At 39.2% G+C, this 118,749-nt stretch overlaps 3 protein-coding genes across 6 annotated transcripts; 1 reads left to right on the top strand and 2 right to left on the bottom strand.

Annotated features, from left to right (window-relative positions):
* Positions 1-351: 351 nt before the first annotated feature.
* On the bottom strand, positions 352-95,747 carry sorl1 (sortilin-related receptor, L(DLR class) A repeats containing). Of its 2 annotated transcripts, none has more exons than XM_067593934.1 (48): positions 95,388-95,747; positions 75,043-75,159; positions 71,201-71,335; positions 67,381-67,542; positions 66,316-66,383; positions 56,658-56,838; positions 40,949-41,050; positions 39,531-39,700; positions 37,067-37,259; positions 35,362-35,479; positions 30,622-30,695; positions 29,062-29,150; positions 28,273-28,451; positions 26,897-27,083; positions 25,672-25,800; positions 24,924-25,009; positions 23,957-24,129; positions 23,567-23,698; positions 22,582-22,673; positions 21,274-21,520; positions 20,992-21,130; positions 20,700-20,873; positions 20,460-20,573; positions 20,222-20,344; positions 18,524-18,643; positions 18,062-18,187; positions 17,340-17,450; positions 16,664-16,795; positions 15,833-15,964; positions 15,542-15,676; positions 15,141-15,293; positions 14,069-14,248; positions 13,616-13,744; positions 13,269-13,395; positions 12,866-13,035; positions 12,161-12,273; positions 11,157-11,261; positions 10,928-10,994; positions 10,611-10,693; positions 10,421-10,511; positions 10,117-10,307; positions 9,571-9,690; positions 7,735-7,899; positions 7,223-7,397; positions 6,856-6,962; positions 6,296-6,488; positions 5,973-6,185; positions 352-4,422 (listed from the first exon to the last, which is right to left on the bottom strand). In XM_067593934.1, the coding sequence occupies exons 1-48, from the start codon at positions 95,706-95,708 to the stop codon at positions 4,355-4,357; spliced, it is 6,711 nt and encodes a 2,236-aa protein (XP_067450035.1). In that variant the 5' UTR covers positions 95,709-95,747; the 3' UTR covers positions 352-4,354. The 2 variants fall into 2 exon arrangements, with proteins under 2 accessions (XP_067450035.1, XP_067450037.1); XM_067593936.1 differs by having other exon boundaries at positions 14,069-14,245.
* A 6,091-nt stretch (positions 95,748-101,838) lies between these two features.
* On the top strand, positions 101,839-105,476 carry LOC137185654 (testis-expressed protein 12-like). 3 transcript variants are annotated; one of them, XM_067593932.1, is made up of 5 exons: positions 101,839-101,964; positions 103,390-103,500; positions 103,637-103,745; positions 104,154-104,205; positions 104,903-105,476. In XM_067593932.1, exons 2-5 carry the CDS (start codon positions 103,405-103,407, stop codon positions 105,045-105,047), a joined length of 402 nt encoding a protein of 133 aa, XP_067450033.1. In that variant the 5' UTR covers positions 101,839-101,964; positions 103,390-103,404; the 3' UTR covers positions 105,048-105,476. The 3 variants fall into 3 exon arrangements, with proteins under 3 accessions (XP_067450033.1, XP_067450034.1, XP_067450032.1); XM_067593933.1 differs by having other exon boundaries at positions 101,842-101,973; positions 104,884-104,961; XM_067593931.1 differs by having other exon boundaries at positions 101,845-101,973.
* A 2,321-nt stretch (positions 105,477-107,797) lies between these two features.
* On the bottom strand, positions 107,798-115,515 carry bco2b (beta-carotene oxygenase 2b). The gene is made up of 12 exons (XM_067593930.1): positions 112,777-115,515; positions 112,459-112,657; positions 112,154-112,365; positions 111,845-111,960; positions 111,484-111,586; positions 111,212-111,340; positions 110,508-110,668; positions 110,210-110,377; positions 109,907-110,044; positions 109,276-109,458; positions 108,861-108,971; positions 107,798-108,535 (listed from the first exon to the last, which is right to left on the bottom strand). The coding sequence occupies exons 1-12, from the start codon at positions 112,898-112,900 to the stop codon at positions 108,419-108,421; spliced, it is 1,761 nt and encodes a 586-aa protein (XP_067450031.1). The 5' UTR covers positions 112,901-115,515; the 3' UTR covers positions 107,798-108,418.
* Between the last annotated feature and the right edge of the window lie 3,234 nt (positions 115,516-118,749).

The raw sequence follows: 118,749 nt of genomic DNA, 5'->3' as shown, positions 1-118,749 counted from the left end.
ATGATGATGATGTTCACATGGGGGGAAGCTGTGGTGTACATAAAGTGTGACCAGATCAGATGAAAATGGAGTCCTTTTGCCCATCAATGAGTTTCAAATATAAAGTGTTACCATTTTTAAAGAGCAGTGTATTACATCTTACCCTTCTCATGACATAGTTTTCATAAAGTGTCAGGTTTAGTTGGGTGAAGTCTGTCTGGTTTAGTCAGTTGGTGAAAACAGAGGATTCCAAATAACACCAAGCCTGTTGTATGGGTACAACCTAAATTCATTTTACTTCCACATCTCTTATTGTCTTTTACAATACAGGGAAAACCTTAATTTACAGAAAAAAAGAAAGGGACAGTCGAGTTTGATTTTCAGCAACTTTATTTCAGTATAAGTGGTTTTTAAAACACCTCACACTGTTTCTCCAAACATCTCATTTTCTTGCAACCTCTGAGATAAGCGAGCAAGACATTAATATCTTCAAACATGGCCAAGTCCAACATGATCAAACTCTGTGCCAAACGACATTTTGAAGCAAACTATTTGACAAGAGTCGACATTAAGTGAGGAGCAAACGGTCACATTATAACCAATAATCATACTTTGTACACATGTAAAAACCTGACTAAAAAGAGGCTGGCGTACACACCACGTGTGGCCGCAGCAGCCGACGCAGAAAGGAGCAGTGATGTGACAAAATTAACCAAATGCCCTAACAGTAACTTCCTCCTCATCCTCGTGTATGGGTATAGTGTGTGTGTTTGTGTGTGTGTGTATGCATGCGTGTGCACTTTTCTATCATACAAACAGTACATTACATAGAAACCCAATGTGTTCTAATAAGGCATTATGTGGCAAAACAGAAACAAACATCAGAAAAACAGAGAAACTCCACAGAGCAAAAACAGCATCAATGCCAGAATAATCAGTTTTAAGGCCAAGAAAACAGATCAAAGTACCTCATGAACAGGGCAAGGAGCTCCGTCAAATCAAGCAAAAGTCTGGAGGAAACCTTAAATGTCAGACCAGACACCGTTTTATAATCTGGGATAAGAGCCATGATGATGAAAGAAATATTTGGGCTGGAGAATATTTGGGCTCCACCAGACAAATAAATGGTTTGGTCTGTTGCTCTGGGCTAATAAATTGGGCTCTAAGGATATTTCTTCAGAAGCCAGTCTACAGAGTAACAAAAAAAAGGCATGTGTTTTCCACGATGGGATGGGTGCTTTACAAATTCACTGTAGCTAGGGCAAACAAGAGTGCGCATCAACTTCACAGGTGGTGGTAGCATAATGAGCTGGGACAATACCTTAAAAAGTACAGATATAAAATACATTCATGAAGACATCTTTACAAACAAAAACAAAAACAAGGTCAATAGCAAGCAGACACCATCAGTTCAAATGGCTCAAGCCGAGAGGCAAAACACAAAATTTCAGTTATGGACTACAGTACAGAGTCAGGTGAGGGAGGGGCGGGAGCAGAACAAAGACAATGACGCCCAAATATGGTTTCTACATTGACACATTTACAGACGTGCAACAATGAGCTTCTGTACATACAGACAGAGAGAAAATATCCTCACAGGTTAATATCTCTGTCCTATCAACTGGTACGGATTCAAATTGGTCTCACTGTCCTTAAAGGGACAAACCAAGTAAGAAAAAAGAAAAAATCATCTCACTCCACCTCTGTTGATATGTAGCCATGCAGATAGTTTTGTTTATTTATTCAGGTTTTGAGATTTCAGCCTCCATCCGACCACAATGGCGGTAGATATAATTCTGTTTATGGGGTTCAATATTGAAAATTTACTTTAACAAATATTCAACACCAACATGTATTTTCTGAAAGTGTACGGAAATCAATTAATGAATTAAAGAGCTGCAATGAATGAATGGAGGCAAAAGAAATTCACTAGTGTTGATTTATCCATTAGTTGATCAATAGTAAATTAATTGCGAAATATTTTGCTGTTTTATTAATCATTTAAGTGATTTACGAAGTTGGCAAACATTCTCTAAGATGTGATTTACTGCTTTTTTTAATATCACTTTTTTGTACTGTTGGTTGGAAAAAATGAGCTATTTGAAGACGTCCCCTTGGGAACATTTTGATTGGCATTTCTCACTAATTTCAGACATTTTAATCTGAAATAATGAAAGAGATCAACTGAAAACATCTGTTATTTGCAGCCCAAAAATCCACACTGTATTGTGTAGTTATACTTTGATGAACTTGCAAATTAATACTGTTGACCAATCACAAATTATCAGTGCTGACATTTGAGAGAACAAAAAGATTGCTCTTAAAAAAATTTTTTGTGACACGCTAATTGTAATTGTAACATAATTGTATTCCATTGACATACTGAAAATGTTGTACTCTATCACTGGAAAAACAATCTGTAAATTTTCTTTTTCTTCTTTTTAAGAGTAAAAACAGGGACCTGGAGAATCCATAATGGTGGAAGCTATATTGCAGTAATGCAATTTTACATAATTCAGGGAATTAAAAAGAGATTTGGTGTGTCAACTTATTGTTCGGTTAGCGACCCACCTCACTAGCTTGCTATTAGCTAGGAGTTAGCTAGCTTGCTAGCTATTGGGCAGGCTGTTATGGTGGTTGTGGTGCTGACTGTTGCTAGCATTTTACCAGCTAGCTAACATGTTACTGGTTAACTCGCCAGCCACAGAAGCTTGCCACTTATAGCCCTGTGAGTACAGTAGTCATAAATCTTCCAGCGCACTTAATATCACAAGGTTACACTAATAAATTTGGCTTCTTACTCTGGATAACCTGCAGAGCGGTGTATTATTTCCTCTGCAGAAAATTGTTCTTCTAATAAAAACTTATCATAGTGAGATCTGTGGATTATTAGAGTAACAGTGACACTGTTTCTGTAAAAACAGAGGTCTTGCTGTTAAAATGTCAAAGATAAATATCTGAAAACCTGTGAAAATAAAACCAAGACTCTGCATGACTACTTCTTCAGGTATGTGAAAACATGTTGTTTTGTAACTTTGGGCGAATTGACCCTTCAAATTTTTATCTTAACCAGACACTGAGCCTGAACCTGACTCTTCATCACAACTACTGACAATAATCTGCGTCTGCCAGTCATTTCACCCACAGCTGATCCAGTACCTCTTCAAAGGTTTCTGTACCTATTCAACAGTAGATCGACAGTGCTGCCTAAGCCATGATGGTGATGGTGGTGCTGCGCGGGTGTCCGCTCCGACACAGTTCCCTGAGAACCCCAAACACACTTCCTCTTCAACTACAGCTATGGCAAAATGCTGGGGACGATAATTTCATGGTCCTGAATGATTTAAAAAGAAAAACTAAATACACATTTTACGGAATGATATGGTGCAGCATTACAAGGAGAGGACATATTAAAAGCCAATATTTACAAACAGTTCAGATGATCTTGGTGATGCTGAGAGGAATTGGTTTCCCCTCAAAGGCCAGGAATATTCTCGTATCTTGGTACGTGTGTTGCCTCTACATACAGACATACAACCGTGTGCTGGTGGTGGAAAATAAAAGTGTATCTATGAGGACACTACATAGTGCCACTAGTCAATCCAATCACTGATCTGTTTGGTTGCGCTGAGTGTCAAAGACTTTGTTAATGTGTTTACAGTAATCAATAGCGTGATCAAAAACACAAACAATTCAGATTCTGTAAATGATGATAAATGATCCACAGTTAACTCTTCCAACTGCCTCACACTGGGCACCAATGTTACATACACTGCTATAGTACACACTGTACTATTACCAAAATATGTAACTATTAATGCTTCCATATTTTCTTTGTACATATTGTATACAGCATATGTCTATATAATAGTTTGATTTTTTTTCTACGTGTGTATGTGTGTGTTTTTTGCATTCTATATTCCAGTCTCTGGATGCTTATTTTGGCTTTAAGCAATGAACCACTCCAATGGATAGTGAGTTTGCATTACAAATAGGGTCTCTCTTTCCCTGGCGCGCTCAACAAACTCAAATCCTTCACAGTTTGCTTCAGTGTCCACCTCTTCCTCCTAGTCCTTTTTTGACCCCATATATATATATATTTAATATTATAAAAAATAAGTTATTGCGCATCCAAAAAAAGTGCATTGTATATTTGAAAAATATCTCTTTCTCTCTTTACACTTTTCCATTTTTCTTCATCTTTCCTGCTAATCGGGTGGTTTCCCATCGACTGATTTGGGATGACGGCAAAGTGTCTGCCTATTTGCTCTTCACTCCATCGTACCGCGCCATTGATAGGAAGTAAAGGGGAGTGGGAGGGGAGGAAGAGAAGGGGAGAAGGGAAGAAGGAGATAGGTAATGGAGGGACGTCTTGCTACGCAATGACCATGGGAACATCGTCTGAGAAGCCGCTGATCATGGGAGCATCTTCATCGTCATCACCTGGAGAGAACAGAGGGGGAGAGAGGAACATTTACAAAAATGTCTTTGCTGTAAGGGTTAAAGCAGCACTAATCAATGTGATGATGTGCTATTGTGTGTAGCTTTGTATTTTGCACAATGTGTCCTGTGTGTTTTTTGTTATTGTGCTGTTATATATTTAATTTGTAAGGGACTGCAGATGAAAATTAGCTTTAAAGCTAAGTTCAGTACATCAAATGTTAACATTTATGTTTAAAACTGTACATTATCCCAATAAATACAATACAACAACATATAATGTACAACGTAAAAGAGGCCACTCATAATGTCAAACCCACAGTTTTCACACAAACATTTTAGTGTCTTTCAGCTCATTGTTCAGGTTTTTCAGCCGGCTAACTTGCTTTTCATCAACCCTGTTTCCAGCTGCAGCAGATGACTGTTTCATTTATTTTTATAGCAAAAAAGCTCTGATAAAGTAAACAACTAGCTTGTGAACATAGCAACATATTTATCAGTTAAAAAAAGTTGTTGGAGACCGAAACAGCAAAAAGAGGGAGTGAATTTTGGAAATAAATTCATTAGGTTGACAAAAACATGAACTCAAAATGAATGTTGTTCTGTGTCTGTTATATCATGTGTACATACCTTCAACTTAATAAGGTGATAATATGGCACTGCTGTATTTTCAGCTTGTCCAAAACATCTCCATCATGTCCAAATTGAGAAAATACATATTGCATCTTTTCCCAGTGCAGGGTATCAGTTAAGTCATCCGATCTCATTTTGGCAGGTGGGACTATAGATTTCTCACAAGATGTGAGTAGTTCCTTTTTTTGCTTTGATTAGACTATTGCTGTAGTGCTGTAGTGAAACTCAATACTGCTTAAATATTTTAACCCTTACCCCCTCATTAATTACCATTAATTGTCAAACCTGAAGTGACCAAAGGGATAATACTGTTTAATGTATGTGAAGAGTCGGCTCCTGAAACTGATGATATGGGTTCAATCTTATCATTTTCAGAGCTCCTCTGAGATACTGCCATTCCTGGTTTTGAGAGGGATATTTAAGTGTTCAGCAATATATCAAATCCTTTTTATAGCAATTAAGATCCAAGCTGATCATGAGAAACATAATCTTAAAAGACTCGAGTCTCATTTTCACAGTGATTTACACTGACTGCCTGCATGGAAATTGGTACCATAAAACAACATTTCTGCTCTATGTTGAGTGTCTTGAGTGATAAACTCTTTGTTTCAGAAAGCAGCAATTCTTAAATATGTGGACCCATACAAGACAGAGATGAAAAGGAGCACTGAGAAATTCTCCTCTTAACAAATTCTTCCTATTTTTATTCCCAGAAATCACAGTTTTCTGTGTTGGTCAGTGAAAGTGTGCCTCAACACTGAACAGACACCCTGAACGAGCACTAGGAACTGCCAATGCAGTGACAAGGACCTCAGACATCCCATTCATGAATCATGTAAATCGCGTTTGCTGGAGCGTCCACTTAACACCAGGACAACCCAAAGCTGTGTACATCTACATAAATATTTTAAGTGTCTCACCCAGTTCGTCCCCAGAGGAGAAGATGGCAGAGCCCAATCGGGAGTTGTAATGGGAGTTGGCAAAGGCGGTAAAATTGTTCTGCAGTCGGCGGTGTCGGAGGTAGAGAGCAACCAAGCCGCCGCACACTCCGAGCAGCAGCAGGAAGAGGACCGGGACCACCACTGCTGCCATGTCCCCAGAGTGGCCCTCACCGCGGGAGGCATCACTGGCACCTGGACACGTGGAATCAAGTCCGTGTTCAACATTCATTTTACACTTTCTTTCAAATCCGTATCATTTTCATTCATGTTTCAAAACTGTGTGTGTGTGTGAGCTCCAGTACCTGCTGTCAACTGGTTATAGAGCAGCAGGGCGGGCTCCCCACACAGCTGGCCGTTGAGCAGGCAGCGGGCCTGCACAGAGAAGGTGTAGTTGTGTCCCAACATCAGGCTGCTGATACGGAAGTAGGTCTCTGTGGTGTTTCCCAGGAAGGCTGTCTGGTTGGTCACACTGTCATACACATGTACTTCATACCCCTGTAAACAGCATGCCATGAACGTGAATGGAGGATATTAACAGCACCAAACCACAGAATGTAAATGTAGAATTATGAGAAATGCTTCTTTTGGGCTGTTAGTGGTTTTCTGATAAAATATGAACACTTGTAAAAGATTGAATTATTTTCTTAGCATTACATTATTGAATCTCTCATGAGTGTTAGGCCTGGAAAACTCTTATGAAGTAGAGCTATGCATTCCTCGTATCATTTATCATGATCATGTTTCAGCTTTTCGGGAAGACTGTTGAACAGAATCCTCAAAAAATGAACCTGCTGATAGAATATAAGAAAACATTGAAGAGGGGCAGAAAAAGGAAGCTGAAACACCGTCACTTGTATCTCACCCTGCTTTCATTGAAACCCTTCTCTCTGACAGCCAGACTCTTCCAGAACAGGAACACGTGGTCTTTCTCCGTCAAAATCTTCAGGGCCTCAGGAGCCTGAAGAGGAACTGCAGCAGAGGGGAAATATTTAGTAAAGTATTTTATTTCTTTGTAACGACATGTAGAGCTTAGGTAAAGTGATTGGTGATACTAAAGCATGATGCGAGCTTAATATCTTACTAAAAGACCACAGTTACAAATGCATACTATATGTGATAATGCATACTGAGGTGTTCAAGTTATGAGATACGTAAAAGTCAAAGAGTCATTAATCAACTATTGGTTTCACTCGTATGTATGTATGATAGTTGTCTGTCTGTCTGTGTACCTGTGCTCAGAGTGAAGCTGGCCTCCTTGCTCATGTTGCGCAGGCGGACAGAGATGCTGTACCGTCCTCCGGCCTCCAGGCCTTTCAGCAGGTACTCCACTGTGTTGTTCTGGGTGGTCAGCTTGTAGTCTCGCTCCACCTTACGGATCACGTCCCTCACATGGATCGCATATGTCTACAAAGACACAAAAACACATGTGATACCAATATTTGAAGAATGGTTAGATCTATGAACAGATTTGGTTTTTACAGGTGCATGATACTGATACAAACTGTGAAGTCTAATAACAAATAATTAGATTATGTATTGGTCAGATACTTATTACTGTGACTGACAAAACTGAATGTAAACCATGAAGACTCACGATAAGTGCGATGTAAACACTGAAAATACACTACACTTCAAAAGGAGTAAACACAAGCCCCAGCAGGCATCATGACACACACCCTCCTGATTACATTACTGATGTGTATTGTCATCATCATCACAGTAACATGAGACAAAGTCCTACCAGAGGTGCGTTTGGGGCGTCGTAGGGCGGCTGCCACTTCAGCGTGGCCTGCGTCTTGTCTATTCGCACACGATGGAGGTTTCTGGGTGGCAGCCTCTCGTTGGGAATCATTTTCACCACAGTGTATAAGGAGGGGGGACCCAAGAAGGGAGCAACAGCTCGCACCTGAAGACAAAACACAAAGATAAGTCATAAAAACAAAGACAAGAACTTTTGGAATAATGCATTAGTTAGTAGAATCAGGTGATTATACCAACACAATACTGGACTAATCTCTTACTACAAATATGGAAATGTCCCATGATAAGTCTTCTCTGCCTGCCCATAAACAACATGAACATAAACTAAACAACTGGACGCCTGGAAAGAAACACTTTCACATGATCACAACCAAATCTAAAGACATTAAAGAACCAGTGTGTAGGATTTAGTGCCATCTAGCAGCGAGGTTACAGATTGCAACTGAATGCCACCCTCTCCCCCTCCACTTCCAAGCTTGTAGGAGAACCTACGGTGAACGCAAAACTCACAAAAAACGCAGAGCCAGTGTCCATTCTGGGCTGCTGTAGAAACATGGCGGTGCAACATGATGGGCTCTGTGGAAGAGGACCTGCTCCCTATGTAGATATAAAGGGCTCATTCTAAGGTAATGAAAACACAATGATTCTTATTTTGAGGGGATTATACACTAATTAAAATAAACGTATGAATTTTATATTCCATTTCTGCCAAGTCCGTTCCGCTAAATGCCACTAAATTCTACACACTGCACCTTTAAATATAATTGCAGAATAATGGCAGCATATGGCTTTAACCTTCTCCTCATGTCCGCTGGATCCAGCTGTGTTGCACTACAGCTCTGTCACAGCTGCATCATTGTTTGTTGTTGCCAACATTTTTTCATTGCCTAGATACACATTTGCAGTGCGTTTAGATGTGGTAACAGATGCTTTGTGGCTGTACTTGTATATGACAACCCTTTGTCACCTGTAACTTTCTGTGTCATCACTCATTTTAAATGCAGATTTAGGCAATCAGTCACACAGCTGTTATTAACCTGTGGTGTTGTTTACACTGTTAGATGATGTTGTGATCAGAAAATAATGATTTTACCAGCAGCTCGGTAAGGATTGCTGGATAACATCATGTTCATTCCATTATCTGACAATAGAAGCAGAAATAATGACTGAGAACCACTATATTGTGAATTCTGCTAAAGGTAATGACAGACACAAGGACTAAAGAGCATCTCCCTCACTCTTTTTCCTTTGTTCCTTCCTTCTCACACAAGTTTTGCTGTGTATGCGTGAAGACAGAATTAGACAGAATTAGAGCTCATGTTGTTTCTGTGGTCAAGCGTAATCAAGAGGCTGATTTTAAATTTACTTCTCTAGCTTTGATGCCACCTCATCTGCTGTGCAGCCGACCGTGGCTCCCATTGTGGATAATTTAATCCTCAATTTCCCCTCCACATTATCCTCACACAGACTTTTCAGCTGTAACAAATATGGTTTAATGCCAAAACAAACTTTTCGGTGTGAAAACACCTTGGGATTGTATGAAAGATGTGACTGGTTTCACTTGAGTCATACGGGAGTCCAGACATCTGCCCGCATGTCCCTCCTGACTTAACACTGGAATGATTTCAGCTTTACTGCAGATAACTGCAAAGAAGCTCTTCGGTAAAATACAAAAATAGCACTCAAATGTTATAATAACAGACAAAAAAAAGAACAGGATCAGGACATTTCCACACTGATAGCATCAGGATGTAAGTTGAGTGAAATCATCTGTGAAGACTTTAGAGGAAGTTGGAAGGATCTCAAAAAGACTCACCAGGAAGAGATACTGTTCATCACTGTCCACGATGACTGTCAGGCTGAGAGAAGAGGTGCGGACCATACGAGGACGGCGGTATAGATCCAGGAAGGAGGTGGCGTAAAACACACCATACGCCTACAAACACACACACACACACACCACATAAAAAATATATCTTATATTTGCTTATAACTACATTATAGTGTGTTATAAACCATTCATAAACTGTTTATATACTACATAGAAACACTAGTTAGAAGGACTTCAAGTAAAATCTACATATTAATAAAATTAAATAAATTAATGTCCTCTTTATTCTACAGATGGTTAAATTCTTTCTAATTAGAAAAATGGTCTTCATTGTCCGCTTCACATTTTTCCAGACACTTGTAATTATTGTTTATCATATCGGTATCAGTCACAACAGTTTCTTATTAATTACTGTTATCTGCCCTGAAAGTCCATACTGATCAATCAAACATCAAATGATCTGCCATCATGTAGCCCAGGAATCATAGAGACATAATACTGTGAGCTGTGTGTGTCTGGTGAGTGTTGTACCTCAGCAGGGGGCCCGGTGATGGTCCAGCTGCAGTCCACAGCGGTCTGGTTGAGGGCCCGGGCTTTGATGAGGGGCCGGTCTGGCTGGACGCCAATGGTCTGATGATGGGACAGGGCTGTGGGACTGTCCCCTATACTGGTGTGAGCCCACACTGCCACCTCATACACCGTCCCTGCTGTCAGGTTCACAGCTAGAAATGGACAACACACCTCGAATTACCGCTAAAGTGACGATCGGTGACAGTTGCAGACGAATAAATGTCCGTCTCACTTGAATTCGAGACACATCACGCATAAACTGTACCTTTGAGGATCTTCTTGCTGACTGTGTAGTTCTTGTTCTCCTTCACGTGGGTGTCAAACTGCCAGGAAAGAATCACTACGTACTGTTTCACCTTGCAAAAAAAAGAAATATACAGGAGACCCATTCGTCATGTTTAGATATTAGCTGTTTAGATAAAGTCAAGAGGTGTGTTTTTGAGAGAGGCTCTTACCTCGTACTGGGAGTTGAAGCTGAATGAGAGGCTCATGGAGTCGCTGGTGATGCTGTCGGCGATCACAGAGGGAGGAGGCAGAGCTGCAGCACAGGGAGCGGGTCAAAGTGGAAGAGAGTTATACTGTGCCGCAAAAATAATCTTCTAAACCTCCTCCTGCAATACTTTGTAAACAGCAGTAGGGGGCAGTCTTGGAAAACGTTTCAAACTGAAGTGTTTGTGTGTGTGTGTGTGTGTGTGTGTGTGTGTGTGTGTGTGTGTGTGTGTGTGCGCGTGGGCTCGCATGTGAGTGTGACACTGTGGGAAGATCATCTTACCTTTCTGAGGGGTGATGGATTTAACCTCAGTCCAGTTCCCCACACCCCGACTGGTCACTGCTGCCACCTGAGAGATATCATCAGAGCAACTATCAACATTTAAACTGAATACGTTCAATATGATGATGTCACACCTGGAATAATAACTGTGTCATTGATTGTGGGCAAACACCATGGTGAAGTGAGTGGCACGAAGAATACTTTGCGTGTGTGTGTGTGTGTATCTTACCCTGAACCTGTACAGAGTCTCTGGCTGCAGCTCCTTCACCTCAGTGCTGGTTGTGGTGCTTCTCTGTGACATCCAATCAAGAGCCCCTCGCTCACTGTACTCAACCTGACATGAAACACACACACACACAAAGTCGCAGAGAGGCAGCGTAGACACTGAGACCATGTGAGGTGAAAGATATGCTACATTTTACTGGTTTTAAGCTAACAACAACTATGTTTGTTACTGAAAGTGCAATTAAACCTTGATGAACGAAAAGCCGATAAGAATAAGCACTAAAACATCTGCTTAACGAGCATATTTGCAGCAAAGTAATATTTTATCACTTTGCCCCCAGTTTTCCATCCACTGCCATTATGTTTTAGCCATAGCTCGTTCGTTAGGCTAACAGCAGACTGTATGACTGACTTTATGTAACTGTTTAGGCTATTTAACCACATATCTTAAAAATCAAAAATGCTAAATTGTTTCCAGGGAGATATTATTGAGTTTATAACATGACACTGCTGTTGCTGCTCTAGAAATAAAAAAAAAAATCTAATCCTGCTCTGAATGTATTCTTTGTTTTGCACAGTAATAAAAAAGTACTGATCATAAAGTAATATATAACACCAAGTTGAGTATCAATAAAACTTGTCACATATTAACACATATTAACCACTGACACATCATTGTCAAAGTAACTGTCATTCTGTATGTGGAATAATTATCTAGACCATGATCCTTGTTGTTTACTGAAGGAGGATAAACATTCATTAAGTGATTTTCTCTCTTTAAACAATCTGCTATTAACAGGATGAAAGTTTAACTTATACCAGAGGAAGAACAAAACGTTTCTGCTTTTTCTTGTAATTAATATGATTTCCAATTCTGAAACCAATAATGTTAAAATAAGACATGGAGACTGGCAGGGAGTCCAGTCTTCTTCTGTTTCTTGTTTGTTTCTTTAATTCTTCTGCCCTGAAAATGAGCTGCTTGATGTTTCGCAGAGAAAATGAACTCACAATGTACTCTCTGATGAGGCCGTGTCCTTTGTCAGGAGGACTCCAGGAAACTTCCACCGTCCCGTCCTCACCGTTATCACAAGACAGCTGCAGGTTCCTGGGGGGGTCAGGCACTGCAGAGCACACACACACACACACACACACACACACAATACAAATGAGAAGATTGGATGAAATGTTTTGGATGAGGCAGTGACTATAGGTAATAAAATATGAAATGCTTTACAAGCAGCCTACAGTGTTCTTACTAGCTAAACACACTATAACTTCACTACAATAATTAATATTCCATGAATTTCAGCTGTTTTTGTACACTCTATTTCACCTTACTCTTTGCTTACAGACAAATATTATAAATTATAAATGCACATCATGTCGGTATTATAACTTATAATACCGACATGATGTGCTGATGTTCTGATACTACCTGGAATTAAATCACACTATATAGTGATTCTGCATGTCTGACAACAGGTCTTGAAGCTCCGCAACTTCAAATTCTGCTTTTTACTCTTTGGTGACATTTTTGTTAATGAAACTTGCCCACAAACGGAGCAGGACAGGTAACTTTATGTGACAATTTAAAGACATTCATCAGGCTGAAATAAGCGTTTTACAACAAGTTTGTGAAGTCCAGAGAGTTGATAACATTGATGTTATTTAGTATCAGTGCATCAACCTATAAGTCGATCCTATGATACTCACCTCCCTCCGGCGTCCTGACTGTGATCACCTCGTTGGTCTTGTGCAGCTTGCTGAGGCACTGGGTGAGCACTTTGACATGATAGGTGGTGTCTGGTTTCAGCACGGTGAGTTTGTAGCTGGTCTTATTGCTGTGAGTGTCCATGATCGTCCACTGCTGAGTGCCCACGAGCCTGAAAACAAAAGATAAGAGACATCAGGATAGCAAAGTGTTGATATGGCTCTGTGCCAAGTGTATTTCTGTTTTACGCAGAATGATATTCTAGGCAGAATGGTAAAGCTAAAGCTTTTTTTTTATTGATAATAATCATATCAACTGTGTATTGCAGTGTCAGTAATGTGTCTGGTCTGATATCAACATTGCCCAATCTATCAGTAAAGCACTACTGTGGGTGTGCAGGCTCACCTGTAGTAGATGAGGAAGTAGCAGGAGTCCGGAGGAAGGTTTTTGGGACGAGACCATGTCAGAGTGATGGCACCCAAGAAGTCTGGTGTCCACTGGAGGTTCTGCACTTTATAGGCCAGGGTGTCCACTGTGAGAAAGGGGAGATTTGGATGGCTCAGTTGAATTGAATATAACACACAGCCTGAAATGAACACTAACAACCAGCAGGTGGCAGTATCGCACTGCTTTCAAACTACAGTACAGAGCTAGTGACTCACTTGTAATTTTTAAGGGCTAAAAGGATCAAGTAAATAGATTCTAACTCTTCTGTAATCATTAGATAATTCTATGTGAGAGTGGGAACCTACAGGTGCACTCGTCCTCGTCGCTGTGGTCGGAGCAGTCCAGGAAGCCATCACACCTCTCGCTGTCCAGCACACAGGCCTCACCGTCAGCACAGCGAGTCCCGTTCACACAGAACAGAGGCCCACGGGTGGCTGCAGAGAAAAAAGGTTTAGACAATTGGTTTTGTTATTGCATTTCCTACATCTGAATATGCAACACGGCCACCATTTCTGTATACAATGAAGAAAAAAAAAAAGATTTGAAAAAGAAACTATTTGGATTTTTTACTGTGTATACAAAATAATGGGCCTCTTGTGTCATCAGGACATACATATTATTTTATGAAATGTTTTAATAATGTTGCAGTTTTGCCTATTAGCCAACAAAACCAGAGCAGATCTTTCTGCATTTAGTCTTTGCTCTGCTTGTCTCCTGTCTTGTGTGGTATCACAGGTGTACGGTGTGCAGAGACTCACGGCAGTGGGCTTCATCAGAGCCGTCCTGGCAGTGGAGATGGCCGTCGCAGCGCTGCCAGTCAGGGATGCAGTGGGGGGGTTTGCGGCACAGGAACTGACCCCGACTGCAACGGCCAGGAGATGGCGGGGGAGGCGGGGCCTGGGTGGGTTCTGGAGCCACTGTCACAGAGCCATTAGCTGCTGTCGGAGAGATACATGTTATTACTGTGGGGATTCTCATTTAAATCTATTATTTATGTTTCTCTTTTCTCTAGTTCTCTTTAAGAGAATGTACAAGCCTACAGCAAACATTAAGACTGCTTGAGCATGCATGTCTGTTATACGCTTACTTGTTAATTAATGAACCAGTAATGCTTTTCTGGAAAAACCAGAAATACCAACTCATGGTTGTAAGCCTCCGCCAACCAGTCAAGCTGCAGTTTACATCCACGTCTGTCCAGACTCATAATATTTGTAGTGAAGACTTTGAAGGAATTTAATGAAAGGTATCAAGTGTATTTTCCTTGTATGTGTTCAACATGCTTTGCCAACGTTTCAGATATGGATGTTGCTGCAAAGAAGCTACAAATACTAAAACATGGATGCTTCACACATCTTCAACCCAGCAGCACAGAAGATCTAAACAATCACCACAGTTTCAAGGTGGGCACCCAAAATGAGTGTCATCAATTCAGTCACAATCTCCCCTTCTGTTTCTGAGTATTGAATAATGGCCAGAAAAGTGTTTTTGCAGAACATTATGATGTCACAGTGAAGTTGACCTTTGACCTTTTGGATATAAAATGTCATCGCTTCATCATTTTATCCTATAAGACATTTGAGTGAAACTTTGTCATACTTAGCATTAGGAATTCTTGAGTTATAGCCAAAAACATGTTTTGTGATGTCACAGTGACCTTTGACCACCAAAATCAAATCAGTTCATTCTTAAGTCAGAGTGGACGTTTATGCCAAATTTGAAGAAATTCCCTTACGGCGTTCCTGAGATATCATATCTGTCCACGGCTGTCACCGGCGCCAAGGAATAAAAAAAAAAAAAAAACACATTATGAAATCAACAGATAGGTTGTACCTGTGGGACATCCCAGCTCATCGCTGCCGTCAGGACAGTCAGCGTAGCCGTCACACACCCAGGTGTTGATGATACAGGCTCCAGAGCCACAGTGGAAGCGGTTGGGGGCACAGGTAGAGGGACCAGGGGCCACAGTGTGAGGAGTAACACCACCTGTAAGAGAGAAGATTCATATTAAATCTTGATATGAAAGAAATATGGAAACATTGGGAAGCATCATAAAGCGCTGATTGTGTCTTAGCCCACTGGACCTCTAGGACGTCCCATGAGGGAAGTTAGAATATATCTAAGCAAGAAAAATGAGGGAGTTTGCTGTTGCTGATTATCAGAAGCAATGTTATAATTGTGAACTAGAGTGTGCTGTTGCTGCTGAAAGCCAAAATAACATCCAGTGAGTGTACCTGTACACTGGGCCTCATCAGACCAGTCCCCACAGTCGTTCTCTCCGTCACACTTCCACCAAGTTGGAATGCAGCGTCCGTTTCTACACTCGTACTGGAAATACCTGGAGCAGCCTGGGACCTCAGTGGGAGCAGCTGTGACACACAGAGCAAAAGTTTCAACGTTTCTCTTCTTCCTCATATGTCAAAACAAAAAGCACAGTAACACTATCATTCAGTGTGTTTACACCCCTCACATAGTTTAATAATTAACAGTAAGTGTGTGTTACTGTGTGTACTCTTCCTCCTCACCGCAGTTGGCTTCATCAGAGTAGTCCCCACAGTCGTCCATGCCGTCACACTTCCACTCCAAGCTCACACACACTCCGTTGGCACACTGGAAGGTGAATTTGTCGCACGTTTTGCCAAACTCAGACGGTGTGGCTGACAGAAAACCGACAGGGACGTTAAACCATCGGAAATAATACAATATTCTATTTAATGTACGAATGGCACAAACATTTTATGATTTTCCCCTCATATATGTATCATAAACACAGGATATAAACTACAGGATCTGATGTGTAATGTTTCATATGCTTCAGATTAGAATCCAGAGGCGTTAGGTTTAGCACATAAGCTGAAGGAATGACAGATAAACATGATCTAACTGATATTACAGGACTAGTTTGGCACCCATGAAGCAGCCGTTATAGGTTGTTTCTGCTATGACAGATCCACATCACCACGCTCTGCTGACACACAAGAATGACTTAATAAGTCACTGTTAGTGTGCACAGGTGTGTGAGAAACAGGTAAAGTCCAAAATAAACACTCCTTTTCTTGTGAACTGTGTTTCCTCTGTGGGGTTCTGTCAGCGCCTCTTATCTCAAAAACCTCTTTGTTGGTTGATTTACAGTTTTGAGCAATACCGCTGCAGGGGTCCTGTTCCTCATTTCAAGGTAATGATTCGTGGGAAAATTAGGCACCTGCAAGCCTAAAACTTTCTGTAGAATGACATCTTCCTATAGTTTTCTAAGCATCATAAAGCGCTAAGACCAGGAACTAAAGGATAAGAGAGAAATGTAATCGATGGAGCGCTTCGACACAGTGATACAGTGCAGTCATGCGAGTGTTCCTCACCACATCCAGCATATTCAGCGTCCTCGTCAGAGCCGTCTTCACAGTGTTTGATCCCATCACAAACCAGGGACTGAAAGAGACACTGGGCTCGGTTCTTACATACAAACTCCATGTAGCGAGTACACAGGGGATCTACGGGTGAAATAACAAGATGCAGAGCGACGCATTATTAGATATATATATACAGTTATGTTCATAATAATAGCAGTGTGTTTAAAAAGGTGAGTAAACCTCAAAATGAACAACCCATTTTACTCTGTTTTTCAAGGACAAATGCACAGCCAGCATATGCAGCCTCAGTTGCCTTGATCCTTAAATAAGGGCCACCTGTTAAACACCTATTTTTTTCACATAATCAATGACCTCACTAATTGAACTCAGCACTGCTATTTTTTTGAACACGCCCCTTTCAGTAAATGATTCAGTTTCACAGAATCAGCAGCATGCACGTCATGCCTGTTGGGTCTGTTGGTTTTCTTTACCTTTACTAAACCTTCTAGAAACTTACTTGCAGTGTAGAAGTTGAAATTCTAACAAAAACAGTGATTTATCTTGCTAGTGATGTGGGACTGCTATTATTTTGAAGACAACTGTATATATATATATATATATATATATATATACAGAAGTTGGTACTTGCTACTGTGCATTCTGGTACTTTCACTGCATCACTCACCACAGTTGTGCTCATCAGCACCGTCTGGACACTCCTGGATGCCGTTACAGTGGGCGGTGGCTGGCAGGCAGGTGTCATTGGAGCAGAGGAAGCCTTTGCATCGAGTTCCCTCTGGAAACATGTAGAACAATGTCAATAACACATCACCGATGACAGAGAAATGCTGCTTCTTATATATTTTTTAAATATTTTATTGGCATATTTCAGCATATTTTTTTTAATAAAATCTCATAAACAGGTGACATTCATCAGCTTGAAATGAGTTATTTATGACAAGTTTATTAAATTAAGAGAAATTGAGCAAACCAACCTGAAAAAAAGAAAGAGAGGTTAAGGATAAGAATATGAAAAAGTTCTTCCATGAGGCCCAATGTCTTATTACCAAATAGTCTGATAACAATACTTACACTAGACAGTAAGTCTAATATATGGTTCCATGGGGTCTACTTTTTTTTTTGACAGTCCTTTTCTTTTAGCCCACAAGAGTGTCAAATCACCACCTATGCAGTGTGTGAATGCATGATAATAAACAGCATGCATACTACCATGTCCAATAATGATACAAGGCCAAGTGTAGATTTCATACTGCGCTCATATCTGATAAGAGGATTGTAAACTAGATAATTCAGCACTTTAACCAGGACTACATTCAGCTTAACTGGTTGGTTGAGTTTTTTATTACAATGAGATCTAAGTAAATGTTTGGGAATGTTTAGAGTTACCGCAATATCGAGGATCTTCATCCGAGTCATCCTGGCAGTCGTCATCGCCGTCACACATCCAGCGCTGCGGTATGCAGTGACCTGTGTGGCACTGGAAACTACTGGCCTCACATGTATGGTGGCCCACTAGGAACAAACAGAGAGTTGGAGAGGCTGACACTAGGGAGAGTGCTAATCTAAAATGATTCTAACTGCATCACACACTTCATGCTGATAAAGACTGGGCAAATATAATATAAATCTTTACCATTGATAATCATGTTCAAGATTGTGGAGCTGCATTACAGTACGTACATAAATCATGATATAATTGTGTCATTTCTGTGCTGACATATAATGCAGCGGTTACCTCTTAAATCTTATGAGATTACAGTATAATTTCAGTGGGACATACAGTATCTTGTATCTGTACTCCACAGTGTTTTACATAGTGTATCACACAGTCAGTAACACAGTTGTTACCTGTGCAGTTGGCCTCATCCGACCAGTCTCTGCAGTCATTGTCTCCATCACAGCGCCACGCCTCACGGATACAGACACCTCTTGCACATGTAAACTCTCCGGGACCACACTGGTGAGACTCTTGAGAAACACATCAACAATACAGTTAGTGTTTGCAAAAAACAAAGTAAAGTATAAAAGTATAAAGAGTTGTTAGAGCCACAGACATTTTAATACTGATTTCTTTTAACATTATACATTAGTTTCAGATTGTGTTTTAGATTCCAATAAATGTCACACACGAAATCTACACAGTACCAAACTAACACATCCCTTTGTTGTGTATATTTTTAATGTTAGCAACGTGGCTCTAGGGATGGCAATGTCTGGACATCTCTCCACTGCTTGGTCAAGACTGAAATATCTCCACAACTATCAGATGGATGGCCATGAAATTTACAACAGATATTCAAGGTCCCCAGAGGACACATTGTAAACACATTGGTGAATCTCTCGCTTTTCCTCTCTGTGAGCATGTTAGCATGCTGATGTGAGCATTTAGCTCAAGTACAGCCACACACAGCCACAGCTGTAGACTCTTAGTCTCTTGTTAAAATATATTGTGACAACCAAATATTACTGTGGTAAGCTAGAAATGACCTGTGCTGACTCACAGGGACCTCCACTTTCTGCTATTGAATTTCTGCTATTTACAGTGTCCCTGGCTATTATCCACAGTGCTCAGGGCGACGGCCTAAAATGATGCAGTTCCTTAGATCTTTGGAGCATTATCTGACAGGAAGTTAAAAAGACTGTGTACATGTGCTTTCTGCAGTTGAGTTTCTGAGAAAATTGTACCTATGTTTAGCTGACATGATGGTCATTTACACTTTTATTTCCTCTCACTAAGATTATTATAATTTTGGGGTTTTTGAGTACCTCCCAGCGCTCCTGAAGCGCAGTGAGAAAGCTGCCAAGGGATTGTCCATGGTGTCAAATGTACAGATCATAACACATTAATTAAGCCTCATATTACTGACCATCACTTTTTTATCTTTCACAGCTTTTCTTAAACCGACTTTTAGTTTAACTTCTTTAGTTTTTTATTTTGTTTTTAGTTTTGGATGGAATTGTCTTAATTAAATGCATCTTGCCCTTCACTTTCATTGCTTATTCTTATCTGTACAACTTCATGTGAACAAAGTGTACATTTGTCAGCATTAAAGGAAAATTCTGCTTTACTTCAATCTGACACATTTCCCATAAACATGGCTGTTGTGACTCTGTGAGTCGTGCTAACTTGGCGATCACCAGCTTCGTTATAGAGACAAGTTATAGTTATAGAAGCAAGTTACCCTGGATATGGGTTCCTATGCAGTTAGCCATAATGGCTATCCTCGGTGGCTAGTTTCTGTGTTAATACTTTCAGTCTGAAATGTCAAATCTTTGAAATGATTCATGTAAAAATCACGCTTATTTGCAAAGCTGTAAGGAGGCTCAGTAGCCTTCCCCCACACACAAAATATTGCATGAGTCCTTGTCTCTGTGAATCTTTATGATGAATCTGATGGGTGCAGCATTAACATGACGTCTGACTCTCATTAGTCACATGGCCATATTTATGGGAAATACATCAGGTTGAAATTAATCAGAATTATTATGCAATATTCTCTCCAAACATTCGCTGGGGTTTAGAAGATAAACGGCGGCACATCTTACCACAGTGCTCCTCATCACTGTTGTCTCCACAGTCGTCTTCGTGGTCACATTTGAAGGCCAGGGGGATGCAGGAACCTGAAGCCACGCAGCGAAACTGGTTGGATGGGTCACAGGTCGTAGTGGCTGAGGACACCAACAAGCACAAATAAGAGTGTGCAGTTTTTGTTTTTTTTAATGTATAGCAACAGCTTCTTGATGCATCTACATTGTGAGAGGAGTGATACGGATGAAAACTCACGACACTCCTGTTCATCACTCATGTCTCCACAGTCGTTGTCGCTGTCACACTTCCAGATGCTGCTGATGCAGCGGCCGTTGGAGCAGCGGTACTGGTTAGGCAAACAGCTGTGCTCTGATTGGAGGAAAAGAAAGATCACATGAACCACTAATGAATCAGGTAGTCCCCCCTCTGAGATAAAGATCATATATCTTACAGCACTAGATCATCATTATTCTACAGTGTGTACTTTCGCCTCACCAGTCTTGACACAAGTGTTGTTTTGGAGCTGGTATCCGGTGGGACACTGGCACTGCAGCTCTCCGTTGGGCATGGTTATAGTCGGGGTGCCGTCTGGGCAAACGCAGGTGTGCCGGTGTCCAGGCTGAGGCAGACACAGCAGGCTGCATGGCTGGTCGGCACAGGCGTTATGGCCTGGTGGAAGACAGTTCAAGACATCAGTTTGATCATAGTTAAGTGTTCATTTACAGTTTTGATACTCCAAACAGTTCTATTTGCAGGTATTCTGTTACCTGCAATCTCTGTTCCTCACCTCTGTTCTTCCCTTTATAGAAGATCTTAAGGTCCATGACTCCAGACAGCCTGCCAACAATCAGCTCATTGTTCTGGGAGCCAGCTTTTGGAGCTTTAAAGATCCCCATTCTGGACCAGTCGTCCCAGTACAGGTCGTTCTTAAAGCAGCGTACAACAAAAGCTTGTGAAAACAGATTCTTAGGAAGGAATTGCACATTCAACATATTTCAAAATGTAATCCACCTTTTTCCATATAGAAGACCGGAGGAAAATGTGAAGACAGGTAAATATATGGTCTCACCTTGAAGACAGCAATGGCGTACGGGTGGGGCAGCCCCTCCATGAGAACGCTCCGCTGGCCCCCGGTGAAGTCGGCCCTCTCAATGCGGTCGCTGTAGGCTTCGGTCCAGTACAGCCAGTGGTCATCAGCTGTGATCCCATTGGGCCAGCGGACGCCCTCCGACACAATGCAGGACACGTTGGTTCCATCCATGTAGCTCCGGTAAACACCGGCTGCTCGGTCTCCCCAGTCAGTCCAGAACATCAGACTGCGGGACATTTGTGAAGGGATAAAGGATGAATTTAACTGGAATTTTTTCACTAAATTCACACTTTATCTAAAATCACTGTACTGTTTTATTATTGGTATGGGACCAAAATCACAATTTGATGAGCTAAACATCCTGTTTTAGGTACATTTGAACAAAAAACAACAAATAGGACTAAGAACAAAATATTTTTGAATTAAAATTTTTTTATAGATGGGTGGAAATCTGTTAAGATATACTGGATGAATGTATGATATTGTACATCAATCGTGGATTTTTTCAGTTCACAAATTAGGTTAGGAGACACTGATGCCTCCATGCAGAGGACGTGGCTGTAAAATGGCCTAGAGGACAGGATAACAGACAGGAGAGAAAGCGGAAGCGAGTGCATTAAGGCAGAAATAGACTTATATTCTTACCCAGACAAAAGGGAGTAGGGGAAAAACAAATTTAACTAAGGAAAAAATGAATATAACATTGTGGTAATGTTGATTAGCTGACCTCATCTTAAATAAAAGCGGAAAAGGAACCAAATCTTTTGTGGTGCATTTGGGTGTGGACTTTGGGAGTTTCTCAGAATTCAGGTCATTGTGGACAGATTGTCTGGTCATCACTTCCTCATATGGGTGTTTGAGAGTTAACGTTACAATTACTGGAGGTTTAGGTTTAAAGCCTCAATCCATCATTTTCTGACCAAATCAATGTGAATGATACATCCGCACAAGTGAACTTTTATTTCTTGTTTGGCTTTTAGTTTTTTAAAAAAAATTGCATTTTGTATTTTTTAAATTCATTGTAATTACATGATCTCAAAAAGTACTGATGTATTCAAACCTTTAATAGCCTCAGAAAGCATGAACTTAATTTTAGTGTTTTTTTTAAATATTGTTTTGCTTAATAAAAGACCAGTCAACCAATTTTGGAGTGATAGCAGGTTTCAATCCTGTGTTTTATTTTTTGGTGATGCAATGATGATGATGACACAGGAATAGACTTACAAATATGTGTGTGTGTGTGTGAGTGTGTGTTTGTGTGTGTGTGTGTGTGTGTGCAGGAGTTACCTCTCTTCAGGCAGTAGAACAAGAGCTCGAGGATGTTCCAGGATAGAGGAGTTGAGCAGGGTGTGACGCAGGTCCCCGTCGGGGTTAGAAACCTTCAAACACAACAGTGAAATGTTTCATAGGACATCATAGGCATTATTCATCAAGTTCAATTTAAGACCTTTTAGAACCTTTTTAATCGCGTAAAAAGTGAACAAATTAAAAAAAAAAATCAAGACATGAATAAAAATGTGACGACTAGATTTCTGTGAAAAACTGCAGATTAAGAATCTTAAAGTTTTAGAACAAACAGTAATGTATTTTAAGAAACAGATGTCTCCAACACACAAACACATTACAAAACATGGGTATGTTAGTATTTGCAATACTGTAGTTTTTACATTTAGCAATAGATGTGTCCACAGCAGTAAACACATCTGGATTGGTAGTACTCTGAGTCTTACACACTCCATGTTCAGTTATCAGTACACAGTGAAGTCTGCCAAACATTGGGTGAGCATTCCTATGGAAGCCCAGTATTCATGTGAAATTATATTTCGATCAATCATGAGGCCCCGCAGTGGGTGTCAGGCTGTGCTGTCTATACTCTGAGAGGTGACACCATTCTGTAACCCTCACCTAACATACCTTTATCTGCCTTTGGATCCTATCCTCACCCAAGCAAAGAGCAGATTCTTGGCAACTTGACCTGGTCTTACCTCTATATTGTATCTGTGTATGCTATCCTACATAGGCTGGCCTGACTGGCTTCACAGGCAACTTCAACTGAATGCCATGGCCCACTCAGTAGTCCCACCACCATCACTGTAAGTCTGGTTCCACTAAACTTATAAATAAACCAAACAATCTTCTTCAGCTACACAGCATACACCTCTGTCTGTAATATCACCAGCTAACACCATCAGCTTCCAACATGCTAGCTTCCGACAGCTAACGAGCATGCTTCACACACACTACTGAGTGATGTACAAGTTCTCTTCTATACCTCAATCTTTTGCGCTCCAGCGTCAACCCAGTAGAGCAGTCTACTGATGGGGTCAAAGGTCAGAGCCTCCACGTTCTGCAGGTCTTTCCTCACAACGACCTCCTGCCCTGTGCTGCCGTTCAGACACAGACGCTGCAGGAGAGAGAGAGAGAGAGAGAAAATAAACATTTTTTGAAAAATGAGACTTCTGTGGTGCGTAACGCTGAGCTGTTATGTTTATTTCACAATTGAGCAAAAACTTTAGCAACAATGTGTCCGATAAACAAGCTCCTCTTGAGTCGTGCACTCACATTAACAAGCCCTGCTTCATTTGTGTTCAGACACTGTAAACAATCTCTCGAAGCACCCGACTGTTTATTTGGCTGTGTCCGAGAGGAATTACTCACTAACCTGTATGGTGTCCAGTGAGATGTCAGCCCAGTAGAGACAGTTCCTGTCATAGTCAAAGTCCAGAGCCACAGCCTGCCTGAGGCCAGCCAGAGGCAGGGCCTGGTCGGTGCCTGTGGCCAGGTCGTAGCGGTGGATGGAGCTTCTCACCGCGTACAAGATGAACTCGTTACTCTCTGCAAGAACACACAAGACAGAAGAAGGAAAGAAAGTCAGGGGATCACAAGTCAGCAGGCTTCATGTTCAGCAGGTCATGAATGTCTGTATAACATTTAAATCCATACGACAGTTGTCCAGATATTTCAGTCTGGACCAAAGTGATGGTGTTGCTAAAAAGAATCTGTTTTATAATTTTGTGATGCTTTTCATGTTATAGAACCTTTATGAAGTATATCTTTGTCTTGAGGTAGAAGTAATGTATAAGCCATTTTGGGGCTTTTTCCTCCTGCACAATACTTTTCATGTGACTCTTATCATTTGTTTGAATTTAAAATGTACAAATGAACAAAATTCAAACTAAATCCATTCCAATTTCAGCTTGATTCTCCACTACAGTGTTTTTGGTGCATTCTATGACTCTGTTATTATATGACAGTATGATGAAATCCATTTCTTCAGGAAGTAATTTGAGGCATGTTTTTGGATGTTTAGGGTGTGTGGCTGAGCAGCCATCAGGTATTCCAGTCTCTAAACAACTAAAAAACACATCAACACTAAATCTCACTCAGATGCATATGATGTATACCCCCAAATGCTTGATTTTAGCAAAAAGGACTATCCTTTTTAGTAGACTCCACTGCACAACTACACATTCAGTCTACATAAGTACACAGGCTAAGCAGTAAAAGCTAATATTAATATCTCAATATAACAGAATATTAAAAACAATTTCTGAGACATACTGTAACATGCAGTGTTAAAAGTGGAAATCAAATGTATTCTTTAATGATTTAATGAAGTGTAGGTTTACCTCCAACAGGACAGGGCAGGATCTCTCCATCCAGTCTGGACTCCACATCTCCTCCACTACAGCTGTCTCCTGGTACCTTCCTGTAGCTGCAGCAGGAAGGAAAAAAATCATGAGTTTTCCTCCGTTGGACACTTGGTGGTGCTCTCACCAAACTGGTATAATGACAGCAACATCAATTCTTACAGTAGCTTCTCAACCAAACAGAAGTCAGGCTGGTTTGCACTCTGAGGAATTCTCAAGTAATGAACACTGATTAAAATAATAAAAGCTGATGACTGTAGGTCATAATTATTATGTTATAAGCACCTGGTTCAGAGGGTTCAGCTCATGTATTTGAGCTCTTTTAAAATTACATTTATTTAGATTTAGATTAGATTTATTAAGTTTAATAATTACCTTTGTTATCTTGCTATGGTTGATGTACTAATTCTACAGATTAGTTAAGAACAAAAATAAATAAAAATATAGAAACTAAAATTTCCACACAACTGGTCCATGGGACTAGATTTGATAGAGTTATGGGGCCCACTGTATAGCAGTTTAGAGGTCTATAACATGAAAATATTTGACAAAGCCTGACTGACATAAGTTCAACCAAGAAAAAAAGCAAACCATAAGCTTACCATAGGAAAAATGCATGTAAATCTGAATACATTAGTGCTGCAGATGCTGACATTATGCTAATAAACCACACAAAAAAATCCCAGGCTGCATTTCTGCACTGTAAAGTCAGATAATAGCAGTTTACCCTTTGCTGCGGCGGTAGGTGGTGCCGACAGGACATGGTACTGGAGGAGCATAGAGGTCACCTAAGAACTCAGGGTCAGGCACACACACCTGCAGAGCTAAGTCTTCACTCAGCTTGAAGCCGTAGTCACTGCGAGAAGGAAGACAGGTTGGGAGAAGAAAAAAAAAAGCCAGTTAGCTTCTGCCCTCTTCTGATTAATGGCAGCACCTGATCTGCATTTTAAAACAGACTCATTATGAGTTGTGATGGGAGCTCCAGGAGCAGTAAAAATGTGCAGAGTGGGCTTAGACCAATGTGTTGGTTTGCCAGAAATGAAATTTAATTAAGAGTCAGGTATCAGCCAGTCAGTATCATCTACTGCAGATATGACAGCTACCTACACTAAAGATAATGAATATAGATTGAAATTTTTAACTTTTATGACAGTGTGGGAGTATCTGCTTTGTCTTGAAGAGCTATTAACCCATTTAACAGTTGAACTTACACTACAGACTGAAATATCTTAACAACTACTAGATGGATTGCCATGGATTTTTGTGCACATTTTGTGTACATTTGTGGCTGCCAGAGGATAAATACTCCAGACTGGTGCTGCCCTAACTTCTCCTGTAGCTCTACTATGTTGACATTTATAGTTCGGAGTTAAATGCCTCGACAACTATTGAATGGATTATCATGAAATTAGGCACACGCTAAGTTAACATTTGGTTTATGAACAAATACCTGCAAAACTAATCACATTCCTTTCAGCCTCTGCTATACTTTGTGTTCAGTGCTAATTAGCAAATGTTAGCATGCTAACACTTTAAATTAAGATGGTTAACCTAATACCTTCTTAGCATCAACATATTAGCTTTCTCACATGAGCATGCTGAAATTAGCATTTAGCTCAGAGCACCACTGTGTCCAAGTATACCTTGACAAAGCTGCTAGCATGGCTGTAGACTAGTCTTGTTGGGTCACAATTAGTTTTGTGTTAAAAAATACATATTTTCCAATCAAATTAATTTGTTACAGGTGGACTCCAAAGCAGTTCAGGAGACATCTCATGTATAATAAAATGAAATAGGACACACCTGAGCTTCATCTACAGTGTCACAGCAAAAGAACATCAAATACTGAATATATTCATAACATAAGTGAGGTATTTCTGAATTTAGATATAAACATTTTTGCTATTATGGTGATGTAAATTGAATGTTTTGTGCATGTGTGGGTCCCTCACCATTCATAGTCCTGGCGTGTGCAGGAGCAGTTAGAGATGGTGACGGGCCGGTCAAAGTCCTCTCCGTTGAAACATGTTGCATGAGGAGTTCGTCTCTTAAATGTTATCTCTCTGCCCAACAGACATTCATTTCCATGTTCATCTGACGGAGACCAGCGCTTGTAGTCAGCCTCAGAACAGGGCACACCTGAAGGAGAAAAAAGAAAAGAAACATCACAGATATTTGACAGTGACGTGGAACTAAAAGCTACTTGCTAATGTTCCTGGTGGTCTATTTGTCAATTTTCCCTCCAATTATTTCTCCTCTAAGCTTTTAGCTGAATTTAAAGTGATGAAACACTCCATCTGGCAGCTTTAATAAACAGGTTCACAACTTTTGAAAACACCGGAGAATACATTCTCTCCTCTTCTAGCCTCATTATTAAATATTCAGCCATAATTTGTACACAGCAAATTCTCCATTACACTCCCATCATACTGACAACCATGAGTGCCAAATGTGAGGTAATTATATTTATTGTGACTCATTTAATTAATGTAGCTAGCTTGTTTGTGTGCTTCTACATCTCAATGAGTTTCTACCTTTTACTCAAGTATGTTCTTACTTAGCATGACACTTAGCCTCTGCAGTACAAATCTGACACTTAGCCTACTTAAGAACCTTATAACAAACAGGCTATTTTGATTTTACAACTTTAATCTTTGGTAAAGCAGTCTCCTTGTATTTTTTTTAAATTATTTTTTAGCTTCATTTACTTTTTTTACATGACCACACATTTCTGTATAATTACTGGTGGATGCTACAACCCTACATGCTAAGCTAATGATATGCTCTAAAAAAAGACATTAATTCCTGAGTTTATGTGATTCAGTGATTCAGTAAACTGTTGTTCATTTAGTGGTAGTGTCTTCTCAAAGTTAGGTGTAGCTAACTAATAATAGTCATCTCAGTTAACCCCAACAAACTGCTGCTTTTAGGTTTTGTTAACTACTGTTGCTAAAAGGCCAACAAGCTTTTTAGCAACAGTAGCTAATGTCTAATGTGACTTAATTTAGTTAATAGGTTGAGTAAAATCTTACAAATGTTTTACCATGAAATGCAAATTAGCCACATACTATTATTACTAATTATGCAAGTTATATAAGTTAACTATATAACACTATATTAATGTAGCAATGATAAATAATCAGCTCAAAATATAGAAACTCCACATGGATGAGACCTTCTGTTGAGAAATGCAGCTGAGCTATGAACATATAAATAACTATTGTGAGCTGTTGTTGCTAAGCGCTGAGGATCTCTAACTTGGTCCATCAGTTAAAAGGTCTCTACTCCTCTTGTACCCTCTGAACCTCCTTCTCGCTTAACAACCTACCCAGAACATCGGAGGTGTTGACCTGCAGGATGAGCCAGCTGTGTCTCTGGTCGGCATACGAGCCAAAGATGGTGAAGATGGTACTCTTCTCCCCGGGCTCTGTCAGCAGCTGGTAAACGTACACCTCCCTGTCTGAGAACTGAAAGTCGGTCCACGTCTCACCTTCGTTGGTGCTGAACCTGATAAGGACATGAACAACTTTTTAGCCATCCAACTTGGATTTGTCTATCTGTTCCCTTTCGTTAAGTCAGTTACTAGAATGTCCTTTCGTCTAGCCAGTAATTCTGTGATTGGGCAACAGCAAGAGGAAAGATAAGGACATCTGAAAAAACACTACAGTGTAGGAGTTATATGGGATCAAGCCTCGAGTGAAAACCAGATTACTGAGTCACCAGGATAAGAGTTGAATTCTTTACTTTCTTTATAATACGGTACATGTATATGAGTAGTTTGCATTGTTGCGGTTGGCACAGAGGTGTCTACTGAGGGAAGGTTTATTTGCTTTTTCCCCAACAAAACAAGCTGCTTCACATTCACACAATCTGCTCCTGCTGACTAATGGCCACATCCACTGGGGCAGGTAGCATTTATGTGCTCCACTCTGCAGATTTCCTCATGTTGTTTGGTGATTTCAAATGGAAACCTTCCAGTCAAAAGCCTCTCTGGGTTTTATGTCTGAGGCTATTTTGTTAAGGTGGAACCAACTGAATGACAGATTTAGCTTCTAAGCTTAAATCAAGATTTATTTCCTGTCCTGGAGGAGCATTCAATCAGGTCACTTGGACTTACTTGAGATGCGTGGTGGCGCCTCCTTGTGCGATAGCCATCAGGATACCACCGTGGTCACCCCATGTGTAGAAATGAGGGCCTGCCAATGCCTGGAGTACAGGAAGCATCGTCAGTGAACTATCAGAACAAACTGTGCAAAAGATGATTCAGCTCTTTGGTGAATGCAAGCTTCAATTTAATTGGAGGAAGTCTAAAAACATCTTAATGACCTCATGAAATGGTACCTTTATTTTTTATGTGATACAGTTCCTGTTGAAACAGGATGCTGCAGTGAGTAAACCAATGGAATATCAATTAAGGAAGGAGAGCGTGTTGATTAGATAGGAGTAGAGATGTACCGATCATAAATGGACGGTTTTCAGCTGATGACCGTTGACCGGCCTCTGCCAGTCTCATATATCTGTTTTTTTGCCAGTCAAATTTATACACGTGCCACACAATGGTTCACATCGCACACACAGCAGCACAGTCTCTAAGTAACAGTCGTTGGACCAGAGGACAGAGCCGCTGCCACCACCTCAGCTGCTGTCATCAGTAATAAACATCTTGTCGCTGCTGTATTTATGCCTTTAGATGACATTATTTTGAGTGTGGATGGAGCAGCTACAATGTTAGTATAGCTCTGATCGACCTGAACTCCATTCAGAAAATAAGCATTTTAACAGTTGTTTGCTTGTTGTTGTGTGATCAGATCAGACAAAAGATGAATTCAAGCTTTTTACAAATCGACATCTTGATGTAGTTATTTTGGCATCCTTTTGATCCATTTATTGCAATTAAATCACAGCAAAATCCAAGTTTATTTACACTCAAACCAGCCTTTTTGAACAGGGCTGTTCAGACAGGATGAGAAGGCTGCTGTGGTGCTTGATCCATGTGGTATTTTGACCATAGCATGTCAAGTACATTTTATTAAGACCCCAGGGAACTGTGTTAGCTTGTGGAAAAGGGGCATAATATGGCCTCTTTAAAATAATCTAAAGCTGCATTAATCAACATTTTAGTTAGCAACTAGCTGGTGAACACAGTGGAGCATTTAGCAGCTAAAGAGACAGATATGATCCTCAGGAGTTGATGGACTTACATTCATGCAAATAGGCAACTGTTGTCTAACATTTCCACCAAAACAACTTTATAAAGGTGATATGTCAGATGTTGAGTCCAGCTTGTTCTGCTGCCCTCAAGAGCCCAAAAATCAATCAATGCAGCTTTAAAAACCACCACCTTTGTAAAGGTTTAGTAGCACAATCTTTGAGGCACATTCATTGCCCTGCAACAACTGTTTCAATGTAACATGGTCTGTGTTTCAAATAATAATTACAAGTCAATAAACCATAGAAACTACAGACTGAACTGATGATCATATTTAGTTATTTCTGGGCCTGTTTTTACAACTACAGAGAAGGTCACATAGTGCAGATAAGTCCATCATGCTTGGCTACATTTACAGGCACTGGAATGAAATTCACTGTGGCATGTTTAAATTGATAGAAAAGCTGCTTGGGACTCGGTTTTACAAGCTGTGTTTTTCTTGTCATCTGTGTCAGATTTTGCACTGACCTCTCTCCACCGGGCTCCAGCACTGCTGGATACATACACATTGGGTTTGTTGGCCAGGTTCCTGCCTACAGATCCTGCAATCAGAGGACAAAAAGGCATTTTACACACACGCACACATGCACACATACATTACAGGGGTTTTCCCTGAATAGACTTCTCTTGCTTTCACATATGGAAAATCTGTAACTCGAGAACTCAAACCATAGCATTCTGTATCTTTTCATGCATGTGGCCTTTGTCCGCACTCAGTAAGTTGTTATTTAATACGGCAGATCACCAGGAATGATCTGCTCACAGAAATCACAAAGAAACATGCTGAAATCAAACACACTGAAAACAAAAGTGGACTTTGCCATACACATTTTTCACTTGTTTTTCCATAACACTAAAGAGTTAAGAGTTAAGGTCCACTGTCTGTTTTTGATCTTAGCCGTTCTGGTGAAGTAAAATTTAAAAATTGGCCAGAGTGGTGTCTGAGTAAAGGTCTTTGGTAACCATCACCAAAGGAGTTTTAATATGATGTGAGCATTAAAGTGTTTAAAGCATTAAAGTGGCAGTATTACATAGTTTTATCTCTTCATGTGTCTGAGGACGTCAACATGTGAAGCCTATTGTGAGATTTTATGTCATCACCAACAATTTATTCTGCAGGGAACGTTAATGTCTGTACCAAATTTTGGGCCAATCCATCTGGTAGATGTTGCGATATTTCAAAAATTTGAACCGCTAGTGGTGGTGGAGGGAAAGACGGGAGATTCACTAGCATCTTTTGGATTCTTTTAATCTAGTGTTAGCGGGAAAAAATGTAACTTACTTAACTTTTGTCTAATACTTTGGTTTATGTTTAGTTCTTATTAGCAAATGTTAGCATGCTAACATGCTAAACATTATGCCTGTTAAACACCAGCATGTTAGCTTTGACGCTTTGAGTATGTTAGCATAATGACGTTAGCAGTCTCAGTCTTGTTTCTTTTGCTCATATTTTGTTATCTGCACATTTAAAAACTTGAATGAAAAGCAACATACGGGTAAAGATATTCACACTACAAAGTTAAGAGGAATGAGATGTTAAAATAACTATTGTGTGAGTGTAGAATAGAGATTTTGAAGATGGTGAGTGTGAGCGTTGAGGTAGAGTTGATTTTGCCACATAGATGAAGGTGAGGCAGAAAGGAGATGCTTTTTATCTTGTTTGTTTGTTTGTTTTATATCATCTGTAGGGATTCAGAGTTACAGAGAAGGTAAGGCTGTGAATGTCAAGCTAGAAAAAAGACTTCCTCCTCCTGCAGACAAACTCTCTCCTCACACACAAACATACACACACACCCCTCTTTCTGTCAAGAACAATGGAATTTATGGACTGGATGATTAATACCAGTAGAGTCTGCCTTTGACACTTGAGAGCAGACAGACACCTGCTTACATCTGCAGAAATCAATCATGTTTATCAAATCACATTTCAGGGTGAATGACTTCAAGAAGAGCAGATTAATATGAGATGCTCGCCGTGTCTGTCGAGGGCTGTAACAATTCCTCTGAAATGAATTACACCTCGTCTCCGTGTAAAACGGACTAATGACTTTCATTAAATATCATCACACAAGGAGCCAGAGACTCCAGACAATAAACAAATGTTCCCCTCTGCGACTGTGCAGATATGAAACTGGCACGCATCAATATACTGTCTTTGTGTACGTGTATGTGTAGTGGAGTTCTATCAGTATCAGTGTTTAAAGACACACTGATATTTTTGGAGTGCAACCACTGACAGTGAATATGTTCTGCCAAAACTGAATATCTTTTAAACTTGTGCAATCTCATGCCAAAGCATGTTAGTGTTTTTGAGAGATTTTATGGACAGGTGGAGGAGTGTTTTCTTTGACAGCCAGAATGACTATGATGGCAACAATAATAATATACATAGAAGAGGAACAGGACAATGATGTATCGCTAACAAATTCCTTTGTCTACTATGCAGAATTTCACTCAAGTGTCTCATCCAAATCTAATTGGGGGGAAACTCAACCAGCGTAATGATGATCAGTCCTACAGTAGTGCTGACACATTATAAACTTGTAGATTTAATGTTTTATTGGGCATCTGCAAACTCAGGCAGAATGTGATTAGCATCTCTGAGTATGGTTTGACATGACAGTTTAAAATACTTGTGCTACAGACATTTCCCCAAAAAGGTATCAAGGTGAAATATCGAGTATTTGTGCAATTGTGGATATAATTACAACAAATTATCAATCATTTCAAGGCTTGACATCGTTGACATTGAATTTTGATAAATGGTTAGTATTGGCTCTGTGTTTTGGTTTAAAAATGTGTAGCCGTGTAAAGTCATAAAGTTGAACTGCGCTGTTTTTAAGTTTTGACTAGTATTTCTGTGTTTTGACTGATGTCTCTGTTTTGTCTGACGTTTCTGTGTTTTGTCTTGATGTTTCTTTGTTGTGTGCTGTTTTTAAGTTTTGACTGATGATTCCTTGTTTTCTACCGATGTCTCTATGTTTTGTCTGATGTTTCTACTGTATGTTGTGTCCTGAAGTTTCTTTGTTTTGTCTGATGTTCCTATTTTGACTGATGTTTCTATATTTTGTCTGATATTTCTATGTTTTGTCTGATGTTTCTGTGTTGTCTTATGTTTCTTTGTTTTGTGCTGTTTTTAAGTTTTGACTGATGTTTCTTTGTTTTGTCTTATGTTTGTTTTGTCTGATATTTCTATGGTTTGTCTTATGTTTTCATGTTTTGTCTTATAATTTTTTGTTTTCTCTTGACTTATGTTATTATGTTTTGCCTTGATGTTTTGTTGGTTTCTACACCCTTGTCTTGAGAGAAATTTCCTTTCAACTGTATTCAACAGTTGCATGTGAATCACTTCGCTAAAGATTAGCTTGAATTGCTAAGCTAGGCTGTTTTTTTGGTAGCTATGGGGTAAACTGAGGTAATGGTTCATTGTAGAGAAGCCATCATGCCAAGAACCTACAAGAGAAAAACAAACCGAGGCTCAACAGCGAGCAGCCAATGGTGTCAAGAATGGAAAATCCATCAGATCGGTGGCAAGAGACAGAGGTACTGACAGGTCATAAAAAAAAAGGAGGTAAAGGAAGTAAAAACAGTAGTGTACAGTGGAACAGCAGAAGCAAAGAAGGTTCCACAGAGGAGGTAGAGCTTGCAGACCATATCAAGAAGCTGGCTGACCAGTTCCATGGCCTTACTCCAAAGAAATCATGTGAACTGGCATTGGCATCGGCAGAAAGAAACAACATTCCTGTCCCCGACAACTGGAAAGAGAAGGGTTTAGTTGGTAGGGTGTGCAAGAAATTACATGACTCATTAGGTCAGCTTAGATTAACTTATACCGTGCAGCTTAATGCAGCACCATGACAGAATGAATTATAGTCAAGGTTTTAGGTCCAAATGGGTTCAAGAATTTTATGGCGCATCACCATCCCTCCTGTCGTATGCCTGAAGCAACATCTTTGGGAAGGTCTTCAGCATTCAAGGTGGCTGGCACCACCTTTGCATTTAAGGAAAATGATGATCTTTCCCACTGAGTGATGAGATGAAGAAGCTACCTCAACCTCTAAAGAGTGGAGGAACTGCAAGGAGGGAGCAACAATTCATATTCCCCTGCAACCTGAATGGAATTCTGAATAGTAGTTTTTGATTGTTCAGCGGTCTTAAAAAGTCAGACGGTCAGTTTACTCCCAGATGGCTCAATTTACCCACCCACTCCGATGAACATTTTTAGGTCACTTTGTCATCGATGCATTCTTTCACTTTCATTTGATAGGAGACATCCTGAAATAAAAGTAGATGTTTTCATTCTACCTCTGTCTCATTTTCCTTGCCTAGAGGTTATGTAAAAATTGGCTCATCTTACCCAACTGTCCCCTAAAGCAATATATATGAGCCGTTTACTCAGGTTGTTCTGTATGTAAACATGCCTGTGTAGTTTGTGTATGTACATGCCTGCCTGTATTCATTAGTGTGTTTGACCTGTCGAGTGCCCGCTGGGTGATGCGGCAGTAATTAGCCCATCTGTTTGAGAGCGATAACGAAGCGAATGGCGCCGCCGATTGCCAGTCTTTCCTCCTCTCTCACTCTCTCTCTCTCCATGCCCATTATCTATTAAGAATTTAATTAGAGGGACTGACTGGGTGCAGGGGAAGCAGTCTCCTAGACAATGGAGAGCACCAACAAATCAATGTTTTCCACCAGCTGTGAAGAAGCAAAGAGGCTTCAAACTGCAGGCAGAAACTCATTCCACTTCATTCTGATGAATTCATCTTTCTGCTGAATGATGAAACAGTTTGTTTATTTTCAGAATTTTCTGTATTTCAAAACACTGAAATACCGAGCAAGATGTGTCTAGCAACTTCTCTGCAACCACGTTTCCTGTGTTTTGGGTAATACAGGAAGTAGCCATTTAGTGAAAGAGACAGAAAGGCAGCTCTAGCACCACAAAGGAAGGTGTTGGTTTGTATTGCAGGTTTCCTGCATATGACTTATCTGTGTTATGAAGTGGAAGTTGCTGAAAAAAGAGAAACTTGCCTTGCACAGGATCAGTGAGACCATTTTTCAACAGATGGCACCCAAATTCTCTTCATCTATCTTGTCTAAAGGATGCTCACAACAACTCTTGCCAAATTACTGAATCTTTTTAAGATTGTGTTTCTGTTCATCACACAGATTCTAGAGATTTCTAGTCATAATTGAGTAGTGTTTTCCCACCTGTGGCCATTATGAGTCCTGGTGCAGAGTCCTTTGATAAAATGGGCATCCTCCTCAGTTGGATGTTGAACAGCTGGCTCCAGCGCTGGGCCAGGTGGAGAGAGCAACCTTTACTGAGCTGAAGGGAGGGGAGGAGAGTCAGATGATGGTGTTCAGTTGTTAGTATTCTTCTCTCTGCTTTGCTAACAAGTTACATCGTGAAAAGTTTCCACTCTCCAACCCTAAGCTTCCTATTCTGTGTGCTTATCCACTTACAGGTACACCAGAATGTGAAGTAAAGTGGGTCTAGTACTTAGATCTACTACTAAACAGACAAAGTATGTGCTAGAAATAGAAAGTAATGTTAGAGTTATTGGTTTGCAAAAATACTGGGCTGATATTGGAATATTATTAAAAATCAAATTTTAAAACAGTCAAGGTTGTCCACCTCTATCACAATGAGGGTTACCCTTCATACTGTCAACTACAAGTCAGTTTGTAAAACTTACAATAGGACTTGCATCATCCTGTCTGTATGAATTGTCATTATTAAAAGCAAATTTTTGAAATTACTTTCAACAGGAAATATAAATGCCCTGTGATGCTAAAAAATGCTGAAAATAAAAATCTTTGGCGATCCCTAAATTTCTAAGATTTGCTTTAAACTTGTGGATATTGGATATGAGCACAGAATACTGGCTGCTTCAACCAGTCAAATCCTCCTTGAAACACCACATCTGGAACTAAGATGTAACTACTAGAATTTTTGATTTATCTCTTTTTATATTCATCAAGAATTATTTTGCAAATAAAAAGCAGCAGTTGTAGCACAGAAGTAGTATAAAATGCCCATCACGATTTCCGAGAGCTCTAAATTGCTTTTTTTGTCCAACCAAGGCCAGATTAACCTGTTAGAGGCCCTGTGGCAAAAATATGCAGTTGAGTCAGTACTGACCCCCAACCTACTGCCATCTGTGTGTATGTACCCACTCACCTCTAATTATCAGTCCAATCTGTGCTTATTTGATTAAACAAAACTTCATTAGGAATATGCATCAAGTGAACACAAAGTAAAATTTTAAAAAAAGCTCTTAAAACTCGATCTACAGGACATGACCAAGGGATTAGCAAATATTGCAGGACCTGCCAAGTGGTCAGTGGTGCCAAGTCTCTAACTAATGTTTAATTAGTCTGACTCAGTAATGAATCAAATTGCCAAATCCAATTGATGCCCAGTAAAACTCTGGCTTTTGGGGATGCTCAGGGTCTGGCATACTGGAGCAGTTGACTGCTTTGCCCTGAATGTAATCCAGTCTTGTGTCCAGTCCAGAATTCAGATATTCCATTTACAGAAACAAGAAGAAAATTCTCACATTGGAGAGGCTGCAACTGGATTTGTACACCATTCAATTTAATTTTTCCATTGATTTAAAATAATTAGTTAGATAGTTATCAAAATTGTTGCTGATTAACTTTCTCTTAATCAACTGATCAATTTCTACCAATCACTTCAGCATAGTTACTACTTCCAATCCACATACTTCTCTACAACATCTCCACATTATTAGGAAGTAGAGCTGGGTCAAAACAAGATACTCTACTACTGAGTCAGTAGTACAGTAGTAATCATATCCGCCATTATAGGAATGGATGACAACAATGAACCAATACTGATGTCGCCAAACAGAAATCTGGGATGATGAAAGGTGTGGGTTGGTCTGTGTACCTGGCAGTCTACAGTTCCTCCCAGGCTGTCGGCCGTGGGCGCCTGAAGCAGCTCCCACGTCCCTCCCTTGTCGAAAGTGATGACGGATCGCATGTTGTCTTCGCTGACCGAGCCGTTGACGAGCGTGGCGATGAAGACGCCTCGCAGCCCTTCCACGCGGTGCAGGTCTGCAAAAGGCTCATTGGCGAAGTACCTACAACACACAGAGATTCATCCCACCACAGTGAGTTTTTGTCTATGTGCGACAGTGTGAAGCAATTGATACTTTCTGTGGTAATTCCAGCCCTGCTACAGCCAAGAAAACATTTTGCTGATTCATTTCTTGTATAAATCTTTTTTTAATTGCTGTTTTCTCTGTGCAGGTTCTTATTTATTTGCCAAGACAACACAGAAGGGCAAACACGGCTGAAATATATACATCAGCATTTTAAAAGTGCATTTACAATTTTACAACAAAAACAACAGAATCTTTACTAACACTGAACAAGGCACAGGGATCCATGGCTAATTAAATTAGCAAAAGCCAATGTGTCAGACAGACAGAGAGAATCATTGGCAGGCAAACACCTGAGCCAACAGTGCAACTGCTCTTCCTGATGTGATTACAGAGAAGACTGAGCAGAAAAACAATGAATACGGAGCTCAGAGCTCTATTCTCTGATCAATAAATTGTCTCTTATTAAATAAGGAAGTATTACACATCTGTGCTTGCAAAGCCTTTGTGTCATCAGTGGTATCAAACATTTGTAATAAGAACTGGAGGTCTTCCTGTCAGTGCCTGGGGTTGCTATGGGAACTACTCAATTACTACTGTGCTATTGTGCTTAATCTGTACAAGAGGTACACACAGGGTTGCATGCTGAACTCGTTATATGCTATGCTATGGTACCATTTGCGTGATTGTGTGATGTGTTACTAATATGAAGGCAAGCGGAGGAAAGCAACTGCTTACTCAGCTACTTATACATGAAACATGAAGTTATTCCTAATCTTGGACATACACGTTTGACAAAACAGTCCCAATTTGTTCACTTTTAAGCATATCACATGCACTGGGCTTCATTGAGTTTGCTCAGTTGTTAGTGGTTTCAGTCTCCTTTGCCTCTTCTGCATTTCCCCTCTTTATGATGTATTAAATTGAATTAAAACATCAGAGCCACTCAACAGGAAGTACAAAGAACAACAGTTCCTAGTTCAGTTTTTGAATTCACAGTTCTTGGAACCTTTTGATCATTGAGGGTAGATAGAGAGGCCTCTGTTGACATGCCCGTGACTGAGCTACTGTCAAACTACTTTCTAACTGTTCAAAGTCAAGAATGAACTTTCAGGCTTAATGCTGAGCTCAACTCAGTACGAATGTTTATGTATTTAAACATGGTTTTGCTAATGAAACTGATTCTGGAATCATTCACAATCATATACTACTTTATACTTCTACCTGCAACATTTCAAAGGCAAATAATATACATGTTTGTCCACAACATTTATTTGACAGGTATACTCACCAACCTACTATCCAACTTTTGGTAATGACTAAAAGAATGAGATTGTGGATGCAAGCAGCTGTAATTAATTCCAATATGACTTTATGGCTTCTTTCCCCACCTTGCAGTCTGGGCCCTAAATAGGGTCGTTTATTATGCAAATTCACCAAGACAGGTGTTAAAATACAGAGTTATATAGAGTTTTTAGAGAGTAAGTGTAGGATCCTCCTATAAGAGCAGATCATGATCTTGCAAAGTGTTTGGCCACACCTTCAACAGTCTGCTTTTATACTGAACTTTTTTTTCTTCAACGACGTGTCTTACGTCAATCGTTCTTGTACACACAAGCATTTTAAAATAAAAGCTTCTGTTCATTTCATCCACTACGTGGCGCTTTGCACCCAACTGTTTTAAGCTAGTTCATCTATCAGTGTGTGATTAACTGTTGAGAAAATGACTAGAACTGTTTTATTTTATGAGACAAGTAATAAATAGAAGTTCACTGCTCAAAAAAGTTCATCTATATTAGAAAACGTAAAAATCGTGTTAAATAATAAACTGCTTGAATTATGTTGAACCTTGATCTTCACAAGACTGCACATTGATGCAACCTGGAATGCAGCAGTTGTATATGTAGTAAAGAAAACCAGCCTTCCTGTGATGTGCACTAAGCTTGCAAATGAGCAAAACATTTGACTGGATGATTAACTCACTCCGCTGTGATGCCATCTCTGTGGATCTGACAGTTATGGCAGTTGAACAGCAAACAAAAGAGGCTAACCCAAAGGTGACACTTAGTGCTTTTAAATAAGTACGTCCTAAAGACATGATGAGTTCAAACAATTGAGTGTTTACTCTACAGCCATGAAAACATTCAGTATGCTGTGACTAAACACTGGCTGTCCCCAACCAGCCTAACACATTTTTTTTGATAAATGTCAGATAGTGAGAGTGTGTGTGTGTGTGTGTGTGTGTTGTACCTGATGAGTGTGTTGCTGCCGGAGCCCTCGGGACTATAATACAGAACATTCTCCAGCGACAGAGAGAAGGACAGGCCCTGCGTGTCTGAGATGTACAGGTGTGTGACGTTGTTCAGGTGGTTCACACACACGAACACTTGATCCTCAGATGCGTCCGCTATGTAGTACTCCTGTTAGGCGAGGGAGAGAGAGACAGAGAGAGAAAGGGAGAGAGAGAGAGAGAGAGAGACAGAGAGAGAAAGAGAGAGAGAAAGGGGAAGTCATCTTTAGTTCACTGACCTACTGTCTGATTAGATGAGGACACGACGCACGGCTGGACAAAATGTGAAAAGACTTGATATGAGACATTTAAGCATGAACTTGTAAGCTGTGAGGAGCAGTGTACTGCAGGTGGTTCTTCCATTAAAATCAGTCGTGTCATGTATTTTTAGAAATGGGAACCATACTGTTGTTCTGCTGTTATTCTTCTGCTTATTTCGGATTATCCACTGTTTACTGAAACAGACAGGAGTGAAGCAGAACTAGGTGACATTACACCGATTTGGACCTAAAAATCAGCAAACCGCCATCTTAATGTTGCATAATATTGTACACCTGATGATTAGTTGCATTGAGGAACTATCTTCTTGATGATCAGGACATGGAGGATTGGCCCAAACACTGACTCCTAACGACTCCATACAGTCACCTCAAACTGATGACAACTCTCTGAAATCTGTGAGGAAGCTTAAAGACCTACCGACACATGAGCTGCTTCAACCGCGTTCTTCAGCGATCTGACGGAACAGATATGCTTCTATTTTAACTAACACAGCTGTCTGCACAGGCTTTACACACGTAGCTGTAGCCGAAGCATATTTCAGGTCACAGCTTTCAAGTCTGTTTTCTTCTGTCTTACACAGATCTTACAGTGTGTTGTGTGTTGAGCTCTGAGCGCTGCCAAAACACAGGTGATCTACACTTAGTACGTTCTATGAAGACACTAATAGAGCACTGAAGACCATGCTGACGTGCTACGTTTACCATATTGTCTGTGTATACACCATAAAAAAATACTGAGTTTTGTTACTGATAACAAAATAATGTTTTCTTTCATACCTTATTAAAGAAATTATGTATAAATGTGTTTTTCTTCTATAACCCTTTTCTAATGGAACACATTTTTTGACGATTTCGCCAAAAAACAGATAATTAAGCCAAAGTACTAAAATGTTAAATGCTGTCAAGCCCTACAAGAACAGTCCAGTCTCAAACTGGCAATGTTTTTCTTTAAATCAGGAACTATCTCATCAAAGAGTAAACAAGATTATGAATCTTTAAAACCAATTAATCAATTAGTCTACTGATTGGGCTTTCATAAATACTTTATGAATCATTTACTCCAGTCCATAAAAAAAAAAAAAAAAAAGCAGACTCACTGTGATTGGATGGCGGGTCATAAACTGGGCAGCTTTCATCGGCTGGCGGTTGTAGGAGACCCAGAGCTGAACAGATGATGGTTCATGGCTGCCAAACAGTTTCTGGAGAGACAGAAGACACAGAGAGAGAGAGAGACAGCACAGTTCATTCAGCTGCTCATCATTTACTGTACGTCAAACCCAAAAAACCACTCGGAGATATCCAGCCTAGTTACACGCTGTGAAGTTTTGTTTCTCACAGCTCTAATGCAGAATTGACCGAGTAGAGGTCACTGCTGTCTCATGTGGTATGTGGCAGGCCGGACAGTGCTGTCCACACAGCGGTGAGGTTGTGAAAAAAAGGAGGAGAGGCTGCTTCGGTTATCTGGGCTGTCCTGATGATGTTTCTTGTCTTAATATTCCCCTTAGAACAGAGCTCAACAGCTGAGTCAGAAAACATTAAACATCCAGATTCAAAAAGACTCCCGGTGGGGTACAGAAATCTGTGTGTGAGTGTGAGAGAAAGAGAGAGAGAGAGGGAGAGAGAGAGAGGGACAGAGAGAGAGAGAGAGACATTATGAAGCTGGCTGCTGGTAAGGAGCAGAGCTCTGATCTTTTATGAATTACAAGCATGCACACCAGACAGAGTGGAGGACTTGAGTATATCTCATTTCTGAGTGAACGTGTGTGTATGTGTGTGTGTGTGTGTGTGTGTGTGTGTGTGTGTGTGTGTGTGTGTGTGTGTCTGAGAGAGAGAGAGTGTGTGTGTGTGAAAGTGAAAGAGGGAGAAGAGAGAACAGAGATGTCTTCTGATCAGAGTCCTGGGGATATACTCTAGATGTGATCACCGGCTCTTACTAATCAGATTTTCATTTGAAAGAAGTGAACAGTGATAATGACATACGGTAAATAAATACATAAATAGTGTATGTAGAGTGATACACACACACTGGATAGAAGAGATGCTGTATCACTGAATAATGTGTGCTTCTGGGAATCTATGTCCATGTCAACTGCTAATACAGCAGCAAAACACATTAAAATTCTATATCTAGTTATCTAGTTTTTTTGCTTCTTTGTATTTTAAATGATCAGTTCAGTGTGACATAACACAGAACAATCATATAAAACAGACAGACATACAGTATGTGCATCAAATTCTATAGACAACAACAACAAATCTAGCTTTTTATCTGTTTTTTTTCTGGTCCCTGCAAAAAATAACTACAATAATAAGTCAATTTATCAATTAGTTGATTCCAACTCTGAAAATGTGAATGTTTTCTTGTTTCCGTTTTGATAATAATAAACTTATCTTTAGATTGTGGACTGACAGGACAAAACATGACATTTTATAAACCAAACAACTAATCGATGAATCAAGAAGATTCAACAGATGAATTAATAATGAAATAACTGTTAGTTTCAGCCCTATTTATGTTTTTTATTTAAGAAGCGAGACCTTGTCAGAGGAATTTTATAGAATTGACTTTAAGTGTATGGTCTATCTAACATCAATAATGTAGCAAAAAAAAAAAACGAATTAACAATTTGATTTATAATGAGTGAAATGATGGGCTTGTTTTAAAGGTCAGTTTATATGCCATGGGTAATTGAACTCAAGCCTGTGAGAACAGTTGTATGATGTTTTCTGTGGCTCTGGAGAGAAGTCATTATCAATATATTATCAATTATCTTGTTTTAGGCTTGGAGATGACAAAATGAAAAGATGCTGTTGGTTGCATCATGGGAAGTGTAAGAGCCAGCCAACTTTATGGAAGTGCAATGCTAAATAAGCGGAGTACCCCTTTAAAAATATGTGGACTCAGTATCAAGCAAACTATTTTTTTGTGAAATGAAGTTAAATGAAGTAAAGGTCTGAAATGAAAACCCAAGAGATTCTTTGACTTGGTTTCATCAGTTAAATAGTTTTGGCTCACCTCTACTGTTGCCGTGACACCTGTCAGTCACATTTTTAAAAAACTGTTTTTTTTAAAAGTGTTTCTGATGCATTTTCAGTGCCGGAGATCTTCACTTTTAACACAGAGGGAGCCTGAAATATTAAACCATTTCCTCAAAAACAGAGAAAAGAAACTCTCCTCTCAGACACAGCTGGACTCCCTGGTGATGAATGATGGCTGAAGCTGCTTTTTTCTCCTGTTTATCAACCACAGAGAACTAGTTTAGTGCAGAGGAGTGTGCGCTTCACTGCTACCATGTCTGACTCAAATATTTGTAAATTATTCCAGTTTCACTACAGGCTGCCAAAGTGGAACTTAACTCTTTAAACCAGGGGTTTTCAAGGTCTGACACTGTCAGACATAACTGACCATTAAACGTGTAGCCATGGATGAACACACAGCTATGACTGGATTACTTTGATACTGAAGAAAACTTAAAAACGTGAAGATTCTCAGGTGAGTTCTGAGGTGAGGGGGACGCATATTTTTTCCATGATTTCTAAGCAAATTTATGGATGTTTGTTCACGATGTTTACGGAGATGATGATATCCTCAGGAAGTATAAGTTACACTGAGTCTAAAAATATGTGTATCATGTCTTTGTGTTCAGATTTCACTGAGTTATGACTCAAAGAAGTGGTACAAGTTATGCTGCGTATTGCGGCTCATGCCTCACATCTCTCCCACCGGGCTCTCCTTCATCTCACTCGGGCCCCCCTGAGGAGGCACGTCTCACAGTTTGAAAATATCTGCTCTAAAGTGTCTTATCTCTGTATGTCTATGACTGCAAAAAAACTATGTTATAGCCTTCCCACCTAAACCCTTTAGTCTGTACCTTTGTCTGTTCTAGATATTTAAACTGAAACATCATCTAGCCACATTAAATACTGTTTATATCACTGCTGACTTTTCTTCTTATCTATATCCATAGGAAGAGACGAAAGGCGTGTGCTTTATTCTTGGTAATATATATAATACATATATATATAAATAAACCAGCCCTCTGTGCTTATAAAGACTCTACTCTGCTCCTAATTACACTGTCTTCACAGTTTACTCCTCATTCTTTTTGCATTTCCATCTCATCCCTTGCTCTCCCAGCTGTAAATTTAGCTTGTGATTGTGGCTTAGATCAAACTTACAGAGAGCTCAGCAGCTTCATTATTTTACTTTGGATTAGTTTGGACCACCCTGTTTGAGGCTTTAAAACCAACACTCTCTAGAGAGAGAGAGAGAGAGAGAGAGAAAAAGATACAAAGAAAAATGAGGAAACAAGACGAAGAAAGAAGGAGAGGGAGGCAGAAAAAGGCCAGCAGGGAGTTAAACAGAGAAAGATCAGGAGAGAGGAGCTAGCAGGAGGCCAGCTTTAGAAAGCTATAAATTGAAGTCGAACAAAGAAGTCAGACGGGAATTCAGAGAGCAGAGCTGCACATCAACTATTCATTCTGTCTGGGATCTCACAATTAGATTAATGCCCTGGTTGGACGATAAAAAGGGCTGATACTAGACATTTATTAATAATCGCATACTATATCAAGCATTTAGTGCCTCAGAATTTTAGAGTTGGAGTTTGATAGCATGAATACAGCATCAAATATGTTTACTGAATCCAATCCCATGTTGCATCTACTTAGGTTTAGCTTTCAACATTTGCAAGTAACCAGTTATAAATAACTACAACTCAAAGATTCATAGATCTGGGATCATCTTTTGTCAGCTGAGATGGCAGAAACACTACAGTTTTTAGTGGTTATCTAATTAATGTTCACAACCTGGAGACCCAACCTGAAAATTAAACGTGCTTTCTTGGTGAATATTAGATAAGAGGACTGATACCACTCTCATATCTGTGCTGTAAATGAACCCACAGCCAGAAACCGGTTAGCTTAGCATAAAGACAGGGAGACTTAGACAAACAAGATATAACATGTTCATTAGTCACCTTTAGAGGTGCTGGTAGACAAATTCTGTTACCCTCCAACAATGCCCAACAATCCGTTTCCCCCCCGTTTCTGCTGGTCATGCTAAGCTAAGCTAACAGTCTGCTGGCTCATGCTTTCTGTTAAACCACCATACATGAGTGGTATCAAACTTCTTGTCTAACTCTCAGCAAGAAAGCGAATGAGGTTTCATTTTCATGAACTTAGGAATTAAGATGAAAAAGCTACAACTGATATAATATGGCGTCTGTGATGTGTGTCATTTTAACCTGCAAGAGTGACACTAAAAATTAGAGGCCTGCTTAAGTTACCTACATTGTTCCTGGCTTGTAAAAAAGAGCAAGGAGAGATAAAAAGGTTCATTAAGAGATTTGTTAGCATATCCAAGTATTTTTCTGTCTGGGAACCAGATCCAAACCAGAACCAGCTTTCAGAACCCAACCCTACTCATATACAGATATGATCTCTACTAGAAATATCTCTGATAAACTAATAACTATAATTATTAGAAATAGTACAAACAGTCATTATGGAGGTTTTTTCTGCAGTTTTTGCAATAAAATGTACAATATAAAGTTACTGAAAGACACAAAGTTAGCTGTTGAAACATATCAACGTTGGCTTTCAAAAATCTTGTTTGAGCCTACAGTGAGGTTTGTGTGTGTGTGTGTGTGTGTGTGTGTATGTGTGAGGATTTGCGTGTATCCTTGAGTGCCTGAGCATCCCCAGCCTCCAGCAGAGCATTTCAGCCTTTTCCATTCAGTCTATTGATTTATCTACCATGGTGCCGACATTGACTGTATGGTGTGACACGAAAGCAAAGCAGCAGCAACACTGAGACAAAAGAGGTGATGGAGGTGAAGAACAGATATATATATATATATATATATATATATATATATATATATATATATATATATATATATATATATATATATATATATATATATATATATATATATATATATATATATATATATATATATATGGTACACAGAATGATAACAAGATAGAAAGACTCTCATTAAAGGGCCCATACAAACAAACAGTTACAGCAGTTATGTGTAGAAAATTAAGATTGGAAGGAAATCCACTATCATTTGTAATTGTGGGTGTGGAGCTTTGAGTTTTATTCTACTCCTTCACCCTATAAATACTTATATCAAGGTTTTTAGGTCAGTTGACTTTGTGAGTCAAGAGGGAAAATTGGACAGGAGAATGTCTACTATGTGTTTTCACATGTAAGTGGCATAGTGATGATATATTTTTCCACTGAAACCACAAATTGCACTGCAATGGCAACTGTAAGTGAGCCACACATTCCACACTGTGCTCATGTTCTCTCAAACTGATCCTCTCTAAACTCACAAATTCCTGAATTGAGATGTGGTTCTTGGGCCTCAGATCAGCTCAGCCCGGGTGGCAAAAAGACACGTGAGTAATAAAGATAATATGGACATAAAATGTGATGAATCTACAGTTACTAATACTTCAAAAATATATCTAAAACATCAGACTTTCTAACAATTAAAGCTGCACTAGTTATTTCTTTTATTACTCCAAATGAGAATGCATCACAAGAAAGCTACCACTAGACAGACCCACAAAGAATTTACACCAAGTCTGCAACTTTTTTTAACCTGTTTTAGCTCCTTGTTTTGGTTTTCTGGCCAGCAAATTTTACTGTTTTGGCTCAAAATCTCAACAACTTCCAACAATAGCACCAATCAGAAGAAAGACAAAGTTAGCTACTAGCTGGTGAACATTTAGCAGCAAACGAGCCAGACATTTTTCTCAAGAGTTGCTGGAGACCAAAACAGAGCTGAAAGGAGAGTGAATATTGTGCTGTGTCTCAAATTGTGTACTTCTGTACTAACACTTAACATTTTGAGTGCATAAGTGCGTTCACACTGAGAAGTGTGGAAAAATGCAGTGCACTATGAGTATGCGGATGGTGCACTCAAAACGGTCAGAAAGTTGAGTGTGGAACTATGCACAATTCTCGTCCTCAATGGTCGCCATCTTGGCTACGTAACGGAGGGGGAGGGACCACTTTTCAAACTGGAAATGGCGGCCGAGGACATAAGTGCGGTGAACATCACCGCATTATACAAATGTAAGTTATACATGTGTTTTTTAGCACTAAGCACCACTATACTGTTGACATCAGTATGTTTATTGGTTTAATTTAGTCTGTAATGATTTGGTAGAGCGAACGATAATGCGAATGCTAACACTAGCTAATGCTAATTTGCGATCGTCATTTCCATTAAGTTCACAACAGCCGTGTTTGATTTGAGACAACACTACCCTGTCGAAATTCGCGCACTATGCCAGTAAGTATAGCGTAGTAAGTATAGTAATCATAAGTATAGGATGGTAAGCATATTGTACACAGTGTACTACACAAAAGTGTACTAACAGAAGTATGTGATTTGAGACACAGTTATCGACTTACGTTCGTTAGGTGAACAAAATAAATGCTAACGTTACAGCTGCTGCTTGCTAACATGTTTGTGTGTGTGTTTACGTGGCCATAATATGTCAAATTTCTTTTTGCAGCAGGAAAGCACTCATACATTGGAAGCTTCTGAAAAAAATCAGAAAGATATCTTTGTGTCGACACACTTTCGACGATTACTCAAACATAACATCTGCAACAATATTAGCCGTTTGTTCTGAATCAAACTGAATCATATGTTTTCCTGGATTTATGTATGAACATACCTACACTCAAATGTAAGTGCATCTTCAATATTTCCTTGTAACCCAAAAGGCCACAGAGTGAGAGTTCCACTCCCACATAGTGAACAGCAACAAGGTGACATTTGTTAATGACTGGCCTGGAGGAAGAGTGCATGTTCACCGTTGCCTCGACTTTTTAAGGCTGACATTTTAATAAAATGAAAGGGACCTGCACTGACACCGAAACAAGCTGCAAAATGTCACAAGCCCAATTCTCTGAGGCAAAGTGCTTGTTTTACCCAACTGCTGTACAGTTGCATCCTATCAGACCATTATGTTGCTTTACAGTTTTGGCAATGAGGCTGCCTCTCTGCTCTATACCAGCCTATGTTTCATCTGTTACATATTCATGACCCACTGGCCCAATGCTCCTGAGGCAATGCTGTTATTCAGATAGGCTTGTAATACATTGTAAAGCCAACATGTCTTGTCTTTTACATCTGCATTTTCTCAGTTCAAGAGGATCTCAGGTGCTTATGTAGATGGCTTTATGTTAAACATTTCTGTCCTTTGTCATGCTAGAAGTAGTAGTCCAGATGGTTTTCTTGTCTCTCTTGGGATCTGGTATGTGGTTGTAAATTTAACACATAATTAAAAGATAATGTGTCTTTTACTATACCATTTACTGTGTTTTCTCCTCTACCCTGTCAAACTAACACTGCGTTTAAGCCTGTTATGCGGTTCAGCACTCAGGCTACAGCATATCTCATGTTTGAGGCTGAACTCTCCATATCTGCCCAAAAAACTGCTTTTAGATTCAAGACAGATATTATTCAGGGATATGAAGAGTTTTCAGAAATCAACCTCAGTTTCAAAGTAAAACATCAAAGTGAAGTCATTCCGATGTTGTCTAATGCTTGAGAATCTTGAAATGTGCATGTGGCAGCACACTTCATCTCCGGTCTGACATACATACCCCAACACTGAAAAAAAGAGTGTGAATACCATTCCCTGGATTTATATACATTGATATCAATCTAGCAAATAACATCCAGTTTAACTAACCAAAACACTATGTGTGTATCCTTGAGGTTTAACAAACACATTCAGTTTCATTGATAGATATTTAAAGATGCTCTCAGTAATTGTTCCCCTTCAGTCCCCCTCAGCTCTATGGAGAATTTTAGTGTCTTTCAGCTCATTGTTTTGGTTTTACAGCTAACAACTTTATTGTGTTGGTTCACTCTCACCGCTCTCATCACTGTCTTTTCAAGTCGCAGCAGTCAGCTCTCTGTTTTTAGTAAGAAAGCCCTGATAAAATGCTCCCTGCCCAGCATCAAACGGCAGGCAGACAAAGTTAGCGATTAGCTGGTGAACATAGTGGAGCATTTAGCAGCTAAAAAAGCCAGAGATTCTTCTAAATAGCTGGTTGAGAGCAACACAGAGCGAAAGGAGAGTGAAAATTACACTTACATTCATCAGATTGACTGAAACACCTCTCAAATTGGATGCTTATTTTGCTCAATGCCTGCTGAATGTGTGAACAAGTAACTGTTTGCTAACATGTTCACCAAAACAACTTTATATGTGTTGATATCATGTGTACAGATTGTTACTATCTAGTGGTCAAAAACATAAATAATTACAGGTTTAATGATAGATAATGTTGTATTTGTATCTTTAAAAAAAGAAAAGAACCTTTACTGATTGATGTTCAATTCTAGTTTCTTTTTATGATAATATTATAATCACACATTGTCACGTATAAATCAAAGTATAGATTAAATGATTTTTATATCAAAAAACATGCAGAGACGTTTTTAGCTGTAAGTAGTGTCTGCAGATCATCCTCTTAGTGTGCATACTGCCCCAACAAGCTCCATCAATCAGGTGGTAACTTTTATGAAGCCTGAGAGGCACAACCCAGGACAACAAATAATAAATAAAAAGTTTGCTGCTGCTTGTAAAGCTTTTAGCTGTGAGCACATTACAAGTACAAATGACCAAGATGAGAATATTTGCATTTTTATCAACTCAGAGTTTCTTTCATCTGTATTACAGCACTGTTTACAGAGATTCAAACTCAAAGTGTAAAATTAGGTGTGGCGAGATTTGGGGATTTTGGAAAGTGAGAGGGGAATATCCCCCCTGTCCGTAGCGTTAAATAATACCCTAGATACTGCCTAACCTCCTAACCTTTTGATTACTTCAGAATGGGATGGTAGATATTAAGCACTTCCCCCATTATCTTCCTCTAAATACTGTGAGAAAATGTATTTCTAAACAACAGCTTACTTTACAAAAGAGGACATTGCCAAAAATGTTCCAGTCTCTTATGTATTTACCAAACTGAACTGTTTAGAGAACTTTCACCAAGGGGCTTCAAAAACCACTAGAAAGTATGTTGTACTTTGATGGGAGGAATCCTTCCTTCTACAAATCTCCACTTCCTGTTTTCGTCTCTCTCTGCCTCAGACTCTCTTTGCAGAGGATCTGTGATCTAAATTAGCAGGAATATGGCTAACAGATAACTGGGAAGAGAAGGGATGGGCCTTATCAACATCCCCATTACATCTGCTAAGCCAGTTATCTTGCCTGGGTCTGCTCGCTGAGACCAAAGCTGGGGGTCTTTAAGGTCCGATTAGCACTCTATTCCTCAGGATCCCTATTGTTAGATAAAACTCTCCATTTCTGGCTCTTTAATTAGCTTAAGCAGCTTGGCACTGCCAAAAGCACTTGTGATATTTCATTATTCTAATCCTATTAGTGCAAACTAAAGACAGAAAAGGAGAGAAAGTAACTGAGACTAGACTAGAAGAATCATTCTTTTCATAGCTAATGAGCATGGCTGAAAATATAGATGGCTCTGTACTGTAAGTGAGCAGTGTAAGAGTGCTGATGCTTTGTGACAGGTCAGTCTGTATCTGTTCCATTCCCTTTCCTCCACAACCATCTCTGTACAAGCCCCAGGGGCAGTGACTGTGCTGAGGGCTGCACTGGTCTGTCTGACTGGTCTAATCAGCTCTGGAGGTCAGGGTCAGAGCTCAGTGTGGAGGGAGGTCACAGACAGGTCAATCACAACAACTGTGGGCAAACCCTGTTGTCAGTGTGTGTTTTAAGAAGGAAAAAGCTGGTGATATTTTCTATTTTTCTTACTGACCAAAACCAACAATGTGTTCGTCCATCTCTAGTACTCCTATCCCCTACCTTGTCGGTGGCTCTCAGTCCTAAATCTATTGGCTCCTACTGAAGACCTAAATCTTTAAACTCACAAATACATTGTTTGACTTTTAAAAAGTCTCACTAATTTCCTTGAAATAGCTAGGTATTGTAGTTTTTAGTAAATTTACCAAAACAACAGCAAATAGTGCATTTGATGGGAACTCTTTTCAACTGTGGATTAATACACATTTGGTGCTCAGTGAATTTAAAGCAGCAGGACGGTGTATGTGGGATTGACTAAATAAATTATGGTGACCATGTTCATGATAATGAAGGAGCACGTCACACAGTGCAACAGTGTGGCTCACTGATGTGTTTTTAATGTGTTTTTGGACTATGATGGAACTCTATGGCACAGAAGGAATAACCTGTATTAGACTTTAGCCACAAATGCAATAATAGTGTTTCCATGGGATTTGTTGACAATATGAAAAATATAAAATATACTCAGCCTTTCTGCCACTGTATGTTTATTTCAACCAGAAATAGGAAAACTACTTAATGAATTCTCCTGTTGTTCTTCCATTAGAATAAAAGTCTACATTCTTTGGTCTAGATGGTGTAGTAACTGTAAAAGTTTGTTCAGACTGTACACACAACACATTTCAGAGGTGGGACAATTGTATGCAACGTCAATGGAAAAGCAGAAGTGAATGTGAACAGATCTAGGTGGCATGAATTGAGGCAAAGGGTTTAAAAATGTGTTATTTTGAAGAAAAATTAGCACTCATCTCAAGATTGTATAACTCATATAACTAACTCATACAACTGTATAACTTCTGACCAGAGATGAGAAGAAAGAGCAGAAGATCAAGAAAACAGCTTCAGTTAATGGAAGGTTTTGAAATCAGTCCAACTCTAAAGCTGTCAAATGAACACATACACTGACCAAATGCCTGTAATTAACACCACTTCCAGTCTGACCAGGCCTCAGAAGTTTTTGTTTTCTCATAACAGTTACATAACTCTTTTAATGCAACGTCTTGCTGAAAACTGTTTTAGCTGAGAATGATGTTCACATAATAAGAACCAGAATTTAGCAGGAAAAGCTGTTTTGGTACTTGTAAAATTACAGTTTGTTTGCCACTATTGCTCCCACATCTGGTAAATCAACATGAAAGTGCCTCTGAGCTTATCTGGAAATCAGTAATGTTTGTTGTTTCCTCTGACTTCCTTCATCACACGCACTGATGAACTGTTCTAGAAATGACCATCTCTGAGGAAAACTTCAGAAAGATAACCCAAACAAGAGGGCCAAGTGATGGCAATATTTTTCAGCCTTTTTGTCCTGAAAGTCTCTGTCTTTTCCATGTCAGCAAGCCCCAGATGGATCAGTATTAGGTCATAGACTAATTTGAGAAGGTTTTGTTCTCCAATCTGCATACATTTTTGGATTTGATATAATTTAACACTGTGGTTCCATCTGTTCTGTAAGTGGAGGGATATTGTTAGAATGAGTGCAAACTATGATCTGAATTGTCTTTCTCACACAGTGTGCACAGTATTGGTGATGTTGTCGTCACTTATTATTTAGTGAAATCAGCCTATAAAAGTTATTTCTGATATCAGTTCAAAACAGCTTTCAAACTTGTATGCAAATGTTCATTTACTGTGCAGCAATGTCCTGTTGTGAAAGTGTTGTTGTTTAAACCGATGTACTACTTAACAACTTCCTGCATCTTCGTCAGTCAAACACTCTGTAGAGATAATGCACTTCCTCTTTCACATCCTTTTTACTTGTGTCTGCAGTATTTACATGTGATGGTGTTAAGCTGCATTTATCTGAGCTCACATGCAGTGTTTGAGCCAGGAACATCTGAGAGGGGGTAAAATGCGCCCCTTAGTATGTTTAGGGGGTAACTAGGTTTGTTTTCATTTACATTAAACAAGTGAGAAATTTCAGGAAATTGTACAATCATATGGACAAACATATGACCTTTTGTTTCACCTAGGCTGAACCTTATCACTGATTTTAGTCGCTGTCTTACTTTAACTTCATAGAAGAAAAGAAATTAATCTGCATGTACAAAATCAGGCCAATTCACTGTTGCTCACATTTAGCGACACTAGCTAAATTACTGATACTTAGAATAACATTTTCAGAACAGAAAACCACCCCTGGTTTCTCAGCAGTTTCAGGTCAACCTCTGTGTCTTATTGGATCACATGAGTAATTGGGAATGAGCATTGCTCATTAGTTTTGACCACATTAGCCACTGGGAATTATTAAGACAGCACTGTGTTGTTTTGACTTCATTAGCCCAGTGCTTAACACCACCTACTTGCTTTGCACACTGTATTGCACCATACTGTACACATCATGCATCTGCATCAACAGATGACAACACATTTATGTAGTGTATAGAGCTATCATTTTTAGTCGTAACAAATTGTAAACAAATTGTAAACATGTCTCTTTTCTCAGGTGTCTTCCCACAGGCCCTGAAAACTGCAGTTTAAGCCACTCTTAAAAAAGAACAATCTAGACACCTCACTAACAATTATAGGACTATATAATTGAAAAAGTTGTTTTTCAACAGCTGAACAACTTCCTGGCAGTAAACAACTGTTTTGACGTTCTCCAGTCAGGATTTCAACCACATCACAGCACTGACACCGCTCTTGTTAAGGCTTTCAATGGCATCCACGTACACAAAGACAGTGGCAGAATTTCAGTCAGTATTACTGGATCTCACTGCTGCATTCAACACAGTCGACCACAACATATTACTAGACTGACTGGGAAACTGGGTGGGACTTTCTGGCAAGGTACTAAATTGGTTTGAGCCCTACTTAAAGGACAGGGACTACTTTGTGTCTATAGGTAATTACACATCTGAGCAGATAAAAATGACCAGTGGAGTTCCCCAAGGCTCCATTCTGGATCCTCTTCTGTTCAACATCTAAATGCTTCAACTGGCTCAGATTATGGAAAAACAACAAAATATGTTAGCATAATTATGCAGACGACACACAAATTTACATAACCATATCACCAGGGGGCTATGGTCTAATACAAGCATTGAGTAAGTGCATTGGACAAATCAACGATTGGATGCGCCAGAATTTTCTTCAGTTAAACAAAGCCAACACTGAAGTAATTGTCTTTGGAGCCAAGGAAGAACAATTAAAAGTCAGTACTCAGCTTCAATCGGTAATGTTAAAAAAAACCACAAACCAAGCCAGAAATCTTGGTGTAGTCATGGACTCAGACCTAAATTTCAACAGCCATATTAAGACAATTACAAGGTTAGCCTACTATCACTTGAATAATATATCAAGGATTAAAGGACTCATGTCTCAGCAGGATTTGGAAAAACTTGTCCATGCATTTATCTTCAGCAGAATTGACTACTGTAACGCTGTCTTCATGGGTCTCCCTAAAAAATCAATCAGACAGCTGCAGTTGATTTAGAACACTGCTGCTCGAGTCCTTACTAAGATTTAGGGAATGGATCACATCACTCCAGTCCTGAGGTCTTTACACTGGCTTCTTGTCTGTCAAAGAACTGATTTTATACCGCTGTTGGTTTATAAAGCACTGAATGGTTCAGGGCCAAAGTACATTTCTGATCTGCTGCTATGTTATGAACCACCCAGACCTCTCAGTTTGTGTGGGACAGGTCTGCTTTCTGTCCCCAGAGTCAAAACTAAACATGGAGAGGCAGTTGTCAGTTTTTATGCAACACATATCTGGAACAAACTCCCAGAAAACTGCAGGTCTGCTGCAACTCTCAGTTCTTTTAAAACAAGGCTGAAGTCTTTTCTGTTTGCCACTGCCTTTTATTAAATCAAATTATTATTTGCAAATAGCAGAACAGATGGCAACAAAACTACAGTAGTTTCATTTGTTCATGTCAATGTATATTTGTAGCATTGTAGTGTAGCATTCCATTTAAATTTGTAATGTAGAAAAATAGCATGTCCGCTGACATACAGTTGAGTGGAAGCGAAATGTAAGAAGTATGCTAATAGGCGCTCACATAGTAGTGAACACTAATGTAATTCCCTGCTCTCCCTTCTGATTTGAACTACAACAAGGAGCATTGACTTAGTATGATGAACCATATGATATCAATTATCAGATCAGACAAATCCTTCACAGCTGATCACTCTTTACAATCAACTGTTGTTAACACACAGCAGCTACAGGCTGCCGTCAGCCCACACCGAAGCTGACGTGACGCGGAGGAAAGTAAATCTGTCCAAGGCAGCTTGTGAAACAAGAGAGGAGATGAGATCCAAATCATATTCACCATCTGCACTGCTGTCTGTTTGTCTGCTGCCTAACTGAGGCTTCCACAACACAAACACTGGAGACTAACAATGACAAACATACAGCGATCCACTTTACCGCCAGCCAAATACTGATCTAATGTCTGTTATACTCAGCACATTATGCTGAGGTGGGAAACTGGCTACAATACATTGGTTCACTACGTATTACAGTGCAGGCTTACAAACAGGTCTTAAAAATGTATGCAGGTGCACTTTAGGAGCGAAATGGCAACTTTCGGTTGCCAAATTAAATGTCTGTGTACTGGTGCTTGGTACTGTTTTACTAAAGACTTTTATGTGGGAAATTATATTGATCTAACCATGGGGAAACTGCAGAGGGGCTGACCAAACAAAGTGAACGAACAAAAAATAAAGCAATTCTTTTTAATTTTGTCCTAATCCTACAACCTTTACTTTCAAGCTTTATTATTTTGCAAAGCAGTATGTTGGGCTTTATTCATACTGCTCTAAGTACTGTAGCATTCATTCTCTTCTTTTATTCAGGCTTTGACAAGTATAAAAAGGCCTCACTTGACCAAACTGCTTCTGTCAATAACAGCGAATGCTGTTCAGCTGTGCTAACTATTCTCAAAGATAGGGAAGTTTTTTAGTTTCAAAAGCTTGGTTTCAAAAACTAAACAGAGTGACTAAATAATGTAATCAGTTGACTTAAGATGTTTAAATATGTGTGAATAGGTCAAGTTAGGGTCGGGGACATATTTCAAATGCAGAACCACATTATAAGAAGTTTGTCATGTCAATAAAACATACAGAGACCTAATTTTTATACATTTTTACTTCATAAAGAGGAACTTAAATAGGGGATTAGCCTAAAAACTGGAGGCAAGGGGAAACAGCTAGCCAGATTCTCTTCATATTTCAAAAATATGCCTATCAAACACCTCTGAAGTTCACTAATTAACATGTTGCATCTTGTTTGTTTAATCCATACACAAACAAAATCAGAACATCTTATAGTTTTAGAGGTTTTGTGCAGCATTTTTGGCAATACATGGGTTGCTAGATGCATTCGGTGAGCACAGTTACAGTTTTACATTTCTGTTTGTGAAACGGATTAAACAAGAGATATACAATGTGTTAAGAGGTGAGCTTTAGGGGTGTTGGTGGGTGTATTTTTTGTGTTAGGACAGAGCCAGGCTAGCTGCCAGTCTTTATACTAAGCTAGGCTTAGTATAAAGCAAATATGCCATTTCCCCAAATATTGAACTATTACTTTACACTGTAGGACTTAGTAACTTTCACCGTACAATATTTTGATTTGGGGCTGCAACTAATCATTTTTTCATGATGGATAAATCTAATCTAATCTCAGTCTTAACTACCTTAATCTTAGTCTTTTATTATTTCTTAGTCACCTACTAATCCAAGTCTCAAAAATGTCAAATGTAATCATTTTTATATGCCAGAAAACAACTGCAGGCAATAAATAAATAAAACAAATGCAGGCCAAAAATAACACAATAGTGAGACACTTCACCAGACTACATTTATTTAAGGTAAGATCAGTAGTATCTGAGATTTAACTTCCACTTTTTCCTTCCATCACTTCCAAACTTCAATGAAAATGTTAAAGTGTTAAGAACGCTGTTGAGCATTCAGCTGCCCCTCCCCCAGCTCGCTTACCCTTGTGGTGGTGGCGAACATGTATTTGTCTCTGAGCTGAAAGCTGTCCACCTGCTCCAGGATCACTCTGCGGTTCAGTTCACTCTGGAAGAAGTCGGTGCTGCTGAGTATAGTGGAGACACCCTGAGGCTCATGTCTCTGGACCAGCACTGTGGTGGGGGGGTCATAGGGTTCCACGCCCCTGGAGGAAATGGGAGGTGATGGAGGGTGGATTAGAGAGAAAGAGTTCAAGGTGGATGAAGAAGTGAGAGCAGGTGAGGAAAGACACACAAAGATGGGAGAACAAGAGATCAATTTGTTAGCCAATTATTCCTGCAATGATATACATACAGTATTGCACAGTACTGAAATTCTATTACTTTCTACCAAAACTGTATTCTTAGAGGTCACTTAATGGAGTCCCATAAATTATTATTCAGTCATCCAATATATCATCCAATAAATGGCCCAGCATTTTATGTGCATGTTAGACAGGATGTCTCATCACTAAAATGCTTCTCTGTAGCTGTCTCAATTCACTATAAATAATGTTATCCACTCTCATTGATGTCTTATTGAGGTTATGGCTGGGCAATACTTCAACATTGTCTTATATTGACTTTTAGAGGAATCATGTGACGATATGATCATATCATGCAATTGTTTTAACAAAATTCTGTTGTCAAAATTGATGATTCCAAATTGTAATGAAAAACTGACAAATTGCACTGAACATAAATTTGATTATTTTGTTATTTTGCATACATTTGTCATAGAGGTCACAGAGATATTCACGCGTCTTGATAAAATGTGTGGTGCTAGAGGCTTGGTGATGTAGTTGGTGAGCTACTGTAGCTAGCAAGCTAACAGCTGGGAACATGTTAGCGTTAGTTGGACTCCATAGCTGTCCTAGCTTTCTATTTTGTCTATACAGGGTGCATTTTGTTCTCAGGATTACACATACATAAAAAAGTTATTCAAGAGGGTAAATGTTCTTTGTGCTAGGGAATTCGTTAGCTCAGTTTCAAATGGGACAATAAGTTCACACATTTGATTCAAAAGATGTATTTGTACCATCGACTCCCATCTCATAACTGAAAACCATGCCTCTTTTGTGGAGCAGTTAGTATCCTCTGACTGAATAGGTTGAATGCTCAAATTTTCCATCACAAAGGTCAGCACTGTCAAGACAGCTTGCTTTTTGTCAATGGCAGGAATTGTGTCACCAAAGTTCACCGAAATTCACTGGAAAGAACAGATTTTACAACGAAATTCCACCATTTTAAATGCTGGCTTGATCAAGCCTTAAGGTGTTATTCAGACCGACATTAGCACTGTCAGAAATAAACGCAGCCCCCTTATTCATTTCAAAGGGTCAAATATGTTAGCACAGCTCAGTTCGGAAAAATGCAGGCTTGTACAGCAAAAAGGTTGAACCCTGTTCGACTTCTGCTGCAATGCATTGTGCCGTCAACCCGTAATACACTGCATTAGCCAATCAAACACATGTAAGCACTCTACCACCTACACGGCCTCTTTTGTATTTTTAACACAGTGCCGTTTTTGGTGTAAATGCCTGCTGAGCAGTGGCAGTCCATGGAATAAGCAACATAGGCAACTGCCTAGGGCATCAATGCGTTGCTTTTCTTTCAGTAGATTAAATACCTGCAGCATCTCACAGCAACAGGAATAATATGAGCGTTTCCAAATTAAGAGGACTGCTGTAGTTTTACACTTCACAGACTTCTCAGAGTTGAAGTTTTTACACTGCAGCCTCTCCCCTTTTAATCACTTTAAAAGATCGGTTCACCTAAATGACTAAAAACAAACATATTTTACCCCTTCCCTGTAGTGGTGTCTCTCCATGCAGATACTGTAATTTTGGTTTATTTGTCTAGGTCTTCAGATATCTTTTCAGATTTTTGAGCAATAGAATATCAAACAACAGTATCTTAGTCTCTCCATGCATTGAATGCACAATATGCCAGATCTGAGTAGGTTTCATATGACGGGGGGTGGGGGAAGGGGGTTGGACACCAAATCATCAATGCCTGTCACTGCTGCTAAGGGTCAAAAAGTCCCAATATGGGTCCTTTGAGGCTATCCTGATCTTTCAACCCATCAGTGCCAAAGTGGTTTAAGCCAGCCTATTGACAGAGTGACAGACCAACCAGAGCACTGCACTCTCAGTGGATAAAGTCGGATATGGGCCAGCTGTCTGCATTTTCTGTCACAGCCAGTCAAACACATTTCATGATTATCAGTGCACTGTCACCTCACAGTAACAACGTTTTACAGTTATATAAATCTAATCTCTGTTCCTTCTGTGTGCCGATTGCATGTCCTTTCTGTGTTCTTGTGGGTTTCCAATGGTTGCCCCATTTCCCCCTCAGAAACATGTAGGTGATATGAACTGAAGACTCTGCGATAGTATCCAGTCTATCCTAGAACATAGTTTTCCTTCAGATGCTTTCACAGCGTGGAGAACTTAACTCAACATCTTCATAGGTGTCAGTCCGAAAAACATGTACTGAATTTTGCCTTGGGAGACTGCTGCACCACCTAAAATAACAGAATTATTCTGGCTTTCACTGAGCTGTTTCAAAGGCTTTTTGACTCAGACAAAGAATCCTTATCATTTTTTCCCCCTATAAAAATGGCCAAATTTCAACATAATAAATGTCAGCACAAAACACAGACCATCAGCATGTTCAAACTGAAAATATCTGTCTGTGTGTCAACCTTGAAAAAAAGCGTGGTCAAACTATTTGTGGCCATAAGTGGACAGCAAAGGGTGTTCAGAAACCGTGGCACGGAGAGTCAGCTGGAATGAATGAAGGAGGTTGACTGCGTCTTATCGTCTGCCTTCCAAATCAGTGTGTTTTCCTCCGGAGTCTCGAGAGCTAAACAGAGAGAGCAGTGTCTCGGCTGGACTCTGCCTCTGTGGCATTCTTTCAAAGGTCCCTGTTCAACTGATGGACACTGTCTGGGATGAGAGTGCATGGAGAGTCAGGCTCTGTCCCCTTTCCTTTGAATTAATTAAACCCTTCTGAACACTTCCTTAACACCCTTCCTCCCCATTTTGGCATTTTCTACCAGTTCTGCTTGTCATTCAGTTAGGGTTTCCCTGAAATCTTTTTGAAGGACAATTCCACCCTTTTTGGATTGAAGATCAGACCAAATGTTTACAATTCCTGATAAATAGTACATGTCAGTATGTCTATCATCCAGTGTTTCCCCTTTAATTGTACAGGCCACCTTGCCAACAAGAACCACCGCCAGGCCAAAAAATATTTTTTTAAATGCCAAAATAACACCAAATATCTATTCATTCGAAAATCAATAGTGTTTGGGAGCCTCTGAGTGGCACTGTTTCGAAACGTGAGTTAACCTCTGTGTTGTTGCCTGGGAAACTCCTGGTAGCGTAACTCCTGTTAAGGAATAGGGCAGTGCGTAAGCGAGTGAGTGGTTAAATGAGAGAGCGAGCGGCAGAAAATTGACGATGAATGTGAGTGGAGCAGAGGAAAGGGTTAGCAATAAGTTGTCAATCTGGCAGTAAATGTACAGTACAGACTACAGTGTGTCAGTTAATAAATGGTGCAGTTTCTCAAGACCAAGAAAAGTCTCGTCTGTTGTTTCTCCAACTGCTGGAAAAGTGAAGAGGGTTAGCCCCAAAGTCAGCAACAAATGGTTAGCCTAACCTGACAATGCTAAACAGCCAAAGCAGTCAACCTAGGGAAACGCTATCATCATTCAAAAGGTGTTAACTTCTAGTCAACAAGGACGGATTTGCTCTTTTCCTTTCTCTTGCAGTGACATTTAGTCCACATGTGCCCTGACTCTTATTCTTCCTGTTCCCTTTGTTTCTCTCAGTGCATTTGAAATCTCTCTTTCTGTAGGATTTGTATCACTGTCTGTAATCCATATGGAAAAAAAGATTGTACACTTCTCATTGTATACACAGAGGATTTTGCCACTCAGTCTGTCTCCTAGCAGTGAGATCACAGAGGATTAGGAGTTGGGTGGGGGACAGACCCATCAGATAGGGGGTTGGTTTTGAATGCATCCAGCAGCAGGCTGAGAGTACAGCTTGAGTCTCTCTGGCTTTCGAGGCCTAGACTGATCTGCAGCACAACAGTAGTGCCTCTTGCTAAAGCCAGAACAAACAGGATTAGATCCAAATTGGGTAGAGTTTAAGACCAATCCTTTTTTGTGCTGCTTTTGTCCTCAGATAATTTGCAGTTTCTCTTGGCAGTGGTGTAGCTTTTACAGACTTTATCATGTCTAACTGGTTAGCCACAAAAAAACATCAATAGTTAAATTAATCAAGAAATCTATGAATCAAGGATGATAAAACTAAAGGCTTAGTTCAGTGATTACAGGTAGCTATGGACAGGATACTTGGTAGATTATGAAGAACATTGAAAGAACACAGCGAGTTTTGTTGCTGGAAGAAGACTCCGAGCCATAAACTGTATTCAGACAAAATTTTATAGGTGTTTCAAGGACGCAAGTGGATGCCAGTGCCCTCTGGGTAGCTTGAAATGAAGGGAAGATGTGTCCGCACAAATTAGAACTAAAGCAAAATTTGCCTGAATACTGTCAGTTAATATCTACAGTACCATGGTTTGTTAACATTAGCCCCTACTGGTCCTAACAGACCAAGTAAGGTTGTAGCAGCAATACCCCTGGGTTATGAATTGAGCAAGGATGCTATTTTTGTTTATGAATTCAACTTTTCATTTGTAAGAGGAAGAAGGTGGTATTTCCTTTTTTTTAAAGTTACGCCGTCTTGCTTTAAATGATCATGCTAAGATGAGTTATGTAGTAAGCTAAAGGCATTTATCAACATCATCTACCTCGGTGGTAGGAAATCTTTCTGAATTCTAAAGTTTGGACTGACTGTAGTGTGAAGGCATGGATAAATGTTGGAGATAACTTGGTTGACTTGGTACCCACTTTCACTTAATCTAACAATACAGTTAGATGACAAATGTGAGGAGGGGGTTAATTATGTCTGCTGACATTAATAATTAGCCATAATTCACTAACAAAGGTCTGATGTATAGTAAAAAGCTTCTATCATATTAGTAGAGGCACATATTTTTCCTCCCTGATTATACGAATAAATTAGCTGACCAAGCTTCCTGAATTCATTAAATAGATTGAAGCTAGTTTTCATCAATTAATAATGACATTTGAGAGCATATACACAAACGTAGAGTCGCAGGAGAGAGTAAGTGTTTAGAAATGAATTCTGCTCTCTAAGTCGCAAATAGACTTTTTATTGGGAGAAAGAATCTGTTTATGGAAAAAAAGGTCATCGAATCAATGGTTTTAGTTTCATCCTTGCTTCAACTTCAGTTGAATGTTGATTCTTTTTTATTGTTTACAATTCAATTGACATTTAAGTTGCTTTCATCTCTTACACTTCAACCAACAGTTCAACTGCTTTCAGAGCTTCCTCATCAAATTCAATTCCAACTGCTTTCATTGCTAAGACAATGACCGACATTTTAGCCGCTCTCACCTCGTAAGAATTAAGTTCACAGTTCACTTGCTTTCAGTTTTTACTTACAAACTGACAATTCAATGGCCTGCAGGGCTTAAACTTGAAACATATGTCTCCAATTCTTTCACAATTACGCTGATTTAATTTGCTCTCAGCTCTTCACTTCATATGACACCTAAACCCTTTTAATGCCTCAACTTCAACTGTCACTGCAACTGTTTTGAGTGCTTAAACTTTGACCACAACTCCTATACAATATCTCACATGCAAATAATTAACATGCATACTTGCATTTTTTAGTGTAAGGGATCCTTTACTAGTTTGTTCTGTTTTACATTTTGTTACGCATTATTTTCTAAGAATGAGGAAGTGCTGGCTATCAGATATAAACACTGATGTTCTCATATAACAACTACTTCCTGTAGTTACTTTCCACTCTATCAGTTCTCAAATCAGGCAGCCTTCGATTTTGCAATATAGTGAACACGATCTGGGTGAGATGTGTAGGTGGGTGTGTGAAGACACTGTGTCTATTATCTTGTTATCAGTGACAGAAGCCTGTGTTCTGCGCAAAAAGTAATTTAGCTTCACTGTGGAGAAACAGTGAGGGTGACCTGCAGCTCCATGTGATCAGTCTAAAAGGAGCTTCCATCTAGCAACCACACGAACCACAGGAGGAGATGCAGGAGACATTTATTCATCTAATTAATCTCATTTATCAACTAGAAGACATCAGAGAGGTCTGACTGTGTTGTTCGTTGCTGTTTCCTCATTTCTCTCAACCCATGATTTTTATAGTCTCAAGCACTGCCCTGTACACCGACTGCTTTCATTTAAATTTACAGTAAGAGACTCAGACTGCTGAAGCATTTGGCACAGGAAAGGGATATGCAATCACTGATTTCATTGTCTGGCTGTTGACGGTGGTGGTGGAGCTCAGAAGGCTTTAAAAAAAAAAAAAAGGCTACTTTCGGTTAAAGCAGATTATAAATCAACTATTTTGATTCACAGCAGAAAGTAATCTTTTCTCTTGTTCAGAGGCAATGTTACTGATCTATTTATGTTTTAATACAAATGCAACAGAGACTGACTGCAGTGAGTGTGTGTTTTGTAAAAAGTAAATTATTCAAACACAATCATAGCAATTACCTGCATCATGAGGACAAACTAGACGCTGTAAGGCCACATAAAAGTGTGCACATTGATACTTCACATGCTTTATAATTAGGACTGCAACTAATGATTATTTTCATTATCGATTAATCTGTCAATTATTTTTCAATTAATCGATTAATTGTTTGGTCCATAAAATGCCAGAAAATGGTGAAAAATGTCGATCACCGTTTCCAGTCCAAGGTGATGTCTTGTTTTATCCACAACAGTTTTTTTTATCTTAAAATGACTCAAAATGATAAATCAATTATCAAAATAATTTTGATGAATTTATATGAATTTAATAGTTGGCACATGATCAATTAGTCGACTTATCATTGATGCTCTACTTATAATAATATAAATACTAGATGATTCAAACTGTATTTTGTCATCTTTCCAAAACCACCATTTATCCTTCCTAAACTCCAGGGGCAGCTTGTCATAAAGAATCATTTGGAGAGATATCTGTAACTTACCATCCACAAACTGAATACAAGATTCAGTACAGATATCTATCATATCAATAAACACCTTTAGGAGCAAAATCAAGTAGAGAGTAGAGAGTACAAGATGTTAAGAACCATCTCAGTCTTTCATTTATCCTTTACCTGTCGATAAACTTTCTGCCTGGGTAACAAGATGTAGAGTCAACAAGCCAGGGCAAGACACGGGCCAATAAACATTTAATAAACACCTTAAGAGCCCTGATACACCAAGCTGATTTCAAAGAGCAAGTGCTGATGTGTTGCCTCATGTCACCTCCCGCTTTCTGTTGAAAGATGTACCTAAACACACCACAAAGACTATAGGTAAGGGCTGTCTCCCGCCTCCAAAAACTAGCCAACCACTCTCATTATACTGAATCTGATTAAACAGTCTTAGAAAATATTTGAAAAAATATGCAACTGGCACTGTAAAGTTTTGCTTTTCTTTGTAGTGTGGATGGTGTGTTCAGACCAAACGCAAAGCGGATTTTTCATGTGTTGCAATTACATACGAACTCAATGTAAAGACACAAATTTGCACTGGACAACGTGAATAGACACAAATACACATCCGCGCAAGTTGACAACGTTTCAAAAACTACAAAAACACTGTGCACATCGTGGCGCTTTATGAATGCATTTCATGAATGTACAGAGAGAAGATGGAGAGAGACTGGGGGGGGAAAGAGAGTTCCTGGTGAGTTCTGAGTTCAGTCAGAGGCTGAACTGAACACAAACATACAGACACACACTCCCTCAGACACAGTCAGTGCTTTGCATTACTAGGTAGCTTACAGCTAAGGTACAGCAATGCATTTTGGCTGTTTTGAGGTGAATAAAAAAGTGATCCTGCGGTCAAAGTTGCATGAGTAACATAGCCAAAAATTTGTTGAACACCTGAAGTCTACAAAAATCCCAGTAGCCAACTATCAGATTGGTGTTGTATTGGTAATGATGCTTAAGATAGTTGGTAGACAAGAAGCATCTCTCATTCATGTTCATAGATCACATGGTTGCATGGTTTTTTCCAATTAAACTACAATGATAGAAATTGGAGTTTCACACATGATACCATCTACACCACTGCCTTTGTTGTTTGCCATCTTGCACACTAATGAGAAGTGTGAGTTGCCAGGTTGAACTGGATGCAAGCTATCACTCGAGGGTTTCACCCACTGATGTTAGGCGTTGACATTTATTTCATAAGTAATGCACCAATGAAATATAAACAGCACACAGAGGGGATGGGTTCTCTCTGTGACCCAAATGAATCTGGATTACTTTTGATCTCCTCAGCTGCCAAAACTAAGTCTCTACCCAACCTCTGTGATGCCACCTAAGGACTACAGGAGATGCAAGGTACAGCTTGTATAAATCACAACTTCTTTGTAACTCCTGTCCTTGTTTAATAAATTAATAAGATGTATCTACTTTTCCTGTTCTCCTGGTATTTAGTCCATTCTTTACACGATCCAGAGAGGGGTTGTGTGCTGGAGATAGATTTTCCCACTGAGCAGAGCATTGATGTTGGTAACTAAACATGTGGCTAAAAATGTTTTCCAAAAGATTGTTTACTGCATCAACCACAGTACTGCTGGCAGTTACAGCAGGCATCGTAGAGCATAAAATATGCATAAGATACACGTTTGAGGGCTGCCATGACATGAACCAACACTCAAATGCATGACCATTTGTTAATCCTCCAAATCTAGCTAACAGCTTACACACCCATACATACTGACAAAGTGAAAGTAAACATGAACTCCTTCAGCCCTCAGGTCTGGTCCTGTTCACTAACTCAAAAAATGAACCTATTGACTTGCCCTTCCTAAAAGACAAACACAGTCTGTCACCAACGTTAACAGAATCTAGTCAGTGTTGCCTTTACATGAGACGGGAACGCCCGCAATAACCAAAAAAAGAGAAAGAAAAGGTGTCGAGGAGCTGTGATTATGACATTTAAATTAATGGTTGATGCCACAAAAAATGATGTATTGTCAATGAAAACCCTACCAGTAATCACTCCCCGTTATATTTAACAATATGAGTATGATATTATATTTTATATTGAAATATTAGCATCCATTTCCAGCTCTCATCTTGGATTTTCTGGAAAACTTCATCGTCTGAACTGCAGCTCAAGACTTGTTTGAAATTTGGCAAGCACATTAATCGGTTATACCTTTGTTTAGTTATGACAAGAGAGGGGAGTGGTTGAGCTTTTTGGACGATGAATTGGTGGAATTATGTCTAATGTGAAGAGAATCAGCTCTGCTTGATTGACTGTGCATGCCAAAAAATGTTTTAATGTGAAACTGTTGTTTGATGTTCTACTCCAAATATTTAGCAGCCACCTCATTCTCATCTCTGATCTTTATGTGATGACAATGAAGCCCTGTACAGTATCTCCTGTTCCCCACATACACCATTGAATGCAGCACAGCATTCAGGACATTTCCTGTTTACAGTATATATTCTCTACAGTGCGTAGTGTACTTGTCATGAGCAGAGATGCTGGTTATCTTACCAAAAGTAGGTCTTCACGTGCTCTTGGATCAACACCCATGTCTCCCCAAAGTCGTCTGATTTCCACAGCTACAGAGGCAGGAGGGGAGAAGAGGGTGTCAAGGAGGGGGGTGAAAAGAAGAAGAAGAGGGGGGGATGGTGCACTGTAAAAATGTAGGTCAAGCTCATTCCTTTCGTTTTGGCTCCTGCACATGTGACAAGGAGAACACTGGAGAGCCGTTTAGCAGCTATTGTGCTGGAACTCAAGACAAGGAAACAAAAAAAAGAGCTTTCATGCAAAAAACCCCAAGCTTCTGCTATTGGTTAGCATATGCTGTACATAAAGTACTACATCAGACAACTGCTGAAAATGTTTAACTGGAAGCATTTTTCCTATTTGATCTATGGAAATAAGAATTTGAATAGGGATTAGTATGAAGTATTACAGCATACTTCATGATTTTACATATGTTTATAATAGGACAATTGATGGTTTTGTCCAAAAAAAAAAATAAATCAGAAAATAATTATAAATATTAGTTATAATTTCCCATGTCCGTCAAACAGTCCAAAATCAAAATATATTGAGTTTATTATTATGTTTGACAAAGAAAAGCACAATATCTTCACAACTGAGAAGCTGCAAACAGCAAATTTGGCATTTTTGCTTTTAAAAATGACTAAAACCATTAACAGATCACAAAACTAGTTCTTGATTAATTTTGTGTTGATTGATTAATCAACAACTCATCGTTGCAGATCTTGTTTATAGTTGTACTTGAAGTACTTGTATGTAAAAATATAGTTCTCGTGGCAGCTAAAATCATTTTGTACAATAGAGAAGTCTGATGATATGACCACTGGAAGAGAAATCTCTATCTACTATACAAGAACTGACTAAAAAGCAAAGGCTAGCACAGCTTTTCACAGAGTTTCAAGCTGAATAAATAGATTCAAATCAGGTTTTATGCCAAATATGCCTGCGCCATTCTTGTGGTTTCACACATGAGATCATATCGTAAAACAATGATTGGACTACACACCCTGTGAAGATAACACAGACGTTGCAGGTGGAGCAAGCTTTTACCTGTTTGTTTGGGTGAGAGCTGTCGTAGCCGAGCACCAGGTTGGATCTTCTGCTGTGGAGCAGCAGGTCTGTCGGTTTAAAGGGGAGGGAGAAGCCCTGGACGCTCTTACAGAAGTCGAAGGTGTTCCACAGGTAGTTGTTGGTGGAGTCGACGAAAAGATACTGAGGAAGAAGAAAACACATCATTTAGCAGAAAATATTTGGATGTAAGAAAAGCAATTTTAAATCATAAATATAAACCTCATTTTACAAATTCTAGGAAAAAATATTTTTGGAAAGGAAATATAGAGTAATATACCATACATTCCCAAACTCCATTACAAAGTTTGATTATGTAATCGTACTGTGCTAATCCCACTTTTCTCACTTCCCTTTGATGTACTACTATGTAACTATATTCCCAATAACCTCTCAATCCTGTGGGAGCAAGGCACAGTATAGCTGCACTGATGAAAAATGGAATCTCATGATACACTACCAGAAGAAATAGCGAAATATAATATCCACTAGGAGAATTTTTATCACCTGTTATCCAGAAATTATGACTGATACTAAATTAAAACTCTCTACTGAGTAGTTATGTAGTCTTTAAAGGGATACTCCTGCAATTTAGTATGACCTTTCCATAGAGTCTGGGGGACTTACAAGAGATAGATTAAGAAAAGAATGGTCAAACTCGATGCAGCAGAGGCAGAAATATTCTGACTTTTCGTCCCAAATATGGGTCAACCTCCACAAACACTGAATCCTGCATTTCCCACAAAGCTACCAGTGACATCTTTTTGTTAAACCCTTCCTACCTTGTAATTACTCAAGCGTTTCAAACTCCACACCCCCAGTTTGTAACTTTCTGTAATAAATGTGTAATCTCTAAACCCAAGCTGAGATAATCCTGATGATATCACTATGACATCATTGGGTTGCATAGTACTACCCATGACACATAAACTGACCTGGAAGTGTAAAATTGGTGGAGGGATCCTTTAATTCCTTTGAAACTTATGACAATTGTTGTATTGTGTAAATGCTGCATTGGAAACATAAGGGAACATTTGTGTCTCCGCAACAAAATTAGATTTTTTGATGAACCTCTTTAAAACTGAAACACATTTGGACCCCATTTGTATATCTCAAGTTAGAGCTTTTGTGCTGATTCATTTGAGACACTGTCTGAGTCTAACTCTGTCACAGTGTATGATTATTCCATTAACCGCCATCATTTGCAAAAAAAAAAAAAAAAACACAAGTAACTGAAGCAAATGTCTGCCAGTGCTTCTATGTGCTTCAGTGATAGCTGAGTGCAGTGTGTTGGAAAGCTGAGGTGCCAGATCACTAATGTACAATGGAGCTTTGCTAATTCAGTCCTACTGGGAACGGAGTCTGTTCAAGTGTTCAGATGAGTGCAGTATACTGAATAATAACAATGTACCAAGAAGCAGGAACAAAACCAGGAGCTGAGAGTTAGAAAAGGTTCTATTTCCTCAACTAGAATATCTATTTTTGTATCAGCACTTTGTTAAAATCTGTGCATGTTTGAATAAAAGAGGGCTTGTCTACTTACTTGCTTGGTACACTTTCAAAAATCTCTGATATCATGTCTCAGTATCAGCCAATGCTGATTCAATTAATATATACCAAAAATAGTATTTCTACTGGTCTTTGATTCATTTTACTTTGTCATGATCAGCATATGAACAATATCACATCATGTAATCATAAATGCCTCAGTACACTTGTGTAAATGTTGCAGGTCTGATTGTCTAGCAGTGTCTAAAACACTTGTCTTTAGACATGGTTGGACAACACAATGTACAAACTAGTTCATTTTAAGCATGCCAGACTGTTAATCCTTCATTATAACATTCAACAATAATGTTTGTCTGCAGCTGCGGAAATGTACAAAATGAAATATCTCAATTGTTAAAATAAATACAATAAGGTTAGAATCTCATTTTGATATGTGCAGACAACTTACTGATATGACGTTCAAGCAAAATGCTTAACAGCTATAGACACAAACATCACTCTTGGTATCTACAGTATGTGAACACTTTGATGACTAAATTTAAGAAGCAACTGCATCTCATGTCCTACATCAAGCAACCAAGCAAACCCCATCCACTGAGTATCTGGCTTCACCATGATAAGGAATTTAAACAGTTACCTGTGGGATAATGATAACTCACTACATCAAGCACAATTCTCTCATATAAAGGCTACACATCTGGTTAGTTTGGCACAAGCCTCAAAACAAGAACAGGTATCTGAGCACATCTAGTTTCATCTGTATTCAAAGCTTGGCAAACACATTCAGAAAAATAGACTTTAAAAGTTAAAATAGGAAGTAGCAGAAGATGAAAATCTGGAGGAAGAAATAAACTTTTAAAGCAAGTTCCATTTAGAAGTGCTTGAAATATGATACAGCTTATATTCTTCTAAAGGTCTGGATTGCAAGGGTGTAAAAACCTTTTTTACTCAGCATGCACGGTGACGTTTTATTCCCTTAATAATGGGATCCTAGAGCTCTGATATTGTGAAGAACCCCACAGAAGATCCTGCTCTTTGTATGTCTTTCTAGCTAACCTATATTTGTCCAGTACAATCACTTCATCTCTGTCCGCTTCCCCTTATCCACTCCCCCCTCCTTTGCTGTACCTCATCTCTTACTGAACCCACCTGAGCCAGACTAATGACCCCCTGACAGTCCGTCAGCCTTGTGAAGCCATGTGCCCTCTCCACAGGCTGGGACTGTGCTTTTAACATCACTGCTGTGTTCCCTGCTGTTCCTGGCACACAGCAACTAAGTAGATAAACTATGAATCCTTTTATCAAATGATAATACAGCAAAGTAATGAAATACCTGGATTTAATGCCTATTAAGTACGTGAGAAGCATTACTTGTTGCCCTTAGAGCAACATTAATCCACCTTGGAAGGATTTTGATCTTGATCCTTGACCTTTGCAATAGTGGGCCATTCAATCTAATAATTATATGATAAATATTTTTAATTGTAGCAGTTACATTGAATATAATAAACAATAGTCAACAGGACCACAAGCCATTACCCCACTGTAGGTAAGCCCTTGAAAATCTGGTCCGGATTTAGAAAAACTTTGGTGCCTGTACTGCAATGACTTTGCAGTTTTCTCCATTATTGTATCTTTGCTTCATTTGAGCAAATATCAACAAGTTTAATATGCCCAATTATCATGTCTCATTTAAGGCGCTTGTATGCTTCAACTGAAGTGCATGTCGAATGGTTGAACAGTGCGTGAAACCAAAGCTATGAAGTCCAAAGACCTGGAGGGATGGATGGTCAGCCCTGAGATTTCTTTACCTCTCATCTGTAATAAGCTCTTGGTTCATTTCCCACTTTTGCTTGGTCTCTACCTCTTTTTCTCAACTTGGTCTTTGAACTGATCTGGACTTGATTATCATCATTTTCACTACAGCTGTGCGGGCTGTTAGAAGTGCAGCAAGTAGCACCACATGAAACATTTCCATTGATCATCCTTGAATGAGCTTCATGAATTTATTTATACAAGGCATCAACAATCCAAAGTCCCATATGGGCTTGATTCATTTCCCCCTCCCATATCACCTCCTGTCCCTAGTGTTACATACAGTATGTTCTGTGCTCATGCAGTTGACCTGATATTTCCACTCTTTTCTACAGAGACTCCTCTTCTGTACATTTTACCTCATTTTCATAACCTGTTCTTAATTGCCTTGGAGCAATTATGTTCATTTGTATCCTGGAGCATGTGACCATACTGCACACCTTCATCTGTGAGGCACTAGGCACTGGTTGTGACTTACCCTCCTGTTGTCTGCAGGGCTGTGGTAGAACTGGGAGATGACCTGCTTGTTGCCGTCCTTAGCCTTGGCGCCTGACAGTTGGAACTTGTCTGAGACGAGAGTGAAGGCGGTACCGTAGTCATAGGACACATAAACCTGGAGCCAAAGAGAAGAGGAGGAAGTAATCAGCGGCTACAGTGCACCTTGTGGTTCATGGTAACTGGGCAAAAACCATGGCTCCGGATTATAGAATGTTGAATTTACTCCATTACTTAGCTGGACAAGAAAATACACAGACATACTCCTGATGCAAAAGAATATATGTAAGGGATAATCAACGAGTGGTGTTTGTTAAACGGTTTTAAGGCATGACGTGGAGGCACAGAACTGGTTCACCTCCATGAACTGCCTTAAAACCGTTTAACACACACTGAAAAGTTGATTAACCCACTTCTATCGTGGTCATTTGCCAACAATATAAAATAAAAGCTTTTGCAAATTTTGAGTTAAAGTTTTACACTTAAAATCAAAAGCTTATGAAGCAAAAGCTTAACTGTTGTCATGACAACTTGCTACACTGTGCTCACCGCCAACCTGAACCGAGACATAGGCTAAATGTCACATAAGGTGTCATTAAGCATAACAACAGAGTATGTCTCCAAATCAGTGTTCTTTTCTTTTTGGTAGAGAAAGTCTCTCAGTGTATTAACTGCCCATTTTGTTGCCTTTCTTGTATTAATCTCATCCTTCTCTTCTTCTATCATTTTAAGCTCTTCGGGTGTCGGTTTCTTGTTTTCTGCTTGGTTTCTTTCTCTTCTTCTTCATCTCTTTTTCCTCTGCTGTGTCCCATTCTTCAAAACTTCATACCGAGTAAGCTTTGACAGCTATGCTCTTTAAATGTTGCTACGGTTACGGGTTGGGTAGCGGATGAATTTAGAACAGTGATTAAACTTGAGCCGAACTACCTAGTGCAATAAACGGTTTTAACGCACACCTGCCAGCCAATAAGAAAAGAGTATTCACAAAGACCATGGTATAAGCACACATATTTTCTCTCATTTAGGCTTTGGACATTGGATTTAAATCACATTAATCTGTAATTAACAAAAAAGCTTAAGTATCCCCTCAATCTCATCCCCCAAGAGACCAGTACACATTTAAAAACTTCCACTGACTCAATACATCTGGCTTCATGGTTGTGGGTGTATGTGAGAGATAAGGGTGATTTAAAAATATAATTTTTCTTCTAAGTTTTAATGGTCTAATTAGAACTCTGTGTGGTTGTAAAAAGAAAAGACATGTTATAATTTAACCATTATGTGATGGGCTGCTACTGTGGGCTGATAATGGGCTGAAATTAAAAATCTGATTTTGTCTAAATGGTGTTGTCAACCTCTTACATGATGGCTGATACAGTATTTGTCACAGCTACAGACGTGCCTCTGGTTTCTCTTTTGTTTCCTTGTCTGTATCTCTTGCTGCGTTCCGAATCGCATACTTCTACTTTTTACTTTTAGTACGTGCTGCAGCTGCCCTTACAAAGTACATACTGTTGCACGCAGTATGCACGCTGTATGCATACAACTGGGATACACTACTTCATCTGTCATTGCAGCTTCCGTCATTGCGCTGTCATTGGTCTGTTCCCTCTCGGCGGCTCAGTCAATGTGACGCATCTTCCAATGTGCAGAGGATTGTGGGATAGAGTAGCCAGAGAAGCATGCTGGCTTGCATACTGAAAAATTCAACCAGTATTGGGACATACTAAATCTTTTTCTGGCATATTAAATAGTATGGTAGTGTTGGAACACACCCCTTTTGTCTGTGTGGATCTGTGTGGCGAGGGCGTGGCGCTCCTTCCCTGACTCTCCTGGCTCCAGGTTTCAAGCTGATTGCACACACCTGCCTTCCATTAAGCTCATCATCCTGCAGTATATCTACTCCGGATCATCACCCACTGTTGGCCAGATCATTGTTTCAGCCACAGTGATAGTTAACGCTTCAGGCCTCTCTTTTGTTATAGTGTTGAGTTCCTCACTAACTGCTATCTCTCTTTCCCGTACTCCAGGATCCTAACTCGTCTGCCTGCCTGCTCTCCAACACACTTACCACCTGCTATCTTCTGCCAGCCCACGCCATTCTCCCTCATTCATCACCCTCCAGCCCTCTGCCTCAGCCAGCTTCCTCCCCGCTCGTTCCACCTCCGTTCCACGCTACCCTTGCAATAAACCCTCTTCATTCATCTCACTCCTAGTCTGTGTCTGCGTTTGAGTCCACATTACAAATCATAACAGAATGATCTGGCCAAACATGGACCCAGCAGACTTGGATGACATCCACCTTGCCATAAATGATCTCTGCCATGCCAGAGACAACCTCCGTCATGCCCTCGCCAACCAGGGAACCCTCGTGGGTCAGCATGACCAAGTTCTCCGAGAAGTTGTGGAGATATTATGGGGACACACAGCCAGTATGTCACTGATCGAGAGCCAGCACAACCCTGTCCCCACTTATCATTCATCATCTATCTCAACCTCAACCTCCCGTTATGCCAGCTTACCTGCCAAGAGAGCCTCACGTTCCTGTGCCAGAGCACTAAAATGGAAATCTGGGGACGTGCAGGTCCTTTTTACTCCAGTGTTCCCTTATGTTTGAGCAACAGTCACAGACATACTACACAGATAAGTCCAAAATAGCTGTGGGACTGGTTATGGGGAGGGCTAAAGCTCGGGGAGCAGCAATCTGAGATAGTTCACCTTCCATTAGTTCATCTTATGTCATCCTGTCAGGGGTTAAGATGCTAGCAAGCGTTTGTCGTCACTTCGTCAGGGCTTCTACAGCGTAGCAGAGTATTCAGTTGAGTTCGGGACTTTAGCGTTGGGGTCTGGGTAGTCGCTTCAGGGGGTTTTCATGAGCGGGCTTAGTGACTCAGTTTAAGATGAGCTAGCTGCCTGGGATGAGTCAGGCAGCCTAGACGAATTAATTTCCTCGGCCATTAAGTTAATCGCCTGCATGAGCGCCGTAGGGAGAGAACCAGCTGTCCTCCATCTTTGTTTTGCTCTCGTCCAACCCCTTCACTTATTTCCTACCGTGTTTGTGTTCCTCGCTGACTGCTATCTCTCTTTTGTTATCTCCCTTTCTCGCGCTCCAGGATCCTAATACGTCTGCTCGCCTGCCTACCTGCCTGCTCGCTCTCCAACCCACTTACCACCTGCTATCTTCTGCCAGCCCACGCCATTCTTCCTCATTCATATCACCCTCCAGCCCTCTGCCTCAGCCAGTTTCCTCCCTGCTCAATCCACCTCCATTCCCCACTATCTTGGCAATAAACCCTCTTCATTCATCTCACTCCTCGTCTATGTCTGCGTTTGGGTCCACATTACAAATAATAATATCATTACCTTTTTAATTGATCAATACTGATGAAACACTGGATTCTTGTAGAATTTGGGAATTTTTAGCAGGGAAATTGTCAAAATTGAGAATCTTGGTTATCAGGCAAAATAGCTTCAATATCAGTATCGGTATTGGTCTCGGAACTCTTCATAAGTAAGTCTGTCTCTTAACTTCCCAAGTCAGATAAGTTCAGAAAGCTGGTGACGAGAACAGTAAGCCAGGTAGGGAAGTTGAAACAGAAAGAGAAAGAACAGACATGTTATGTTCAATGACTATGCTTGAGGCTGTCATCTTTTTTTCTGACTGTGTGTGTGTTTGTTTTTTATGTCAGTGTAGCAGATGGAGCGATTAATGTGTAGCTCAACAGTTATAACATCACTAGAAACATGTTAAACAAGTGTGAACACACACATGCTATAAAATGCCACAACCATGCTAGTTTTAGCTTTGCTATAAGTCTTACTTACAGAGCTGGTTTTGGGCCCGGTGGCTCCTGCGCTGTCCCGGGCCAAGGCTACGATGACATTGCTCTTCTCTCCAGCCCAGTGGACAACCATCTGGTTATGAGAGTCATTCAGGTTGGCCTGCAGGATGAAACAGGTTAAACAAAGGATGAATACCATGGAGACAAAGGCAGGATGAAACACTTTGCAGATTCTCTCTTCTGACTGATGACAAATTAAATGTTGCAACAGAGATACTGAGTCATAGCAATAGAAAAAGACAAAATACTAACGTAGCAAACAGAGGGATTAAAGGTGACTGATTATTGACCCGCTCCCATTGTTTTATGGGCTTAAGACTGAACTAAGAAAGATAATATAGACATTCCTGATGTTTGCTGAAATTTCTATGCTTATATTGCTACTGGTTCAGCACCCTTGCAACTGAATGGTTCACAGCTGTGCACAGGGTCATCTTCTGTTGATTCACCAGACTATGTAATATTTGAAAGAAGAAATTAAACCATCTACAAGTGAGAAGTTAAATTCATAAGCAATAAAATGCACCCTTGCTCACCCTTTGAAGATATTATTGGTAATCTCCACAATACACAATTATTTACTGATATTAAAGGTCCTATGTGTAATGTTTGGTGGCAGCTAGCGGTGAGGTTGTAGATTGTAACCAACTGAATATACCCCCCTCCCCACCCCCCAATTCTGTTCTGCTGGATGCCACTAAATTCTACACACTAGACTTTTAAGGTATTACATTATTGATTTATATGGCTTAGTGCCATTTACCATCTGGTTACCATATCCATGATGCTTTATTGAATATCCCGAAAATGTATTCCATCATATACTGTATATTGTTATTGTCATATAAAATTAGATATGTCACGATGACCTCTTGGTGTTACAGTGAGGCCGCTACAATAAAGAGCAGTGACATGTGCATTGTTACCCATTCTTATTATCAGTGTGAATGTGTTTCACACTTTAGGGAGAAGAATGAGTGAAACAAATCAGCCTGATCTGCTGACAGTCACTAGAATGAATGTAGACTAGTCATCAGCTCAACATATGGCTTGAATCTGAGGCTACAGCAGACAAAAAATGACTTGTGTCTTCACATAAAACCTCAGCCATAAACCTTGGAAGACAGTAGTGATTTAGAACCAGGCACAGAGTCAAGCTCATTTCACTTCTTTCATTTTTGAAACTAAAGACGCACTAACTCTCTGGTTTCAATGGCCTGACTGTCAAACTCGAACAATGTAGACAGACAGACAATGACCAACAGCACTCAAGGAACTGAACCAGCCCTCGGAGCTTTCATGACAACTTGCCATGGTATGCTAACACACAAGGCTATGACCTGAGATAACCTCAAGCTGCAGAGCCTCTATGACAGAGACAACCAAAAGACAAATTACATACCATGACTCAACTAATATTGTGTTCATAGTCTAAATAATGAGAAACAAGGTTAAAGCTGCACTAGACAATATTCCTATATGAATAAGGGGTTGGAACTAAGGAGCTGATAATAGTGACAAATTCACACAGAATTCTACACTGCAGTTCCCCTGAGCTCTATAGAGCATTTTAGAGCCTTTTAGCTTGTTATTTTTGGTTTTCTGGCTCAAAAGCTCCACTCTCATTATTCTTATTTCCAGAATTAACGGGCAGTTGTTTTCAGGCAAAAAGCTCTGATAAACCCACTATACACGACCTGCCCAGCGCCAAACAAAGTTAGCTACTAGCTAGTAAGCATGGTGAAGCATTTAGCCGCTAAAGAGCCAGATATTTCACTCATTTGCAGAGACCAAGCCAGAGCTAAAAGAAGAGTGACTTTTATGAGTGGCCAGAAACAACTCCAAATGAATGTTAATGTTGGTTATGTTTGTGTGATGTGTAAGTAGTAAATTGTTTGCTAACACGTTAGCCATGCGTCGTGTAAAATGTGTGTAATTTCCAGTTTATTGTTTGGCCACTGAGTGGCTGGAAAAAACTGATTGATGCAGTTTTAAATTTCCTTAAAAAGTGTTTTTTTCTTTATAAAACCTCTTCTCTGTAAAAGATCACTCACAGAAAAAATAATAGCTTAAATAAAGCGTGACTCCACATGAATGCTAATTTTGCAGCAGCTTCCAAAACAGCTTTACATGGTGATATTACGCTGCTGTTGTGTTTTCATCTTGTTCTGCTGCCTCTAAATGGCCAAAAAATCTTTTATTTCAGCGTTAAATTACTAATCTTTAAGTGTTTTGTTTTATGTCATTACAGTTACTACGATCACAGTCTTCAAAAATAAGGCTGAAATTTTTTCTATATTTTTCTTACTAACAATAAATCTATTAGAAAGACAAAAAAACACGTCTGCCTCTCAGTACTTTCCTAGCCTGTCTGTGACACTGAAAATTTTTTTGAAAACCATCACAAATGCTGGGCTCAGTAATTTCCTAAAACAGCTGGGCACTGTAGTTTTTAGCAAACATTACTCAATTCAAGTAAACAGTGCTTTAGTTGAGGACTATTTTCAGTCACAGAATAATATAAATACACTAGTCAGTATTTACAGCAGCAGGACAGTCTGTGTGGAACTGAGCCAAAATAAACTACAGTGTCTGTGTTCATGGTGATGAAGGAACATGTCACCAAGTGCAGCAGAGTGGAGCTATGACGTGTTTTAATAGTTTTTGGACAACAATGGAGCTCAATGGACAGAGCAATAAGATATATCAGGCTTTGATACTCACACAATACTTGTTAGTGGGATCAAACTGTTGACAATAAAAAAAAAAATACAGAATATCATCAGCATCCTTCAACCACATGAACACCTGGCTGATCCAGCTTAGACCATGTGTACATGTGTGGAGGTGCAGCATGTCTATTTCCATGTATAGGGTGGGTAAAGCAATGACTTGCTGTAACACACACTAATTCCCCTCGGTGCACCTCCCATCAGGCACATAGTTCAATGAAAAGAAATAGGCTATTTCTTCTTTTTCATTGTCACTGCCTTGCCATCTCATCTCCGTGCTGCTTTCCTTCTCTTATCTTTTATTGATGATCCTGCGAGGGGCAGGCCTTAGAAAGGGCTCTTTTTTTTTTTTTTTTTTTGCTTCAAAGGCTTTTCTCTGCACTTTCCTGGTGGCTCACACTGTGGAGTAAACAACAAATATCTTTGCTATTCCTGTCAGCTGTGATCAGAGACAACCCTCGACCCAGTTCTGCCTTATACTACTTACTATTGCAACAATGATGTGGGTGACAGTGCCAAAACATTGGTATTTTGATCGCGCAAGAAGCTGCAGTTTAATAAAATATCCCGTCTGAAACATTTCAGCAGTTCAGAACAGCTGCTGGCAAGTGCAGCGTGTACTGGGCCTGTTACATCAGGGTGAATGGATTCACCACGCTGCACCAACGTTCAACAGTGATCTTACAAGGAGAAATGCATCGAAGAAAAAGCAGAGACACTAATATCTCTCCACCCACAGTGGCCTCAAAAATCTATAAACCAATGCAGCAACAACACATATTGTGTTTTGGTTAAGGTGGTGGGGAATCCTGGGAAATGTAGGAAATCATTAAGTGGTGCGCTACTGAAAAAATTACAACACTTTATTACAAAATAGCTCCTGGAAAGCATTGGACATCACAGACTGATGATATATAAGAGTAAGAAGGCCCGAGTGTGGATTTTTCCTTTAACGTGATGCTGAAATCGTCGCCAGAAAACAGCAAAGCCAACATCCTGCAGAACTAGACTCTGTGTCGCCAGCAAGGCACAAATATAACCTTTTCCTCATTTAACTTCCAACAATGGGACGACTATGAGCCACTGTCAAGAAGCCAGCTTCAATGATAGACAACTTGCTTTTCCATCTCTTGCTTTAGTCATCAGCCTTCTGCTCCTCCTCTCCATCTTCCTCAGTCTGCCTCCCTCAGGGCTGCCTCAGTAAAAAAAAAAAAAAAAAAAAAAAAAAAAATCAGGGCTGTCTCTCAGGCCGAGGTGTTGCGGCAGTAAATCTCTGCATTTTAGGCCTCATTGGCTGCGCTGTTTGTGGACCGAAAGGGTACCAGCAGCTCCACAGACTGACACAGCTGAATCTAGAAAATGATGATGACTGTGAAGATAAAAACAATTTGCTGGGTTGCAGTAAATTGCGGCAGAGTTAATGCTGAGAGGGGCCTTGTAGTTAATGCGTCCATGCCTGATGGCTGCTCTGTTGACAGGTAGCGGCTCAAACTGGAGACAAGGATACTGAACAGGGGGCTACTGCAACCATGACGATGGGCATTTGTGCGGAGAAAAAGGCAGCATCTTTGTTAAAAGCTCCACAGCCTGCTACTCTAAGCCTTTGTGGTTTGGCTCACAACTCACAGGCTTAACTGACCTTTCCATTAACTTCCTCACACATGCTTTCAAACACGCATGATTAGGGTTTTACAAGTGTTTTCATGTCATGGATGCCCAGGTGTTCATTTCTTAAGATTCTGGCTGAGTGACCCTCACTTTGCAACGTTTCTGTGGTCGCTTACGTATTGAAACTCACCAGAGACATGCAGACATCATTATTGACACCTCCCACACGTACAGCTACAGTCTTATACTAGAATGTGCCTGCAGTGTTTTGTCACTGGAGCAGGAGGTTCAATACAATATAATAACATACAATACAATAAGGGAAGCCATTTTTACTCTGTATGACTGCACCTGAATGCATCGCTCTGGCAGTCTGCACTCTGAACTTTTTCAAAAGGATGAAAATGTACACTTAAAAATACTAACTTATCTTTTTTTGGCCCTGTGGCAAATGTGTTTGGACGGTAGGATTGGATAAAAACAATATATAAATACTTGTTTTTAATTGTTTCTCAAATAATTGTCTCCTGTTTTTTTGATTAACGGAACAAAGTGTCACTTATTTACCATGTGATTTTGAATATGTTGGGAAATACAGCATTACATTACAGCACAGTGTTCAAATCCTTGATATTGGAAAGTGTAGTTTTCATAAATAAATGGGTTAGAGTAGAATAATGTCATTTTATACTGTGATATGAGAAATTTTCTGGAAAATCAATTCAAAAATAGTTTCTTGATAAAACAGCCAGACAGAGATGTCTGTTTGTGGCTGATGAAATAACTGATCAAATCAAAGTATTTCATCAGGTTGATGCAGATCAGATAAAACCATAAAACATTCCTGCTTGTTGATTTGCAACATTCCCCACGCTGGTCTGTTACTGTACACACAGAGATGTTAAAGATAGAGCCCACACCATAAACAGGATGGTAACATTTCTGACAGCTGACTCATTCATTTCCAATATAAATATATATTTCACATGTTTGATCTCTGTCAGATACAGAGTGTGGGGATCTCAGCATATTGCAACACAATCTCCCTCTCAAAAACTGTCAATTTAGGCTTAATGTAGGTGTGTTGTTCTGTTGTTGTTGATGGGTGTGTATGTGTTTGTTAAATTTAAAATTCAGTTTTAAAAAAAGAAGAAAAAAAGAAATACATTTTCATTTTTTTTTTAAATTTAATCAGCAACTATTTTAATAATCAATTAAGTGTTTGGAGTCATTTTTTACAAAAAAAATGGCCAAATGATTCCAGCTTCTCAAATGTGAACATTATCTGGTTTCTATAGTCTTCTATGACGGTAAACTGAATATCTTTGGGTTGTGGACTGTTGGTCGGGACAACACAAGACATTTGGGAAACAGTGAACAACATGTTTCACCATTTTCTGACATTTTATAGACCAAACAACTAGTTGATTAATTGAGAAAATAACAGATTAATTGACATTGAAAATAACTGTTGCAGCTCTGTTTTCTATCTTGTGGACTTCGGTCTGTCTCCTAGTATTTTCTAGCCGTTGTATAGTATGCTGTTATCTTTTTTTTTCTTCTATTTTTTCTGTGTGTTGTGCTATGTATGCATATTTTTCTCTTCCTTGATAAACTTCGATTGTAGATGTTATTGGTTCTTCTTGCATGTTATTTTTGTCTTTACAAGCCACTTTGGGTTCTTTTTTTTTTAAATCTCACCAGCACAAATCGTATTTACTCCTTTAATGCATTATGTTTCTTGTTATTTGTGCAACTAAATTAACAAAATGTATATTGTTTCATGGTTTATATGATATCAGTCACCTTTGGATATGAATTCAGAGCAGCGATGATGCTGCTATGTTTGAACTATGTGGTAATCTGAAAATAATGCACACCCTCTGACCAATACGACTATATATATACCACACCTACTGAGTATTCTCTATGATATTTCCACCTCTCACACTGCACTTCAACATGGCGGGTAGTCCAAAGGTGGCTCTGTAAGTGACAGAGAGGTGTTCCTTATCTGCTCCCATCCATCAATCTCTATGACAGCTTTGTGGTCACTTGGGGAGTCGGGGGGCTGGGGAGGGAGCGGGGGTGGAGTCAAGCGTATCGCAGACAGACAACAAGGCTACTGTACTGCCACGGTTGTCTGTCTGTCTGTCTGTCTGTCTCCTTCACACACACACACGCACACACATACACACACAGACGCATAATGCATTCCGCCTCACCGGAAGCTATCTTGTACGAACCCTTCATACCTGACGGAGCAGACAGGACTCAGCAAACCGAGCGACTTAGTCAGAAGGAGCAGAGGAGAAGGATTTCTCTCTTTTTATGATGGGTCGCTCCTCAGTCAGACCTTGAGGAGTCAACAGACTGGAACAGTGAGCTTATCGCCATCTTAATAGTCCCCTACTCCCTCAGTGGTGTGAGGCAAGCTAGATTTATATCTGCACCGCCACATCCTGCTCAAATACTTAATGCAATACTAAAAGCGGCCGTTAATTATTATTTTAGTTGACTTTTCTGCTGGGCAAAATCAATGATAAACTCACTGATTAAATGTTTTGCTTATATTTTTTGTTTTCTGAATAAGACTATACTGTGTTTGATTAGAGAATATTTTACAATGTGTTCAGGATACTGAAATACCATACTAGTATCACTTTCAAAGGCATAAACACTGCCTGTTTCCAAGGTGACGTCTTCAAATGCCTTGTTTTTTTACAACGTAAAATCCAAAATCCAAAGATATTCCATTACAATCACAGAAGACAAATGAAACCAGCAAATATTCATATTAGAGAAGCTGTAATATGCCTTAAAAAAATGTCTCAAAATGATGAATCGGTTATTAAAATAGTTGCAGATTAATTTCCAGTCTGGCCTCTAAAAAGTGCAGAAATGCGCCTTTTTGTCTCAGCTGACTGGAGGGTTGTGTGGGTGTCTGTGTTTGATTGACAGCAGCTGGCAGGCTACCAGAGTGACGAATGAAGACAACGTAAACAAACTGCTGTAGCTACAAGCCATGGACCAACAGTGTGACGCTAACAGGGATTCTGAAGAGCAACAACCAAACCAACATGAATGTTTGTTTGGTGGCTCGTTCAACAAGCTAAGCTGCAGGACAGACACGTGTTCATGTTTGTAAGTTAGATAAGAAGGAGACTTTATCAGGAAAGCTAATGTGGGTTGTTGTTCAGAGTCTGTGGCTCTTGTGTTGTGTAGCAGGATGCAATCAGGCTCAGTGTGACCGTCTGCTCTGCCTATGATAGAACAACATGTTATCGCTTTATGCAAGATTTAATTTGCTGTATCAAAAGAAGAACTCCATATATGTAGACGGGTGATGTAAAAGAGAACACAGGACAAGTGATTTACACAGCAGATGCTGTAGTGGACTGTAAGTTTAAAGAGCAGAAGGACGGTTTATGAAGGCTTTCTTGTGCTTCTTTAGGGATCCTCAGTATCGCATCTATGATGAAGATGATATTGCATCTCGGATGATCGAGCATCTAAGATTCCAATACTGGTGTTCAGTCCACTGACTGAATAAGGATGGAGGATGGATTGAACTTTCTTACTTGTCTCTTGTAACAGATGTCATTTTGATGGACAGCTGTTTTATATGCACTACTTTTACAGAGAAGTCTGAGCAGGTGAAATGTGATGAAATGAAACACTGGCTCTTGTGTTAAAGCTGAGGCCCTAAAAAAGAGCTGAAAATGCCAGAAAGGCAATTTAGAAAAAGGCCATAAAGACTTTTAGAAAAGTGGCTCAACAAGTTAAGCAGTGCTTCCTCTACCATCTGTTATTTTATCTCTTTATTTGTCTGTATATAAATAGCTGAAAGGTACTATGACATTTTATTATTGTGTACAACTGAAAGTAGCCGTAAGATGAGTTCCCTTACCTTTTCAAAGTCTAAAATCATGTCAAAGTGATTTTCAGTCAATATGCATTCTAAAGAAAAAAATGTTTTTGGAGATATTTCCAGAAATATCCCTTTGGCTTGCACAAAAGTTAAGTGACAGCTGAGCCACAGGGGGACAGAGACACAATGCAAACTAACTTGTTCTTAGTCTGTCAAAGGACAGACAGTGTTTTGTTAGCAGTAGTGTTAACAGAGAATCTGGCATTTTACATCTAAAATGACCATTCTTAACATATTCTGAATATTTTTGAAGTTTGAAGAGCAGCAGCCATCTAACTGCTCCATATGCCTTATGATATTAGCAAGTGTACTTTTCTCAAGAAAAGTGGTCAAATGTGCTTCAAACTAAAAAAAAAAAAAGAAAAAAAAAAAAGATTAGCTACATGTGAATAAGTTCTCAGTCTCCTTAGATGAAATTTTATATTTCATCTAAGGAGACTGAGAACTTTTTTTTTCCCTTTTTGGTCACTGATTCTATTTCCTGAAAAAAGACACAAGATGTCTCATTAGCAAAGTGAAAAAAAAATCTAATTAAATTGGACTTTAAAGGCAGTTGATAACGGTGCCAAGTGTTGCAGGAGCAGTGCAACGCAAGTGCAGTTAACAAGGAGCTTGTTAGCAAGAGAGCCTTTGATGAGCTTGTGGTTTTTCCTCACTTTAAAAAGGACTGTATGACGGTGTAAATGGGGGTGTATCCATCCGGTTAGCACAAGAAGAAGAATTTTAGTTACGCCATTATGACCAACATATTTCTCAGAAACGGGAACGGGAACAACAGGAACACAAATACTCTGCAATTCACAGGAAAGAATTTAAACATTGAAAATAGTGATATTACTTTACCTTTGTCGGTTTTTATGATCATTAATCTTTATTTTTGCTATTACTTCTAACACGATGTTATCATCATTATTATTGTCAGTATAATATTAATGAAATAATTTAATTATCTGTACATTGTTATAAATGTTCTGTCTGAGTACAGATGAAAGGTCTAGCAGACCCTGTATGGATTAAGCCCAATTTTAGCCCCGAACTGATCACCCCCGACTAATTTTCAGTTTGGGGGGGGGGGGTCATGACGCCTGTTTAATCAGCTGAATGAACTGGCTGTTGGACGATCGGTTGGATTTCTGACATGTCAGAAATTGTAGTCAGCTGTCTGCAGTTTGAGCAGTTTGATCCAATTTCCCACATGACTGCTGTCAGAAGATCCTTTTTTTTTTAATGTAATATTACTGGAGTATATTTTACATATTGTGGCTGAAACTGTAGTCCTGACTGAGACTGCTGTGATATAAAACTGAACATTGCAGCAGAACACACAGATCATATTGTCTGCATCTTCCAGACATCTGGCTCCATGTTTTGCTTTTTTTTCTTACTTTCCATTCATAGTAGAATTCACAAAGTAATGATGCCTTTCTCTCTTTTTGTCAACATTGCTGAGGACACAGTCATATTGTTTGAATTAACTTTATAGGACTTGTCACTAGACAAAACCGAGGTTTTGGCCATACAACAGGCTGATTAAAACATACTGGGAGTTAACACAATGTACAAGCTTGGGGCCAGTATTTTTGAGATGTACCAACTGTTTCATTGTAGGGTCAAATAAGTTGATACATCTTTGCTGATGTGATGAGGATTTAATCGATGCATTGTTAACTGATGCAGTGTCATCTTGTGGTTTGGAGACAATGTACAGGCGTTTTCTTTGTTTTAAGGGCCGGTCACAGTAGAAATAGGTAGCTAGAAGCTTGGTGACGTAGTGGCTACTCACAGGGCTAGCCGGTGAACTACTGTAGCTGGCGTACTAGCTGCTAACACGCTAGCTAGCCCAGATTAAGCTTGCTAACTGTCACTTGGCTCAGTTCACACGTTTAATTCAAGACGTATTTGTACCAAGCTGTATTGATTTTGCTTTTTTTTTTTTTTTACTGTCCATCTCGTCCAACAACGTTTTGTGCGTCAAATGTTTAAATCTTTGGAGTACTCTTCTAAAGCCTGGTGTGGTTCGGCCTTTAGGGTCAGTTAACCACCAGCCCACAAGTGATCTTCACACCTGGAGAGAACACAGTCAAGTCCATTTTATTTGTATAGCCCAATATCACAAGTCACAAATTTGCTTTACAATCTGTAAAGCAATACAACATCCTCTGTCCCTTGATTCAAATGAGGAAAAATTCCCCCCCAAAAAAACTTTTAACCAGGGGAAAAAATGGAAGAAACCTCAGGAAGAGCAACAGAGGAGGGATCCCTCTCCCAGCACAGACAGACATGCAATAGATGTTGAATGTACAGAATAGAACAAGACAAATGACAGAAATACAGCATGGAACAGAATAACAAAATACAAGCTAACGTAGAATCATCTGTCCTGAAATGACTTCTGTGAGCTGGACTTTGAGCTGATTTCCCGGACGATTACTCAACCAGAGAAGTGTTCGGTGCCTTTATATCATATCACACCTCACAACCATCCTCTGAATCACTTCGAAAGCCATGTGTTGTCCCTTCACATGCTCATTTGTGTCACATCCCAAGCAGGCAAAATGAAGCTTTTCCTTTCACCAACAAGCCATTACATGCCACCGAGAAACTGGCTGCATTCCTTATTTGTGTGTGGATCCAAATAAAACGCCTCTGGTCTTTTCTAGCTGCAGGGCTTTCAACTGGCAGCCTGACAACACTTAAAAAGCATCTTTACCGGTTATGCAATCAATGTAGGCTACTGTATATTGATTATTTAGGAAGGGAATAGTGCAATTTCCAGTTTAGTATTCACAAAGCACATTAAATACCATGGGAAAGTGTTAAAAAAAAAGAGTCTGATACAGGCCCAGATGTGACAGAACAAACCAGGCTCTTGCAGCATTAGTCATCCAGACCAGACAAGTGCAGGCCACACATCTTTGCAAAGGATTAGCCGTGTAAGTGAGAATACTAACACAGCTAAGGTTTGAATAAACTCCAGACAATGCCATTAACCCAACCTCTCCCGATAAGCCAGCAGTGGATGAATTCCTTCACCAAGTTTAGGCCCATGTACAGTCTCTCCAGAGAGTAGCTTGGGTTGTTGGAAGAGCACATGCAGTAACTCAGAAGAGATAAAGAAGATAGATAGAAGAAGATAAAATATCTGCCAGCAAAGTGAGGTCATTCAACCTGCTCTCAGGCAGGTTCTCTTTTTTTTCTGGAATTGCCTGTAAACAAGGATCTTACAACAGGAAAACAGGAAAAAAAGGCAGATTGCTGCATTAGCATCAATAAAATGACACTTGATTTAACTTCAGAGCTCAGGCTTTACAGCGAACACAGAAACCACTTTAATTATCTGCTGCATTCCTCTCCTTCCTTCCCACCCTTCTAGCGCTTTGATATCCTATTGGTAGCGAGGAGGAGTTGGGACTCTGTGTCTGGTACTACCAAGGAGTGGAACAGAGCAACAATACGCTTGGGCATCTAGCCTAAAATCCCCTTCCTCCCTCCCCTCTCTTCACTTCTGAGCTCTCCATTATTCAACGGCAAGAGTGAGGTGGTGGTGGTGGTGGTGGTGGTGGGGGTGGGGGTGGGGGGGGTAAAGGGGGGGTGAGGTGGGGGGCGTATGCATGCATCGTGGCCAGGAGAGCATCAGCGGCACAGCCGGTCTCAAACAATGACATCATCCCTGCAGGACTGGCAGGCAATGGAGGCTTGCGCCACTCTCACCAGGCGCTAGCTGCTTTCCTGTTTGCATGTGCAAGTTATCCTTCGCTGTTAGCTACCAGCGTATTCCTAGCTACAAGGAGAGCATAATTGAGCCACTGTGTTCGTCCGCTACATGCAGACCTCTACAGCAGACCTCCCTGTTTGGTTTCTTTGTCAGGTTAACCTTTACTGATGTGTTGACCGACTGAGACAGCATGATAAGATCTTCAAAAAAAAAAGGATATAAAAACAAAATTGAGCAACGCATTTGTCGACATGAAACTGAATGTTTACAAGGTCCGAACGCAAACCTTGTTACTGCGTAAGATGGAGGCACTCGATAGGAAACGATAAATATTAGATTCAAGTTTATCTTCAAGGCTGAATGTGAAGTGGTGTAAAGTCATTCCATATAAAGAATGCTCTGCTTGAAACGTCCTGACAGCAGCTGCACAAACTCAACCAGACAAAAACGAATTAAGATGTTTTCATACTGGAGCTAAGTGCTGCTTTACCATACATACACACACACACACACACACACACACACACACACACACACACAGTCAACTGTTGTGCCTCCAGCCAGATCTCAGGGTGTTAAGAGCGAGAGTCAGTGATGAATTTTGAGGAGGTTTCTAGAGTCGGTATTAGCATGCAAGCATTACAGGTAAAGATGCGTGGAGTGCGTTATGAAGGTGTGTGGAAGTGTGTCTGGTGGTTTGAGGATGCGGAGTGTGTGTGTGTGTGTGTGGGATCGATGCGGCTGTAAACACTGCTCTGACTCCAGGTGATTTAGTGTCATTCAGTTGGGCTTTTCATTGGCTTAAATGCAGTGTGAATTCACTCAAAGGTGACTGCAAACACATATGCATGGTTGCACACACTCCTCAGAGAAAGATCTGGTGTTTGGTGTGTTGTTCTTTTTATCTCAGAAACGTTGGTAGTACACACTGATCACTGATGTAAACTGAACTTTGCAAACATGATCTCTCAGTAGTGTGGCATTTTATTATTGGGTCACTCTGAAAATTGTTCAGTCATTGTGGTTGTCACTTGTCAGCCCAGTCAACACACTCACCAAACACATCACTGGTGTGTGTGCACAACTCCAAACCATGTTTAACGACAAGATCTATTTTACTGATACGTGAGGTTTACTGATAACATGTTCAAATGATTTATTCCAACACTACACATGACACATGCTTTCCAGCATTGTCACTATGTGTCGAGGGGAAAAAGGATTCACATAAGAATCATGAAATTTGATTTGATATGATTTAGAATCGATTCCAAAAAGCAATTCTTGTGTTTGTGCTGACGGAACAGAGAAGGGTTTGGAAACGGTGTAATCTAGCGTTCATCTTTCAGTGACGGCTAGCATTCTGACACATTTTGGATTTACAGACGAGGGTATTTTGTGAATACATCAACCAGAGGTTAATGTTAGTGAAGTGGTGTGCCTAAACTCCAGCACTTTACAACAATAACTAGGTCAATAGTCCTTTTTATTTCTAAAGACCTGCACTTGTGTTGCACTGCTGCAGCAGAGAGTGTATCCTCCACTGCTGGGGACGGAACATTAATAACTCTCAAACACACACAACCTCCTGTGGTGGTCAGCGAATTCAACTTTAGTTTCAGGATTTAAAAGGTTGCGTACACCCGCACACCTTTCTTCTTCTATTTTGTTCGGTCAGACAATGATCCTCATCATGACCCGTTAGCTGAACTGCCCATCATGTTTCATATCACCTTTACTGGTTTGACACACGGTGCACTGTGGTGAGAGCCTGAAAATAGTGCCTCCTTTTTCTATTTATCCAATCAAGAATCACTTCTGAATCAATTATGACACCAAGAATCAGAATCAAATCGAATCATGAGATTCCCAACACTGTCACTGTCATCATCCCCGTGTGTTCACCACTAATCACAGTAAACACACTGTGAAGCTTCTTACTGTTACACTCCACACTACACGAGCACATGATGATTAAGAGGGCTAATTGTATCATCAGGAGACCAGAAATAGCAGTGACACTGTCACAGAACAACAGCAGCAGCAGCAGCTGGTGAAAGAACAGCAGATATGAGGATTTAAAACTGTTTAACTTGTCATTAGGAGACTTCTCAGAGCGAACTGAGCCTCTGAACCAATCATTCTACACCGCTGACCACCAGGTGTTAACAGCCAGCTAATCAACTAAAAAACTAATGAATTCAACGTGACTAATCACATGATATTTTAGAACAGTAAATTTTACCTAAAGGAGACTTTCAATCAACTTTACAATGTTGTACATTATACAACAGCCTTATTGAGTATATCATTTTGAGTTTGTACTGACACTGTGTCAGAGAGATGTTGATTCAACTCTGTGGTCATTTTAAAGGCTGTAATTTGTGCTGCTGGTGAACTTTATCCTAGCTGATATAAATGGGGGATAGTCAGAGTTCTGAAACAATTCATAGTCCATTAATAGATTAATCAATTCACTATAAGATAACCTACAATAATTTTGATAATAGTTTAATCTTTTAAGTGATTCAACAAGCAAAACAGCCAAACCTTCACTGGTTCCAGTTCTCAAAGGTGAGGATTTTTCCACGTTCTAGTGAACAATAATAAGTCAAATATTCATGGACAACTGCTTTGATAATCCATTAATTGTTTCATTTTCAAGCAAAAATGCCAAACATTGTCTGGTTTCATCTCAGGATTTGCTGCTTTTCTTTTTTGTATGACAGTAAATTGAATATTTTTGGGTTTTGGACTGTTGGTCGAACAAATTGAAGACATTAATGTGGGCTTCAACAAACTCTGGATGGCATTTTAAAATGATTTTTAACAATTAGTTGATTAAACAATTAATCGATCATGGAAAAACAAGTACAGAATGTGTTATTATTAGCAGTAATCATAATTTTCCAAGTTAAAACTGTCGTGTGACTCTTCACTTTTAGTCATTTTGTTCATGAGCATATTGTCGTTGTCCAATAAAAACAATATACTTTACTAATATAAGCTCGGTATCCATCCAAATGAAACGCAAATTTTAACAAAATTTCCAGAAAATTAGCAAAAGAAAATTCAAATGAATATGTGTTTTCATCAAGGACCATTACATGAATATTTGGAGTTGGGTCATAAAGATAAACAGCCGGTTGTGCAAGAAGAAGAGAGCGCAACAAGACGACGTCATTAAAAGAGTTCCAGTCAAACCTCAAACAATGTAGAAAACATGATGGAAATATAACATTTATGTTTGTTTCATTTCATGTATTAATTTGAGAAACATTACAGTCTCCTCATCGCCCCACACAGATCTGATGTATTAATCTGCCATTATCTTTCATCACTTCATGTATGAGCACAAATTGAGACTGTGAATAAAAACAGGTGGATGGAAACACATTTAATGACAGGGTGATGACATGAAATATACATTTCACATATAGTAAATTAACATCATGTTACAGTTACTCAACTACATTCATAAAATACAAGAGGTAATGGTTCCGGATCAATGGTGCAAAAGGAGCAACTCTTATTGAATTTGGAAACCAGAATATCAGTTGGGTATATATCTAAAGTATTATCAGATGGGTTTCTTTTGCCTTGTTTGGGAGACAGTACTTAAACAACTATGTTCTCCTCCAGTCCACTTCAGATATAACAGAATTCCAGTAAAAACATTCCCCTCAGAGAGAGGGAACAAACTCTTTATCTTCATATGTGAACAAAACTGATAACAAGAGCAGGGCGAGCAAGACGTCCATTGGTTGCCCTGGTGATGGCTGTTTCAGTGTCCAGTGTCAGGCTACCAGTTAATTTATTCTCCATCCCTGTAAGAGCCCTTCAAAGCCGTAAATACGACTTGGAGACAGATTTGGCCTGATATATACATTATCAAATTGGTTTGATATTAAAGCTATTACATGTAACTGTTCTGCATTAAAATGTCTGAAAACAACTAGACCTATGTTATATATTTTGTTGAGCTGTGTACGTACATTATCACAAATGTTTCCAACAATTTCCAAACCCAGACAAATCTGTAATTTTGATCAAAGTAACGGTCCGTTTCACCTGGTCGCCTGTCAATGGCGCCATACCCCCTCTACCAAAGATGCATGCACCAGCGGCATTGTGGTTGCTCACCACTTGCACCAAAGAGTATACGCATATAAGATAACACGTTGCCGTTGTGGTTGCCACCAGAAACTGTTATAAATTGACTTTTATTCAGTTTTAAGCCACATTTTTATGATAAAGTTTTAGATCTTGGTCATTTTTATCTATATCTTTTAGCCAGATGAAGGATTTTAGTCATCGGACATCTGGATCTTAAGTTATCAGAGAAACAAGCTGGGTAGCCGTTAGCAGCCGCTCGGCTAGCAGCCACTCGGCTAGCAGCCCGTTCCAGATGTCCTCTTTCCGCCAAACAGCTTCAGAGAAACACCGATTTTTAATGTGAAACTGCTTTATTCAGTGTTTTTACCTGTTTTAATCATCTGATCTGTTTGTTTTGGAGAGGAGGAGACCTGAACAATGAACACTGAAGTAATCCTATCTCAGAGAAGCTGGTTGTTTAACAATGAAGACAACATCTCCCATGATCCCACGCTACTTCACACCATCATCACACGTCGTCTTTTGTTATTGTTTTGACTGAGAGACCCCTAGTGGCTGAAATTACATATTTTGTGTTTAAAGCAAAATACAGGAAATGACCAGTTATAACAAATTTCACCACTAGGTGTCACACATGACTCGACCGTTCCCAAATGGAGCATAATAATAAGACCCACAAAGAACGTTCCAGAACGCTATGCAGAGTGTATTGAGACCTCTATTAACTACATACTCTTCTTACTAACAGTTAAAACTTTATAACACAACAATTAATAACCCACAACTAACTCTCTTTAACAGGGCAAAACATCATGGCACACAACTATTTGTGACACATAAACAATTTGTAACACCAATAATTGCACATTTACAAAATTACACAACTGAACGGCATGCTGGGTACAGCTCGCTAGCTAGCCAGGTAGCATAACAGTCTGTTAACAGCTGAGAAAGACTTTGTCGCTACAGTACATTCAAGAACAGAAAAGAGAGATGAAGGATGAAGAAAAAGAGACCAGAGATGCACCAGATGCCCAAGAGAAGAGCTCATAGAGTGTGTGGTGTGCTCTCTCGAGTTTCGGGGGCTTCGGGGAACACAGCGATTTTACTGTCAACACTTCTTTGTGGTCGAAGAAGAATTTATTTGTTTGCAAAGCGAGTCTACTGAGGATTGAACAGGCTGGATGGACATCTTTATCAGGGCAGACATATCTACTCTGAGACTGCCCCACTGTCTATCCAGCTCCACGATCAGTTGGTCCGATAGTTAATGCAATGCAAGTTGGATTTAGCACTGTCAGCACAGGTTGCTGAAGTCAGCTACTTTTTAATTTGCCAGAACGTCTCATAATGACAAATGCCGGTGAAGTCGGTTCGCATAAAATCAAACCAGTTTAAGCTCATACACCAGACCAGACCAGCAAAACAAGAAACCAACCCAACGCTATTTGGAGAGACACTTGAGACAGTGAAAAAGAGCATAGTTGTAGATCATTCAAGAAGGAGCCCTGCACACCTTCAACCACAGACATATTTGTACAGACATAGACTTTGGTTGGACTGACAAAAAACTGCAAACTCTGTGCTCACAACCACACATGGTGACACAGTGAGCACTGACGTATGAAAAATATGCCTACTTAGCCAAACAACGATGCATCATTTCTAACATTTTTGCATCCTTAAAATCCGATTTATTTATATATAATTATTAGCAGAAGCCCTATGCCTTTATCATTTAGAAATGTGACCAATAATTTGATATTTAGATTGATATGTATCTTCAATGTATCGGATTGTTGTCAATGCATCAAGATGTATATCCCATCATCCTCAGTGATGGAGACGCACATCCTTATCGAGCCCCACACCAGGTCAGTTACCCACAGATTACAGGTCAATGGATGCATGATTAAGAATGCAAACTATACTCCAATCAGACTGGGCCATTATCTCCAATTACAGCTCCTGCTCGAGCTTCTTAATAAGTCCAGTCATACCATTACAAGCCAACAGGGATGACAACAAGCAGCACCTGACCAGCTACGCATCTACTAACAACCTCTTCTGGTTCCATCTTTGTGACGAAACCTGATCCCAATCACACACTCTGGAGGCTATTTGTCCTGTTTGCTGTGTTTGGACTGTGGGTGTCACCAGACAAGGAAGAAGCAATCAGCAGGCTGTGAGACAGCAGGCTGCGTTAGACTGGTGACAGATGACAGAGAGAAAACACTTCCCTTCTGCTTACTTCTCCTCCTCCCTGAAGCTCACTTTTTTCTTTCCTGTCTGTATTCTCTAATCAGTGGTCTATGATTTTATCACCTGTTCGCACACAGGTCTTGCATGTGAAGTTTTGCATCTGCTTCTAGGGATGTAACCGTTGTGTTATCGTTCTCTACGGGCCTCTACCATTAACTGTGTTGCTCATCTGGCCCATGGGTGGCCCTCAGGTGGCCCTCAGGTGGCCCAATATCCAGTCAAGCCTCTACAGATCCATTTCCATTTTCAATTCCAGCCAATTTGTGCTTACGGTTTACAACTTACAGGTTCCCAGTTCAGTTCAGTCTTCTGTCAAGTTTCACTTTGATACTGCCCTAACTCTCACTTTCTTTCTCCACTTGGGGATGAAATGTTTTCTCAGGCAATCATGTTTCATCGAGATTGTTGCAGTTTGTTCTGAGATGCTTCATTACACCTCTTCAATCAGGGTGTTTTCTGCGTTTGATAGCTTCATAATGCCGGGAGGCTTGGAGAGAGCAACAGCACGGTGAACAATGTCAGACTACTGGATGAAATGTCTTTGTAATGAATGACTATGTTGTAGCAGCACTAATGACTGCGTCGCTGCCAATAATCATACACCAATCCTGTAAACCAACACCGGTGTCTGACTGCTCTTCATCAATAAATACTGAATCATACTGAACACAGACAAAGAGGAGAAGAATAACTGACATCTAGCCTGGGTTTCCCCCCCAAAAAAGAAAAATGCAATTATATCCAACCAAGCGTGTGTATTTACATGAGAGTGTAATATGTTCAAATGAGGCCAATTTAGGATAGAGTCCTGACAAATGAATGTAGCAGCTGCTAGACTGATACAGAGGTATAAATATTTGCTTTCAAATCTAGACAGAATGGGGTTAGTGACCTGGAGCTAGCACCGATATGTTGTGTTCTGTCATGTGTGAAGAGACCTCCATCCCAAACCCCTTTTAAAATCTGGCTATTTCATGTTGGCATTGCATGTTTGAAAATTTCAACATTGACTTTTTTCCAAATAAGTGAAAGTATTTAGCTGAATTCAATTTAGACCTAATTTACCAACCTACAGTAGAATTTGGATTGGTTGATGGGGATATGATGGAGGTGAAAAGCAGGTATGTGTTGTCACTGTTTGCTAAACTAGCACTTAACTGCTAATGTCTCCTAAAATGTCTTACAAGTCATTTTGTGTTATGTGTAGACAGTATTTGACGACGGGCAAGTCCACTAAATTGCCATTTATTTGAATGAAGTTTGCCATAACAGCTTAATTAGGGCTACTTTGCATCTGTGAGGTCGCTGCCTGAAAACCTTAACATGAACTTTGCAAATTCGATTTCAGCACGACTTCCTCTGAAGACAGCGAATAAACGACAACAGCTACAACCATTTGCACCTCACCTCGCATTATTGGTTTCTTTCTTAATCGGTGGACATACACACAAACACAAAACATCAAACGTTTCTGGGATTCTTAAGGGTCTTCTAGTAACTTCGGCATGAATTCAATCTAAGCTGCAGCTGTAATTTCATACTTTTTTCCTGTAATTTCTATATACTTTCGGAGCTGCCACACACAGGTTGCTATCAACCCCTCAAAACGGGAAAGCAGGTTTATGACTTGACATTCATTTGAATATGTGTTTGGTGGAGTGTAACGTTATAGCTACGTCGAAAACACCAAGTGGACCGACTGACTCATAAAACGTCTTCGGCTCTGTTCACTGGACATGTTGTTTTGAGGTTAAACAGGGCACTTGGCGTCCCTTTCTCCTCATACCACAGTGAACACAAGCAGGGCTACTTCAGCATAAGGTGCAAGAAATGATGTGACTTAGAAAACAACAGTGGGCTTTGCGTTATTTCCCCAAGACATCCTTGCCAGTTAAGGGCAGTCTGAGGTGATACACAATGTTCAGATTTAAGTGAGCAGGACCACTGGGATGCTACTACATTACCTGTCCGTACACCTTTGGCATGGTCGATTCTCCAGCACTCCGGCGGCTTCGATGCAGCGGAGGGGCGCCGGAGTCCCATCCGCCTTCAACAGCGCTACGAGCGGCCAGTCGCAGCGCTGAAGCCGCGGCGCCTCCTCCATCCCCGTCCGGTAAATCCCCATTTGCGTCTATCGTGAAATATCCTCTATTTTGCGGCAGCATGTAGCGCTGCTCCGGGTGAAGACGAAGAGTCGACGAATTTATTCCTGCAACCCAGAGGACCAATAAATAAAACGAACACCGAAGAGAAGACTGCATCCTGCTTGCTTGTGATATCGCCATGTTTGTGTATGTTTGGCTTTGGGGTTAGGTAAGACTGAGCAGCTCCTTCTACTGGCAGCGATGCCGCTGATGCTGCATTCACAAGCCATGGGAATGTCGGGAAGAACTAGTCTTCTGCACACAAAGGCAGTTAACAAGCCTCCGATGCGCCACACAATAATGTCTTTTTTATTAAGAGACAAACGCACCAGAGGAACACACAGTAACGACCATAAAAATAAACATGAATAAATACATAAAAAAAACAGCAGCAGTCACACAAAACCAGACGAAAACACAATATCAAACCAATAACTCCACGTTATCAACAAATATATCTTGTATCACCAGGCCTAGCAACATAGAGAAAAAAGAATACTGTATCATAATGCTCACTTTACAAACTGATGGCATCATTATGTGAAAAAAAATGGAAAAATTTGTTTAGTTAAATTAATGTATCATACACAAAACTCTTACCAAACCTCAGCTACAATAAACTGAAACTATCATAAGAAATATGATATATCAATCTAATATCAAAATATTAGGATGCTGTTTATATTGTATAGAATTAGCATTATTCTATTATATAATATAGAATTATTATTATTGAATCTTACCACAACTGAGCATTTGCAGAGCATGCTTAAACATTTAATTTATTATTATAATAATCATTATCAGTCTAAATATGAGACTTCTCACAAGAAAACAGAACTGTTTTAGAAAAGTTTTGAGTCCAACTAGGGTTTAGTGATATGGATAAAATCCTCTATCACAATATATGTAATTTTTTATCAAAATCACAGTGCCATATACACCATGACATAGCAGATTCTATGGTAAATTAATTTAGAAGTTTTTAATAGGATCAAATATCTAGACATGAATGTGTGGTTAAGGTTTTTGTCTAATCCAGCAAATTAAATCAAAGTACTTCATCAGATTGAAGCAAAATATATTGCTATAAAACAGTCCTGCTCATTGATTTGCAACATTGCCAACGGCTTACTAGCGCCAGAGAGGTTAAAGGGATAGCTACAAAAAATATGGCAAAATCTCTACAGTCCACAAGTCTTCATAAACAAGTCCTTGCAAATGTATGCAAGTCTTGCAGGTCTGACTGGTCTCATGGGTGTGAAATGTTTAAATGCTGATAAGGAGCAACAGTAATTTGCAGAAAACTCTTATCATGGCTTCCTAATAGCTTCAAATTACCTTAAAAGCAATGTCACTTTTAACTCATTGCTCAACTTCCTTAGATACTCCAATGCTCTGTGACATGCAATCATTTCTAAAGATTTTTTTCCCTTTAAGTCATTTTTATATTCTATGTGTTAAGTCAAACCCTCCACATGTTCCATGCAACAACACCACCAAGACTCACTCTCTACATTTTCTATACTTGGTGATTGATTGATACTTTATACTCATTGATTGTTTTCTTCAGGGATCACATTCATAAACATCCTCCAAGACGCTGATTCCTTCATGCTAAATCTTTGAATTAGTTGGATATTGATTGGACTCCCACTTCCACAGGGAAAAAAAGGTCTGTTTTACAACACCAGCAGATAGAATGTATAAGCCATAGAGTAGGTTTTCACTATGGTTTAAAATGTAACTTGTTGAATTCAGTTTGGTCCTTTACCATGACCTTTGGACCTTGACTTGCATATTTATATTTTCAGTATTTTGTTGTTTTTGTGCATCAATTGGCAATACTTTAAATGAACTTATCAACTTCATTTGGATGGCTGGAGCTTCATATTCAGTTACATTTTTAAATACATTTTTTCACAGGAGGAGGACTGTGGATTTTGTCCCTCATCACGTACATTGTAAGTGCAATATGAAGGGATTTTCTTATGGTCAGTATGAACAGGAGGAATAATTATAGCAAGAAATGCCTATTTCAATGTTAATTCTGGCTCCTGACTGTTGTTTTAAGACAGATTTGAAAAATTGTAAACCAGTCCTTTAATGATATACAGGACAGTCTATCAACTATCTATGTGGTGTTGACCTATTGATCTAGCTTTTTTCCAGCAGTGTTAAAAACCTATATATACCTACAGTAAATGATGCTCACATCCTTAATGCAGTCATTTATTTGAATACAATAATTAAGGAAGACAATAGAAATTAACTAGTTATTACTTCATCTCAGAGTGCTAGTGTGACAGTCTTTCTCAGAACCTCCTCAGCAATTATTACTAAGCTAACACCACAGCAGGCCTGTGAGTGAGCAAATGTATGGATGTCAACAGTTTCCCACCTGCTAATGAGAGCAGGTGGCCAGCTTTTTACTTGCTCTTGCTGACCTATATGGTATGTAACAGCTGGAGACACAAGCAACCCAACCATCTGCTAAATCTATCCGGGTAGCAGGTCATACTGTATTTCCAATGTAAAAACAACATTGCACCCCTTTGCAAGACTGAACAGAACTTCTGAGAATTTACACATAAACACGGTTCAAGCATAATATATTTAATCACCTTTATTTGTGTTTGAGATGAAAAACACAACATAATTTGATTGCAAATGCTATATGATGCAATGCTGTATGATGCATCCCCTATTACAGTATTACATTAGGGGAGAACGGGGTAACATGAGCCAATTTTACATTTGATGATTTTACCACAAAATAAGTGTATTTGTTTCAAATAATAGTTACTATATATACCTCAGGTTGTTGTGTACCCATGGAAATTAAAACAAAGTATCTAATTATTATGGTTTTAGAACAATGACCCATCAAAAAAAATTAGTCCTATGGCACAACTTGCCCCAAGGTAGGGGTAAAATGAGCATGGGGATAGGGAAAATTGAGCGCTCTAGGCATAAATTATGCCACTGTTAAATACTGATATAAAAATGACACGAAACCAAACAATTTTGAGATCATTTTTAACTTCATTAATGCCATCAATTTAACAAAGGCAAAAACTTGTACTTTTAAGTAAAATGATATGTTGTTCAACATGGTGTCTCAACATTATTAGTAAAGGTTAAACTGTGATCTTTGTGTGTTAGCTACAGAAAGAAAGTGTGTGTAAATGTGCTTTTGTGTATACAGACAGGTGACAAATTAAAGGAAAAACTGGTCCAGGTCTGAATGTTTGATCCCTACAGTGAGGGGATCTGGTGGCTCTGTTATGCTGTGGGGGGCATTTCGCTGGCATGGTTTGGGTCTACTTGTCCCCTTAGAGGGAAGAGTCACTGCAAATCAGTACAAAGTTTTTCCTTCATCCTATGATGAAACATTTCTATCCTGATGGGAGTGGTCTCTTCCAGGATAACTATGCCCCCATTCATAGGACACAAGGGGTCACTGAACAGTTTGATGAATATGAAAATAATGTAAATCATATGTTATGGCCTTCACAGTCACCAGTTCTCAACCCAATTGAACACCTATTGGAGATTTTGGACTGACATGTTAGACAGCGCTCTCACCACTATCATCAAAACAAATGTGAGACTATCTTTTGAAGAATGGTGTTCATCCCTCCAGTAGAGTTCAGATACTGTAGAATCAATGCCAAGTTGTACTGAAGCTGTTCTGGCGGCACGTGGTGGCCCAACACCTTACTAAGATACTTTATGTTGGTTTTTCTTTTAATTTGTCACCTGTCTGTATGTACAGCATGTTTGTGTGTGGCTTAAACTTAACATTAGTCAACAATAAGGTATTTATTCATCAACCTTGTAACACTTGTAACAGTGATCAAACATTAACATGAACAGTGTCTCTAATCTCTAGAATATCAGAAAATAATACTTAAATACACAGGTTACTCTGTACATATAAAGCCTATTTAAACTTTTGGGTGAAAATTGAGCCATTGACTCAACTTGCCCCAACATCACTAGCACATTTTACCCCACAACCTCCAATTTGAAAAAACTTTTTCACACAGTGGCTCAGCACCACAATTATGCTAAGTTTATGACCTAGTTTTGTAGCTTACACTGCTTTAAAACATGTAATAATGAAAACTTATCTGTTTTAATTAAGACACAAGACCGATAACTTTAGTAACATGATGAATTCACTTGGCATGACAAAAATCTTTTTTTTTTTATTGCTCTGTTTTGCTTACCACTCTCTGTATGTGCTTGAGTCCAAGATGGATTGAGTAACATGAACTGTACTTCCTTAATTTGTGGTCACATGATTACTTTTGTTTATGGTTACCTAGATACAGGGGGTGGCCCATTTTACCCACTGGCTCAACTTACCTCATTCTCCCCCACTATTATAAGAGCTAGCAGCTCTGTGAGGCTGTATTTAAGCACAGTGGCGCTTTAAGCTAAATGCTAATGCAAGAATGGCAATATGCTCTAATGACAATGCTTACGTGCTGATGTTAAGCATGTATAATGTTTACCATGTTCACAATCTCAGTTTAGTGTGTTAGCATGCTAACACTTGCTAATTAGTACCAAAAAAGTAGAGCTGAGGCTGATAGAAATGCTGTTAGTTTTGCAGGTAGGTAAGTATTTGACAAATTCAAATTTTGACTTGATAATGGCACTAGTGGAAAGATGAAGGGACTACCAAAGTTAATGTAGTTCATCCTGAGGGGGACATGTATATATATACCAAATGTAATGACAATCCATCCAAAAGAGACATTTCTCTAAAAAAACAAAAATGTCAACCTCATTGCAGTGCTAGCAGAAAAGTAAAGGAATCATGTCTGTGGGATTCATTGTCTGGGAACCATGATTTGTACAAAATCTTGTGGAAGTCCATCTGGTAGAGGTTGAGACATTTCATTGAAGTGAAAACTTTAGCCTGTCTTTCTTGTGCTAGATGAAAGGTCAAAGGATCACTAAAGTCATCAGAATTCATCCTCTGGGGAACACGAATGTCTGCACAAAATGTCATGGCAATCCATCCAGTAGTTGTTAAGATATTTCAGACTTGCAAGTGGTCAACTGACTGACCAATAATGTCACTAGTGTGGCTAAAAACATCTAATTTTACACATAACTTTCTAATTTTATGTTGTATTTTATGTATGGTGACGCATGTGATATCCACATTAATAAATTCCTTGCATTTGGAACAGTATACTCAATACATTTGTTTTTGCAACAAAACAGAATTTGGTGTGAATTGTTGTAAATTGACTATGTTGATGAAGATGTCTATCTTTTTTATGTTTTTGTTTTTTTAAAAAATACTGTATACATGTATTTATTTTTGTTCTCACGTATTCTTGAACCTATGAATTTACTCTCTTTGGGCTCTGTTGCTGCTTTATGGTTTTATTTGACACACTGAAATAATCCACTTTGCTGCCACAGGGCAGCAGCATTGATCTGCAGTTAAACCCACCACTTTATAGCAGCTTCATCCGATATCCACTTTACTCACAGTGTAGTTCTAATCTTCCTCTGTATAATCCCATTGATTTAATCCAACCAGGCTACATGGGGGGTTTGAAGGCACTGCATGTCCATGACATCCAGTTTGTGTTAGTCTCATTAAAAGACATTTTTTTGTGCAAAAAACTTAATCCACATCTGGGATTGGATCTGTCACTTTTACAGCTGCTCAGGACTTGAATAATTGCTCATGTAGCTTGAAATATGGCTTGAAAATAGTGTTGTAATTGAACTATGTACTGTGTTAATTGCTATTTGCAGTTCTGCTTTTATTATCAATAGTCTTTACATTTATTTTCTCTCAGTGCTGGGAAGGTATGGTTTGTATGCTTGAAGAGTCCTAAAAAGAAAGAAACAAGGCAACATGTGACTGACAACACTTAAAACTATGTGACAGTGATTAATGAACAGACAACCACACCTCCCATCAGCATAGCTATGTGCAACAACCTGGTATAACATATTGGCTTGTCAATGTGGTTCACTCAGTGATGGATATGAGGGATATCGATTGCATGTTTATTGTATTGTATTACACAGTAGTAGACCAGATGGAAACTTTAACTAAGTCATTTACAGTGAGAACAGGTTTAATACTACATTTGAAAATTTAAGTAAAATGTTACTAATAGCCATTATTGTGTATGATGATTAGTGATAAATAAGTGTCTTTTGTAATCTTTCACTTGTCAATACATTCCTGAATTTACGACGAGTCCTGAATGCAGCATGCGCTAGTGCCCGCGTGTTACGTTAAATTTACGTTAAAAATAAATTCACACCTCAAAACCAACTGTACACCTACTAACGATGAAATAACTGACAGTCAACAGTGAATTTATACAATTATCTCCTCAACACAGACCTTGTATGTTTTGTAAGTAGAAATTATCGTTGATTTAAAAGTCCTAGCTAGTAGCAGGTAAAGGTTAACAGCTAATATATCAGTAAACATAACAGATTTTATGTAGTTAGATTTAGCTGTTAGCGAGTGTGCGTTAGCTAACAGAAACCAAAGTGCTAACTAATACTCAGTTAGCTCACAGGGGCAAAGTTGGTCTACATTATATTCAGCCATTTATTGCTATTTTAAAAAGTATCATTTCATTATGGTGTTGCACGTCACAGCCAGGTAATAATACATTTAATTTGTACTGCACTTTTCACTCATAGTGAAACTCAAAGTGCTACAGTATTAATAATAGAAAACATCATGACTTCTAAAGTTATCCTGCGCTTTGTGGCTCAGGTAACCTTACTCAAGCGTCTACTGACTTCAGTGGTATGTTAGCTATTAACATTTATCAACATTACCTTAATCAGATACCAGCTTAACTATCTAATATTATTAAACCTATCACAGTCAGTCACATGCACAGTATCAGTCAAAAGCAACTGCCTGTGTTTCTGTCTGTTAGCTGGGGCCATCTTTGTTATGCATTTAAAATCTTTGTTTTATTTCTGTTTTTATTTATATCTGTGAATCACTTTGTAACTGTTTGAAAAGTGTAATATAAATGAAGTTTATTATTATTATTATTATCATTATTATTATTATTATTATTATTTGTTTGTGTGTTTGTTTGTAAGCAAACCATGGGTAAGCAGTGAAAATTTGTGAAAACTATAAAAATTCAATTAAAAAAAATTAAGTGATGCAGCTCTGAAGTACAGTATATGATGACACTGTGGACAATAAACAATGGCTTTTAAGTCATTTTATAATTCTGTATAGGACTATTGGTGTAACTGTAACACTTCCGTTGTATTAAGTGTATCCATTAATAACATATATTAAACAAATATCAAGTTGGCAGTGTTGGAAGAAAGAAGCAAAACAAGGAAATTTGTATCTCCCAAATGTCAAAATTGAGGAAAACTTAATCACCACAGTTAGATGTGTCTGTGCTGATATCAGTCTTGGTGGTGAATTTGCAAGTTATTGTTCAAGTGAAGAGATTCAGGATTATTCAGAGAGGTGGTCATTGATAGTATTTTAAAATCATGTGACAGGTTTTAGAAGTAATTCCTGTTTATCCTAATGTGTTCTCATAATTTGTTAAATTAATAATTTGTTCTTCTTTGTATACTTGTATGTTATTAAAAGGTAATTGCTGTTTGATGCTGTTAGATCTCAAACTTTCTATAGGTCTATATTTATTTTTGTACACATTTGGCTTGTAGCGAGGGGAGATACTGAATATAAAAGATTACTATGTCATAATATTTTGTGATGGAATTGAAGAGACTGAAAAACAAATTCAGATATCTAATTTAGATTTCATATATGCAGTGACATTACGGAACAATGAAAGAAGCAACACCAACACCAGGAAAGCTGATTCCACCAGTGTTAAACAAGAGGGGAGTGAACAACAGCCCTAAACAGACAACATCCAAAGAGGTAAGAAGAGATGCTTCTGATTGGCCCTAGGGTGTTTTGTTTAAAAACGCCAAGTTTGCCAAGATAGATAGATAGATAGATTTTTCAATGTGTTAGTTATATTTTAGAGCAACCAGTCATTTCCCCTTTGCAATAGATGGAGCGTACACCTGCAAATGAAGACAAATCTCCACCAACAAAGAAAAAACCAACCTTCAAACCATCCACTTTGGAGTCAGCAGATTTATTTGATACCACAACTGCAGGTATGTGCAATATCACACTGCCAGTCGCACAAAAGATTGTGCAAGTCTGTGCAGTTGTATTAGAGAATTACATTTCAGCTCACAAATAATTATACTTTTCATGCATTCTCTGTGTTTTTTACATCAAAACAAACGGAAGCAATCAAATTGTGGTTGCACACTGCTAGCAACACGAGCAACAGGTCACCCACAGTGACCTTTCAACTAAAAGGTTGCTTGTGAGTGGTGTGAAACAGATACAGGATGTGTAAAACTCTGACCAGACCTCTGAATAGACACATCTGTGGTCTTTCAGTGATTCATATAAGATGTTGCAAAAGAAATAGTGAAGTGAAAGGAAAGGAAATGGAGATTCAGCCTGGTTGTCATTATAAATCATCTAAATTTTGATTTGCTTTCCTGTTATAGGTGCAAGTAGAGAGGTCAGCATGATGCTTTCAAAGTTTGCCGAAGTGTTAAGGTAGGTCACATATAAATAACTAGGTTTTCATTCTTTCTTACATTCAAAAAATCATAATCCATACTTGCTTCATCTTCTCTGGATTATCCATTAATCTTTAAACTTGGAAAAATATGCTAGAGGATTATAAGAGGTATGTGCTTTCCATCTTAAAATGGTGAATGAAACTGAAAGAGTAAAGGAAAATGCACACTCATTCTAGTGAGGTGCTGTCACCAACGTAGACATGAAAAAAAAAGGAAAAACCAAACATGCATTACTCAGATGCAGTGATTTTTATTTTTAATTCTGTAAATCAATTTTATTCCTGAAGAACAAAAAGATGTGGTGACTGCTGTATAACTACTGGATGGATTGCCATGAAATTTAGTGCAGACTTCTGAGGTCCCAGAGGATAAATCCTAATGAGTAGAGCTCCCCTGAAGTCAACCTTCTCATTTGTCCAACAGGATTCCTCTTAGACGAATGACCACATTCCTGTAAACCTCACCTGTGCTTTGAGAGTAATTCTAACATAAAGAAATTTGCCTCATGTCTGACACCTGTTTTTCACTGAGACCACCCACCAGCTCAGTGGCAGTGATTTTTAGTGTTGTTAAGACAACGCACCATTGTAGTCAATTAAACATTGCTTCCTTTGAACTGTTCCATTATCACAGTTACACTGTTTATTGTCAGTGTTTATGGTTGGTTGCAGTGACAGAGCTGCAGTGGATACCTCCCAGATGAAGGAGCTGGAGGACATTTTGACAGAGGCTCGAAACCTTGAGTCCTACCTTAAAGAGAAGAAAAATCACCTGAGGCAAACATTGGCTGTAATTTCTGATAAACTGCTGGGTTAAGTCTGCTGCATGGACTGTTACCTACTTGATGAAGCAGATCTATTTTATTTTTCTGAGGAATGGGTTCACTTCAATGTCAGAGTGTTATTTTGTCAAATTTACATTTTTCTATTGTGAGGTGGTATGTTTATGTACTTTATATGTGCTTTCTGCAGTTCATATGTTAGTCGTACTGTATTACTAATACTCAAGCTTCATAAAATGTGAGATTTATTTGACTATAAAATAACTTAATATATGTTTACTGTTTGTTACAATTTGTTTTTGTAAAAATCTTATTTGAATAGGATATTATTTATTCTTCCACAACATTCAACACATAATATCACATTTCCACTATGGATTCTTCTTACTTTTTGTGATATATTCTCTTAAAGTAGGTAGTAGTAGGTGATTCTCGTGAATAAAGAATACTCATTTTTGCATGTGCGACTGTTGTATGATATTCACCTGTGAATTTTTTAATGGTATTGAAGCAGTATTAACTGGTGCAGAATATCTAGAGAAATGGCCAGCAGAGGGTACAAGTGTGCCACACTGTCTTTCAGCCCAGATTCATAAATTGACGTTTATTTATTTATTGCTTTTTTGTGCAATACAAGTAACCATCATGGAGACACATATGACAAAGTACAAGACAAGATAAGAGGGAGAACTAGACTCAACAAACTGAAACAAAGGGTGTGGGGGGGGGAGGCAATAATTGAGCTGCAATAATAAAACAATATAACAGGGAGGCAAAAAGAGAGGACGAGAGAGAAAAAAAGCATGTTTAGCTCAGATTTTCTTATTGTAGTAAGCATGCATGTAGGTGTGAGTGTGTGTGAATGCCTTAGGGGATGGGTGGTTTTCCTGTTTGAAAGATATAGAGGGGAGAGACAGCAATGCGAGGGGAGCAAAGAAAATAATGGGAGATTTAAAAAAAAAAAAAAGATAACTGCTTCTCACAAGAAACATCAACTTTATGACGCAGGACCAGTTTGGCAAAACTGGGATCATCCTTGTCAGGCTCGAATGCCAGGAATTTTTCCCTGTATGCATAGGACTGAAACATACTTCTTGTTGCTGAGGGGATTTTCTTCAAGAAGAACACTGCCCTGTGTTGATCCTCCCCAATTTTATCTGGAAGATTCTATAGAAAAAAACAGATGGGTGATTTAATTGTCATAAACTAGATCAATGAAAAAGCCTGTGTAAAATGTAAATATGATGTCATTCACAGGACCTCAGTGAACTCACTGGGTTTTTTGTTTTTCCAATAGAATTTTGTTATGAGTGTGTCTACTGTGTTAAGCCATTTGAGTGTGGGTTGGACTGGGATCATTGTGAACAGGTAATTGATTTTTTGGTAATATCATCATCTTTACAGTAGAGATTCGGTCCATGATAGATAGTGGTAATGTCATCCAGTGGTTTAAGTCGTCTTCTATTGTTTTTAATAATGGAGTGAAGTTGAGTTGCAATAATTCTGACAGTCTTGGGACATTTTTATACCTAGATATGTGATACTGCCTGTGGTGAGGGAGAATGTGGGGGTTCTGAGGTGTAATATTCCATTTATGCTGACACAATGGTAAAATAGTTGATTTGTTCCAATATATTAAATAGTCAGAAAGCTTAGAGTAGGTATTGATGATGTTGATAACTTCACTGAGTGATTTATTTGGATTTTGTAGAAATAATAATATGTCATCTGCATAAAGACAGATTATGTGTGTTATGTTGTTTGTTGTGATGCTGGTGATACTGTTATTTTGATGTGTTATTGCAGCTAATGGCTTGGTGAATAAGGAAAGTAGTGACAGTGAGAGTGGAGATTCTTGTCTGGTCCCTCTGTAGAGTGTGAAGTTTTGTGAAGTTAATTCATCTGTAATGACTGTTGCCAGAATTTTGATCCATTGAATGAATGATTTCCCAAAACCAAACTTTTCTTGAGTTTTGAAGAGGAATGTCCAGGTTATACTATCAAATGCCTTTTCTGCATCTAATGACAGGATAAATGTATTAGTTTTGTTTCGATGGGATATGTTCATCAGATTGAAGAGTTGGTGTGTATTATCTGAGGAATGTCTGCCTTTAATAGGCTAAATCCTGTTTGATCTGGGTAGATGAGAGATAAAATGATTGATTTGATTCAAGTTTCTAATACTTTACTAATGATTTTAATATCTGTGTTGATCAACGATAGGGGGCAATAGCTTGTGCAGATGGGATGTTTCATATGTTGTGGGATTGATTTTGATCTTTTTATCTAATCTGCCATTCTAGTGAATAAAGAGTGCTTTTTCATATTCTATTGATGTTAGTGGAGTGTCCAAGATGTCAACCTGATATTATTTATGGTTTGTGGGTCCTGGGTGATATTCCTTGCTAAGTCCTTGATTGTTGATATGATTCATTTTCATTTATTGCATTTGTGTTGGTTTGCGAGGTATCTGCCTGATCTCTCAGGTTGAAAGTGGTTGTAGTGTAGCCTTTGTAACCTGAACTGTGTTTTTTTGTTAGTAATCAAGTTGTCAAGTTGAAATTTGCTTTCTCTGATTTCTTTCTGGGTTTGTCCAGTGGGGTTGACTGTGTAGGAATTGTGTAATTGTGTAAAAATTTACTTTTAACAATTACTTGGAATTAATTATTTAGAACGTATCAGTTCAATATTTTACAAAGGTGAAAACTGATCTGCAGTTGTGTTGTATAATGCTCACCTTTAGTTAACAAGCAAACATGGTGGAGATGAATGCACATAGACCAGATGTTTAAGTGGAGTTTTTTATTGAGAGTGTTCACAGTGCTTTTTATCCGTGCATTAAGAAGCATACATTTTCCTTAAGTTATTCACTAGTCATTCATTAAATTAGCATAGCTTTCTCCAACATGTGGGCCCTGTGCCAAAGAGTGCATTTACTTATCAATGTCTAGTTCTCACAAAATAGGATGTGTTAAAATAGAATAGAATAAACTGTATAGAATAGCTGAAATGCATATGAAAATGATTTTTTGCCCTTGATGCCCCCTTTTTCAGCCACCCCACAGCCATACCCCTTTATGTTGAAGCATAAATGTACTTGAATTGAAGCATTTAAAACAGTATAGAAAAAAACAATGTATTTACAAGACATGCTTTCAACACAGCACAACAATATAATGGCTATAATATGAATGAACTAGGTTAGTTTTTTTATTTTTCAGTTTTCCAAAAAAATAGTCCCCTTAAACTATACATTCATATCTGTGTAGTGACCTCTACATTTGCAAATGTGTCACAGACAATATTTACATAGTGTATGACTTCTGCCATGACTTCTGTCTATGCAGATGAGGTCAGTTCCTCATAATCACTCTTTATATTTTGTCTACTTGTTTTGTGTTTATGGCTATGCTGTGGCATTGAATGTTCCATGGAAACCGTAGGGGATGTTGACAGGCACGGCAGCCCTGCCCAGTTCCTCAAATGTCTTGGCATCTAAAACCAGGAGGAATGTACTCTTGTCCTGAAAAGAATAAAAACACAGAGAAAAAATACTTAGTGCTTTCCAGACTTCCAGAAAGCAGAATTTTATTGAATATGTGCATTTCAGTTGAAGTTGTACCTAACACTTTGGTCAAACACCAAATATGTTTTCTTAAACTTAAAGACACACTCCTTAGTTTTGGTGTAGTGCCCCCAAATTCCATAATTTCCTCCCACCTTTTGGAAATCATATGTGATTGGATGAGGAAATTTGGAGATTTGGACCCTCTAACAAAATTATGAAGTTTATCTTCAAAGCAGTCACATGTCCAAAATTTTTGACTGTTTGACTGAACCTGACTGACCTTATTCGGAGTGATGACCACAGATAAGACGACACCATCATCCTCCTCTGTGGCATTAGGGGAGGGTACAAAGACTGGTTCGGATGGATATAGACCAGGTTGTTCCCACACCTTTGAGAAAATAGTTACTCATGAGTCTTACAATATAATTCATGTTTGCTGCAGTTTCGGCTGAAATCACATTCTTCTTTTACTTTCTTAAAATATTATGGTATATTATAGATTATTAGTACTGGGAATAAATTAAAGTTAGAATTGATCTCCCTTTACTTAACTACAATATTACAGCTTGACACTCCAACTTTCTTGTATATCTCTACTACATTTAGGACTACATGATGCTGAAAGAATTATTTTTTATCATGCTGTAGGAGCTGGAAATATCTGAGGGAAATAAGAATTAAACTCAACTCACCTTCATCTGTTTCCCGTTGAGATCCATCTTGATCAGTGTGTCTCCTACAAGGTGTCTGAAGCCGCAGCCATAGAAGTAGCGGTAGGGGTGGGTGTTGTACTTGCCATAGTTGATCTGAGGGAACTCCAGACCTCCATATTGATGAAGATCCTCCCCGTGGAGGTCCTCATGGGTACAGAAGATCTGCCCAGAGCAAAACAGCAACATGGTTAATGAGACTGAGGAAACAATGTATCCAAAGAGATCATGAAAATAAGATGAAAAGGTTAAGAAGAATGAGTTTGTGGGTAAAACGTAATGCTAATAGTTAATATTTTTTAGAGATAATTAAATGGAAATGAAAAGTATAAAACATTTGAGTTACAGCATGCGTTAGTGCAAACCAAAAAAATCTATGTAAAATACTGTGAAAAAGTTAGTATGTGCAATTTATTACATCATGACATTTAATATGCAGGATGAAATGAGGGAGAAGCTACACTTTAAAATAAAAAAAAAAATGGCTGAGAAATACAATTTGCATTTTCTTTTTCCTTTTTACTACACACGTGTCCAAGACGAGCTTGACACAAAAATTAGTTTCAAAATATTCTGCTGTATGTGTTGACACATAGTTATGCAGACTGTTTACCTTGTTCTTGGCAATCCTTATAGAAGTGGCTGTGCTGTTAGCCCGGTTGTTCAAGTTCTGGTCGTAGGGTGTATCATGGTCCACGTTGAGAGGCAGAACGAAACGGCGTGGGAACACTCTACACAAGGTGTTATACACCTGGTAAGAAAATATGAACACCTTTTCAGCCTCAGCAAACCAACCATTGTTCAGCTAAGACAAAAGCAACTAAAGGACTCCACTTAAATTACACTTATCTTTACATGAGTCATTGAAGCTCGGAGCATGCAACTTGTCAGGTGCACCTTTTCTCAACCTGCTTACCTCATCAAGAGCTTCTCCAGACTTGCGAAGGTTCTGGACGTTGTAGTTCGTGATTGCTTGGCCATCATCTGAAGCACACATATCCATGATTAAGAAGCCATCCTCCTCATAGGCATTGATCTGGTGGAAGGTTGACAGCGGCTTGGCATGGTACTTGAGGGAGCTTATCTGGAACATAAGATTGAACAGAGGAATAAGAGCATGTCATATGTTTTGTGTACAGTACAAGCTGTAGCAACAGTACAAGCAGAGTAAATAGACTGTGTTTCAGAGGTCAAGGTCCGACTTAGAGCTTTACCTCCCCTGTCTGCTTGTGAATCAAGTGGAAGATGGTGTTGAGCTTGGGGTCCCAAAGGAAGCCGTCACTGATGCTCTTCCCTCTCAGCTTGCCTGTCAGAATCTTCAACAGGTCCATCTTGATGGGTTGCTCAATGAACACCACATAGTTCTCAGACATTGCTGTAATGGATTGAGAAAATTGTATTAGTTTGAACTGAGCCAACTTCTCTCCGGATACTAATTCCGATACCCCAATTGAGGGTTTCAGGAGATTCTGATTCCCAATCCAGTGCTCTCTTTTCCCCAAATTTTAAATCTGTATTACTGCGTGCAACTCATTGTGCTTCATGTAATTCATTGGAATCGTTTTTATGTAAGGTACCATTAGGCCAGGGATTGCTGTGGCATTAAAATAAGAGTAGACAGCCAGCCGTGACTGAATGAATGTGACTAATAGCAGAAACACCAGAGTTTTATGATGTTGATGTGGAAATTTTATTTAATGTAGATCAATTACGTGTGGCTGTTACCTGATCCACATAATAAGGTCAGTATCAGCGCCATCACCGATCAGGCATACCAAAGTGTTGCATTCCTAAAGAAATATCTTTCTAAAATAAACATGAAGAGTAAATCTAGCTCCTATAAACAGATCTGTAGTCAAAACTCAAGGGTGAAAGCAATCACAGCTTTGATTTGCATGCTTTGAGAACTTTTGCTTACCAAAGCTGTGGTAGTAGGAGGGTTTGGTCTTGTCCACAGAAGGAATAGAGCAGAGCACCGTGGCTCCCTCCAGGGTTTCTTCTGGTGTTTTCTTGGTCGGGGGCACTCGGATGATGTTGTAGTATGCTCCTGTCAGTACAGAGACGATTTTTTTGTTGATAAAGGTCATCAGACACATGGGGAGAAATGTTGTTCTGTGGTCTTGTAACACACAGGGTCCTACTGTATGATACTCTATGGACAAACTGATTTGATGTTTCTGAAAAACATACCTTTAGTGGTGTAAGAATTCCCCATGTTGTATGTTGTTCCATCAGGCTCAATGTGAGGGTGTGCAGTGGCACCGTTCACAGCAACGAATTTGCTCCAGTCAACCTAATGTGTACAAATACACAAGTGCAAAAACTGTTGTTGGTTTTGTCAACACTTTATTTGTATTTTACAGTGTTATCCAGCGACTAATCATATCATCAGGAGTGACAGTAGCCTGGAGCCTGTTATAAATTCAGGTAATATTTCACTTGTTTATGACTTGCCTTAGCTATCATGTAAAGCACCAGGTCAGTGAAAGAAACTACTATGCACAGTTATGTCTCTGCTTTATGTTGAACCATGTATTCAACATCATGTTACCTTTTTGGTCGTCTCAAGTGTCTCAGGGTCCACTTTGTGCATGACGTTGGTTTCCGTGCTAACATAATAATCACCTTTGTAGGTCACAAAGCTCACATTGGCATTATCTGTGGGCTCTAGAGGGGAAGAAGAAATTGCCAATACAGCATAGCACAACCATATTCTGTATTCACTCATATTATGTAATTCACATGCCTCTAGGCAAGTGGAAATAAACCATAAACTGTGTAAGGCTATTCAAATTTGATCTTATTCGCTGCATTAAAAGTAGGTCTGATTTGTGTCCATGCCATTTGGTAAAATACTCACTTGGTAATTCAAATCTTGACAAGAAGCGCTGGAAGAAGTTCTTGCAGGGGTCTGGCATGGTGACAGTCCCAAACTCTGACACTGCAATGCGGTTGTGCTCCTTGTTGGCCTGGTAACTGTCGCTGGACAGGAAGCGGCTTTTGTAAGTCACCCGACCATCTGATATTTTGAACTGGTGCAGGAGAGCCATGCCATCAAACCAGTGGTTGAACCTGATGAGAATGAGAGAAGAAAGCAGAAAGCAGTCAGCTTTGTGATGCAGTGGCTGCAATAGATGTATCAATGCTTTCAGATTTTGTTCTTACTTGTGGTTTCCAATCTCGAACTTCCCAGGGCCGTTTCTCAAGAAGCTCCCATTGATCCATTCTGGGATTTTGCCGGTAATGTCAGTGTTGATGGGCTCAGGGGTGTCCTCCACTGAACTCACAATCTTCTCAATGCAAGGCAGACCGTGCACATCTGTGAAGTGGCTGATGTTCTTCCTAGACTTTGATTTTTTCAGTGCTGTGGAGAAGAGTTAACAAAATTTACTAAAATGCAAGCCATAGTCATATTTAATTAGGATTAAGACAATAATAGGTTTGAATGGAAATTGTGCATAGCTGGTAGAATCAAGTGTTTACCTGGGATATTGTTCTGTTGATGCACAATGGTTTCCATGGCTGTAGCTTTGTCTCTTGAGTATGTAGCAGTGTCAAAGGCCTGCACACTTGTCCTGTGGTGCTGTTGTTTATCCCAGACTAGCATTCAGCTTTATACTGTCCTCCTGGCTGTGACGCCCCCTAGAAACAGTCAGATAAGTAGGCAAGCAGACAGTGATTTCATGCTTATGTAAGCCTCTACAAAACAGAAGTACTTTGTGATCACAAGATAATACAAGTGGTAACTTATTCATAGGGATAATCACTTGATCTCCCTGACAAGTGGCAAAATCACTGTGGCAGCATTCATCATTATTTGCAAGTAGTCCTTAATCCCACATATTAATTCATGTTCCCACATATCATGTTAAATATGCATGCATATGTGGTGAAAGCAGATGTATTGTTTGGATGAGTACTGTAGCTGGGAGGGATTTTCTATTAATGCAACCAGTTTTTATCTTTGTTTGTGAAAACTTCTATTTCTGGAACGATTAAAGCAGTTGGGATTTTTTTTTCTTGCTAACTGGGATTTTCCTTTTGGGTTTATGTGGAGCAGAAATATCCTTAGAGTGCCTGATGTGTGTATTCCACACTGTATGATCCACCAAAGTACAGTATATCACCCATAAAGAGGTGTACGAAGCATTTTATGGTTTCAGTGGGAGCACTGACAGGTGGATCTGTTAACTATCAACATGAAGGATGCAGGATCATCTGTGTTTCTTCACAAAGGTCATAGGCTTGTAGGTCAGGTGGACTGCAGAATCTAAATTACCTATATACAGTAGGTAGTTATTACCCAACCAAGGAGTCAGTATCTCAGGGGGGAGTCACTTGATATGCAGATGGGGCTATTGGAGATTTCCTTTACTGGTTTACTAATATTTTTTGTTATATAGGTCTGAAATAGATTCAATTTGAAACCTATTGACAACTGTCTTTTGGACTCACAAATGGGATCAGAGACCAATTCACTAAATTATCTTAATATTTCATTTCTAAATAGGACAGACCTGACATGCGATCTTTATATGGTATATGGCCTAAAAGCATACTCTAAAAGCTTTATCAGCTCTCCTTTTGTGTTATCTATATCAATAGGAATGAACATTGTTCAATGTTATGTATAGTATGGGTGAAACAAAGGGCACGGAGTGTAGGACAGTGTTTCCTCCATATGGCAGGAGTGAAAACAGCCTAACTTAGATGCTTTCTTAACCTTCTCTCAGTTCACCTGTACTTCATTGAAACAATGTGGAATCTATCCCTTTGAAATTAGGGAAACACTGGATATTATGGGAACAAAAAGCATCAAATAGTCTCTAGCCCTGCTTGTATAAAATTGGACCTTGGGAGGTGATGTAAAGGGTGGCTACTTACCCCACTAGCAGTGTACCAATTTAATCAGTGAGATTAGTCATTCAGTTAGACTATCTTTAGATTATTTTAGCAAAGACTCAGTGCAACATAAAGTCTCACATATGATTTAGTTCAGTTTGATTGTCTTAACTTCAATACTTAATAACCAGATGTGTCGCTGTACAAATGAAGGGTTCCTGCAGTGTTTTATAGTGGAGGCAGCCCACCTTGTTTGAAACAAAGACCACTTTCATTAACATCACATCACTTTTGTGTCAAAATAACATTCATCTTAAGTAAAAAAAGAGAGCAGAGGCATTATTTAACACAGGAAAACTCACAATACTTACTGTGGCAGTTGTTTAGGTCACCATCTATTAAATAAATTGATAATGAGATGCATCAGGATCTGGGTGGCATATCACCTCAGCTTAACAATTTGCAACACTAGTCCACCACTAAGAATGGCTTTAATTTTCAATGCCAAACTTTGGTCTTAAAACACAGCAGTTAAGTATGTGAAACTGCTACAGTAAAGATGGAAAGAGATGGACTGTCGTGGCAATTAATAATTTTAAGTTCAAGTTTATTTATTTGTTTCAATCATAAGAAATACAGCTAAATGAAAGATTGGATAAAACTTAAGTGCACCTAAATCCTGTCCGGAAATATCAGGACTTTGTACTGTGCAAGGATGAAGGATGAAAATAACTCATGACCACTGATTTATGGCCTTTGAATTATTGGTATTTGTCACATTGCTGTAGTGCCACATATAGTAAAAAATGCATTGCCATCAAATTTTGCATTATCACTTGAAATTGATGTGACTGACATGTCACAGTATAAATTACAGGTTTATCCAAAAGTGTTGTGTAGCTCATTTGGTGAAGATTGGTTTAATTTGTCAGAAGGGGTGTTGAAGAAACTGTTTTGCAAATAATTTAAAATGACAGGCAGTCTGTTCAGGTGGAAATGATTGTCACCTACACTGCAAGATTTATCTTGAACCAAGGAATCAGGAGTCACATGCTGTAACTCACATTGTTTTATAATAGCCATAAGGTTGCACTATTCACACCCCAAATGAATCAGTTCCCCTTTGACCCATGGAAATACCATGCTAACCAAGGTACAAGCAACAAACATTACAGGACTGAAAACAAAAGCTTGTGGTGTAAGCTCATATAAGCTTTATTAAATCCCAGTTTACATCATGTATGACAGCAGCAAGAGGAGATACCACCAGAGGTTTGCAGCCAGACTTTTGTCACTGGGCCCAATTTCAGGTCCTGTAACAGCACTGGACTCTCTCATCCTGGGGTGAGGGGACCCCCAGGGGTCCTTGAGGGGGTTCCAGGAGGTCCCTAGGAAACTGGGGAAAATTCTAAATTCACTATTATTTCATTGACTACAAGTTAGCCCAATGAGAGAATGTATAAGACTATTCTGTTCATAGATTTCACACTCTTCACTATCAATCTGCCTGAAACTAAATCTTATCAAATGGGGATCCCTGAGACTATATCTTATCAAATACAGGTCCACGCCTGATGTGTATCAATTTGGGGGTCCTTGACACCAAAAAGGTTGAGAACCACTGCTCTAGAATATTAATATTGAGGTCATGTTACCCTACTTGAGCAGCTGTTGTATAACTAATCTAGGAAATTACCACAAAAACAATTTATGCCCTGCAGCAGGAACAAAGAGTAACTAATATCTGTTGATCAGAGCTGTAGAATGACAGCTGTTGGAAATATACAGTGAAAAGATAGCTGCAACCACAGCACCAACACAACAATCAGCTTGTTGTCTGTTAATAACCTGCAATCGATATTTCTGTACACTGTTGTCATAGAGGGTATAAAGTGTCCATGTGTTATTTATGACTCACACAGCACAACAAATCAACAGATCTTTCAAAACTATGTAAAGCAAAAAAAAAAAACATAAAGGAATTAACCATTTTGGGAAGTACATTTATTGGCTCTCTTTCGGAGTTATATGAGAAGATCAATATCAATCTCATGTCTGTGCATTAAGTATGGAACTGGAGCTAGGCAATTAGCCTAGCTTAGCAGGCTGGAACTAAGGGGGAAAGAGCTAGTATGACTCTCTTCAATGTGAAAAAATATGGCGATTTCTCGTAAAAAAAAAAGCAAATAAGTGGATTTGTAGAACCATCACCATAAATTAGAAAATGTTGGGAATATCAACCAGAGTCATAGTGATTTGTAAAAATAATGTAATGAACACTATAATCACCATTATTACATTAAAATGTTTATTTAAAGAGTCATTGCACTGCACTTCATGGGCAATCCATCCTTTTAGGTCAACTATTTTGTTATTGGTATGGACAAGTGAAGCAGAAAATAGAGGGAAAAGCCCAGCCACTCTTGCCCCAGGACACTGGATCAGAAATAGTGGCTCTGTGGTAGAGAACACTCTAGGCAATGTGCTTCACAAAGATCCACTCACACAGACATCAAGGAGAAATTTGGTTCACTAGATCTAAAATTTGGAACCCATGATTGTAGCTTCTTACACTAAAAACAATCCTGATGAAGTTGTCATTATTACTATAAAAATGTTTTATTCTATTTGAAATACAATTTCATAATTTGAAATGGTGTGGACAAGCACACGATGTAAGATGACTGTGTAACTACTTTTATCTTTAGGTACAAATGTCACAGATCTCTATATAGTCTGTACACCTGTAGGGTACAAAGGCTTTTCCAAAACAGAGCTAATATGTTGTTATATACACTGTCACTAGTGTTTGGGAGGGGTCAAACGGTGAATTGGGCTATCAGAGGGTGTGACTGGTTTGCAAGTGACTCAGGAGTTTGGTGCCATGAAAAAGGACATTCATGTTCTGCCTTCTTGTGTCAACGATGGCCAGGCCTGAGAGAGTCAGTTCTAATGCCTTTGGTCTGGCTGCTATTAATGTGTGAAAGGACCGGTTCCAATTTTCAGGTCAGAGTCTGATCTCATCAATGTATATAGGAAAGGGGTATTATGGATAATAGCTGCTGTGTTATCTTTATGCTTTTTTGCATCAGTGTGTTTTGTTTTTTTTTGGCAAGCTGTGTATGTTTTGCACCCATGACTAAGTGTACTTCCGTTCTGGTAAATGAAATTAAATTTAAACTTTGGCAAACACAAACAAATGACATCATGAATTTGTGGTCACTATGCTCTTAGTCTGCAGTGGTAAAAATTGTTAAGTAAAAACAGACTCTAAAGACTCCAACACTTCACATAGCTAGGGCATGGGTTTTTGCCTCAGCTAGGACATGTGCATTTCCTACCACTATTAAAGTATACTTGCTTGGTTCGCTGTCCCTCCATGCATTTTGGTAACAGACTCGTGAAACAATCACTAGAGGGTTAGGACATTTAAGTTTTTGATAAAAGGATGCAACATTTTCTCTTTGTGCAATGCTGTTGTTAGCCTGCTAGCCATGTTAGCGCAAGGAGCTTATAAGGGGCCAGTATACTCCATCAGAACTGCTTATCAGATGGTCAAATTGTTTCAGAAACCCCCTACCCCCACATCTTTCTCACATATTTAAGTAACTTCCTGAATGCAATGATCTATCATACACACCCACTTCAGGCAGTGATTGGCCAGGTGTGCAGAGGTGAGAAAGGAGCCTAGCTTCCCCCGTCTCTATGATAGACAGACTTTCACTCTGCCTTCAAGTGTGACCGTTACAATTACAAACATTTTTTATTTCAGACATGATCAGACAACACATTTGAACTAGTTCTGATTGAGCATAAACCAGCCCTTACTTGGGGGACTTAAAACCCACCCGAAACCCACCTCAAACCCACCCTTTTGCTGCAACACGATGTCATCTGGCAAGGCGCTACATTGACCAATCACATACAGTACATACATGCAAGCATACACTCCTGGTGGATTGTAAAATCTGGATTGCAATCTCTAGCTCCAGTTCGACATCCTGAATTGTATTTCATTGCCTCACTGGTACCTTAAATAATACACTCCCACTAACTCAACCCATTGCATTGTTTTAAGGCAGGGCTGATTTCTGACTGACTGCAGCCTTGGCAAAAAATTGCTTACAGTAGTAACACACCACGCAGACATGGCACAACATTAACATTCATTTGGAGTTGTGTTCCTGGCCACCTAAAAACTGTAAGTCCAATATTCATTCTCCTAGCCTTGTTTTGATTCTCACCAACTCCTGAGGAAAGTTTTAACAGCTAGATGCTCCACTATGTTTCATCTAGATTATCTACATCTAGTCACAAACTTTATCTGTCTGCTGTTTGGTAAGTGCTTGTAAATTTCCACCCCACAATTAAAAATCACTATGACTACTGAATATAGTATGAATATCTAGTTCATATTTTTGCGCAGCACCATATTTGCCACGTAAGCTTTCACAAATTCAGCTGTCTCCACTATCTCCACGACAAAACAGTAAGACAGTGATTTACATTCTGAGATACACCTTGTGACACATTATCAGTGATGTAACCAGGGGACTTTGGGTGTTTCGGGTCTTTCTTCATCAGACACTCTCACCCAGACAACCCAGTTAAGGA

The sequence above is a fragment of the Thunnus thynnus genome, chromosome 7, assembly GCF_963924715.1.
Source record: "Thunnus thynnus chromosome 7, fThuThy2.1, whole genome shotgun sequence".
Taxonomy (NCBI): domain Eukaryota; kingdom Metazoa; phylum Chordata; class Actinopteri; order Scombriformes; family Scombridae; genus Thunnus; species Thunnus thynnus.
Note: the sequence above shows the minus strand (reverse complement) of the source record. Positions and strands in the feature narration are given on the sequence as shown.

Bases quoted from the DNA above. Each gene is read 5' to 3' on its own strand.
- bco2b (XM_067593930.1), bottom strand. From the start codon at position 112,900: ATGCTAGTCTGGGATAAACAACAGCACCACAGGACAAGTGTGCAGGCC. The intron at 111,961-112,153 runs GTGAGTATTTTA...CTTCCCCTCTAG, and splicing joins GTCAAGATTTGAATTACCAA to AGCCCACAGATAATGCCAAT. The intron at 111,341-111,483 runs GTATGTTTTTCA...CTGTACTGACAG, and splicing joins GAATTCTTACACCACTAAAG to GAGCATACTACAACATCATC.
- sorl1 (XM_067593934.1), bottom strand. From the start codon at position 95,708: ATGGCGATATCACAAGCAAGCAGGATGCAGTCTTCTCTTCGGTGTTCG. The intron at 17,451-18,061 runs GTAACTCTAAAC...ACATGTTTCCAG, and splicing joins TGAAGATCCTCGATATTGCG to AGGGAACTCGATGCAAAGGC. The intron at 16,796-17,339 runs GTGAGTGATGCA...TTTCACCCGTAG, and splicing joins TGCTGATGAGCACAACTGTG to ATCCCCTGTGTACTCGCTAC.
- LOC137185654 (XM_067593932.1), top strand. From the start codon at position 103,405: ATGAAAGAAGCAACACCAACACCAGGAAAGCTGATTCCACCAGTGTTA. The intron at 103,501-103,636 runs GTAAGAAGAGAT...CCTTTGCAATAG, and splicing joins AACAGACAACATCCAAAGAG to ATGGAGCGTACACCTGCAAA. The intron at 104,206-104,902 runs GTAGGTCACATA...GGTTGGTTGCAG, and splicing joins AAGTTTGCCGAAGTGTTAAG to TGACAGAGCTGCAGTGGATA.